The sequence below is a fragment of the Chlorocebus sabaeus genome, chromosome 2, assembly GCF_047675955.1.
Source record: "Chlorocebus sabaeus isolate Y175 chromosome 2, mChlSab1.0.hap1, whole genome shotgun sequence".
Classification (NCBI taxonomy): Eukaryota; Metazoa; Chordata; class Mammalia; order Primates; family Cercopithecidae; genus Chlorocebus; species Chlorocebus sabaeus.
This window is the reverse complement of record NC_132905.1, coordinates 10,096,677-10,240,855: the sequence shown is the minus strand read 5'-3', so window position 1 is coordinate 10,240,855 and position 144,179 is coordinate 10,096,677. Positions and strand designations below refer to the sequence as shown.

The 144,179-nt window shown below is 40.9% G+C and overlaps 1 protein-coding gene and 1 long non-coding RNA gene across 3 annotated transcripts; one reads left to right on the top strand and one right to left on the bottom strand.

Annotated features, from left to right (window-relative positions):
- Nucleotides 1–23,627: 23,627 nt before the first annotated feature.
- Nucleotides 23,628–25,569, top strand: LOC103243977 (uncharacterized). Its single transcript, XR_501335.3, has 3 exons — nucleotides 23,628–24,649; nucleotides 24,970–25,023; nucleotides 25,339–25,569. It is a non-coding gene; the product is annotated as an uncharacterized lncRNA (long non-coding RNA).
- A 2,409-nt stretch (nucleotides 25,570–27,978) lies between these two features.
- Nucleotides 27,979–141,414, bottom strand: BCAS1 (brain enriched myelin associated protein 1). Of its 2 annotated transcripts, XM_008013661.3 has the most exons (13): nucleotides 141,369–141,414; nucleotides 141,089–141,165; nucleotides 140,528–140,597; nucleotides 113,986–114,566; nucleotides 80,851–81,009; nucleotides 79,953–79,997; nucleotides 77,465–77,599; nucleotides 70,240–70,452; nucleotides 59,574–59,615; nucleotides 50,692–50,859; nucleotides 41,255–41,320; nucleotides 37,137–37,400; nucleotides 27,979–29,020 (listed from the first exon to the last, which is right to left on the bottom strand). In XM_008013661.3, exons 1-13 carry the CDS (start codon nucleotides 141,370–141,372, stop codon nucleotides 28,946–28,948), a joined length of 1,899 nt encoding a protein of 632 aa, XP_008011852.3. In that variant the 5' UTR covers nucleotides 141,373–141,414; the 3' UTR covers nucleotides 27,979–28,945. The 2 variants fall into 2 exon arrangements, with proteins under 2 accessions (XP_008011852.3, XP_008011878.3); XM_008013687.3 differs by lacking the exon at nucleotides 77,465–77,599.
- Nucleotides 141,415–144,179: the final 2,765 nt, after the last annotated feature.

The window sequence follows — 144,179 nt, the reverse complement described above, 5'->3', positions numbered from 1 at the left end:
TGTACGTGTTCTTTATTGAGAATAGTAAACTCAGATGCCCTCTGCTGGGCAAGACGGGAAGGGGAGGCTGGAAGTAGGGAGGGCGGCCGGGAGGGCTCAGGAGAAGCCGGGAGGGCCTCCTTCCTGTGTGATCTGTGGGCATGATTCAGGGCAAAGGGCGCCCATCGGAGCTGCTTTAGGCAAAGGGAAATACAAAACAAAACTGAAACCGCTGACAAGGAAATCATTTAATTGGGGAGAAATGACAACTTCTTCACTTGGATTTTTTTTTTCCTGTTCCTAAAATTGTTGCTTTTGATAGGTGAGATGGAATGGGGGGGTGGGGCGGGGGCGGGAAAGGAGGGAGATTGCTGGACACTGCCAACTTATTCATCGAGACAAAGGGTTTTGAGTTTCAGGGAAGTCCTAGCAAAGAGCATGGCTCAGTGGGGTAGAGAGGGTAGCCGAATTACCAGGACATTTTTGAGAGTGAAACAGGGTGCCATTGATGATGATGCCGAGACAGCAGCAATAGTCCAGGAGTGTCCCAGGCAAATCTGACCACCTAGTCCAGCACTGCTCAGAGAGAGCTTTCTAGGATGATATGAATGTTTTGCATCTCTCCTGCCCTATCCATTTTATTTATTTATTTTCGAGACAGAGTCTTTCTCTGTCACCCAGGCTGGAGTGCAGTGGCCGGATCTCGGCTCACTGCAACCTCCAACTCCTAAATTCAAGCAATTCTCCTACCTCAGCCTCCCGAGTAGCTGGGATTACAGACACCCGCCACCATGGCTGGCTAATTTTTGTATTTTTAGTAGAGACAGTGTTTCACCATGTTGGCCAGGAAGGTCTCCAACTCCTGACTTCAGGTGATCCACCTGCCTCGGCCTCCCTGGGATTACAGGCGTGAGCCACCGCGCCCGGTGTGTCCTGTGCTATATGGTAACCACCACCCACATGTGGCTACTGGGCTCTTGAAATGCAGCTACGCAACTGTGAGGGAAAGAATTTTTAACTTCATTTAATTTTTGTTATTCTGAATTAACATTTAAATAGTCACAGGTGTCTAGTGGCTATCAGACAGTAGAGCTCTGGTCTTATTATCACAGGAACACACCATGACCCCCACTGACAGCAGCCAAGACCCCAGGAATAGGCTCGTTGGGAGAGGCCCGCCAGACAATTTATTGAATGAATAAAAACTCAGTAATCAAAAGCCACTGGGCTTAGTCTCTACAGAGATAGAAATTCACAACACTTTTTGGAGACTTATAGAAGCTTCGAGAAACACAGCTTCTCCCAGGGAAAGTCAAGAGAGCAGTGTCATTTCCTATAAAATGTCCAAGGCCAATCTCAGGTCCTGGTGTCAGCCCTTGCGTGTGGCACTGGCACCAGCAGCCAGAAAGGTTACTTGTGACTTGTTTTCAGTGCTTTCTTGGGAGCGTCCTGAAAGCTGGCAGTGTTTCTGCCCGGTCAGAAGAGGTCTCATTCATTTGGGGTTGTACCAGCAACTTAAAAAGTTTTTTTTTTCTTCCCTCTCCCAGTGTTAATAGATTTTGAAAGAGGCATTTTTGTTTCTAATTACAAATTCCTGGGTGATGTCATTAAGCCTCCAAACACCCGGTGAGGGCGGCACTGAATAGAGAAAGACAATATGCTAACAAGTTATCTGAGGGTGTCAGAAAGAAATGATGAAAAACAGTACAGTTGGGGGAAATGTTTTCCAGCCTGCTTTCTGGTTTTAGCGACTGCATGGGAAGAGATAAGACACACATGGCTTTTATAAGGAGCCATTGGGATCTCGAGGGAACATGAGGCAGGAGAAAAGAATTGGGCTGAAAGCATCCAATCATCACATATTCACTGAGAAAGAGATTACAATATAGCAAAGGAAGCTCTTCAAGGGCTCCTACAGGGACCTTTGGGGCAAAGATTCAGTGGGCTTTGGGACAGCTTGACTTCAACTAGATGGTATTTGAATAATCTGCTAGAGAGAAAACAGATATAGCACACATTGTCACATTTAGCGTTGAAACTCTCGGTTTGACTATGAGTAATGTTCAGCCATGCCCGGGGGTCAGGCCTACACTCACTCAGAAACAAGTGGGGAATTGAAGCAATTATTCAGATAATCCATAGACATAGCTACTGGCCAGTGCTGCATCCCTGACTTAGCCCAGAAACAGTAATGCTATTATAAGCTGTTGGTGATTTGTGGAGCAATCTTGAATTTATTAAGGAAAGGAGATTATAGAAAAATCCCGAATGCCAATGGGATGCATTCAGGTTGAGTCAGGCAGAGTAAGGTGGGAAATGGAGGGCCTCCCACCCCCACAAGGAACATCTTGCTTTAGGCCAAAATGGAAATAAAACTTTGGGTTGAAATTTTGCAGATGGTGCGTTTCTCCACATCATTGTTTTTACATGTGTAGTTGATAAATTTCATGTTGGATTGTATGTGGATCAAAAGGCAGAAAATGGTAAAATGGCACATTAAGAATTTTGAGATAATATGAATAAAATATTATTATTTACAGCTGTTTCTTAATTAGGACCTTCCCATGATTTTGAGTGGGCTAGCCAGCGGGAAAAATATGTTCATTTTCTTCAGTTGTTCAAAACTACTTTGAACAGAATATAGTTTACCTGCCTATAATGGAAAACCCAGATACCAGCCGCGTAGGTAAGGTTTATGTTTCTCATTTACTGCATAATCTAGAGGTAGACAGCTAGAGGCAGAGGTATAATCCAGAGGTAACTACCTAGAGCTAGGTAGCTGCCTACCTCTACTCTACCCCGTCTCTACTAAAAATACAAAAATTAGCCAGGCATGTGCCTGTAATCCCAGCTACTCGGGAGGCTGAGGTGGGAGAATCGCTTGAACTCAGGAGGCGGAGGTTGTAGTGAGCCGAGATCGCGCCATTGCACTCCAGCCTGGGCGTCAGAGCGAGACTCTGTCTCAAAAAAAAAAAAAAAAAAAAAAAAAAAAAAAAAAAAAAAGAAAAGAAAAGAAATAAAGAAGGGAGACTCAGTTAGGGAGACTCAGTTAGACTCAATTAGGGGTAAGCATCAAATAGACTTTACCATTTCAAAGAATCTTTAAAACACGGAAAGTAGTAGTTGATGTGGTGTGGATTTTAAGGCCAGATTTTTTGACCCTTCTCTGATCGTCACATCGTCCTCCAGGGAGACGGGCAGAAGGAATCACTGAAGTCTGCACTCCTGCAGGCTACCCCACCTCCACCTTTAAGGAACTTTTGGGAAAGCCCCAATCAATGAGTCTGACATCTCATTGGCCAGAGGTCTGTTAAATGGCCCGCCTAGTTGCAAAGGAAGCTGGGAAATGTAGTTTTCATCGCCCACACCTACCAAGTTGAAATCATGTTATTAATACTAAGAAGGAGACTCAGTCGGGAGCGGTGGCTCACTCCTGTAATACCAGCACTTTGGGAGGCTGAGGCAGGCAGATCACCTGAGGTCTGGAGTTCAAGATCAGCCTGGCCAACATGGTGAAACCCCATCTCTACTGTAACTACAAAAATTAGCTGGGCATGTGCCTGTAATCCCAGCTACTCGGGAGGCTGCGGGAGGGGGAGAATCGCTTGAACCCCGGAGGCGGAGGTTGCAGTGAGCTGAGATCACGCCACTGCACTCCAGTCCCGGCAACAGAGCGAGACTCTGTCTCAAAAAAAAAAAAAAAAAAAAAAAAAAAGGGAGACCCAATTAGGGGTAGCATCGTAAGTCTAAAGTAAAGTAGACTTTAACATTTCAAAGAATCTTTAAAATACGGAAATTTGTATCTAGTTTTACAAAAATCATCCTAACTCAGTAGTTTATAGGAGCAACTTTTATTTGTAACTAATTACCATGGAGCAAAATAATCATTATGTATAATAATTATATATATCGAGGAGACAGTTAAGGGGGGTGTGTGTGTGTGTGTGTGTGTGTGCGCGCGCGCGCTCTAAGAATGTGAACCTCATTCTTACTAGGTGAACTTCACTACACTTCTCCTGGGGGTTTTAAATAAATTAGGTGTGTCTTTGTCCGTCAGCAACTCAGTCTTCCTCTATTAGCATCTGTGCTGAGTAGTACACTCCTGAGAACTAAATGAAGAGCTTCAGTAGTAGTTTCGTAAACCTGAAATGCAGTGTCTAGAGCAAGTTCAACTTCATTAGCGATTTGAAAAGAGATTTATTGAGCCAAAGGGAAGACCTCTCTGAATGGAGTTTGTCTGCCTTGATTTAAGTAACGAAAACAACCATGGCATTTGAGTGGTGGTTAGGTTCAGGTCTGAAACACTTTCTTTGTGAGTCAACTGTTATTAGTGGTGGAAGAAAGGATGGGGATGAAGGGAAGGGCCGGGAGTAGAGACTGTGGCGGGGCATAGGGGCTGATCACACAGGGTCTTGTGGGCACATTAACAGATTGAATTTCGGCCTGTGGTTCAGTGGTTGGAAGCTCCTTCAGGGCCAGGCAGTAACATCTGTGCATGAGGCTGGCCAGGTACAGAAATAGAGAAAGTAGAAAAACTGCAGAACTGTAAAGCACATGACTCCCCAAAGCAATGGTCACTACCTGGCTCTAGAAGACTAATTCCATGGGAGACTAAAGACCCCCTGCTAAAAGCCAGTTAGATTTTTTTTTTTTTTTTTTTGATACAGAGTCTCGATCTTGTCACTCAGGCTGGTGTGCAGTGGCAAGATAGCTCACTGCAATCTCCGTCACCCAGGTTCAAGCTACTGTCCTGCCTCAGCCTCCTGAGTAGCTGGGATTACAGGTGTCCGCCACCATGCCCGGCTAATTTTTGTATTTTTAGTAGAGACGGGATTTCACCATATTGGCCAGGCTGGTCTTGAACTTCTGACCTCAGGTGATCCACCTGCCTCGGCCTCCCAAAGTGCTGGGATTATAGGTGTGAGCCATCGTGGCTGGGGCAAATTAGATTTATCAGGAAAAGCCCAATAGCTAAATACTTATATGAAATCTGACTTCATAATATTGGATCAAATTTTATAATGTTGGGTCAAGTGCTGAACAAAGATGGCCACAGTTAGCAACTGTTTGATGGGCAACATGGCACTAGCAAGGCTCTCTGAGCAGGGAAGACGTGGATGCTTTCCCTTTCTCCTCCTCTCTCCGCCTCCACTTCTTCCTTCTCCCCTCCCCGCCTCTTCTGACGTAAGGTTCTCTCTAGCAGCCATGGCAAGAATGCTTTTGAATGGAGCGGAGGGTAGCACAAGGCGGGTAGGGTAGGCATCACCTAATGGCAGGAAAGCCAGTTAGGATGTTCTGGTCACGGTCAGGATTTGATTTGTTGAGAGTTGGAATTAAGGAAGTGACAGGAAGGACAGAAGGGTGGGCGAAATTCTGGAATGATGTCTCAGGTGGAATCATGGGACTGGTGTCTGATTGGATAAGGCACAGGTGGGTGTCAGGAAAGGGAGGATTTGAGGAGGGCAGTGATTGTGTTTGAGGTCGAAGTCACCGTCTGGGATCTTGGCAGCTGAACCTGCTCCACAGGGGTGTTTTGTTGAACGCAAGGAATTAAAATTTATTTTGAATTGATTTTCAATTCTTAAGAAAATGCGAGCACTTATATTTAAAGTCTGATTTCCACCTCCTTTTGGAGAAAAAGAAATCTGAGAGTATTCGGCATAGATTCCAATAAAGCAACAACAGCTGGAGCTGGGGGGTGGGGTGGGGGCTTGGGTACTGGGGGAGGTACATGGATTCCTCAGTATTTCTTTGCCCCACCTGCCTTCTGTAAGTATATGAGTCTGTGATCTGTGAGGGAACTGGTTGTGCCAGTCATAGGAATATACGAGATCATTCAGCACAACAAGGAGAATTCCAGGCAACAATCACATTTCAGGACATACAGAAAAGTGGAAGATTGCAAAGGGGATTTAGAAGTTTGGGCTGCGAGAGAGGGAAAGCAACAGGAAGGCAAAGTGGAATAAAAGTTAGAAGTGGGCAACCTGCTGTACGAGGCTACTGAAGAGCCGAGTAGCATGGGGTTGAAATGGGTTGTTCATGTGAATGTGCTGTGTTGTGGTGGTGGTGGGGAGGTTGTTTGAGCCTATTAATGTTAAAAGGAAAAGTGTGCACTGGATCAGCCTGCAGGTGCAATTTTCTGTATCTGCCCTAGAGAAATGAGATTCTCACGGGTGCACAGGGAGAAGGGGTAAAGGGTGCCCTTTGTTGTATTATTGTTTGTTTCAGTGAAGAACTAGAAACAACCTAAATGTCCATCAGGAGTTCAAGACCACCCTGGCCAAGAGACCAGCCTGGCCAACATGGTAAAACCCGATCTCTACTAAAAATATAAAAATTAGCTGGGCGTGGTGGCAGGCACCTGTAATCCCAGCTACAAGGGAGGCTGAGGCAGGAGAATTGCTTGAACCCCAGAGGCAGAGGTTGCAGTGAGCCAAGATTGTGCTATTGCACTCCAGTCTGGGCAACAGAGCATGACTCCATCTCAAAAAAAAAAAATAAATAAATAAATAAATAAAAAATAAAAGAGTAAAAAAAGTGAATTTAATGTTTACTTTTATCTTTAAGTTGTTAATTATCATTTTAACTAAGAAAGTGCTGTCATGTATCACTTGTGCAATTAGAAATTAAAGCATAGCACAATGAATTTAGTGTTTTGCAAGGGCTGTTTCAGCAGTTATGGGAGTGGAAAATAGATTACAACATTCTGAGAAGTAAATGGGAGGTAAAGAGGCAGAAATTGAAATTAAGGGGAAGAGAAACAGGGTGGGGGAAGAGAGTCAAGGGAAACTTCTGTGTTGGTTTGCTTTTAACTGGAATGACCCAAAAACTTACTAAAAGGGCATGTTGGCTTCTCCTCAGAGGGCGTTGCTGCTACGGTACAGCAATGGAATTTGTTTCTGAGCTGAGATCACTCCTGTAACTTACATCCCAACTCTTCTGATACAGAAAAGTCTAGAAGGAAGTTGGTGTGAAATAAAAATAGTTTGAATGGTGGAATCAAACTATAATCTCTGTATAAAGGCTAAACATCTGTATGGGGAAATGTTGCTTGAAATAGGATACAAAGGAATGTCCACCAATAGAGAAATTATTAAATGTTATAATAATCTATAGAGTAGATTATTAGGTAGTTATTAAAAATCATGTTTTCCAAGTTTTAGAAAAATTTTAAAACGTGGGAAAATGCTGATAATACAATGTTTAATTTTAAAAGTGCATGCTACAAAACTTTTTATGCAGTTGAGTGCTTACAAAATAGTATTTACGCATAAAGGAAAAAAAGAAGGAAAAGTAGTTAAAATGTTAACAGTGGTTCTTTCTGGGTGATGGGGAAATTGGTGATTTTATTTTTCATGCATTTCTGTTGACACAACAATTTTCCATCAAAAACATGATTGCTTTTATAATTCCCCAAAGGAACTGTTTTTAAAACTGTAGTTTGAAAATCATTTAGGAGGGAAGACAGCCAAGGAAGGGTTCCTGTTTGGCAAGCAATCGGGCAGGCAGGCCCTAAGCAGCCTGGGCTTGGATTTTGGAGTCTTTTTTCTCCCACCTTTTCCCCAAATATCAAATGTCAGGCCTCCACACAGTTAAAAGGACCTAGAACCATCAACTTCCCCAAGACTGGGTAACAAAAGTCAACTCTTTCCCGCTCCTAACTCAAGGGGGTGTTGTGTGTTCTTAACTTTGTAAGAGAAATAGAACTCTAGGGAGCTGTGGACACAAGCTAACAACAAAGATGTGGCCCCTGTCTCCTCATGCTGACCTGAACATTCAGAGAGAAAGACTCTGCCTGCCTCCCTCCTACTGACCCCCGCTGCTTGCCCCAACATGGCAGGAGGCGATGCAGCCTCGTGATTCAGTCTGCAAACTGGGAATCACACACTCCCATTTGGAATCTTTGCTTTTTTGCTTAACAGCTCTGTGGCTTTTGGCAAATTCTATAACCTCTTTACACCTCAGTTTTCTCATGTGTAGAAAGTGCCACCTCACTGTGTTCCTCTGAAGATTAAATGGAATATATCCATAGAGTAGAACATGTAACAGTTACTGAATCAATGATTTCATTCTCAGGTTCTCTGATTTTGTTTTCTTTTCATCCTGCCTTATGGCCATAATTCAGGTGATAAAATAAGAAAGGATATGGCTGGCTGTGGTAGCTCTTGCCTGTGATCCCAGAACTTTAGGAGGCCAAGATGGGAAGACTCCTTGAGTTCAAGACCAGCCTGAGCAACATAGCTCAAAACAGTCTCTTCAAAAAAAATTAAAAGATTGCTAGGCATGGTGGCTTGTGCCTGTAGTCTCAACTACTTAGGAGGCTGAGGCAGAAGGATCTCTTGAGCTCAGGAGTTTGAGGTTGCAGTGAGCTGTGACTGCGCCACTGCACACCAGCCTGGGTGGCAGACCAAGGCCTTGTCTCTTAAAATAAATACATACATACATACATAAATAATAAAAAAGGATAAAGAAAAGAGAATTTAAGGAGAAAGATTCTCTCTCTCTCTCTCTTTTTTTTTTTGAGATGGAGTCTCTCTCTGTTGCCCAGGCTAGAGTGCAGTGGCATGATCTCGGCCCACCTCAACCACTGCCTCCTGGGTTCAAGCAATTCTGCCTCAGCCTCCTGAGTAACTGGGATTACAGGTGCCTGCCACCACGTAATTTTTGTATTTTTAGTATTTTTAGTAGAAACAGGGTTTCTACTAAATTTTTGTATTTTTAGTAGAAACAGGGTAATTTTTGTATTTTTGTATTTTTAGTAGAAACAGGGTTTCGCCATGTTGGCCAGGCTGGTCTTGAACTTCTGATCTCAGGTGATCCACTCGCCTTGGCCTCCCAAAGTGGTGGGATTACAATCGTGAGCCACCGTGCCCGACTCACTGTGGCTTTCTAAAGCCAGACTTAGAGTTAACCAGATCTGCTGAGATCTTTCCTTACACCTACTAAAGTTGAATTTATTGTTCTTTTGTTAATGCATGCATCAAAATACTCATATCTTTTATTAATCTCAGATAAAAGATCACTAGAGTATTGCAGGAATTGTTTCTAATACAACTTTTTTGGACGAGGGGAAAGCAGCTTTTCAAAATGAAAATGAAGTCACTATTTCATTCATGTGACTGTCATCTTGTGAAGTTCATTTTATTACAACCTAATCTTATAAAAAGAATCTCATTTTGGTTTAACTTTTTTAGTCTGTCTTACAGATAACTTAAAAGTTTAGCTGAGAGTATTTATTTCCAAATTCCACAATTGTCTTAAGAAATTTTAGAAAAAAGGCAAAACACTGTGTACAAAACGGTTCAATGTGGTGTTATCTAAAATAGTGTGGTTTGTAGTCATTCCATGTATAATAGTACAGCAAAAGAAAAATGACTTATTCAAGGCTTGTTACATTGACACCATGAGATATCTTGTAGCCATACAATTGTAATCATGTTTATGAGGAAAAAGAAACCAAAGCAAAATATATCTGATATAATTTTAGGTACACAAAGCATAAAACAAAATAGTTTGCACTGAACTGGGGAGTCAGCCAGTGAGCATTTTATTGAGTGCCTACTATATGCCAGCTACTTTCATAAGTATGAAATGATCTATGTAAAAATATTTGCAGGGACTGTGTAAAATTAAGATTGTGCCAGGGGAATGGGATTATGATGGTTGCTTTTCCATTCTCTCCTCTAACATTTAAAAATACGTTGTGGTTTCATAATACAGAAAAATACATGTCTGAAACAGCATCATAATAACAATTGCAGATGCTGATTCTGTGCTAGCTTGATGCCAGGCACTGCTCTGAGCAGTGTGTGTCTGTATCTGATTTCCTTCTATGATGATGGTATTATCACCATAGAACAACACCATTATTATCATAATAGCACCACCCTATTTTATAGTGAAGAAGCTGAGACAAGATATTCTAGCTCAGTGTCTTAGCTTGAACAAGCTCTCGCACTTAGCTCAGTGGGAGAGTTGAGTTGTAGATTCCACGTTCTTAAACAAGACTTCAAGCATATCACACAAGGGTCTGCAACTCAATTATGCACGTGGCAGCTCCCATAGTATTTTCTCGACATCTGGCCTTTGGAGTGGCTCCCTTCCATTACACTGGGGTGTTCTGTGCTTTTCTTATTTATCAATCCCCTAAATATTTACTCACAGGCAATACTCGATCAGGCACTGAATAAATCAATCAATTCCCCTCTCATAAAAGAGGCCAGGAGGCTGGGGTGGTGGCTCACACCTGTAATCCCAGCACTTTGGGAGGCCGAGGCGGGCGGATCATGAGGTCAGGAGATCGAGACCATCCTGGCTAACACGGTGAAACCCCGTCTGTACTAAAAATACAAAAAATTAGCCGGGAGTCGTGGCAGGCATCTGTAGTCCCAGCTATCAGGAGGCTGAGGCAGGAGAACGGTGTGAACCCGGGAGGCGGAGCTTGCAGTGAGCCGAGATCGCGCCACTGCACTCCAGCCTGGATGACAGAGCGAGAGTCTGTCTCAAAAAAAAAAAAAAAAAAAAAAAAAAAGGCCAGGGATAATGTTGTTCACTTTCTTTTCTTTCAGAAGTGTCTGTCAGTTTCCTGAAATGTTCACAGAATTTTTCCTGCATGCCCACCACTTCAAGTTTCAACAGACAGGGCTAACTCAGTTCACTAGACAAGCAAACACTTAAACTGAGAAGGCAGTGATAAACACAGGAAGTTATTTCACCCTGGGAATATTCCGGAAACCAACTTTGAATAATTGCTTCATGTTCGGTTGGACACAAGTTCACTCCCAGGTTGACTCACGTATGTAAATGGTCCTGACTACCATCTGACTGCATCGTACACACACCCCTACGTTTCCAAAATGCTAACTACGTAGCATAAATCAGCCACTCCTGATTCAGAGCCCTGAGTCCTTCGTCATCAACCTGGGCTCCTGCGTTTGTCTCCTACCCTCATCCAGTCCAACAGCAAACCCCACCCTCTCCATCTTCCACATAGATCCAGAATCTGATCACTCTTCACCATCCTGCAGCAGCACCTCGGTCAAATTCCAGTCATCGCTGAGCTGCGTGACAGCAACAGCCTCCAAACTCCTCTCCCCGTTTCCTCCATTGGAAGGCTTGGAGCTGATCTGACTGAAATTTTAAAAGACTCATCCTGGCCGCTGTGTGGAGGGCACACTGGAAGCTCACCTCTTTCTCTGGACCAATTTCTATCTGCTTTTTTCCTTCACATCTAAAATAGGTGCTCCCCAAGGATTTGGCTCCTGATCATATATATATATATATATGTATATTTGAAATGGAGTCTCACTCTGTCACCTAGGCTGGAGTGCAGCAATCTCGGTTCACTGTAACCTGTGCCTCTCGGGTTCAAGTGATTCTCCTGCCTCAGCCTCCTGAGTAGCTGGGACTACAGGCGTGCACCACCACGCCTGGCTAATTTTTGTATTTTTAGTAGAGATGGGGTTTTGCCATGTTGGCCAGGCTGGTTTTGAACGCCTGACCTCAGGTAATCCACCTGCCTCGGCCTCCCAAAGTGCTGGGATTACAGGCGTGAGCCACTGTGCCTGGCCACTGATCCAATATTTTATAAAGCCTGTGAAGAGGATGACTAATTCGTGGAATCACAGGTTTTAATAAGTTCAGGAGTACTGGACTCAGCAACTTGCAACTGGTTATTTACTGCAGGGATTCTCAGAGCCTTTAATATCTGCACGTGTCCTGGGGTTCCTCGAGAGAAAGACAACAGCGGGTGTTTTCAAACCATGCTGTTGTCTCAGATTCCTCCAGGGCTTGCTCCCTTTGTCCTTCAGGTTCATGCTCCATGCCACCTCCTCAGAGAAGCTGTCGCTGGCTATCCATCACATCCCGTCCCCTTTCCCTGACTTAGTATTTCAGGATATGTAGCATTTATCAACATTAATAAAACTATATCTCTTTTTTCCTATTCATTACTATTATTTTTGCTTATGTAACCTCTTGAATTACCTTTGCTATCAGGGATCACCTGATTAAACCAGGCCTAACCAGGATAATCTTCCTCTTGATTAAATCAAAGTCAACTGACTGGGGACCTTAGATACAACATTCTTTTACCTTTGTCATTGGTTTCTGCTACTTAGAGTCAGTAACCCAGAATCTATTAATATAACCTTCAGGAGTGTGCACGACAAAGTTATATTCTGTCCTGCTTAGCCTTCACACGTTTTTTGGTTTTTGTTAGACAAAACAAAACACCCCAAAACGTGTGACCGTTGAAGGTCAAACGTGTGACCCTGCTCTGTTGCCCAGGCTAGAGTGTAGTGGTGACATCTCAGTTCCCTGCAACCTCTGCCTCCCAGTCTCAAGCAATCCTACCATCTCAGCCTCCTGAGTAGCTGGGACTAAAGGCACACACCACCATGCCCAGCTAATTTTTTTTGTATTTTTTTTTTTTTTTGTAGACAGAGTTTTTGGTCTTGTTGCACAGGCTGGAGTGCAATGGTGGGATCTCAGCTCACTGCAACATCTGCCTCCTGGTTTCAAGCAATTCTCCTGCCTCAGCCTCCCAAGTAACTGGGATTACCAACCAAGCCTGGCTAATTTTGTATTTTTAATAGAGATGGGGTTTCTCCATGTTGGCCAGGCTGGTCTTGAACTCCCAACCTCAGGTGATCTGCCCACCTCGGCCTCCCAAAGTATTAGGATTACAGGCGTAAGCCACCATGCAGGGCCTTTTTTTGTATCTTTAGTAGAGATGGGGTTTTGCCATGTTGTCCAGGCTGGTTTCCAACTCCTGAGCTCAAGCAGTCTGCCCACCTTGGTCTCCCAAAATATAGGATTACAGGCGTGAGCCACCGTGCCTGGCCTTTGTTTTTCCTGTTTATTATCTGACTTTCCCTACTAGACTATAAGCTCCAGGAGGGCAAGAACTTTGTCTGTCTTGCTCTCTGTGCATCTTCAGTTTCTAGAACAGCACCTAACATGTAGTAGGTTCACTCATTAAATCCTTGTTGAATGGACACAGGTGCGTTAATTTTCTATCATTATGTGGCACATCACCGCAGAGTTAGCCACTTCAAACAATACCCATTTACTATCTAACAGTTTGAGACTCTGGGTATAAGTTAGCTGGGTCCTTCGCTTTGAGTTTCACTAGGCTGAAATCAGCATATTGGTCAGAGTTGTAATCTCATTTGAGGCCTGAGTCCTCTTCTGAGCTCACCAGTTTTTGACAGAATTCAGTTCCTGGCAGTTGCAGGACTGAGGAACTCAGCTCCTAGAGCTCCTAGTTGGCTGCTATGTTGTTCTCTCCACAGCATGGCGGTTTGCACTGTGTCCCATACGAGGCCATGGGACAACATCTGCTGCTGCTTCCCTCGTTCCTTTTAAGGGATCACCTGATTAAACCAGGCCTACCCAGGATAATCTTCCTCTTGATTAAATCAAAGTCAACTGACTGGGGACCTTAGATACAACATTCTTTTACCTTTGTCATCTAACTTAATCATAGTAGTGATAGCTCATCAATGCAAAGGTCCAGCCAATGTTCCACGTTAGGAGATTATGGATGCCATGTACACCAGGTCAAGGAGGGGACAATCTTGGGGACCACTTTAGAATTCTGCCTACCAGATTGTGAAGCTTTAGATCCCTTAGAATACCTTATAGGATTGGTGGTCCTCTGGGAAATGCTTTGAGAAATGTGCTTTCTCTTCCTCAATTCATCAACCTCATTTCTTAAACTAGAGAGCATATCTGCAGAGAGCTCTGGGGGCTGAGCAGGTAAGAAGAGTTCTGTGGGGATTGTGTAAAAGTGAGACTAAGCCCCAGCAAAGGGGGAGGGTCATTTGGTGTCCTAGATTTTGTCCATGATCCTCCAACTTCCAATATTTCAAGAGAACATGGAAATCTGAATTTGCATATGCATTTTTCTGGTATTTAAATCTTGGAAACAAATTCAAGTTTTAGCAGAAGGCGTTGCCTCTTCCCCGAAGAAACACGATTGTAGGCTGTACTGGGGAGGCTGCATTTGAAAATTGTGCTGAAATGATCACTGTCTTTTGAAGGCTACCGCATCCATATCTTTGACTTGAAACTCTTCTCTGAGGTGTCATTTACATTTCTACTTGCTTGCATGGTGGAAATGTTTCTTGAGCTCAGAACAGAAAGTCCACTAACAGTTTCATCATATTTTTACTCCCTCCTCATAGTCACATGTCCTTCCTGGTGGGGTTAAGGGTTTTCACATACACCTGTTCAACCAACCTCAGACAGACCTCAGTGATGTTTATGACTTTTTCTGTCTCTGTGACTTTCCTAACATCCATCTATCATGAGGTGAAAAAAATCTCTCTTAGAAAAGCTGCTTGAAGCCCTCTCTCTCCTGGCAGAAGGGCAGGAGGATTTATTCATGGAGAAAGTTTGCTTTTTCCTTGGAAAATCATGCTAATAGAACTTGAATTACAGAATTTAAAGCCTGTCAGGGAGGAAAGTGACAAATTAACCTCCTGGAGGAGAAATGGAAAAATATGTCTTATGAATGATCAGATTCTGTCCCTTCCCTGCCGAAAATGTTCTAGCATCTTCCTATCATGTTCAGGCTACAATCCAGGTCTTACCATCCTGGTTACAAGGCCTTTCTGGTTTCTGACAGCCTGTCCAACATTATCCAAGAGCACACAAGCTCTTTTCAATGTGTCAAATGTGCATTCACCTTAGGGCTTGTGCAGTACCTCTTCAAGCCCTAAGGTTGTGCAGTACTTGTCCAGTACCTTTTGTCTGGAATGCTTTTCTTCCTCATATTTGCATGATTCACTCCCCATTCTATGGAACTCTCTGGTCAAATGTCATCTTACAAGAGCCTTTCCCTGATCAACCCAACTAAATTCATATGGCCTTTACTCTGTATCACTCTGTATTACTCCGCTTTTTCATTTACTAATAGCATATTCCACTTTTTGACATCTTATCACTAGTGGTTTGTTTACTGCCTGTTTCCTATACCAAAATATAAGCTCTTTAAGGGAAGAACTTTGTTTTGTTCACTTCTTTATTCTAAGAAATTAGAACAGTGCCTGATCCACAGCATAGATTCTCAGTAAATATTTATTGAATGAATGAATGAATGCAAAGATGGATGAACAAATGAATGGTAGTTAATCTAACAATAAGAGGTGTTGCATCTCTGCAAAGAGATGTTCTGTTGTACATTTGTTTTCCTTTCATAACTGTCTTCTCTTATCTTTATTATCTCCCTGTTTCTAATTTTTCTAGGTTTGATTGCTTTTATTTTTGTAAGTTTCTAAAGTGTGTTCTTAGGTCATTGATTTTCTTCCTCTCTTGTTATCTAATATGTGTATTTAAAGATAAACATTTCCCTATAAGCACAGCTTTAGCTGAATGCTACATTTTGATATGTCAAATAAATATTTTCTAATTTCTACTGTGATTTCTCTTAAATCATGAGCTATTTCAATTGTTTTGCCTAATTTCCAATTACTTAGACATTTTCTTATCCTTATTGATTTCTAGCTAATTCCACTGTAGTCAGAGAACACACTGTGTGCTTTCAGCATCTGAAGTTTGTTGAGACCTACTCCATAGTCCAGTATGTGACAACTTTTGTTAAATGTTCCATGTGCACTTAGAAAAAGAAGATGCACTGGGCAGTTACTGGTTGATTTGTTCTACAAATGTCAGTTAGGCCAAGTGTGTAAATAGTGCTGGTCAAAATTTCTCCATTCTTACTGACTTATTATCTTTTTGTTTATCAGTTGCTGATAGAAATATGTTAAAGCCTACCTCTATAATTGTGGATTTATATCTCCTTTTAGATCTGGCAGTTTCTGCTTTATGTATATTGAAGCTATTCTAGTAGCTTCTGTAGATTTAGAATTGCTTTTTCTGGTAGGATTGACTCTTTTCGTTATTGTAAGATAATCCTCTTTATCTTTTATGTTGCCTCTTTTCTTAAAGTGTATTCCATCTGATACTAGAATAGCTACACTAGCTTTCTTTCGATTAGTATGTTCATGAAATATCTGTTTCTATCTTTATTTTAATCTTTTCTGTGTGCTTATATTTAGGTCTTATCTCTTGTAAGAAGATTATATTTGGGTTTTTGTTTTTATTTAGCATACAATCTATCTGTCTTTTAATTGGAATATTTAGTCTATTTACACGTAAAGTAATTATTAGTATAGTACTATCAGAATATTAATATATTATTGTTTTAATTAGTCTCAACTTTTACAAGTTCCCCATTTTCTCCTTTCTCACCTTTTAAATGAATGAGCTCTTTTTTCAATCATTATGCTTCTCCTATTAGCTTGTTTTTTCTGTATTTTTTATTATCTTATAGATTACAATTATAATTCCTGACTTATCAGGATCTAATAAAATTAGTATATTTGCTAGCTCTCAGGCAATAAAAGAATTTGGAACATGTTTAGTACCTTTTTTTTTCTTGACTATCTTTTATGTTATTGCTACCATGTATTTTAACTCTACATATATCATATTTTATTTTATATTTTATTTCTTTTTGAGATGGAGTCTTGCTCTGTTGCTCAGGCTGGAGTGTGGTGGCACAGTCTTGGTTTGCTGCAACCTCTGCCTCCTAGGTTCAAGTGATTCTCCTGCCTCAGCCTCCCGAGTAGCTGGGACTACTACTGTGCCACCATGCCCGGCTAATTTTTGTATTTTTAGTAGAGATGGGGTTTCACTGTGTTGGCTAGGCTGGTCTCAAACTCCTGACCTGAAGTGATCCACCCACTTTGGCCTCCCAAAGTGCTGGAATTATAGGTGTGAGCCACCACACCTGGCCTTCTCTATATATTTTAAATCCCAGAAGATATTATTATGATCTTTTAACACAGTTGATAGTTGTTTAGATTTACCGACACATTTATCCTTCTGTTGCTTTTAATTCTTTCCTACGTTTTTATTCTTCCATCTGAGATCATTTTTTTTTTTCTTAAAGGGTATCTTTTAGTATTTCTTTTAGTAAGGATCTGCTGGTAATACAGTAACTTAGTTTTTGTTTATCTGAAAACATAGTTATCTTCAATTTTGATAGCTATTTCTTACTAGGTGTAGAACTATAGGTTGCCAGGGGTTTTTTCAACCCCTTATTTTTTTTCTTTCTTCTTTTCTTTTTCTTTTCCATCTTATCTTTTTTTTTTTTTTTTTAAGGAGTTTGTCCTAAGACTTTCATTAGTTCTGCTGAAAAGTCAACCGTCAGTCTTATTGTTGCTTTCAATTGAAGTGGAGCGCTGTATCTCTCTTTTAGGATGCCTTCAAGGTTTTTGTCTAGCTTTTATATTTGTACTCAGTAGGTAAGACAGTCTGCAACTGTGTAGCCATTTTTCCCAAGAGAAATTTTACATATTAAATGGCTTTGGTTTTCCACAGATGATGTTAGAGACAGCAGGTGGAGGTAGAGGGAATGAAGGGAGATCAAATCGAGAGAGGTTAGGCTAGAGGAAGTAGCTTCGCCTAAGGTGAGTAGACCCTAGACAATCGGCAGAATGCTGGGCCAAAGGAAAGACACAGGGGGCAGGATGGCATTTTCTGAAGATAAATGACCCCCGAAATTCAGACACTGTGATATCCAATATTCATTTTATGTCTCTATTGTGTTGTATTTCCCTTAAGTAAGTGAGTCCAGAGAGGATAATCAGCCTGTCCATCAAACAGCCAGTCAGAGGCACAGGCTGACATTCAAACTCATGCTAGTAGACTCTAGATCCCACACTTTTAGCCGCCAAACTATATTAAAGATCAGAGGCTTTTACACTTTTCTTATGACAAATCATAATAAGAAATACATTTTGAGTCTATACACATACATTAGCAATCAAAACAAATCTTCCACTAATAAATGTGGCCCATATTATCCGTGATGCACCATGAGATTTCTACTGTGTTCTTTTCTATTCCATTCTGTTCCATTCCATTTCATTTGCTGGATCAACATAAGTGGGTTGGGCCCTGGCTTCAAATAAAAACCACTGCTAAAGACAGGAACTTACCTTAAAGGTTAAAAAAAGGACGTAACTCTGATTAGCCAAGAAAAACTCAGAAAGTGAGAAGGAAGGGCAAAAAACAACAACAACAACAACAAAAAAAAAACTTCTTTTTGTCTTTCAGGAATTTTAATAATAAGACAGCTTTGGATCACCTATTTTAGATTCTTCTAGTAGACAGCCCCCAGTAGATTCTTTAACTTTCCAAATGGCATTGAAAAAGCAAGGAAGTTAATTTTACCTCTTTGGGAGGCCGTCTCAGTCCTATCTATCCATTGGAGGACAGGGCAGCCACTCAATAAATGTCTGTTGCATGAGTCAAGCAAAGGGTCAGACCGGGGTGTCTCAGAGCCCTCCCTGCTCTTCTATTCTCTATTAAGCCACTGAATGAAGAAGGCCTGCCACATTTTTCTCTGGGTCAATATCAACAGCAAAACAATATCCCAGAACGGTCATTTCTGGGACAATCAACAGTTTTCCAGAGCTGCTATCTTAGGCCTCTCTGCTACAGAGGGATTAAAGAGAAATGCACCCCCCCCCCCCCAGAGTTTCCTGTCCTGTCTTGCGGTTGACTTAAAACATTTTCAACTCCCGCCTCCCCCTTTCTCACCATCTCTCTTCATGGTTAAAGAGGTTATAAATTTGCAAAGGAAATGATTAAGCAAATCCAGAGATCTTGGCCATGGGACCTGATTTTTCAAGGCCTTAGTTTTTGAAAGCTGAAGAAATCTGTCCACTGAAGGATTTGCACATGAGTTTTTTAGTCTTAGGGCTGGGGCATAGTTTCCTGTTTTTGTATTCTCAAAACTGTTAAGCTACTTGTGAACAACTGGCCAGCAAAGATAGGGAGGGGGCAGGCGATGCGGAGAGAGTGTTAGGAGCCCAGAGGGGAGGAGAAAGGCTGTTTCTCCTCAGTTCTCACAGAACCTCTATGAAAATAGAAAGATTGATTGATTTATTTTTTTAAAGACAGTGAAGTAGAGACAAGGGGTAGATTCTTGATATTGAAGTTGGAGGTGTGAGTGATAAAGAGGAGAAGAAAGTTTTAGCAGGAACTTGAAAAAGCTGATTGATACTCAAAGAACAGTATGTCTCCATGAGCATGAACATTCATTAGACACTAATGTTGTGCTTTGCATGGAATACATCATTAAATGCCCACAGCAACTCAGTGAGGTGGATTCTGCTAGTGTCTCGAAAAAGTTAAGGAACTTGCTCAAAGCCATGTGGCTAGCAAGTAGCACCACTGGGATTCCAACCAAGGCCGTTTGGACCCAGAGCCTGTGTTCATAGCTACTGCTCTCTTCTGAAGATAAAGAGGAGACAAAGATGTCAGCATGACCGTAGCACACATGTTCATTTATTTAGAGCCAGGGAAGGGGGTGGGACCCTAATCAAGGTTGCCCCCTCCCTTCCCTCCCCTCCCCTCCTCTTTCCTTCCCTTTTTCCTCCTCTTAAAGCCACCAACTGTGCTAGGTATTTGTCTGTTTACTCTTAGATCATTTTTCCAAGTTTCTCTTCAAACTGCATTTCCCAGGTTTCTTTACCAACTGGCTTCTGGTTAGGTTCAGCCAATGGGCAGCACTGACACGTATTTTTCCTGCCTCCTCCCTCCAAACAACAAAAAGCTACTGCTTGCAGAAGCTTCCATCTGGTTCCAGCTACCCTCAGGCCGCCTCACCCCCATCCACATGGGGTTCTACTTCCCACAGGGTGCCCAGGTTCCCTGGCTCCAGTAGCATCACCTCTTCCCTTTGGCTATCTGTCTCTAATGGCAGTTCTGTTTGTAGCCTATTTCTATTTCTAATCTCTGGGTGTCTTTTCAACATGCTCGTCTTTTCAACTCTTCCAGCACCTTTAAAACTAGCGCCCATATTAATGTCCTTCTATTCAGCTCCTTGTCATGGGATAGATGTTCCCGCGAAAACCCTAAGACACAGATTTTTTTTGTTGTTTTTGAAACGAAGTCTCGCTCTTGTCCCCCAGGCTGGAGTGTGATAGCGCAGTCTCGGCTCACTGCAACCTCTGCCTCCCAGGTTCAAGCAATTCTCCTGCCTCAGCACCCCCACCCCCGCCCCCGGCGAGTAGCTGGGAATATAGGCGCCTGCCACCAGGCCACCCGGCTAATTTTTTTTTTTTTTTTTTGAGACTGAGTTTCGCTCTTGTTGCCCAGGCTGGAGTGCAATGGTGCGATCTCGGCTCACTGCAACCTCCCCTCCCCGGTTCAAGCGATTCTCCTGCCACAGCCTCCCTAGTAGCTGGGATTATAGGCATGTGCCACCACGACCGGCTAATTTTGTATTTTTAGTAGAGATGGGGTTTCTCCATGTTGGTCAGGCTGGTCTCAAACTCCTGACCTCAGGTGATCCGCCCACCTGGGCCTCCCGAAGTGCTGGGATTACAGGCATGAGCCACCGCGCCCGGCCACGCCCAGCTAACTTTTGTATTTTTAGTAGAGATAGGGTTTTACCATGTTGGCCAGGCTGGTCTAGAACTCCTGACTTCAGGTGATCCTTTTTTTTCTTTTTTGAGACGGAATCTCGCTCTGTCGCCCAGGCTGGAGTGCAGTGGCCGGATCTCAGCTCACTGCAAGCTCCGCCCCCCGGGTTTACGCCATTCTCCTGCCTCAGCCTCCCGAGTAGCTGGGACTACAGGCGCCCGCCCCCTCGCCCGGCTAGTTTTTTGTATTTTTAGTAGAGACGGGGTTTCACCGTGTTAGCCAGGATGGTCTCCATCTCCTGACCTTGTGATCCGCCCGTCTCGGCATCCCAAAATGCTGGGATTACAGGCTTGAGCCACCGCGCCGGGCCAGAAGTTTTTAACCTAAGACACAGACTCTAAGACAAAAACTTGGGTGCAAGTAGTTTATTTGGGAAATGATCCCAGGAAGCACAAATGGTGCGGGTGGGGAGGGGCGCGTGCTCATGAGTATGTTACTGCTGTGGGTGAAGGGTGGCTTGGTCTTGCTGAGGACCCTTGAGAGAACATGAAGACGACCCCTCAACATCGTACCACTCACTGAGAGATGGGGCAGCTGAGATATTTACCTGCCCTCTCCCATCTTTCATTGATTGAGAGTTGTCCTTCCGGGCATAAAATTTCAGCTATTTTCAAAATGCCATGCAGGTGGGCTAAACAAGCTCCTACAGCCCCTGGAGAAAGCCACGAAGAGGAAAAGCAAAGAACGAGGAGTTTTGGGGTGGGAAGCTGTCAGTGCTGCAGGTAAACTTGGGTGACTGAAGACGATGGGGCAGGGCAGCCACAGCACCTACTGCCATGGTGACTTGGCCACCATTATAAGTAGATGCGACCATACAACCAAGGACAGCCAAGGGTGGACCCGAGCTCCCTCTCCGGAAATTCTGCCTGACTTCAGAATGGGGTGAACAGCAGGGAGAATGAACATTTTCTTTGCTTTCTCTCCTCCCTCCTTTCTTTTATCTAGATAAGCCAGCCAGTCAGCTGCCTATGAGGATGAGGAGAAACTGGGGCAAAGTTTAAGGATGTCCCAAAGGCTGGGTGGCCTTCAGTCCGTGAAAGAGAACACATCTGTTCTATCGCAGGCCGAGGTCATCTGCATCCTCATCAATAAGCTAAGTGAGCACTCATGACCTTCCAGACACGGTGCCTACACGCTCTAAATGCATGGTCTCCTTTATTCTCAGCAACTTTCTGAGATAAGTGCTGTTAGCATTCCCATTCCGCAGAGGAACAAACCAAGGCTCTGAGAAGAAGTAATTTGCTCAAGACCTCACGGCCTGGGATCATGGGTGTGAATCATCTGGGTGAATGATGAGGTCAAATCCCAAGTCCATGTTTATGACACTTAGAAATAGCCATTTACGTGTCCTTTTAAGGGTCAAAACCATTTAGAGGTTTTATCTGTTTCTTACAGTCTTCGAAGAAGTTTAACACATTATAATAAATATCTCCCAGATAGCTCAGGTCACTCAGTGAATATTAGTTGAATTGCTTTTGTATTAGATCCTACCTGCAGCCAAAATATAAATCTGACTATGTCACCCTCCAGCTCAAATATCTTTCATAGCTCCCCATTGCCCTCCAGAGACAATTTAAACTCGTTACTATGGACTCTTTACTCCAAGTCCTTGAGATCCATCTGTGCCACCTCCCCAGCTTCCATCCTCTGATCCGTTCTCCCCACAGTCTCACTTCAGCCATGCTAAGCTACCTGCCATTCTCTCCATGGACCCTGGGCTCTTACACTTGCTGTTCTTCTGGGAGCTCTTTTGTCCAACGCTTATTCATTTTGTGTGAGTTAACTCAACTGTCACCTCCCCAAAGTGGCCAACCTCCACCCCCTGTGGTCTTGCGCCAGTGCCTTCCCCTGAGTCCCACGACATCCTGCATTTGCTTCTCTTACATCGTATTATTATTGTTTTTTTGCCTGCCTGTCTCTCCCACAGACACGAAAGCAAGCGTTTATGTACTTAGGTTGGATTTGAACCTTGGCTGTGCCATGTGTGTTCTTGGGCAAAGTCGTTTTCTCTCTCTGAGCCTTAGTTTCCTCATCTGTGAAATAAGCAGTGAACAAGGTTAAGTCATGTGACACACAATACCTGGCATATAGTGAGGTTCAGTGCTAGCTTTTACTCTGTATGCATCTTCAGGGCCTGTCTTTGGACCAAACACGCTGCTGATGCTCAATGAAGTGGTAGCTCTACCTGGACCAGTGGTTTTCACATTTTCTCCTTCATTGGAACCACCTGAGGGGTTGCTAAAACACAGGTTACTGAGTCCCATCCCAGGAGTTTTTGATTGTGCAGGTATGGAGCGGGGCTTGAGAATTTGCATTCCTAATATGTTTTCAGGTGGTGCTGAGGCTGCTTGGTCCTGGGACTGTACTTTTAGAACCATTGGGCTGGTTGCCTGGGAAGGGTAGGTGTCTGGTTAGGGTGATCAGGTATTCGGAGTTAAAACAAATTCACGCTAGAGGATAAGGCGATCCACAATGGGTGTGGCCACAGGATATTTGTTTATCAATGTATCCATTCAACCAATATTTGTTGAGTATCTACCGTGTCCAGGCATTGTGCTAGACACTGACAACAGAACAGTGAATGAGCAAGACAAGAAGGTCCAGATCTTGATAAGTTCACAGTCTAGTGGCCCTGCTTTGGAAGTGGGGACCGTCATTACACAAATCCCCTAAGTGTGAATTGAAGGGGCATAGTTAGTTTGGGGAATGGTGAGCCTTAAAAACACTGATATCAATAATGGCTTTCCTGTCTACCGCATCATTGTATTGCCTTCTCAACAATGATTTCACCAAAATGACTCATTGAAACTGATTATGGTATTCCCAAATCCCCTTGCCTGGAACTGCAGCCATCGTTCAGCACAGTTTTAGGATGAAGTCAGCCCATGGAACATGGCAGAATGGAGTGTCAGAGAACCAGAGCCAGGCTGTGAGACTTAACACCAGCTATATGAAAAGATACATTTCCTCATTATCATTGTTAGCTGGAACAGAGTCTCAGAGAATCAAAGCCAAAGATGTTATACAACACCTATTATATGAAATGATAAATACCCTTATTGTTATGATTATCTGCCAGTTCAAGTAGGGGTTTTCTGTTACTTGGTGCTAAAATTTCCCCATGATAGAATAGCTTGCCTTTCCTAAGTGCTTACAATGTGCCAGCCACTGCAATAAATGTTTGGTAGGCACCATCTCACTGCATGCTGACAGCAACTCCACGAGTAGGCTCTATTATTAGCCCATTGTTGAGGGAGGACACTCAGAGTTTAAATCACTTGCTCTCTATTTGGGAGTGGAGAAGATGAGAGGTAAGGCAGGATGGGCCAGTAAGGATTATTTAAATGCACTGCAATGACACCAACTTAAACGTTTTGCAATCACACAATCTTCCTTGAGCTTCTTCCAAGATGGAGCGGATAAGGATGGAAACACAAACCAACCAACCTTATCTTCGTTTGGAGGACTGAGAATCGTAGAAGGCAACTGACTTGCCCAGTTCAGCTTTCTCGTTCTAGTTCTCCTCATTAAACTCGACTGCTTTCTAGAAGTTAATCAACAAATACACTCTCAGGCTGCTTTGGCCCAGTTTCCTGATTAGGCAATGAGGGAAAAAGGGCTAGGCGCTGTAGAACCCCAGGTCCTGCAGCTCCCCCATGTGGCCGTATTTTGACAAAAGCATGCTTTTGGGAGAGTAGCTCACGTAAGGAACCAGCCCTTCCATGGCTGTCATAGCAGAAGTGCAGCTGGGGGCCATTTTGTCAAGAAGTGCTCATTTGGAAAAACAAAACAAAACAAAAAACGAAAAAGAAAAAATCTATACAGGTGCATGCCAGTCCCCCGGTGATGAAATGTAACAAAGGAAGCACTTAAGTTCAGTGAGGGAAATACAGCTTAAATTACAGATTGTACCCAGAGCACTTTATAAACGGTAATGTGTGACAATGTATTATCCTTACTTCTGTGAAATTGTGAACTGCAACTTCTACCCGGGCCAGTTAAAGGGCCAGGAGATGGAGAGGGTTGCGTGAATACCGTTCAAGAAAAGGGCAACAGAGGCTAAGGGGTTAAACTCCCCAGCAAACCAATTTATGCAAAGGGCTGGATCCTGACCGGCATTCTGCGCTAAAGATCTGAATTACAAATTTAGAGAATTTGCTGCTCGGTAAGTAATTTCTTTTCTTCCTAATGGAGACTATAATTTCCAGTGGGCCAGTGCCACTTAATTTACACTGATAGAGTGAACAAAATCTTGACCACGGAGAAGCCTAATTCTACTCATCGTGCAAAATTGCCTTTTAAAAAGGCTTAAAGAGGGACATTCAAAGGATGGTTAAAACCAACTCCTATAGTCTTACATTGCTGCAAAGCACATTCCCTAGTTTCCCATGTGTTTGTATCTTGGGTTAGTTAATAATTGGAATCATTTCTTTTTCCTTCCCTGTAAGGTAGGTAGTGTAGCTGATTTTTTTTTTTTTTTTTAAGGTATAAGATCTACTTGGAATTCTCTGACATAGGAAATAACATTGCCAGATTCAGGTGGGAGAAATCTGCACCCTTCCAGGCACTTCAAGAAGGGGAAGGACACAGATTCTTGGTTTCTTGAAATCTAATTCTTTAAGACACTTAGAATCTAATTTGATGAGACCCCAGTGCTTCTGGACTGTTTGCAAACAAACGAGAACAATCTAGTGTGTGTGAAGTGGGAGGAGGGAGGGGAGAGAGTGTGTGTTTAAACCCTTGGTAATCTGTCTAAAAAGCAAGGGGATACATACAACAAAAACACAGGAATTTCACTTTCTTTCTCTTTTCCTTCCCATTTTGGCTTCTATTTTGGTATGTGCCTCCTCCAAGACGATGAATGCAGGAAGGACCTCACTGGCTGCTGGGAACAACTGCCCTTTTGAATGAATTCTTTTATGGTTACCAGTCAAAAAGTCACCGTCAGCTGGAACTGGAAGGGAGGGGTGTGTGTGTGTGTGTGTGTGTGTGTGTGTGTGTGTGTGTGCAGTGGCAGCCATTTCAGCTCAATAGCTCCATTCCTGGAAAGGCCACTTCTTCTTGACATGGGAGAAGACACGCTTCCCTGTGTACCTAAAAATAAATAATAAGTCAATAAATAATAATGATAATAAAGGCATTTTTGCTCCCTCCCCCCGGTCTTAATTCTTTCTCTTTTCGTAACGTTTTCCTGTGTGCCACTTTGCTTTGCTTATTTTCCCCACTGCTTGTTCTGTCTGAGTGGCATTTCTGGGAATCTGTGTCCTAAAGGCTTTCTTGGGTTTACGGGTGAGTTTCTACTCTTTTTCACTCTAGTTCAGCATAAGGGGCGGTCATTAGTATTTATTGTAAATGCATTGGGAATGGGATCTCAACACAACAACAACACACACACAAACACAAAATGGAGTATTGTTTCTTAAGCTATAACTGAATTGAGAGTTCTCCCAATAAGTCATGTGCTTTACTTCTCTCTGGTCTTTCTTGCTTTTTTTTTTTTTTTTTTTTTAAAGCAATTTCATTAAAAGACTATTCTCCTTTTTGGCCCAGGAGCATAGGAAACCAATTATAAAAACTGTTGGCATGCTTTGCAGAGAGATTCTCAGCAAAGAGCATTTTTTTTGTTTTGTTTTATTTTGTTTTGTTTTGTTTGAGTGGGGCGCTTGGGAGGGCTCCATCTGCCTTAGTAACTAGCTAAGTAACTGGCCTGGGCTACTCAGTCTGTTTCTCTCCCTCCTGCCTAGGGGCATTTCTTATCTGGGCAAAAAGCCCCTGTACCCAGCGAGGTGAAATTTGCAAATGATACTATCACCTTCCTCAATGGACTACAGCGCAGGAGCTCACCAAAGGTTGCAGCAGGCAATTCCCGCGGTGTTTGGAGACAAAGGAATAGCAGCTGCCCGGTTTCCTTGAATCACCCCGTGCTCTGATGATGGCAGTGAGGGGCCTCCCGTCAAGGGCTTCCCCAGGTGCTGTTTTCCTGCTTCGTGTCAAGTTAAGCATTCTGATACTAAGCGGCACGAGATAGTTCGCAACTGGGTGAGGCACAGGTGTGAGTAATCTCGAGGTATGGTCAGGAGGTTTGGAAAAGCTAACCCAGCTGCAAGGAAAAGACCTCTGGTCTTTATTTGAAACACGAATTCGGCCTGTCCAAGCTGGGAGCTAACAGACCCCAGCAGCACAGGATCCCCTCCTTACTTACACCTGGGTTTTGAGTGATACCATATTTTGTTGAACACATTTTCCAAATGCCTATTTGCCAAAGCTGTGGTGTGATTTGCCTAAGCATCAGACTTGTCCTTATAGTTGAGGTCCACATCAGGAGAGTATATTCAGTGTTCATCTCCAATCAATGTGTGATGAATTGCATAGATTTGTATGAGCCAATGTGTGTGTGTGGATCTGTGTTAGTTACATGTATTTATTTGCATGTATGTAAATATGACTGTGTGAGTGCATGGATCTATTCCTGAATGATATATATTTATACACATGAATGTGTGCATATATATGCAAATATGGGTATAAATATGTATCTGAACATATATGTGTGTGTCTGTAGAGGACACTGCCAATGCACTCATCTTCCAGTTACTTAGGCATCCCAGCTTCTCCATCCCTCCACCTCCCAGGACAGCCCACAGTTCACCTCTGGGGGTACAAAGGCCGGCTCCCTTGCCTCAAGGTCAAACTATCTGGGTGGTGCAATTCATGCTCCAGCTGAAACCAACCCTTGCCCAACTCCTTTCTTGCCCTCTTTTTTTTCCTCTTACTCGCTTTCCCTGGGAGCCCACTCCCAGTATATCCTATGTGTCCAAATCCCCATCTCAGGTTCTGCTCCAGGCAACCTGGCCTAAGACAGCACTATTCTATACATGCATGTGTGTGTACATGCAGACATACAGGTGCACGCATTTGTGTGTGTGTGTGTGTGTGCCCATATACAAGGAAATCCGGGAGGATCTGGGAGAGAATTATCTTCCAAAGACGACAATGGAGGAAGAGTATGGATTTTATACTGTAGAAGTTAGAGCCATCTCAGATATAGAGTGGGACTGCTTTGAAAGTTGGAAATTAAAAGATACTTTAGAAGTAAATGTATTTTTTATTAAATCAGAAAAAGAAAGATACAGTTTACATGACTGTCAGTCAATCATATGCTACTTTGAATTACATTTTAATAGACTCAGGGTCCTATTTACTCCTTTGTACAGGTATTAAAAACAACTCAGGTATTTGAATAATCTTCTGTGAATTTTTATTAACTGAGGTTATGGGGAGGGTTTTATCAAAGCACATCCTGAGAACATTAGGAATGACAGACACACTTGAGATAAGTGTCAGACGGAACAGATGAAGCGAGCCCCTCAGCCATCTGAGAAACATTAATAATGTAAGAAAGCAGAGACCAAATCTTTGTTAGGGATACAGAATACAGGATAAAAATGGGGACCTTACCGCCCCCTTGTGTTGCAAAATAACTGTGCAACTTCCTTTATTTGTTTTTTTTTTTTTTTAAGTTGTAATCTTTGCCCTTGTCACTGAGCCTCAAAAGCAATTGTTTTCCCAAATCATTTTAAGCCCTCCCCAGTCAATCTTTTCCCTCTCATCAATAACTTACAAGGACCCTATTTGAAAAACAACGCTTATTCATTCCTTTTTCTATACCCCACACATTCCATTCTAGGAAATTGGCAACCGTCCAGCACAGCCCGGGTTCTCCCTCCTTGAGATGTGAATTTAAACAAATGGATTTTCATCTCCCCTCTTCAAGCTTAGAGGACGAGCACACGTTTACTACAACGCTTAATTCCTTCTAGCATCATTTCTCTTCCACAGCTTACTTGCCACTACCTTTTTTTTTTTTTGGACAGAATCTTGCTCTGTCGCCCAGGGTGGAGTGCAATGGTGCAGCTTCCACTCACTGCAACCTCCACCTCCTGGGTACAAGCGATTCTCGTGCCTCGGGCTCCCGAGTAGCTGGGACTACAGGTGCGTGCCACCATGACTGGCTAATTTTTGTATTTTTAGTAGAGATGGGTTTCACGATGTTGGCCAGGCTAGTCTTGAACTCCTGACCTCAGGTGATCTACCCGCCTTGGCCTCCCAAAGTGCTGGGATTACAGGCAAGAGCCACCACACCCGGCCACCACTGCCATTTTCATCACTTAACCCGAACACATTCCTCTACTCCCTCCCTTTCCCGCTTGGTGATCATCAACTCTTCCAACCCAACTAGGTGACCTGCTAAACCATCTTTACAGTGATTTGCCAGAAAAGACTGGACCAGAGACGTAAATAATACACCTCAATATACAACAGCTCGGGCTTAATTTCTAGGCAGAATTTCATTTGCTGGCTATCAGAAGAATATATACATGGAACGTGTTTGAGGAGGAGATGGAGTAAGGAGAACACATCTTGGTGGCAGGAGAACCTGGTGGGAACCATGCTGATTTGTTTACTTGGATTTGCCAACTGGTCCGATGGATACTGGGTCTGTTTGCACTTGAGCATCCAACATCCGCTTTGGTCCCTGGAGAAAAACAGAAAGACGTGGCAGCCTATTGAAGATCTGTAATGTCAACAGCAACAATGGCCATTTATGTAGCACTTACTGTGTGCTAGGTACTGTGCTAAATTAATGTATCTCATTCCTCAGTGCTGGATAAGAGAATGGTCTCCAATCAGATGCCCGGGTTTGATACCCAGTTACATGACTTTCTAGCTTTGTGAAAACTTGGACAAATTACTTATCATCTTTGTGCTTTGGTTTCTTTATCTTTAAAATGGAAATGGCAAACTTACCTCAGAGGGTTGTTCCCAAGATAAAGTGAGTTCATACTTATAATGCACTTACTACCTGGGGTGTAGAAACCCCAACCAATTCTACCTCACTTTAGCCCCCGCTCCCCAGTTACCATCTAGGTTCATCACCCTGTTTTATTTTCTCTCAGAACATACCACTCTCTGAAATGATTTTATTATCTAATTTATTTGTCTAACATCTGTCTTCTACACCATATTGGAAGTTGCATAGATTCTGCGTGTCTCAGTGCCTTGTAGGTTCCTAGCACTTGGTACCTAACCTTAACACTGACTGAATGTGGGTGAAGGAATGCTGTCAGGCAGATACTCTTATTTTATTTTACTTTTTTGAGACAAAGTCTCACTCTGTTGCCTAGGCTGAAGTACAGTGGTGGGATTGTGGTTCACTGTAGCCTTGAAGTCCTGGGCTCAAATGATCCCCTCACGTCAGCCTCCCCAGTAGCTCGGACTACGGGTGCACACCACCACACCCAGCTAATTTTTGAATTTTTTGTAGAGATGGGGTCTCAATTTGTTGTCCAGGCTGGTCTTGAACTCCTGGGCTCATGTGATCCTCCTACCTTGGTCTCCCAAAGTGTTGGAGTTACAGGTGTAAGCCACTATGCCTAGCTTGGGTACTATTATTATTATTATTTTACCGTTTCTGTCAAGTAAAACTTACAAAAAGTAAAGTTAACCTTTTCTGTATTTGGTTATATGAGGATAGACCAGCACAAATAGCTACCTAAAACCACCACCCAAATTGACATGTCACATGGTTCTGTCCCCTCTCAGATCCTTCTTGTGCCTTCTGTGGTCAACCCCTCCCCAACGCAGACCCTGGAAAGCACCGATCTGTTCTCATCCCTAGAGTTCTGCCTTTGCCAGGATGTCATGTCATGGGATCCTAGAGCATATACAGCCCTTCAGACTAGCTTCTTTCATGTAGCATAGTGCATTTGAGATTCGCCCACATTGCTGCATGGATCAATTGTGGACCTCCTTTTATACTATAAGGCAGTATAGGGTAGTACAGTATAAGATTGTATATATTGTACATTACAGTATATATATATAGTATAGAGTAGTATAATGTATTTGTAGCATAGTATAGACAGTATAGTGTAGTATAAGGTAATATAGGATAGTATAATATAGGGTAGTGTATATTTTATAGTATATATAGTATACATATATAGTATAGTCAAGCATGGTAAATATAGCACAGTATAGTTTAGCACACTGTATAGTATAGTAAATATAGTGTAGCATAGCATAATGTATAATATAGTATGATATATACAGAACAGTATAGTATATAGTATAGGAAAGGGAAGTCTAATATACTATCACAAAGTATGTATGGTCTAGTATATGTACATAGTGTCATGTAGTAGAATGCAGTAGAATATACACGGTATCGTATAATACGAAATATAGTATATAGACTGTATTATAGCATAATAAATAGAGTGTAGTTTAGTATATATGATGTACATAGCGCACATATACAGTATATATATAGAGTACATAGACTGTGTAGTGCCTAGCATAGTATAGTACATTGTATATACTACATAGTGTAGTGTAATTTCATGTAATTTACCATGGAATCAGATTGCTGGGCTTTGAACACCAGACCTGTCACTTCCTAGCTGGGTGACTTTGGTCAAATTGCTGAACCCTCTACTTAAGCCTTAATTTTACCATTGATAAAAGGGGAATTCACAGGGTAGTTTTGAAGATTGAATGTTAGTATATGCAATGTACTTTGAACACTCTTTGTCACACAGTAAGTGTGATAAAAGAGTTGTGATTATTTTTAGTGGTCGTAGTTGAATTCACTAATTCATTCAACAATATATATATTGAGCACATACTGCACACAACACATTGTGTTATTAATAGTTTTGAGGCATTAAGAGATGACCAGGACACCGCGAGATACTCAAAGCTTGGGCTCAGGAGTCAGCTGTGGATTTGGGGATGCTCCATCCCTTTCTGGTTTCATGACCTCCGGCTGGCCTCTCGCCGCTGAGAGCCTGCTGCCTCATGTGTGTGAGGTCTTAGACTGCCTCTATTCTACCTGGTCCTCACTGCAGCCCATGAGGTTGATGCCACTGCTGCTGTGAGGCTACAGAAGAGGCTGCTGAAGCCCAGAGAGCCTAAGCTACTTTAGCCAAGTCCCTGCCAGTAAGTGGGGTGCCGGGACTCCCCATGGCACAGCGGTGCCCGACTCATCTCTGCACCTTTACAACCCAGGGCAGGGGCTAACTAAGTAATGCTCACAAAATAGCCTTTCCTGACTAATCAAACCTCACAAGCGTTGCTCTTAGGGCATTGTACACAACTGCATTTCATCTTCATGCTAACCCTGTGATGTCAGCACCATTCACTTCATTAATCTGGTATCTGAAACTCATCAAGGTGACAGGTCCAAGCTCAGGCAGCCACTAGATGGGACCTGGGTTGAAGTCCAGGAACAAGCTTCTTGCAAGTGTCCAGAGCCTGGTCTCAGGCTGGCCATGGGTGGCACCCATCCATTCTGCCTCTGTTTGCCCAGCATGCCTTGCCGTGGGTCCTGGTTCACGCAGGCTCCACCCTGCCCAGTCAGCTCACCTCTATGAAAGCTTACTTCCCTGGGGTTTCCATCCTTTAGGTTCCATGAGCTTGACCTTGGGGCTTGATGGGCTAAACAGCAAACTCAGATGGCCAAGTGGCTGCCACGGGCCTGAACTTTGCTTATAGATGAACTTGTACAAGCATTTTCTTCATTTATTTTAAAAAATTAGATGCTAGCATTTAAAAATTAGGTATTTTCTCATAAAAATTCCCCACTTTTGTTATTTTATCTTGAATAAATAGACAGGTCCTGCCACAATGGGTCTGCAGTTCCCCAAGGTAACATGTGGCTGGTGCTGAGGAGTGGCACCCCCTTTAGGTGGGCACCAGCCCTTCAGGTTGCCACAGACCACACCTGACTCCCTGGCCTCATACACGTGCCCTTCTGGCCTCACTGAGACTCCACCTTGGAGGTCAGAGACATAAATCCAACCCTTTTCCTGCCTTGTATACCAGGACTACACTTCACAGTTCACAAGGCCAAACCAGACCCATTCTCTTACCTGTTCTATCTCCAGCCCAGTAAGGTGGACAGTGATTATTATTTACCCTATTTTACAGATGCAGAAACTGAGGCTCCAAGATGACCTAGGACTAGGTCATGCAGTAATGGCCTGGTCACTTTGACTTGGAATCTGGCCCTCAGAACACCTGCTGTCCCCGACTCTCTCCTGTTCACTGCCCGCTCTTTCCAACCCTTGGTCTCAGGCTCCTTGGAGTGACTGCGCTGATTGTCACAAGCCTCGGTTCAGCCCACACCAGTGTGGACAGATGTATTCCCCTTTCAAACCTCCCTCTGTTCATCTACTAAACCTGCCTGCAGATTGCACTGCACAGAATCTAGCAGCTCAGGGGCCCAAGAAAATGGGAAAGGGGAAGGCCGGGAAAGGGGCCATCAAAGAAGTGGTGCTTAGGGGAAGGGAGAAATCCAGTCTTCCACCAATCAGAATAGTTTCACTTTTATCATATGTGTCTGTGTGTGCATATATGCGTATATCTGTACACACACACACACACACACACACACACAGGTTTTGTGACATTTTCTTTTGTAAACAAAAAAAGTCCCTTCGCTCAAAAAGAAAGGAAAATGTTTGCAAACAGTTGGACTTTGTGAATTCCAAGGGCTTCCTTCCAGTTCTTTTCAAATTTTTGAAAACCGAGTGGGTTGCTCTCAGTTAGAACTCAAGCAGCATGATGGAGAAGGAGGAGAAAAGGACCTGACTAACGAGGACGTCACTGTGAGACAAAGATCACGCAGGGATCGGCCTGCGGTGTGTCTCATTTCCTGTGGGTGACAGGCACCACTATAGTTCTGTGGGCGGTGACAGACTTGGCTGCCAGCGTTCCCCTCCCAGGAAGGCAGTTGGGCAACCCTGGGGAATGTGTCCAGCTTGAAAGTCTTTGAGGCTTAGTCTTTGGAAAGTGGCAGGGAAGTCCCCATCGATCCTCCATCATTGCTGAAGGCCTTGTGACACTGGGACAGTGCAGGACTTGGGGTCTAGGGGACCTGAGCTGAATGCTGACTCTGTCTCTGAGAACCTGTGGAATGTTCAGGAAAAGACACAGCTTCTTGGGGGCCTGGCTTATGTGTCTGGGAGGTGTGGCAGAAGCAGTCCCACTCTGAAGGGATGCTGCCATCCTAAAGAGATGAGGTCTACAAAGGAGTGTGGTCCCAGAGGAGGGACTCGGTGTCTAGAACTGTAATTAGTGTCTCAAACCTGTCCACTTCTTGTCTCTTCCTCAGGAATCACCAGGCCAATCTCCATCAGCTCTCCCAGGAAACATGACCTGTATTAACCAGCTCCTAATGACCTTCAACAGCCATTCTCCAGCACAGCAGCAAAATAAAATCTTTGAATGTTATCAACAGTGGCCAAGACTTCTTACTTAATATCTGTGAGTAGCGTCCCTGCTCAGACAGGATTATGTCCCCATTCCGTGCACAGCCTGTATAGCCTGCATGAGCAGGTCCCGGCCCACGGCTCCAATCTTGCTTCCACCATTCTTCCCCCACCCTACCTCTCCACCGGCAGCAACCATGGCCTTGTTTCTCTTCCTGAAATGTACTAAGCTCACTAAGCTCATTCTCACCCCCGCACCTCTGCCAGGGCTGTCCCCTCCTCCTGGTAGAATGAACGTTGCTCTCTTCCTGTCTGGCACCTTTAACCCTTCCTGTCTCATCTCAGACATATCTCCTCAGAGACAATTTTGGGATCCACCAATTAAAAGTAGCACACCCCGCCCCCCACACACACTCAGTCAAAGGTAGCACACACCTCCCATCCATACTTAGGTAAACTCTATCGTGGGACCTTGTTTATTTCCCTCAGTGATCTCCCAGACCTACAATTTTCTTGGCAAATTTTGCCTTTAATTTTGTAACTTTAACTTTGTAGTTTTAATAAGTTTAACTTTGTTTTTTAACGTATCTATTAATATTTTTTAGCTCCATGCTTCCCCTTAGAATATGAACCCCTGATGTCAGGGACCCCGTCCCCTTTGTTTGCTGAATATACCTCCAGCACCTAGTTCAAGGCTTGGCACATGTTTTCTGCAAAGGGCCAGATGACAAATATTTTAAGTCTTATGAGCCATGCAGTCTAGTTGACTAGTCAGTCCAACTAGTCAACCCTCATGTTTTTGTGTGAAAGCAGCTACAGACAACATGTAAATGAATGAACATGGCAATGTTCCAATAAAACTTTATTTACAAAAACAAGGGTTGCATTTTTAATACCCCAGTCTAGCTCAGTGCCAGTATTCTGAATACTCTACAAATATTTGTTAAATGAAAATTATTAGAAATCATCTGAACTTTTCCATACCATCTTTCTTTTTCAGCCTTCGTACTTATTGTAGAGGCTGGCTTATATTAAAATAATTAGAAGCCACAATGTAAATCATTCTGTGGGTGGTGTTCATTTTAAATGAATGAATAAATCATGGGTTAAAAAAGTGTAAACTAAGGCCAGGCGCTGTGGCTCATGCCTGTAATCTCAGCACTTTGGGAGGCCAAGGCGGGCGGATCACTCGAGGTTGGGAGTTCGAGACCAGCCTGACCAACTTGGAGAAACCCCGTCTCAACTAAAAATACAAAAGTAGCCAGGCATAGTGGCACATGCTTGTAATCCCAGCTACTCGGGAGACTGAAGGAAGAGAATCGCTTGAACCTGGGAGGCGGAGGTTGCGGTGAGCCAACATTGCACCATTGTACTCCAGCCTGGGCAACAAGAGCGAAACTCCATCTCAAAAAAAAAAAAAAAAAAAGTAAACTAAAAGAAACCCAAATGCTTTCCCCAACATCTTCTTTTCTGGTCCTTTAGCAACTTGCTATTCAAAGTGTGGTCCCTGGATCAGCAGCTTTTGTAGCATCAATCAGGAGCTTTGTGGCATCCCAGGTTGGACCCCAGAACTACTCAATCAGAATGTGTGTTAATAGATCCCTGGGTGATTCGTGTGCACAGTACATTTTGAGAAGACTTGTGTTGGCAAATCCAATAGAGCCTCACCCAGGTGGGTGAAGTCTCTCTCAGGGCTACGAACTGGCATTCTTGCTTTATATCAACATCTACGTTCCTCACATCAATGAAACCACTGCAAGGACTACATGATCAGTTTGAAGACTGCACTACACCCAGAAAGCAGCAGCTAATAAAGAACTATTACATCTTGTGGAACAGGAGAGAAGCTATGAGTGTAAATGTGCTTTAGATGCAATGCTTAATAAACATTTTTGGAAGAAAAATGAAAGAAGGAAGAAGGGAAAAAAGGAAGGAAGGAAGGGAAGAAATTTCAGTGGTTTCCATACGTAAATTAAATGATTAATGGATACCCAGTTTCAGTGTCTCCATTCACAAAGTGGGTATTTTTTAAACATGCAAGTAGAAATTGCAAGTGTGCTCAAAGTGGAGTACAATGTTTTATTGAAGCGTAACAATCTCAAGTAATGTATTCCAAGTCTATATATCCTATTGTGGTATCTATTATTTTAATCTCATCCATTCACTCCTTTGTTTGTCAAGCACCTGCTGTTTATGCAGTCCCATTTCAAGTGCTTGAGATACAGCCTTGAACCTGAAAGGTGGCGCCCCTACCCTCACGGAATCCAGTGGTGAAGATGGGCTTCCATTTTGTAAAGGAGAGTAAAATAAGCAAATCTAAAACACCTCCTCACCAGTCTGCCTAAAATTGGAATCAGTAAAAAAATTTCCTCTGCATCTAGCAGCCATTGATTCTATAGTCCATGGAGTAACACAATTGTACATTTACACCCTTGTTAAATTAAATAAGCAGGCCTTTAGCCTGAGGCAGTCTCCTTACTCTGAGTGTCTATGTAACAAACTGCAACCACACTCAGTAAGTAAACAAACCAAAACCTACCTTATGAGGATACTTTTTTTTTTTTTTGTAATAAATAGCCAGGTTGCAGCCAATCACAAATAGCTAAACTTCAGCCAATTACAGGCAACCAATTGATCAGACCATTCCCAAATAAGGCAAACACCTCATCACATTGTGACCAAATAAGGCAAATGCTTCATTGTACCCAATCAGATACGTTTTCTACTTTGCTTCCATGTTTGGCCTATGAAAGCTTACTGCTCATGCCACTGGGCAGTGCTCTCTGAACCTCTCTGGGTTTTGAGTGCTGCCCAATTCATGAATTGTTCTTTGCTCACAACATAAAGTGTGTTTTAACTTGATTTGTCTAATTTTTTTTAACACTTCTAATTGGTATAATATAATGTAAATAAAATAAGCCAATAATGCATTAATTCTCCATTCATTCATTCAACAAATATTACCCAGAGCATCTACTATGCACAAGACACTGAATAAAACCAATGATGATGTTGACGGTGATGATGGTGATTAACTTCTACATGGTTGCTCCCTAGGTCTCAGGCACTGTGCTGGGTGACTAGATGCATTATCTCACCTAACTGTTTCATGAACTCTGTGAGTTAGGCACCATTATTTATGCATAGATAAAAAATCTGGTTCAGAGAGGCAATAACTTGCTTAAGGTCTCAGTTTGTAAAGTGGAGAAGGATTGAACCTGCTGGAAGTCACATAGCAGTTCAAAAACCCTGAATGATAGACCCGGGATCCCAGTGTGAAGAGCCACATGTAGAATTTGAAAAACTGACTGGGGCAGATGGTCTTGGGGAAGGAGAGAGCCCAGAAAGAAAAGGAAAAAAAAAAAAAAATCCACTTACCAGGCCTTTAAAGAAGCCCCCAAGGGACTGCTGCCGCTTCTCAGGTCTCTTTTGGAGCTTGTCCCCATTCTGCAGTGAGTTCGTGTCCACCGTGGCCTGCTCTGTGCACTGGGCTGGTTCTTTGGCTTCCTGCTTGTTGCTCTTCTGTTTGTTCATCTCGACCGCTGACTTCTTGTCCTTCGAGGAGCCCTCTTTGCCCTTCTGGGGTGCTCCTGTTGGTTCTGGCTCTGGCGGTGTGATAGTCTTTTCTGCGGAGTCTGATGTCTACAGCAATTTCAAGCAAAGTACATTTTTAGTGGCTGCAAGACAACTCTCAATAGCAAGGGAATAAATATGTTAAAACAGAGATGTTCAAATGGTGGGTAGTATCTACATTTTCATGAATCCTAGGTGAAATGAAAGTAAAAAAAAAAAAAAGAAAAATTTGCACTTATGAAGTCATGGTGGGGACATTTATTTAGTTATCTAGTAATTCATTAATACATTTTATGTTATCCCAGAAAGCACTCTTTATCCCTTATTCTGGTACCAGAACTTGGCTTTTTCTTGGGGAAACACCCTTCTTCCTCATCTACTCCACGTGGTCCAGGCAAACTACTTCCACCTCCAGACAAGAGCATGTGACTTAGGCCTGACCAATCAGAGCACTGTCTGTGATTGGCCTGCTGTGATCACTGTCTGTGATTGGCCTGCTGAGCCATCAGCATAGCCAAATGCAGATAACACTGGAGCTAATCTCACAGCTTTGCTGAAATAAGAGAGAGGCTGGTTCCCTTTCTCTTAGATTTGAAGCTGTGAAGTTGTAAGACTGGAGCTTCCAGAACCACCAATATTTCTAGGGAAAATCTTCCCGAAAAGGAAGGCAACACAGAGAAAAGCACAGCTGAGAGATGGAGAGAGACAGAGAGAGAAAGACCAGGCATTGATGGTATCACGCGTGCCTCCTAGATCTAGCTGTTCCTGAAGACTTTCTATGCTGAAGCCAGCTTTGAGGGGGCTCCTCCCACTTGCAACCACATGTGAGTGTTTTCTTGGGGATGCCCATTCTTTTCTTCATGATTACATCTACCCTAATTTTTGGTGTGAAATTGTCCTTCTGCTTCATGAAATGGTGGTAAAAGAGATGATTGTTTTATTAGTTTTGAATGTATATCCTTTTTTTGTCAAAATGAAAGGTTTACAATCCCACGTTTCCAATAATTTGATGAGATGAGGCTGTAAAATCCAAAAATCTAGTAAATGCAGGTTGGGGTAAGAATAACCATGTGAATATCTTATTTCTCCGGCTGCAAAAGCAACAAACATCCAAAAAAATATTTCTCCAGTGTAAGGAAAGCACCAGTTCAAGCAAGGCTGGCTTTGATGTTGGGGAGAAAATTTAGAGCAGGGGAGGCTGAGCGTTATATGCCCTGTCCAAAGGGCACAGTTGCTCCGATCCAGCCAAGAGATACCATGTAGGCTTGCAGCTCCAGTATGGTCAGAGCTTCTGTTTTTCAAGAGAACCTTGAAATTAAATTTTTAAAAATGCAAAATATGTCAACTTCTAAATATTGACTTCAAAAGTTTTAAAGCCCTGATGGTGGCAACTGTCAAACACACTTGACCCACCGGATATGTGCATATAAGCATGATTCATGAAGTTATGTACTGTCCCCAGGTAAAAAGTTCTATAACAAGGTAGCAGCTTTGATGGAGAAGGCATCAACTGAAGGAGAGCTTTCCTTTCACTCCAGTGAATCATGCACCCCCCTCAGAAACAAGCGGGAAGACAAACGGCAGAGACTCCCCAGTCCCGAAGGCCTCCACTGGTGCTCTTCAGAGGCCAGAAGTCCTTGGAGAAAGAAGCAACAGGCATCCAGTGTACCTTGAGAAGCTCTTCTGCAATATAGGTCTTGAATACTTCTGGAAGAGCCCAACTGTCAGAGTTGCAGCAAATGCTAAGAGATGGATGTCCAAGTATGATAGATAACCCAGAGCAGATACTCCCCTTAGAATGAAACAGAAACTCTCACCACCACGCTCTTCAGAAAGGCCAGAGACCAGAGATCCCAGTTCAAATGCCTTGTTAACTGTTTTTGCTGTGTAGAAGATTTTAAGATGCAGTGAGTGGCTAAGAGCTCAGTGCCTGGAGTCAGAAGGACCTGGTTTGTTTCTAATTCCACCATAACCTTGCTGTGTGACCAAGGATAAACTGACCTCTTAGTTTCCTCATCTCTATGGGAGCAATAAAAGAAATGACACCTTATGGTGCTGTGAGAATTAAATTAGCTAAAAATGGAAAGGACACACCAGTGTTCTCAGGTCTGAATCCAAGGCTCCGGAAAATAAAATTCCCAACTGGATTCTGAAAACACTCCTAGGTGCGTATAAATAGAATGATGTTTCCAGCTTATTTGGATTTGTACATGTCATTCCAATTTTAGAATCACCAAGGTTATTGGCATAATTCCTTCACTGTAAAATTCCAGACAAAATATACCATCATATTTAAGCTTTTCTTTTTGAATAAAATGATTTTATCCTGTTTTTAGGTAATAATCTTTGGGAATTTTGGTTCCAAAGTTGTCCAGGGACATAGTTTCGGGGCCAGGTATAGTCATAACTTAAGAAACAAAATGAGTATAGTAAAAAGCAATATATTTCCTGTTTTAAAAATGTAGGATAAACCAATTATTATGGAAATAAAAATACTATAACCTATTTACAGTCATTGCTGTCCATTCATGAGTGTGATATGGGCAACATTATAGATGGAAATTCCCTATCAGCTGCATAATAGTAATAGTAACAAATAGACACTGTTAACAGTAGAATTGTGCCTCCACCACAATGCATATGTTGAATCCCTAACTCCCAATGTAATTATATTTGGAATAGGAAGTAATTAAGGTTAAACAAAGGCATAGGGTGGAGCCCTGCCCCAATAGGATTAGTGTCCTTATAAGAAGAGACATTGGCGAGCTTATTCTCTTTCTCTCTCTGCCATGTAAGGACACACAAGCAAGAAGGTGGCTGTTTACAAGCCAGGAACACAGTCCTCACCAGGAACCAAACCCTGCTGATTTGCTTACTCCTTAATCCTATCTTTTCCATCCACAAGAACTGCAACAAAATAAATTTCTGCTTTTAAAGCAACCACCTATGGCATTTTGTTATGGCAGCCCATGCTGACTAATACAGTAGCTAACATGTACTGAGCCCTCTGTACCAGAAATGTTATGTTTTACACGTATTGATTCATCTAAGTATGACAACCCTATGAGGAAGTACTTTTCATAGCTCCTTTGCATAGATGAGGAAGCTGAGGCACTGACAGATTTGGCAATTTGCCTAAGTCACACAGGAAAAAAAAAAAAAAAAAAGGCTGAGCCAGGATTTGAACCAGATAGTTTGAGTTTACCACTCATTCTTGTAGCCACTTCTCTATATTGTCAAAACTACTAGAAGAATATTTGATGCCATTTTTTTGTGGAGGTGTATTTTTAGATTAAAAAAGGAGTACAGTTGCATGATCCCATTTAAAAAAAGGAACATATGTAGTTATAAACATGTCATAGCTATATTTCTTTAGAATAAAGAAAGTAATGAAAGCAAACTGTGTGGTCCCCCCACTCCATGTCTTTATTCTCTTCAGGACATAGATTCTAGTACTTGCCAAACACCATGCAAGGTGACAGAGAAATAAAAGAAGGAGACTTCTTGCTCCACAGACATTCCAGGCAGACATGAGAAGGGGCAGGGGAGATAAATGAATTATTATAATTTGTGATGATGCTATGAAATAAAAGAACAAGGTGTAGTTATGAGAGGCAGATATGGAAGGTCTTTTTGAGGAGGTGACATTTATGGCAAAAAGTGAAGGGTGAGAAGAGATTTTTAATGCAGAAAAGAGGGGAGCGCATGTGTGAAAACTTTTTGATAGGATAAAGCTGAGGAACTGTAGTTTGTTCACGCTTGTGTCTGCAGATCCCAATCTCGTTCTTGGTATATAGTAGGTGCTTAATCCTGAGATGTTAAATGAGTCGGCTGTGGCTGAGAAGGTTATTGAAAAGTATACTGTGAAGAAGCGAGAATACACCAGCTAATCCCACCACCAAACTGAGTTCGAGGTTACTTACTTGGCAGTTGGAGTCTTTCCCATTTATTTCTTCTGAGTGGGTGATCCCTCCATCCCCTTTCACTGACTAAAATAACAAACAGACAATGGCCTTCAGCCACCACAAGTACAATGACATGGAGAATGCAGGAAGGTTCTGAAATGGGTGATCTCAGTCATTTATCATGGAGGTTTGGGATCAAGACAAACGGAAGACCAACTGGAAGCATGTTACTCTTCAGATAGAGATTTCCACGCAATTTGTAACCGTATCTAATTAAATTCAAGTGTTGGCCTCCAAAAATAACAACAAAAGTACTAAATCCTGGAATTAGGCAATTCTCAGATAAATGATGATGGTTCCAATTAGTGTTGGAAGCAGGAGATAGTTGAACATATTAAATGAAGACTGAATGAACAACTGACCCATGAGTAGCCTTCCACTGGGAATATTTAGGCTGTGGGTGTTTTATTGTTTTTTTTTTTTTTTCTCTTCTTGATAGAGTTTTGCTGAGTATTTCATTTTCTACCCTTTAGCACCCCCTCTAGCCAGCAACACCAGTGACAGGGATAAATGGGGTTGGCGCTGACTCCTTAAACTCCACACTCTAAGCTAATGGTTCTAGAAGTGTGATTCCAGGACCAGCAGCTTCAGCATCACCTGGGAACTTGCTAGAAAGGCAAATTCTGGAGACCCACTCTGGATCTTAATGAATCAGAAACTTTCAGGGGTGGAGGCTCAACAATCTGCATTTTAATAAGCTCTCCAGGTGGCGCTAAGGATTGTTTGAGTTTGAGCACCACTGCGCTCAGCAAGTTGGCCATATACAAGTTCAGACTCATGCTGGGGTCTGTGGTTTTAACCGTGCATTTAGTAATATCCTTTGCTTAGTGCTTGATACCTTAAAAATCTGGTAATAAAATGCTCAATTCTTATCAACAACATTGACTCAGGTCTAATTCCCACATATTTGATCACTGCTTAATGTCTCCTCTTCCCAGCTATGGGAGGAGTGTAGAGAGCAGGGTTTCAGCAATGTGGGGCAAAGAGGAAGACTCCAGATTCCACTGTTACTTATGGTCTTGACTGTCCATTGAAGGCACTCAAATACTTTCTGACTGATTAATATTATGTATCTTTGTCATCTGAGCTATGGTGTTCACATTGGAGATAATACAAACTGTTATTTATGAAGGACAATTTTTAGTGGAGTGCTTACTAAGTGCTGGGCATTGTGCTAAATGAGATAATAACTTGCATTATTTCATTTATTCATTATGTCAGAACCTTAAGATGAGGAATTACTTTATTTTTCAGACAAGGAAATGGAAGCTCAAAGATGCTAGCATCACCATGGAACTAGCAGGTTTGAGTGCCAGTATTGGACAGCAGGCAATGACCATATTCCAGACTCTAAACCACCTCCCGATACTGCCCCTAGAAGGCAGGAGCCACCACTCAATCAATAAACATTTACTGAACATTCACTATATGAAATTGCTGAATGTTAAACAAAATGACAAAAGCTTGGATAAGATGGAGGATGGCCAAACTCAAATGTGGATGTTTATGGGATGTCCCCTCATCAGGAGTCAACTGTGCTTTTCTTTATTTTTGTTATTATTATTATTATTTTTAAGAGACAAGGTCCCACTCTGTCACTCAGGCTGGAGTACAGCGGCATAATCACCATTAACAGCTGCCTCAACCTCCATGGTCATGCAATCCTCCTGCCTCAGCCTCCCAGATAGATAGGACTACAGGTATACACCACCATGTCCAGCTATTTTTTTTTTTTTTTTGAGAGAGTCTCACTCTGTTGCTCAAGCTGGAGTGCAGTGGCATGATCTTGGCTCACTGCAGCCTCCGCCTCCCAGGTTCAAGAAATTCTCCTGCTTCAGCCTCCCGAGTAGTTGGGCTTACAGGCACCTGCCACCATGCCCGGCTAATTTTTGTATTTTTAGTAGAGACAGGGTTTCACCATGTTGGCCAGGCTCGTCTCAAACTCTTGACCTCAAGTGATCCACCTGCCTCGGCCTCCCAAAATGTTAGGATTACAGGCATGAGTCACTGTGCCTGGCCCAGTTATTTTTTAAAAAATTTTTTGCAGAGATGGAGTGTCACTATGTTGCCTAGGCTGGCCTCAAGCTCCTGGGCTCAAGTGATCCTCCAGCCTTGGCCTCCCAAAGCACTGGGATTTCAGAAGGGCTGTACTCTTTTTAATATACTGCTTAGTGTGAAAGAGGCGGTGTCTGGAAGTTCTGTGTACTGAGGAACATTATTGTTGCGGGTTTCACTGAGATTTTCAACCCAATGGCAAACAAACATCAGACTGTCCTCTCCACAAAATTTAGATCTATCTACATGGAAAGTGGGCTTTTCCTTCCTCCGTGTCCTGTGCATTGTTCTACAAAGGCCAGTCTTGCTTGAGAAGGCTTAGAAAAAGAAATGTTGGTTATCTCTTCCCTCTTCACAACCAGCTCTGTCAGCCTTCCCATCACACCCAAAGCTTTGGACACACAGGGATTTAACTCAGCCTCCAAATTCAGGCTGTGTTGTAACAGCCCTTCCTACTCAAGCGCATTCCCAAGTGGCCTTTACACTATGGCTTTGGATCACATCTGTCAACCTCTGGGGAATGTTGAGCAGCAAAAAAACAAACAAATGCACAAAATGGCTTTTTAGGCAAACACCGAATGGACGTGACGAGGCATGCATGACCACTCCACCACTTTCGAGAGAATAAAGTTCTCTCACTTGCCCCCTAGGAGAGAGGAATGCTAAACTTCCCATTAGTTGTTTCAATTTGGCATTCATTAGGGACTCTGCCAATTTAAGGTTTCAATTTGCTTTCTTTCCCCCCATTTCTTTGAGAGCCCTTGGAGAAGAATTGGGATTGAATCAGAAGGCTGTGTTGACAGCAGCTGATCTCAGCTGACATCATGAAAACAGACCTCCAGGCTGTCAGGGAGATTACTGCAATGAAGTTCAACTTCTTAAAAAGAAAAAATAAGAAGAGAGAGAGAGTATCTCAAATTTTTCAGTGATTTTTCTTTATTGCTTATTCTGAGGCATGTAAAGCTGTATGTATGCAAAGGTGCCTGAAGTTTGGGTTTAGACTTAGAATCTTATTAAGTCCATCTGAAGTCACTTCTGTAGCAGCAGTTACTGTTAATAACAACTGTTTCCTCCCTTCCTTCCTTCCTTCCTTCTTTCCTTCCTTCCTTCCTTCCTTCCTTCCTTCCTTCCTTCCTTCCTTCCTTCCCTTCCTTCCTTCCTTCCTTCCCTTCCTTCCTTCTTTCCTTCCTTCCCTTCCTTCCTTCCTTCCTTCCTTCCTTCCTTCCTTCCTTCCTTCCTTCTTTCCTTCCTTCCCTTCCTTCCTTCCTTCCTTCCTTCCTTCCTTCCTTCCTTCCTTCCTTCCTTCCTTCCTTCCCTTCCTTCCTTCCTTCCTTCCTTCCTTCCTTCCTTCCTTCCTTCCTTCCTTCCTTCCTTCCCTCCTTCCTTTCCTTCCTTCCTTTCCTCCCTTCCTTCCTCCTGTCCTCTCTCCCTCACTTCCCTCCTTTTCTTCTATCCATCTATCTTTTTTCTTTGCAGAGACAAATCAGAATAATTCATGTTGAACTCCGTATTCAAAGGAACCATAAATATAGAAGCTTATTTTTTCCAGCTGTCAAAAATAGCAAAGTTACTGTTTAAAGAGACTAAAGTTCTTCCAGAGACTATTTAATACTTTGAAGAACAGTTTAAAGACTATGAAGTAATTTCAGAGATTTTCCAGTGTGATTGAGCAACTTTCTTCATGGAGTTAATTTTGATTCATGAGAGTCAAAGGTGAAGCATCTCAGGGCTTTCAGCCCGCAGTGTTCAGATGGAAGCTACGTGTGGCATCCACGCCTTGTATATTAATGAAATCCTTTTTTATTTCTTTCATCGTGTCATGCATTCCTACAGCTTGATACTCTGAGGAATGTTGGAACCATCTCCAATGTATATCACTTAGCTATTCAAAAATCTAGCAAAAATGTTTGGTGGTCAGTTCACATTTCTTTGAAAGGAATGTTAATGTATTTTGATGGCAATATAATTCAAACACAATTGACATTTAAAAGAAAAAGAATTGGGTTGAAAATTTAATATATGGTGAGTATATCTGCAATACTGTTTACCGGAAAACAAATCCAAGGAACGGCATCTACTGGAAATTTCTAGGATCAACAAAGGTAATGGATCTTAGCCTAGCATTTTACCAAGATGCTCACTTGAAATGGAATTGGACTGGTCAGGAAAACTCCCCAGCCATGGTAAATTTTGGTTTAGCGACACATATATTTAAAAAATCTATGTGGAAGCTTTAAGTAAGCCATATATTAATCTTCTTCTCCTTTGTCTTATTGTCATTTTAGGTAAGTGCAACAGCTCAATGCATCAAAATGGTATTTCCACAGAACACACTACTAAAGAAATCACAAAAATGGAGCATGTGGTTGTTCTACCTTCATATCCTTTCTGAGAATCCCAGCTGCAGAAGCACAGGAAGCAGCAATTACACATGAGTCAAAGGGTGAGCTTTAGAATAACAAAATGACAACAAAACAAAAAACCTGAGTTGGAATTCTGGCTCTCCCGCTTACCAGATCTGGGACCATGGAAAAATCCCGTAAATACTCACGAGTCTCTGTATCCTCATGTCCATCATGGGGCAGACAGAGCACTTGTTTCCTGGAGTTCTCTATTCATAAATGAGATACTGCGTGCAAAGTGCCTAGCACACAGTAAATAAACGGTAGCTCTCATTGTTATTACTACCAGTAACTGAAAAGTACTGAATGACTACAGAGACCCTTTTAGGGTAGAAAGGGATGCAAGTCATTGGTAGGGACAGGAATTCACCAAATTAATGCTTCCTTCAGAAATCTTTCCTTAAAGAGCAAATCAGTATTAATGTTTTAAAGCTCAGGGAAGAATTTCAGATAGAAGACTTTTGGTTTTCTGTTTTGTAACTACCATCACAGACCACCCTCTTTCCACCTCCAATAGTACATTTCAACAGGTTTTGTTAGACTTACTGGATTGAATGTAATTAATTAAAAAAAAAGAACCCTCTGATTTTATGGCTGCCTCCTCATTTGGACTTTTAATTTACCCATTATTAAAGCTCATAGTATTTCTCTAAGCCCGAGAACATTATTCCAACAAAGATTTTCTTACAAATCTAATGGTCCAAAGAAAGATATGAGGAGGAGTAAATGAAATAATGTAGGTGAAAATAGTTTGGAGGAGGAAAGCACGCTCATGTGTAAGGTGTTAAGAATATTGACGAAGTGTAAATCTGTATCTAGATATTTCTATCTACCATCTTTCTGGTTTCATCTGCCTACCTGCTTTGTGGACACATGAATGCAATATTCTACCCCCTCACTTTATAAAAATACACCAGCACTTCAAATATTCAATTTCTTGACATACAGCTGAATTAATATGTATAAGAATCTTTTCCTATTTAGGGCATGACAGATGTCTTCGATATTCCTCGCAATTATTTAAAATCTTGCAGGAGCCTGCAGAATTTTCGTGAAGTGCTCCATCTCTATGTGTTGAATACCCTGTTAGGACTTATATGATTCTGTTTTCCTTTCCCTAAAATATAGTTATTTTAAAAATGATTTTTTTTTCTGTTTTTATTTTTATGAGCAGTAAATTTCTAGAAAGAAAAAGATCTCCAGCTGGGTGCCGTGGTTCATGCTTGTAATCCTAGCACTTTGGGAGTCCGAGGTGGGTGGATCACCTGAGGTCAGGAGTTTGAGACCAGCCTGGCCAATATGGTGAAACCCTGTCTCTACTAAAAATACAAAATTAGAGAGGTGTGTTGGCAAACGCTTGTAATCCCAGCTACTCGGGAGGCTGAGACATGAGACTCGCTTGAACTCGGGAGGCAGAGGTTGCAGTGAGCAGAGATTGTGCCATTGCACTCCAGCCTGGGTGACAAAGCGAGACTGTTTCAAAAAGAAAAAAAAAGGGGGGGAGAGAAATGCAAAGGATAGAAGTAGAAAATCAATGATTTGGTGAATGGTGAAACTGAATACAAAGCATACGTTATTCTATTGAGTTTTCTCTTCCATTAAGACAATTATTTAAACAAACCGATATTTTGCTAACAATATCCAAAATTTGTTTGAAACGTTTATTTATTTGGCTCAACCCTGCCTCCCCCTGCAACCTCAAAAAACCCTTAGTGATGGGCAAGATGTTATCTCTATTTTCAAGCTGTGGGCAGGTTTTTTCTTTCCTGCATAAATCCAAAGACTTTGAATCAGTTTGGAAGCCATGGACATGTTACCAAAAAGTATTTCCTAAAAATAATTGCTAGAGCCAACTTCCAGAAATCTCCCCAATGGGGACGTTAACACCTGTGCATAAAAGTAGGTGTATAAGGATCTTCATACAGGCTTGCGAAGCAATTGAGATAATGTGGGTAAGACACTTGGTGTGTGCTCACTGAATATGAGGATAGCCTTAAAAATAAATGTCTATTTTCTTCTCCATGGGGAAACAGACCACACCTGTTACGCTCACTGTTGTACCCCTTGTGCCTGAATATAATGAACACTCAATAATTATTTGTTGAATAAGTGAATGAATGAAATGCAAAAAGTTGAAAACATACCAAATATCCATCCATTGAGCAACGATTAATCTGAGTATGATAAATCCAGACAGTATGATTCAAATAAGTTGTTCTAAAGAATGAGACGGTTCTCTATCAGGGGTTGCAAACCCAAATACCCACAGGGAAAGAGCCGGTAACATAAATGAGTGAGCTAGACTGGGTGTGACAATAGGGAGTGGTAGGGATTTTAGTAAGCTGGAAAACTCATCATCTGTTTATTTGAATTAATCACAATATAATATATAGTGTTGTAATGAAAGCAAAACAGAAAAAGAAAAAAAAAATACTTAGAATACCTGGAATTTTAAAGGAAATTCCAACAATCAGTATTTAAACTTTGCAAAGATAATGTTCATGTTCCCAGGCCTTTTCGTGGGCAACTGGTAATAAGAACGATGGACATCATGAGACCCAATTCTAAGAATCCATTGGGGATTGCTGGGGAAAAGAGTGTCCTCATCTACCTTCATCCCTATCCTATGGCGAATTGATTCCAAAGGACGCTTTTCTTCTCAATTTGTTTCCCTCAGAATTTAGACTTACACATTTTCTACTCCCAAAAAATTTTACCAAACAGCATCTAAAAGATAGCTCTGGGGGATACATTTAAGCAATATAAGACCTTGTTAGAATTTAACAGTTTGTTTTAGATGGATGCTGTGAGTGGTTTAGAGGTCTTTTTTGTTTTTTCTTCTCACGCTTTCTTTGGAGTTTCTTGTCCTTTTCCCTGTTTTAAATGAAGGAGTTTCATGTTGGTTACTTGGAAGAGACCTTCATTCTATTTGCTTTTTTTTTTTTTTTTTTTTCGGTATCTCTCAATTCCATCCAGAAATGGAAAAGCTGATCGCTGTCAATATTATGATGAGTTATTTGGGGATCCCATTTGTAAGTTAGATGAGTTGCCAGAAACAGACGAAATGTTCTTTTCTTTCCTGGCATCATGTAAAAATTGGTTTAAAAAAATCTCAGGTCTTAATCTCCATTTTCACTGCCAAACTGCAGATCAAATGGCCAATGAGATAGATGGGGTTTTGGCCATATGGGCCGCCCACAACTGATTCTACACTTTTTACTCCACGAGAATATAACAAGAAAAGAAAATGATTCCTGTCAACAATTTCTAACACAATTATTTCTAATATGCCTCAGTTCGCATTGGCAAGGGTTTTGTTTTGTTTTGTTTTGTGGGCTAGAAAGAATTCCTTAACAGGTTGAGCCTGTGAAATTAGAGAGTTGATTTCTCAAAGGATTAAACTCCAAATACTCCTGAAAATAAAGGCACACTATAATGAAATTCTTGTTTTTCATTAAAAGAGAATTAAACTAATGACCTTTTACATGCATTTTTGTTTTTTGTTCTCCAACTGATTTAGGTTTTGTTGCATTATATTATTTAAGCTCCTGGCTGCTTAGACATTTAATGTGCATGGTTTGTTATAAACAGTAAAATGTATCTATCACATTCTTTCTATTCTACACAAATTGAAAGCATGGCTAATTCATCAACTAAGTTACATATTTCACTATTGGAATATTATGTTGTCATTTCCTTATTTATCTGTAAGCTAGTTTTGTCCAAATTTGTGTCACTCACATGTCACCTTCAGAATTTTTGCCACATCTTTATATAACTTGGACTATTTAATACATAATCCTTAAAATACCTGATATTCTTTATGTAAACAAATGTATTTCAAAGAAAACCTCATATCATTACCATAATGAGAAAAGCAGTATCGTTGGCCACCAACAGAAAGAAACTTTAAAAATAAATAAAAGTAAGCAGTAATAGTAACTTCTAGTTAGATACTATTGTATGCCAAAATTTGGACCCAAAAGCAATTAAAAAGCTGAAAAAAAAAATAGATGTTGGTGTGGATGTGGTGAAAAGGGAACACTTTTACAGTGTTGGTGGGAATGTGAACTAGCACAACCACTATGGGAAACAGTGTGGAGATTCCTTAAAATACTACACGTATATCCACTCTTCGATCCAGCAATCCCACTACTGGGTATCTACCCAAAGGAAAATAAGTCATTATCTGAAAAAGACACCTGCACACACATGTTTATAGCAGCACAATTCACAATTGCAAAGAGATGGAACCAACCTAAGTGCCTATCAACCAGTGAGTGGATAAAGAAAATGTGGCATATGTACACCATGGAATACTACTGGGCCAGAAAAAGGAATGAAATAATGTCTTTTGCAGCAACTTGGATGGAGCTGGAGGCCATTATTCTAAGTGAAGTAACTCAGGAATGGAAAACCGAATACTGTATGTTGTCACTCATAAGTGGGGGCTAAGCTATGAGGATACAAAGGCATAAAAATGATATAATGGACTTTGGGGACTCAGGGGAGAAGGTTGGGAGAGGGGTGAGGGATAAAAGACTGCATACTGGCTATGGTGCACACTGCTCGGGTGACAGGTGCACTAAAGTCTCAGAAATCACCACTAAAGAACTCATCCATGTAACCCCAAACCACTTGTAGGTCCGCAACTATTGAAATTAAAAAAAAAATTCGAACCCAAGGGCAGCTCTTTTTTTGTTAAAAAGAGTTAGCAGGCATTAAAGGGTTAAAGAATATTAGCAATAAACAGAGACTTTCTGTATGATTGAATCAGAAGGAAAAAAGGGAATTTTCTCACTACACAATTCATATTCCAATCATATTCCATACCTACTGTCTACAATTATGTCTCCTACTACCTGTGGCATGAGCCCATTGTTCCCAGAAGCCACTCTAGGTACTTTAGGTTTCCTATACTGGAAGTAAGGGGCTTACCATTTGCCTGAGAAACGTCATCAGAGAGGTTCTTGGTTTGCTTTCTTCTCTTTTGAGTTTCGCTTCTGTGGGTTCGGGTGTAGCATCTCCTTCGTTGAGGTCCACTGTTTGTAAGGTTGATTCTACTTCCTTGGACTTTATAATCTCTACTGGTGATTCACACACCACCTGGATTATTTTGCCAGGTAATAAGAAAATGAAAAACAAAACATTCCCCCAAAACACGTTTTACAAAGTGGGGTTCTTGTTGCCCCCCTGTCCACATAGTAGCTACAGTTTTGAATCTATGACCATTTCTACACAGGCACCTCTTGGAGAAGTCATGCTTATGTTGTACAACGCACCAATTTCCAAGCAGCTGCCACACTGACATGGTAGTGGCAAAATCCCTTCCCCAAGGGGAAGAAGAGATAGGAGGTTCTTTTTGGGGACTGTCCTTTGAAGCATGCCCAATACTCATTCTATTCTAGTAAACCCGCCTCTGTAATCTGCCACCGAGGTGAATTACACTTGGCCTGTGTAGAAACCAGGAATAATCATTTTCTTAAGAGTCCAACCTTAGAGACGGTAACCATGACAGCTTCCAGTTCTCTTTCCAGTTCCCCTGCAACTGTGAAGAAACTGTCCTCTTTGTAGAAAAGAGAGTGTAAAAATCACTCAGTTTAATCCACTTCCTCATTAAGTGACATCTAATTTTTCCCCAGAACGGTCACTTGCAATTTCACTTAATTGAAGTTTATGCTTTCAGAAGAAAAATGAACTTGGCAAGAAAATGATGGCTAAGTTGTTCACGGCCCTGGCCATGGTACCTAGTGGGCTCGATGTCCCCTGCCTCTGAGTGTCTGTGGCGGCTTGGATGGAAGGGCCCATCTACCATACTCTGCTCTCAACTTGTGTTCTTTTGCAGTGCCTCACTCCATTTGTACAGGGCCCCAGTCACATCTGGGACAGTTTCTGCATTTGTGTTGCTCCCTGCAACAGGACAGAGCGAATTGGCCAGGAGAGGCTTTTATTATTTCCTTCGTTTCCTGAGGCAGGGGCTGGCAAAATACTACCAGATCTAGCTCAGTGACTGCTTCTGTATGGCTCCTGGGCTAAGGATGGTCTTTACCTTTTAATTTTATGTATTTATTTAAGAAATGAAGATGCGCTACATTGCCCAGGCTGGCTTTCAACTCCTGGGCTCAAGGGATCCTCCCACCTCGGCCTGCTACGGAGCTGAGACTATCAGCACATGTGACCATGCCTGATGGATTTTACGCATTTAAAGCGTTGGAAGAAATATTTTAAAAGATAAAATGTGTGGGGTGGAGACCACAAACGGCCTATGAAGCCTGAAATATTTACTATCTGGCCCTTTAAACTGCATGGTTTTCATCTGCTGCTCCCTGGAAAGTGTCACAGAGTCAAAGGTGTCTTCCCACTTGTCTTTGCTGAGCCAGACCCCTGGCTTTCTCAGAGCCTTTTCTTGGTGTCAGGGGGTAGGGGAAGGGGACTCAGTTGTTTCCAAAAATATGGTCTGCTGAGAACCATTTTCTTTCCCATCATATAGAACAAACCATTGGTTTGCAAATGACCGGAATTTTCCAAATCGAGAAGAACCCTTAGTCTCTGTATTGTCATTTGATTCAGGGAGTTGCCCATCAACAAATCAGCATGCAGAACACCCCAACATTTGGCAACTAAATCACATTTCTTTCTTTTTTTTTTTTTTTTTTTTTTTTGAGATGGAGTCTCACTCTGTCGCCCAGGCTGGAGTGCAGTGGCCGGATCTCAGTTCACTGCAAGCTCCGCCTCCCGGGTTCACGCCATTCTCCTGCCTCAGCCTCCCGAGTAGCTGGGACTACAGGCGCCCGCCACCTTGCCCGGCTAGTTTTTTGTATTTTTTTTAGTAGAGACGGGGTTTCACCGTGTTAGCCAGGATGGTCTCAATCTCCTGACCTCGTGATCCGCCCGTCTCGGCCTCCCAAAGTGCTGGGATTACAGGCTTGAGCCACCGCGCCCGGCCCTAAATCACATTTCTTAAGCTAAATTAATTTTCTTAAGCTATTGACACAATTTCTAGTATTTTCTTTTCTGTAAACAAAAATGGAAGTCAGGGGGTTATAAACTCAAAAGTCCTCAGGAGGCAAGGCAGAGAATATCAGCACTGATTGACCCGACATAAGACAAAAACGAGTGATAGGGATGATGACAAAGTAAAGTCAAACTGTCCCATCTAAAGACGTTAAATGATTAAAAATGCTGGATTGGCCAAACAAAACCTATTTGTGAGGAATGGTTTGCTGCGGGGCTGCTGGTTTTGGACCCCAATCTATCTTTAGGAAACGAGGTGGAGACTGGAGCCATACCAGAGACTGAGAATGGTAATAGAGCGTGGACATGGATTTCCACATTTTGAACTGATTTAATTCAATTGCATTTCTGAAAAATAAGTGTGAGCCACAAGCTTCTTCAGGTGAGGCTGAAATGTAGGCAGTCTAACTCGTGGTCATAGAGCACAAGCTCCAGAACAACTTGCTGGGCTCTAAATCACATCTGTACCCCTTATGAGTGTGCTAATCTAAGCTCAGTGCTCAACAGCTCTGTGCTTTTGTCTTCTCTGTTATCAGTGGGATCGTATACACATCAGAAAGTTGTCTGCATCTTAAATCAGGCAATACATGTCAAGTTCTTAGCACCATGTGCTCAGTTAATGCTAGTGGTTGTTATTTGTGTTAATGTTAGAGCTATTTACTCCATGAGCATGAATTATCTGGATTATGCACCATGCACATATCCATTATTTAGAGATGATATATTTATAGCTACTTCTTACTATGCCTGGTGTTGTACAGGGTGTTTAATATTCTTTTATAAATGGCATCAAGAAGTAGTTCGACAGCTTAGGAAATATAACATTATCCCTATTCTACAGATAAAGAGCAAATAATTGAATGACTTGGCCAAAGTCTCACCACAGATAAATAGGCATTACAATGAGGATGGCATTTTCTGTGGCAACTGAACGTATCTAATAGTGGCTTAACCAATGAAAACATGGAACAAGAAGTTCTGGGGTTGCTTTGGTAGCTCCACAATATCTCTAAGAACTTTGACTCTTTCTGTTCTTGGCTCCACTATTCTTGGCATGCTAGATTTTCATCATTTTATTTGTTACCTTGTGGTTATAACATAGCTACCACAATTCCAGATATCGTATCCTCAATCCAATGTTCTGAGAAGGAAGGAAGGTCACAGCCAAAGACTTACAAAAAATAAACATCTGCATTTTGATCTCCTACCTCAGGGTACCTAAATTTCACAGGTCAGAGCGAAGCCACTTACCCCCACGCCACTTATTAGTGAAAGAAATGAGATCAGTAACTTAGACTAATCATGATCAAATACTTTGGGGATATAAAGTTGGCAACTTTGCCTAAAACTAAGGTAGAAGAGTGGAGAAATAGAAAATAGCTCTTAAGTAGATAAGGAATGGAGTTTGGGTTCAGAAGCATTCTGTCTTTGAGGCAATGAGTTCTTTCTTTGTGTGCAAAGACCTGGAGGAAAAATTACTCATAAATAAAATGATCAGATTGTATGGCAATAACGCTGTAAATCAATTCTATTTAGATGCCAGTGGTTCCCTTGCTGAGCCTTTGCAAATGTTGAGCGGTATCAACCCATAAATCCTAGGCCACAAGTCCATTCTCCAGAACACAACTATTTCAGCAGGTAAAAAATTATAGTACTTCTGGAGACTTCCACTACCTTTGAAGTCAGGCCAAGAAGTTGGCTTTTAGTAGCCAAGGAAAATCCACTGACATCCAGTGTGGAAATCCAGAACAATCTTGGCTAAGTAAAGATCTGATTTGCATATACAGACATAAGAATTCAATTTTTATTTGGATAATTTTCCAAATTTCTCCCAGGCCAGGGCTTTGGAAAAAGTTGTTTCCTCTTTAGAATATATGACTGCATCTGCACATTTTAATTTTGGAAATCATGAATGGACATAATTAAAGTCAGATGTGTGCTACATTTTAGAATTCAATCCCCCCTGCTTGATTTCTGTAGAGGATATGGTAGACAGCATGAAGATGGCTGGTACATCTAATACTGACAATATGCATTTCAGTGAAGAATCTCCCTTTCTGCCTCAAATTTTATACTACACTTACCCTTGAAATTTGGTTATACAGTTTTTACTAGAGCTGTGGCTTTTGGAAACTGATTCATGGCAAAATAGATTTCCTCCATCTAAACTTCATGCACAACATCATATTAACATTAAAGGTTTTTATTTTAGAATATTTTAAAGATTATTTTGATTGGATTTCTAATGTGATTGATTACAAAGACCTCCTACAGATTTTTCTTCTACTCAGTAACTATTCTCTCTCATCTGCTTACACATTGTAATTTTGCCTTGGGAGAGGAATCTTTTCTAACTTCAAGACTATGTAGTTTGAATGAAGCCAATTGAAAAGGTCTAAACCAATCAACATGATCGAGCTCCTTGACTGTGTTGGTTTAGAAATGACAGCACGCGGCAAATTGTATTATTTCTCTAATTATTTACCCTACCTTCCTGTAAATGAATTACACACCTGTGTCCATTGATGTGTGACTTGCTTTAGTGAATGGAACATGGGTAGATATGACATATACCATGCCTGAGCAGAAGCTTTAGGGTCCATTGCATGATTCACCCATGCCACTATTTTCTCTCTGCAACAAGAACTGCATCTCCTTTTTGAAGGGACTGTTGATTCCCTACTGACCTCAGCATTAAGAGGCCAACTGGGTTAGCCAAAGCCAACTGCTAGCTGGCTTGTAGCATGAGTGAGAAAAGGAAAAAAAAAAAAAAACTTCTTTGCTATTGGAAAGCACTGAAAATTGGGACTTGGTTGTTACTGCAACATAACCTGGCAAAAGCTGACAAATACAGCGTGTGAATGCATTTCAGCCAGTGAAACAGAACAAATTTCCAGGACATGTAGGGTTGCTACTTGATAATAGCTCATTTACTTTGGACTGAGTGATGTGATGTTGGAAAGCTGAAAATGTAGCCAGGCCAAGAAGGCTGAACCCAGGAAGAGCCCTGAATTAAACTTTATTTGAAACCAGTTTAACTTTCTAGTGATGAGAGCCAGTAAATGCCATTTTCTTTCTAATCCAGGTTGAATTGGGTTTTCTTTCACTTGCAACTGAGAGGTTACTTATTAAGAGGGATAAGCAACAGAAATGCCTGTTTCCATGGTCTTGCAGGCTATTGGAAGGAAAGAATTTTTTTTTTTTCATTAGAACATTAACTCAATTAACCAATGAGCAAAACATTTTTCTTTTTTTACTACAACTGATAGATTCTATCATTTCAAGAGTTAAAAAAGATTTATTTCTGATAGGACCAGAAGCACATTCTAGGAAAAACACTAAACTTCCATAGGCTTCAAAATCCTTATTTTTCTTTCTGTGAAAAACTTTGAGAAATGTTGACATCACTCTGTCTTCTTTTTTTTTTTAATACAAGTGGGCCTTGCATCAGTTGATAGATTAGTTCCAGAAAGTTGTAGGTGGGAGAAATTTTAAAGAATAAATTCAACCACATTTTAGCCAGAAGTTGCTATTTAAAGCACTCTTGTAATATAGTTAATCACATCCAATTGTCCTGTTGTGAAGGTGTAGAGTACAATACACTGTTTTGACTAATGCCTTCTCTCTTTATTTGGGAGGTGGAAATTAAATCTAACTCTGTTTTACATATTCCTTCAATCTACATGGACACGGAGTCAGCTGTGAGCTGTATAATTTCACTAGGAAATAAAATCACTGATTACTGGGACATGCTCACTTACTATGTTGTCTCCTGTTTGCTAATTTGCTAACAATTACTGCAGAAGGTGGCAAACTTTTCCTGCAAAGGCCCTGCCAATCAGTGTCTCTGTTGAAACTACTCAACTCTGCTACCTAGCAGTGAAGCAGCCATAGATGATATGTAAAGGAATGAGCATAACTGTGTTCTAATAAAACTTTATTTCTGGACACTGAATTTGAACTTTGAATTCACATCATAAAATATTCTTCTTTTAATTTTTATCAACCATTCTAGAATGTAAACATCATTTTTATCTTGTGGGCTGTATTTGGCCCATGAGCTATAGTTTGCTGATCCCTAAAATTATTGAGTTCCTCCTACATTTCAGGCACTGAGGTAAGCACGTTATAGATATTATCTCATTTAATTTTCACAAGAACCCTAAAGTGTAGGTGATATTATTATCGCCATTTAACAGACGAGTAAACTGAGGCTTATGAGGTGGTATGGCCTAAAGATAATGGGATCAACGTCACAACCATCAGCCTCATTCCCTCCAAGTGATAGGCTGTCAAAAATTGAAATACTGATGCTGGGAGCGGTGGCTCACGCCTGTAATCCCAGCACTTTGGGAGGCCAAGGTGGGCGGATCACTTGAGATCAGGAGTTTGAGACCAGCCTGGCCAAGATGGTGAAACCCTGTGTCTACTAAAAATACAAAAATTAGCCAGGTGTGGTGGCACCTGCCTGTAATCCCAGCTACTTGGGAGGCTGAGGCAGGAGAATCACTCAAACCTGGGGGGCCAGAGGTTGCAGTGAGCTGAGATTGCACCACTGCATTCCAGCCTGGGTGAAAAGAGCAAAATTCTGTCTCAAGAAAACAAACAAACACACAAACAAAAAAAAAGAGGATGAAATATTGAGCCTTAAAAATCAAAATGTCACTTGTAGTGTTAAGTCATTTAAGGCAATTTTTATAATGCTTCTTTATTTTATTTAACAAATATTTTGCCTTATTTTATGTCTTTATCATCAGTTTTTGTGTTATTGTTTGGTGTCAATAATTTAACTTTTAATTCCTGTTTATATTTCTATTTAAAATTTCACACTAGAAAATGGAATATCTTCTGTTTGCCTGTTAGAGATTAGCTCTGCATTTTAGCATCTGAGCTGCGGGAAACACAGGGTTCCCTAAACAAGCAACTGCACACAAATATCCAAAAAGGTTTTCTTTAGAAAAGTCAGAACCTCAAAGCTAACAGATGCGACAGATTTTACGGGCAGCTTTTAAACTTAAAGTTCGTGGGAAGAAGTCTTGTGGAGTTCCTTCTTGTGGGTTGCTGGAATAAAAACTTCGACTTTCTATAAAATAGTAATTCATGAGAACTTTCTGGAATGATGAGAGACCTTAGCTTTGCTGAGCTACTAAGATTGGCTCAAGAAAGAAAAGAAGGAAGGAAGGAAGGGCAGCAAAACCAACAAACAGATTTTGAGAGGTGAAGCCAGCTGGACTTTCCGGGTTGAGTGGGGACTTGGAGAACTTTTCTGTCTTGCTAGGGGATTGTAAACGCATCAATCAGCACTCTGTAAAAATGCACCAATCAGCGCTCTGTTTCTAGCTAATGGATTGTAAATGCACCAATCAGCACTTTGTCTAGCAAAAGGATTGTAAATGCACTAATCAGCACTCTGTAAAAATGCACCAATCAGTGCTCTGTGTCTAGCTAAAGGATTGTAAATGCACTAATCAGCACTCTGTAAAAATGCACCAATCAGTGTTCTGTGTCTAGCTAAAGGTTTGTAAACGCACCAGTCAGCACTCTGTAAAATGGACCAATCAGTGGTCTATAAAATGGACCAATCAGCAGGATGTGGGTGGGGTCAAATAAGGGAGTAAAAGCTGGCCACCCCAGCCAGTAGCAACAACCCACTTGGGTCCCCTTCCATGCTGTGGAAGCTTTGTTCTTTCGCTCTTCAAAATAAATCTTGCTGCTGCTCACTCTTTGGGTCTGTGCCACCTTTAAGAGCTGTAACACTCACTGTGAAGGTCTGCGGCTTCTTTCTTGAAGTCAGTGAGACCAAGAACCCACTGGAAGGAACCCACTCTGGACACAATTTCAAGATTTTTCTTCCAACAAAAATCATAACATAGCCATTCTAATTTTTATTCCACGTCACAGACAACATTTCAGGAACGTGTTTGGATGTTCAACATCTGTTCAGTTCCCATAACTAAATAAAAATAAAAACACACTCCCTATTTATGGCAAGTGAATAAGGGACACCCAGAACAGTTTTGCTTTGGCAAAACAATAATGTCCGGTTTCTATCTTAAGGAGCTGTGAATTCACTTATCCCTACTTATAAAAATTTCCCAAAGACTGTACTTCTTTCAGGGCAGACAGCTGTTGTTTTGGGTCTGAAATTCACGAGGTCATTTTATTAATCTCCCTGGAAGCTATGTTTTGGTGGTGCTTTATATAGCACTATCCCTTTCAGGGATGAATGTACTGTCTTGAAAATTCTGATGATTCCTCTAGAAGATTAAAAGCCAGGAAAACAGTGAGGCTCAATGTCTCTATCTCAGAGGTAGACCTGTGGAGTCAGCTGTCTTAACCTGAGACTGACATTCTCAGCGTCTATTGCTGCAAGATATTCTCATGCCTGATGCAACTCCCTGTCCTGGGTACCGCCCAGAATTAGTAAGAAACTGGATTACCATGGAAATAAGAGTGAACGAGCAGTCAAGGTGGAATGAAGCAGCAGGCGGAGCATCATTATCCCTCAAGGAGGCACAAAGCTGTTCTTACGTGTAGTAGACTCTTTCAGCCCCTACTGATAACAATTCTAAAAATTCGTGCCCTGATTTTGCATTTATTTTGCACTGATTCAATGAGAGTTACAAAAATTCATCCAATGTTATCCTCCATGCGTCCCTAATCACATATGGGGTGAAAGAGTCTACAACAAACAAATCACACTGGCAGCATGCAAGAACACAGGATCCCAGAGCTGAAAATGCCCCATTGTCCAACATGGCGGAAGATGAGAATGGAATGATTCTGCCGTGCAATGTGTAACTTACATTCTCCTCTGCACCTGTGGGGACTGAGTCCTCTTTAACTGACTAAAGGAAGATAAAAACAAAAGTGAGAGTTAAAAGGTTATAAAAACAAAATTGTTACATAAAAGCAAAGGGTTAGTTGGGCTCACAGTCTTGTGGTGCATTTGGGGACGCTGAATTGCCTATGTACACCTCATTCTAAAAAGGACTTGAAGGAGACTTACAAAAATGAAAACAGTATATATGTGTACATATATATGTATATATATAGTTATGTATTTTAAAATGCAACCAAGAGAAAATTAAAACACGGATGCAGCCATGATACAAATGGAGCAAGCAGAAGTGTTGTCACAGAAAATGCTAACTGCTGTAGTTAAGCAACATACTTGTCTTTATATTTTCTACTAGCTGATGAAAAGAGAGAAATGCAATTAATCATTCAATACAGAGTCACTGTTAGGTAAAAACAAAGAAGCTGCTCAGGAAAATTCTGGTAATAAGTCCAGAGAAACTCATTCAGTGGTCCTTTTGAGCAAGCAGGCTTTATAATACTATAGGCAAGGTCTAAGCCCTATCCTGACCATAGACAGGGGCCAGCAGCAGGGGCCGCTGCTTTCATCAGGCCTCAGTCTAGACCAAGTTCATCAAATCAAAGTTCAATTTGACTAAAACATGTCTGTGGAAGGCTAGATTGCTGCAGTCCTACATATCTACATTCAAATACCATTTTACTCCCTGGAGTAATTCTGGCATATGCAGTCCTGCCCAAAGTAGGATAGGAGTTATCCCGATTCTGTCAAACTTCAAAGTCACAATTATTCTATCAGCCAACTTTGGAGTTCATTTTTGCATCTTTCTTTTGGTGGTTCTTAAACTTCTGGACGGACGGGTGTGGATGTTACAGACCACTTTGAGACTCATTTCATAGATCTGGACTCTCCTCCCAGAGAAATGCACATAAACAATATACTTTGCAAATAATTTCAGGATTCATAGACCTTCTGTGTCTCTCCTCTTGGATTACAAGTTAAGAACTCTGTCTATATCCATTTTGTTACTAAGTCCTATTTTTTTTCTTTAAGACATCCAGGGGAGGGGAAGATAGGAAGTGATATTTACAAATATATCTTCTGCACTAGGCATCTTGCATTATATATTATCTCACTCAAAGCACCCCAAAATGGTAAGTATTGTGATCACTTACAGAGTGAGAAATAGAGGTTCAGAGAGGTGAAGCCAGTTGTTCCAGTTAAACTAGAACTAGAAAGTGGTAGAAATGTTTCTAATGCATTTATTTTACATCTAAAAACCAAATTTTCCCCTGCTATGATGACTTCAAGGGTCAGAAACACATTTTTTTGGCAATTGTGTGAACTTCTTTCTTCACATACAGACTTATTGTCTCTCTAGATGAGATCTTCAGATTGCATAATTTATTTCTAGTTATCTTCTTCCCATAGTGAAGTTTCTCTGGGCACAAAAACGTTCCTAAAAGAGATTGTTGAATTTCTGGAAGCTTCTGATTATCAGGAAATTGCAGTGTGTTCAGAAGAAATTAGCAGTAGTGTTACTGTATTAATCTGTTTTTACACTGCTATAAAGATACTACTTGAGACTGGGTAATTTATAAAGGAAAGAGGTTTAATGGATTCACAGTTCCACATAGCTGGGGAGGCCTCAGGAAACTTACAATCATGGTGGAAGGGGAAACAGGCACATCTTACATGGTGGCAGGCAAGAGAGAGTGAAGGGAGAAGAGCCCCTTATTAAGCCACCAGATCTTATGAAAATTCACTCGCTATCAAGAGAACAGCATGGGGGAAGCTCCCCCCATGATCCAATCACCTCCTATCAGGTCCCTCCTTTGACACCTGGGGATTATGGGGATCACAATTTGAGATGAGATTTGGGTGGGGACACAGTCAAACCAAATCAGATACTTTCTTGAAACTGCACCCCTTTTCTCTGAGGTTAGTCAGACACTAGTTAATACTATGAACAGGTAATGAACCAAATGGTATCTTTAAAGCCAGACCTAAGGTCAGCCCACAAAAATTTCAGGAATCATTATACTGTTTATATTAGACCGAGAAAACTCTTCCATTATTTAAGAACAGTACTTCTAGGTTTTCATACCCTTTTTCCTGTCCCAGTTTATTGCTACAAGACTAGTTTTTATCTTTGATTGCCCGTGTCTAGAAAGTTTCTGGCTGTTCATTGCTCACTATATTTCAGAAGCAACTGGGAACTTGGTATAGATTCCATTACCAATGTAGGTGATAGTGAGGAATATAAGTGGCTGCTTCTGAAGAGATTTTTAAAATCTTCATTATGGTTTCAGACCTCCACATCTTTCTGATGTTTTAAATCTGGCATTATAAATATTGTCTGTTTCAAAAGGAATTGCTATTTTATATTTTTAAAGTCAGGCTATTTGGTAAAGCACTAATTTTGGGAACTAATCCAGTTGAGCATCTCTCAGACTTCAATGATTTTCATACCATGTTATAATTCTTGACCTGACCATGTACCACCTCTATTTAGTTGATGTTTTTCTTTAAACTGATCCTCTTTTTACTTAAATATATTTTTACTTAATATTTTTTACATAAATGTATTTTCCTTTTTAAAGTTAAATATATTTTAAAAGAAATGCCTTATCATTAGAGTAAATGTCATATCAACATCCTTGCTGTAAGTAGTAGTACGTATTAAAAAGTACAATAAATAAAAAACACGCATTAAGTTCTAATTGTTTTTAAGTCTTTCTTTAAAAAAGAGATCAGCAGGTGTTTGTACAGTAATAAATGCCTGTGAATATCAAGAAGAGACTTCTTTTTTTTTTTTTTTTTTGAGATGGAGTCTTGCTCTGTCACCCAGGCTGGAGTACAATGGCACAATCTTGGCTCACTGCAAGCCCTGCCTCCCAGGTTCACACCATTCTCCTGCCTCAGCCTCCCGAGTAGCTGGGACTACAGGCACCTGCCACCACACCCGGCTAATTTTTTGTATTAAATTTGTGGAAACGGGGTTTCCCTGTGTTAGCCAGGATGGTCTTGATCTGCTGACCTTGTGATCTGCCCAACTCGGCCTCTCAAAGTGCTAGGATTACAGGCACCAGCCACCACGCCCGGCCAAGAAGAGATTCTTGATGTCACCAGGAGAATTGGAGCAGAATGAAAACAGGAGATAAATGCACTATGTAAATGATTAAATGCTTCTCAGATTGTGTCCAAGAGCCATTCTAAATAATTTTGAACTATTTTTGTACATTTGCACACTGGCCTACAAGTGTAGCCTTCTTTTAGCAGTTGTCGACATATCCAGTTAATATAAGAATCCAAAAATGGATAGTAAGAGGACAGGTTCTGATCCCCCTTTTAGCGTTTGATACATGTAAAAGAAAATCTGCTCAGAACCCAAGTCTAGAGCACCATACACTAAGGAATCAGGTACAAATTCAGTGTTTCAGCAATGCAATCTTGGGCAAATTAATCACACTTCTCTGCACCTCAGTTCACTTACTCAAAGGCTGACTGTTAGACTATCTACCGATCATGGCGTTGTTTTAAGGAAAAATAAAATAAAGCCTGTATAGGGAAAATCACGGCTGAATTTCCCTATACAGGCTTTCACTCAATTTCCGTGAGTGAAATTGAGTGAATTTCAGTGAGCTGCCACTCACTGAAGCCTGGTGGCTGGAGTCAAACCCACATGGTTCTTCTTGGTACTTACATGAAGACTCTCATTTACATGGGAGTTGGAGATCCTGGAAGGTATGCGTGGGGGGAGGGGCAGGAACAACTTGAACCATGTCTGGAATTAGGGGACAGTTGTTTATAGGCTTTTCTATAAGCCAGAATGCACTGAAGTGGAGCAAAAATAAAGGTTTCAAGAAATGGACCCTAGAGAGAGAATTTACCAGGAGCAATAAGAACTCCAGAATCAGCAACCTCCAGGGCTTGTGGGAAATAGCGGTTCTGGGTAGGGTGCTGGTGACTGGTAGCACAACCCAGTCCAGCTCAGCTACTCTTGAATTGGGTGTGGACTGGAGAGAAAAAAGGCTGTATGGATGCCAACGGTGGGTCTTGCCAAATGGGGTCACTCTGGGGTCCAAGCAGCTGCAGCGGGATTCTCCTTTCAGCGCTGAGCATAACATGGAAGGAAAACGTTTTCTGCCTGTTGCCTTGCAAGAGACAGGTGAACTCCGGTGGGCTTGGGAGTCCCAGCAGCAGTGACAAGTGGGATAAATTGGCACGGATCATCTCCTTGGTGGCTGTGGTGGTGGCAGTGGTGTGGCTTGGGGGTGACCACCCAGAAGGGACATATGGCAGCCCAGGCTGATTCATGATCACCTATCTTGGATCCCTGGAACCATCTGGATGGGATTTGTGTGGGCATGGATTCATTTATGCTCAGCATTCTATGAAAATTGCTGATATTTATTTTGTTTATGTAAAGCACTTAGCACGGTACCTGCACATGGTATATTTTCAATTAACAGTAGTGATTTTTATAAATGCTGGGAAGAAGTGACATTGGCTAGATCTACTAGACCTATTTAGGACTTTTCTTGAGTAATTCTATGCTGCTTTTGAAATGTTCTTAAGCCGGCTTGGGCCAGATGTATGTTTGCTACTGAACCCCTTATAAACAGACATTTTTAACACTGCTAACTAATAGGTTATATTAGGTTCCAAAGTTGGAATGGAGTAGGGGACAATGTGGGTGTCAGTTAAAATCTTGATGGCCCAAGTACCATAACATAGTGGCATGTTGATCTTTGAAAACCAAATATTCTAGGTCATACTAACTTCAGCCCATTATGCCATTATTTTGAGATTCATATTGTTTATATTTTGGACTACATTAGTGAACCCACCCAGCTTGTAAACTTGATAAATGTTCTTTTGACTTGGTCGTTGTCCAAGTTAACTGATAAAAATTTTGAATAAACAGGGCCGAGGCCAGATTCCAGAGGCCTTTCCAAAGACAGCTCCTTGCAATATGTTTTGTTTCTTAATAAATATTCTTATTTGGCTTGCATTCCTCCAGCTTAGTAGCATGCATTAGATGCAATTGCACAGAACTGAAAAAGATAGTAATGCTAATAAAGATAATAATGATGACAACCCACATTATAGGGCCACTCTTAGGCTATTATTGTCAGGCAGTGGGTTCAGTGCTTTATGGTGTATTCCAAGCTAGTATTCAAAATGGAAACCAATCTCCTTAAATTTCTAGGTCTCTACTGGAACATCTATTAAAACTTTGCTCTTACTCGAACATCACACCTGCCTTTGGGGCTTGAGGTGTGTCTCTACTCTCCTTGAAAGCTGACTGATGTATTATAGCATCCTCTTTGAGTCAGCTCTTTGAGCCAAGCCTGAATCTCACATTTAATCTGTATTTGTATTGGGCATCGTTTCCATGCTCATACATAAAGACAAATGAAGGCAACTTCTCCCTTCTTTCTGTATGTTCTCTATATAACAGGAAGCCTGTGAGCTAGGGAACCAGGAGTATCATTTTTCAGTTCATTATTTTCTACTGCCAATGAGTACGTTGTGGTGGATGATCCACAGTTGAGGTCCAGCCTCATTAACAGTGATAATAAAAAAATCTAGTCTAAAATCTACAGGATCCTGTATGGACATTTATATTGCTAAGAATAGGGGAGCTAAACAGCAGATAACTTATCCATAGAAACTAGAATAACAGAGTTGCCTCTCCTTTAAAGAGCAAATTCAACTCTTAAGGTTTCTTTAAAAGACTTTCATATGGTAACACTTAAGCCAGCATTTGCCCTGTTCCTCGTGAGTCTTCTGAAAGCATCGTTTTGATCATGTGACAGCTCTTCTGAGTTCATTAAGCTCACAGTAGCCCTAAGACATTTTCTATTAAGCCCAGATTGGTCAGCCCATCTTTCAAGTGCTTCCATAATTGTCCAGACATATGCCCAGACTTTCTCAACCAGAATCCCCATGGGAAGGTGTTAAAATCTGTATTTGAAACAAATCACCCAAATGATTCAGATACATTTTTTAAGTTTTTAAGTCTATTTTGACGTACACTGATTGCTCCTTTTTCTAAACAACCATAGCATTTGTTACCTGTACTCCAGAGAGTAACACTAAATTGCAAATTTCATTGTTTCAGAATGGGGTTATAATTCACTGCATATCAGTCATTTGGCCTTCCTTCCTTCCTTCCTTCCTTCCTTCCTTCCTTCCTTCCTTCCTTCCTTCCTTCCTTCCTTCCTTCCTTTTCTTTCTTTTCTTTCTTTCTCATTCCTCCCAATAAACATGAAAGATAGATATCATTGGCCAATTTTATAACTCAAGAAACTGAGGCTCAAGAGTTTAAGTGCTCCGCTAAAATTCAGTCAGTCACTGTCAGAACTGAGATTTGATAAGTCTCTGTGGCTTCAGAGTGCACATTCTTTTCCCACCGCACTCTTTGTCTCCCCCAAAGGAAAGCAGAAAAGGGCTATTTTGAAGATATTCCAAATATATCAATTATTAATTACAAATACATGTGTGTGCGTGCGTGTGTGTGTGTGTGTGTGTGTGTGTATCATGGTCCTCCAAATGGATTTCAAATCTTTTGATGATAGCAAATGAATTTTATACTTGTTTTGTACTTAGGGTGGTGTTAACACCAGAAGCCACACGTGCATATTTAGTCATGATCACTGATTGTTGATACTTCAAGAAATGAGGACATCATTCACTGAGCACATACTATATATTAGGTGCTTTATATGTACAATTATTGGTTTCTTATAACAATACTGTGAGAAAAACATAGTCCTTATTTTACAGATTAGAAAGGAGGGTCTTTGAGTGGTCAAGCAATTTGTCCAGGGATACACAGTTCAACCTTTCTGATTCTGTTATGTAAGCCTTGCCATACACAAGAATTATCAACATTATGTATCCCAATCCTCTTATTCCACAAATGAGGAAAAGAAACTCAAATAGTGTAAATAACTTATGACTGATGTATTATAGCATCCTCTTTGAGTCAGTTCTTTGAGCCATGCCTGGATCTCACATTTAACCTGTATTTGCATCACAGAGCAAGTGAGAACCCAGTTTACTCAGAACAATAAAGGGCATATTTACTCCAGTTAACTGCATTTTAAACATGTTTTTGGAAAATACAACATAATTTGAAATTGGTTTCCTTAAAGGTATTTTTTAAATTTTATAATAATAATTACCCTAGCAATAAAGACTATAAATCAAAACAACTTATACGTTCATATCCATAGCCTGTTTTGGGAAAAATTCGTTTCTGCTGTCCATAACTACAGGCTTATAAACTTGAAAATCAGTATGTTTGAAAGCTTTTCAATTAAAAATGAGAGAAGAAAGAGAGGTGAGGTTAGTTATCAGTGAAAATATAAGAAAATGTAAGAATTTCCTAGAATTTCCCTTTGCATTTTTCAAAACTCTTCAAAAATTTACAAGGGTGATTTTATAATCATAGTCTTTGTAATTTAAAGAAAACAAAGGTCCTCATTTTGTTTTCTACTAGAATATACGCTTTCTTACAAGAATATAAGCTAGGAAAGGGTAGACATTTGTTTACTGCTGCTTTTTCAATGCCTAGTATTTAGCACAAACTATTTAGCACAAAACAACTTAGCACAAATGAAGTAATTAAAATATTGTTGAATAAGTAAAACTTCCTTGTAGAGCCTTTTCTTCTGATTGGGCGCAAGAAGGAGAGACACAAGGGATTTGGTTTTTGATTTCTTTTAACTTCATATTTTTAATGATATACTAAATAAATAAAGCTAAAGAGTGGCACAAAAGACAGTGAGACTGAAATAAACGAAGTTCTATCATTAGGAAGATGAATGTCAAGTTGTCCTGACATTGTTTTTCAAAGGAATAGCTTGAACTTCAAAGAAGAACCATTGTATCTCTTGTAGATTCCAAACCTTAAATAAGCACTTGAGGCAATAGTTTAGCAGCTTTCTCAAACTGGACAGTACAGAAAGATAAACAGGTCGGCACGGTTAGTTCTTCAACCCTCCTGAGCACAGAGGAAATACATGAGAGGTAACACTGTTCAATGGGCACTTTTGTACTAGGTCCAGTGTTGGAGGTTTTACCATCATTATTTCTCTTAATCCTTACTTCATTTGTATGACATAGGTACTGTCATCATTTGCATCTGACAAGTGAGGAAACGAAAGCTCATAGAGATGAACTGAGTCTCAAACTCAGATCTGTCTGATTTCAGACTTTTAGCTCTTACATCAGTGTTCCTCAAACTTCAGCCACTGGCACGCCACCTGTGTGGTTTTTGCCATATCGTATCATCTGTAGCAGCCATGGAAACGTGCTGTTCAGATTCCTGCAAGAAGGACAGTCCCACCTGTCATGGCTTTAGCATCCACTCCTCTCCCTGGGGGCTCTTACCAATGACTGGGCACGACAGGAGTACTGACTGAGCCATTCATTCCGGTCCAGTGTGGGCCTCCCAGAACACGCAATCTGTACTCTACGATTCTCCATTGGCTTGGTCAGGACTTTCTTAGAACCACCCTCAGTTTGAGGCTTTCTCCACCCACTCCTCCTTCCTTCTCTCTCTTTCTTCCTAGATGGTCAGAACTCTCTGTAGTCTGAAGGCCCTCTGTACCTAGCCCTGCCACTCCTACTTCTTCACAGATATCTTCCTCCAACAAATCTCTTGCATGTCAATTCTGTCTTGGTGTCTGCTTCTTGGAGGACCCAAATTTACCATTATTTATCTACTATCAGAACGATTATTGATATAACGCTATCCTTTTTATTTTTTATTTTTTATTTTATTTTTTATTTTGGAGACGGAGTCTCGCTCTGTAGCCCAGGCTGGAGTGCAGTGGCGCAATCTCGGCTCACTGCAAGCTCCGCCTCCCGGGTTCACGCCATTCTCCTGCCTCAGCCTCCCGAGTAGCTGGGACTACAGGCGCCCGCCACTGCGCGGCTAATTTTTTCTATTTTTAGTAGAGACGGGGTTTCACCATGGTCTCGATCTCCTGACCTTGTGATCCGCCCGCCTCGGCCTCCCAAAGTGCTGGGATTACAGGCGTGAGCCACCGCGCCCGGCCTATCCTTTTTATTAGATTCCTTTTTAAACAACATATGCTTTTTTAACCTTGAGCAAAACATACGTTAATCTCAAATTTAATGTGCTAACTCTATTTTTCCTAAGGCACCTTGAATATGCATATGAATACGTAATAATTATTTAACTAAAATTATTCAAATATGGGCCACTTAAGTCTTCTCTCTTGTCTCCCATATATGCGTATAACTCACTTGGAAATTGTTTCTTCTATTATATTGCTGGTAAAAGATATTTTCAGATAAGTAATGGCGGGTGATGAAGAAAAAGGATTACAACAGAATGTGTAAGCTGACATCATCCAAAGTTTTTATGAAATATTGAAGATTGTGTTCTGGGAAGAACCTAGAAGGAAGGTTTCTGTATGACAGGAAGCAAACAGGGAACAGGCCTGGCATCCAGCTGGATTCTGGATGAGAGAGTAAAGCTGACACCACAGTGACATCTGCATTCATCATCTGCTTTGCGTGGTGTGCCAAGTGCAATAGATGTTTTGATGAAATTCTGAAGTTAGATTTTTCCAACTCTACGAATTCCACCCACACCCTCATCTCCAACTTCTTGCTCATCTTTTGGCCGAATTTAAAACAGACACAAGCTCTGCACATGTGTAGCAGCTGGGGCTTGCTCAGCAATGATAATTGAGGAATAGATCTAGAATAACTCAGCCCTAATCCCCCTGTCCTTGCACCACTCAGACCTCAGACGGGAACAAAATCGGACAGTGGTTTGACTTTTCCTGTCATAGAGCAGTGTGTGCCTACCCTAGTGGTGAACTGATGGACACCCCCTAGGTTTCTAAAAGGAGAGTGGAGACCTAGTGGCTGATAATGAATGATTCTGCCTGACTGGGGAGGAGTGAAGACAGAGAGTCCCTAGGTGGCTCATCTTGCCAGAGTAAGAGTGCTCAAAGAGACCACGAAGAAGCCAGGTTTTTTTTTTTTTTTTTGAGATGAAGTCTTGCTCAGTCACCCAGGCTGGAGTGCAGCGGCACGATCTCGGCTCACTGCAACCTCTGCCTCCCAGGTTCACCCCATTCTTCTGCCTCAGCCTCCCAAGTAGCTGGGACTACAGGCGCCGGCCACCACGCCGGGCTAATTTTTTGTATTTTTAGTAGAGACGGGGTTTCACCGGGTTAACCAGGATGGTCTCAATCTCCCGACCTCGTGATCCGCCCGCCTTGGCCTCCCAAAGTGCTGGAATTACAGGCGTGAGCTACCGCACCCGGCTGAAGCCAGAGTTTTAAACCATTTCAGAATGAAAATGAAATCATGAAATACCACAACCCTCTGTCATGAAATGAAGTCACTCAAAGAATGAAAAATTCTACTTGTTCATTTCCTCTTCTTCCCCATGAAACACATGTTTATAACATGACAGGCATTTCATTCTTCCTGGGAACACATTAGAAGGCTTCAACTCAATGGCAAGTCGAGACATTTTGAAGAAGAAGAAAAAACACCTTCCATACATTGTTGAGTACAACAGTTAGCCCAATAGAAAGAATTTCTCGAGTCATCCCCATCCTGATGACTCTCTAAAGCTTGAAAATTAGACTTACCTTTTTCCAAAACAGTTTGCCCAGAGGCAGAGAGGTGGGGCCTGATTTCTCCTTGATGCCTTCCTTCGCAGTTTCAGGGGTTGTGGTGGACTGTGTGTGCCCTGATGGGTTACATCCTTTGGGATTCTTGACTGCCCCTTGGGTCTCCTGGGATGTAAAGTTGGCTTTGTCTGACTTAAGGTCAGCTGAAGTGGTGGGTGACTTTTCAGCACCCTAAAGAGTTAAAAAAATGAAAGGAAAACATTCAAAATGGTCTCAAAATTTTAAAAATGGAAGATCTCTTTTTAATAAACATGGACTGAGGTTATACATAATGTTAATTTTCTCCTTTATATTTTTGTGTATTTAAAAATTTTTTACTGTGAATGTGGACTTGTGTTAAGATCTTGGAAAAAGTTAAGATATTTTTCTTTCAAAAAAGAAACATGGAAGCATTATTAATTATGTTTATGTAAGTAACTCATTAGGAATCAAGGTGGTGGTAAGAGGCCCTTTGCTGTTAGAATATGGAGTTCTGATTTAGGCCACTGGTCTCCAAACGGTTTCAATCAAGTTCGCATCAGTAAAAACATTTTGAATTTCCACCTTCAATACATGCATACTTATTTATGTCTATATTATAAACGTATCATTTTACTAATCAAAATTAGAAATTAAAGAAGAGTTAAAATAAATATAGAACTTCTGAAATTTTTCTCCACACTCCACTTTGGGGATGATTGAGTTAGGCTATAAAGTTAGTAAAAGACAGCTAGACTGGAAGTTTGTGAAAGGGTTTTGAATTGGAAGAGTGTCCACAAACCCTATTTCTTCACTTTTAGGTGCAGCCCCTACACTCCACAATTAAAACTTCTTCAAATGTTATCCATTCGGTCTTTATTTCCTCTCTTCCTCTCTCTTCCTTCCCTTCTTCCCTTCCTCCCCCTCCATCCCTCTGTCTTTCTCTCTCTTCCTCTGTCCTTGTCTCCCTTCTCTCTTTCTGTCTCTCTCTGAGCAGCTGCCCTGAAGTCCAATTCCAGGACACCTGATTTCTTCAGCAAGGCGGTGTTAATTTCTACACTCTGCCACCCACTGAGTCATGAGATAAAGGAAGAGTTGGGAGAATTATAGTCAGAATCTGTCTTGACACGAGTGAATATTGGTACTCATAATTTTAACATCAGGTTCATCTGACGTAACCTCTTAATCCTAAACATCTTCATTTTATGATTTTTTGCTCCGGATACTTGTGACTCAATCCCTTTAAATTCCCAGGGATGTAATATCCTTGACTAAATTTTCTGACTAAAAGAAAAAATGTATTGCAATAAAAATGGGGTATGGGCCAGGTGTGGTGGCCCAACACTTGTAATCCCAGCACTTTGGGAGGCCGATGTGGGAGGATTTCTTGAGGTCAGGAGTTCAAGACCAGCCTGGGCAACATGGTGAAACCCTATCTCTACAAATAATAAAAAATGAGCTGGGCATGGTGGCTTGCACCTGTGGTCCCAGCTACTTGGAGGCTGAGGCAGGAGAATTGCTTGAGCCCAGGAGGCTGCAGTGAGCCATGATCATGCCACTGTACTCCAGCCTAGGCAACAGAATAAGACACCATCTCAAAAAAAAAAAAAAAAAAAAAAAAAGAAAAATAGAATATGGACAAATTCAGAAAGTTTGGTAGTATTTTTTGATCCTGGAAAGAATCTTAAAGCCCATCTGGTCCAATGCATGAATTTTCACGGATGGGGAAACTGAGGCCAATGATCTGCCCAACACTGAACAAGGGCACAACCTGGCCTCAAGCCTGAACTTCTGGCTGCTGTCTAGAGCTCTTCCAAGGCAGTGCATTGCTTCTCCAAAGGATGTTTGCAAATAACATGAACTTTACTATTTGATGTAAGACACAACATCTTCTTTGCTGAATTTTTTAGTACTAAGAAGGAGTCATCCATTGAGCAGATTCTAAGTTCAAGTTAAGATAAAGAACTAATGTCTGGAAATGAATTTTGTGATAGTTGATACTGGAATAGCTCCAGTTCCATTTAAAAGTATACAAAATGGCAAAATGTTGGAATTTAAAATAACCTTTGCCTTTCACAGACAGTGAAGTCAAAATGGCTGAGCTCATAAAATCCTGCATTACAAATGTCCCAAATGGTCTTGAGCACCTGGTGCTATTTTAGCTCTACACAGTAATTAAATTAAAGGGGACTGGTTAAAGGGTAAGTACCCCTCCTCCTAACACACATATGCTAAGTAGCTTTTCTATTTTAGAAAATAAGAGAAAGTATTATTCATTAATTCATTTAAAAGCCACTTTGAATGTCTTCTCTGAGCCATGATATATTCTAAGTGTTGGGGTTACACGTCTTTAGGGAGAGGATGACAGTAAATAATTCCACCAACAAATGTAAAATTTCAACTGTAATAAGTGCTACTGAGTGGGGAGGGGATTTGAGGTTATTCCTCTCAATCCCATAAAAAGCTAAATCAAAGAGTTTGATCCACTCATGAAAATCAGGGAAGGCTTTACTGAGAACAGGATGGCTGTGCTTTGATCTGAAAGGGGACTGAAAATTAACCAGAGAAGGGAAGAGGAGAGTTTTTCATGCACAGGGAACAACTGCCCTACGATCCTTCAGCAAGTATCGGAGCAAAGAGTGGCCAAGTGTGGCTACTTCTCCAACAACAACCTCTCCTTCTGCTTTCCTGGGAGAATCTCCATATGCCCAGTGGTCCATTTTAGACCAAGAATCCGGGGGGTTGGGGCTGACCTCATCCCTATCTCTAAGAAAGGGCTCTGGTTGCTTTAAGCCAATCATCAATCCTGCCAAAGTCATCAGAAGGGAGGCTTCATGGCCCCATGCTATTTTGGTGTAACTTCTGTGGCTTGGCTTTGTACCTTTTCTAAATGCTGTGTTATTTTTCTGGCTCAAGGGTTCCCTTTGATGTGCATTTAGCCCACTTACCCAGAGTCACATAGAGGTTACAAAAAACAAGGCCTCCAGGTCCTGAGTGCCAGAATTTCCCTGCTCCCTGCGACAGCTCCAGTTTGCTTAATGCATTGCATACTTGGCCGTTTTCACCACTCAGCCACCACCCTTTCTCTCTCTGCCTTGTCTGCCTGGACCATCGTTGCATCTTGAAGACATAATTTCCAACTTTAAACTTTTATTTGATGACAAGAATAAAAGGTAACAGTGACAGACACTGTTTTAAGCACCTGAATGTCCTGACAAAAGTCCTATGAGGAGGGAACTATTACTTTTTCTATTTTAAAATTGATGAATCATAGTTGTACATATTTTCGGGGGTCACATGTGATATTTTGGTACCTGTATACAAAGTGCAATGATTAAACCAGGGTAACTGGAATTTCCATCACCTCAAACTTTTATCCTTTCTTTGTGTTGGAAACTTACAATTCTTCTCTTCTAGCTATTTTGAAATATGCAATAAATTACTGTTAACTATAATTTTCTAATGGTACTATCAAATGCTACAACTTATAGGAAGACACTAATTTTTATGTCAGTTTCACAGACAGGGAAATTTAGTTGCTTGGTGGCTAAGTAACTTGCCCACGGTTACTTTACGAGGGGGCAGAGCTGACAATTGAACCCAGGGAGTCTGATCCCCAAACCCAAGCACTAATAGTGACTCCATACGACACTGTTTCCAGTGAAGCAAGGTTTCCTGCTCCCTGGGCTATTCCACCCATCAGGGAAGGAAATCTATACCACCATTCTCAACAAGGGCAATATACAACAAAAAATAATAATTGCCTTTGTTCTTGGGAGAAGGGTTATGACAAATTAGATATTAACATGGTCTGTGGCTCCCCTAAAGAATTACAGTGCATTAACAGGTATAAAGAATATTCGTTACATTAAAATTTCGTGGAGGGAAGGGTGATTAGGGTAAAAAACAGTCCAAGAAAGCATCGTGGTGGGGGATGACACTGAGATAAAGACTGGGAAACACATCTATTCTGATCAATTTCATAGGGAAATGACCAATTTGTTTTCTCTTTGCATTGGGAGGATATCCAGAAACCCCTGAAAAAACATTACAAGGGCACGACCGTACTATAGTTATAGTAATAATAAAATTCTAATTTATTTGTGTAGTTGTTTGTTGAATATGTATCTCTTTTGCTAGAGTCTGGGTCATCATCATATCCCAAGACCAAGAAAGTCTTGGCCATGATTACATCCCTAATTCCCATCAGGCCTACCTTCTGGCAGGAAACAGACAATCAATCATTCAATTAATAATTACAGTCTATGACAGGGACCAGAGAGAGACACCCACACTAGATCCTGCCATGCCATATTTCCAGCCACCCACCCCTTCCTCACTGGGTTGTAGAGAACCAGTCAGAACACCATTAGTCTTTTCATTCCTGCCCACCACTCTCCTCCCTTCCCAAAGAAGTCTCCCAGATGGAGTTCTGCCAGCATCAACCAACTGGATATTCTTTGTTTGCATTACAGAGGAGACTACAAAAATTTTAATTGTGTTTTCGGAGGCAATCTCATGAGTAGGGTTGCCAGATTTAGCACATGAGAATAAGAATATAAAATACTCCATTAAATATTAATTTCAGATCAGCAAGAATAATTTTCTAGCATAAGTATGTCCCAAATATTGCATGGGATATACTTATATTTAAATTAAAAAGTTATTCCTTGTTTATCAACAATTTGAATTTAACTGAGTCCTCTATATTTTACCTGGTGGCCCTACCTATGAAATTCTAGCGGATTCAATTTGGAGATTGTATGTCAAATGACCTTACCTTCTTAATACATTTTCATCTTGTTTTCACATTGGGTATGGGAGAGAGGAGATGTTAGTAAACACTACACCAAGAACCAAAAACAATGAATGAATGGTAGAGCTTATGAATCATGCAAGCTGCTTGGAATACTTCAGCTGCCTTACAGAAAGGGTAGGCATGGGGAAAACCTGAGGAGGGAGGGGGGCATTTTGGGGCCTGGCAAAAGCATTCTAAAGCAATGCTCTGTTTTGTGTCTAAAGTTGTCACCAAACAGTGGTGGCCACACGAAAAAGTTTGATTCTGAGACATCACATGCCATTAAGCCAAGAAAAATGGTTCCAATTCAGCAAAAGCTGACACTAAATGTATTTCATTTACTGATTTTAGACTTCCCCACTTTTTGAACTGAGAAAATTCTTTTTATAAGAAGGATCATAGAGATACAGAGAAATAAACCCCCAGGATTAACCAGAATTGGTAACTTTTTTTTTTAATAGCAAAATGGTTTTATCCTTTAATTGGCTTGAATTTCCCGTTTTCTGTTCCAGGTGACAAACCCATGGGGAAATGGAGAGTATCACACCGCCTAAAATCATGATAACGTCACTGAGAGAATCTGGCTGGTTATTTAAAGGCTCTATTTTCCTATCTTTAGAGACAACAGAAATAATCAAAAGAGAAAAAGAAATAAACTGTCTCAGGTGCAGAGGTAAAAGGCAATGAGCTCTAACAAACTGCTGCGAAAATAAGAATTCAGAACATTTGGGAGGTGTCCCTTACTTGGATTTACACTTACATAAAAAAATACACTGAATGCCACTCAAGGCAAAACCCTGAGGTTCTTGTGTCTGTGTGACAGGATCCCAGAAGGCTGTTCCCTCTACATCTTCCCACTATTCCAGAATCCTGTCTTTTCCCTGTCTATCTCAGTGACAAGATGGGAGGCCAACGGTTTTTGGAAGCCCTAGGAATGATAACATTGAATTTGGGTGGTCCCTTTATGGGTGGCAAGAGATACTGCAGATGTAAAATTTTGTAGTGCGTGAAGTGAATGTCATCATGAAATGCAGATCTGGGGAAATGTCATATACTTCTTAAACTTTCAAGGCCCCTTACTTACAAAAGCTCCAAGTAGGAGTCAAACTCTTCTTTCATATGAGATCTATGACACGTTTCACCAGCAGTTACTAAGTTATTTCCCATGTGATGGTGGAGCACATTTTAATCTCCCCTCCCCCCTTGCAAGATTTATCACTCCCCATTCTTTTCTCTTTACAGAACAAAATTCTCCTGTATGGAAATTGAAACGTGGCTTCATAACATAGTCCGCTTATGTAAATACAGATTCAGCTGTGAGAACTTTCTATGGAGTGCTTATTTGCATATACAATCCCGGGACTGTGTGACATCCAGGTAGGGATGTTTTTTTAATACATGCATTCGACTTGGTGGAAAATGGCTGATATTTTAAACAAATTTTCACGCACGCTAACCCAATTCAGGGATCCTTTAAACTGATGGTTTCAGACAAACACTGGCGTCTTCTTAGACACTGGAAGCGTAATACTTCCCAAACTGACTTCAGTGTTGTTCAGCTTCCCAAGGACATGGAGTTAAAACGTGCTCTGCCTTCATTCATTGCTTTTTTCCGCCTGGACTTTTATTTGGGTTCAGTGTAAGCTTAGTTAATATTGGAAATAGATGAAACAGACCACAGAAAGATAACGTTGTTACTTGAGATTAGAAGAGTATTTCCCAAAATGTAGGAAGCATACCACTGGTGGATCAGAGAATATTATAGATTGTGCAGAAATATGATATTAAATAGTATTCAAATAGTGAAAATACTTCTCTTTTTCCAACTCTCATTTAATCCTTATATTAACATTCTGGAGAAAGTCTCAGTCTGGTGATGGTACATCTTTAACATTTTTCTAACATTGGCCAATTAATCACCTTTTAATAAAGCTAGAAAGAGCATCAGATTCAGAGCTTAACACAAATGAGGTAGCTAGAATGTAATGTCTTTTTAATTAGCCATATTAATGCTTACCTTCCTTTTACGAAAAATTATTCTGATTTTCTATATATGACATAAGGTTTCTTTTAAAGATAGATTTAAATAGAAAATAGGTCAATTTCAATGTAAAAATATCAAATAATTGTACATCTAACAAAAATGGTGAAGGTGGTATACAAGTGATTGACATTTGGGAAATACTGGGTTAGAAGAATAGTTCCAGAACCCTGGTCCACACTAGGAAGATATCTGTTTGAAATGTTTGACTACGGGGACTTAAAAATCACTGAAGTTTAATTCATATCATCTTTAATTCTCTTTTAATGATCCTCACCACCCAAGGCTCTGTTTTTACTGGAGAGGAGCTGGGTGGGCTCAGGATGGCACATGTCTTGTGAAGACCAGAGTTCTTGTTTTTCCTCCTACTTTAACAAGATACAGACCTTATGCCTAAAGAATTTTCTAAAGGCAAGTCCTAGCCTGGGGCTATCCAGGTGCTTTTTCTTGGCGCCTCTAGCCTGGATCTCAGATGTCTTCTGACCAGCTTGTCCATCACAGACACTTTCTGCTTTCGATGCCTTTGGGGCAACAGCAGTCACAACCTCAGAGCTTTGTTTTTGAACAAAATTCTTTTTCTTTTCTGTTGTTTTAAAGTGCATTAATACACTGTGACAATTAACTGTTGGTACATCATCCCCTTTCCTAACCACAAAACACCGTGTAAATGTTTATCTTTTTTAAACTTCCATATTCACAGTCAATTTTAGATACACAATGATTTTCAACAGTGACCTATTTAAATGACCCAGATGAACACACCTCAAAGCAAGACAGAACAAAACAAAACTCTGTATCTCCATTTGCTGAAGACAAATAACAGGACAAGATGATGCAGTCTCTACTTGATAGTTGTAGATATCTAAATGCTATTGCTACACGGTAAAGTAAAAAATACCTGCAGACAAAATATTTATTTTTCATCCTGGCGTCAAAGCAAATACTGCTACTGAACGTCTTTTAGTCTCAAATCGATCCCCTTTGATTCACTTTTAGAAGCTTTATGGAAGCAATATCACCTGCAAAAATTTCAATTCAATTCTAGTTGGGTAGATCCCCCAGGCAAAGAAAATGTTTACTGTGAACCAATCCACTGAGGCAAAGTAGAGGGAGATTGAAACCAAAATAGTCTGGCTACAACCACTCAAGATTGTTGACTCAAGTTACAAATGTCAGGGCCTTTTGTATAGGGAAGGTAATGGGCTGAAAATGACACAGACTTCAAAAGCATGAATCCAAGAACTTCAGTAGAAAAGATATCAAAATTGCAAGGTATGAGAACCAGGTTTGTAGAAAACACATCTGTTTGTGGGTGTCATAGACAACCTACATTCACAAAACTCTCTTTTGAGACCCAGCTCCACTAACATGACCCCATGGCTTCCCGGGCAGGATGGTAAGATTTTATCAGGTAGGTACATTCAGCTTTGACCACATTCTGGGTCAGGGAGGAGTCTTGGTGCATGACCAGCTAAAGAGAATGAGTGCATCAGGTCACTTGGGAAGCCACACACACAGTCCCCCCATATCCCACTGCTTAGATCCTTTTACACTATGTGGTTTGAAACAATGCAAGACATAGAACCAAAAGAAATACATTTTGCCCCAACCATTCATTGACCTTGACCCTATGACCTCATAGCAAATGAATAATTTTATAGGAAAATGCATGTAGATGCTTCAGATACATTTTTTTTTTCAATGGAAGAAGAAAATTCTCGAGGAACCAATAAATACAATACAAATGTAGTCATGTCATCCAACCATTCTTGGCTGGGCTCATGGAAATAGGGATCGCTACATTTAATCAGAGCTCTATAGTTTGCAAGGCACTGCCACACCTTCATTCAATGCTGGGGTCCAGGAGAAAGAATTTTTTTGTCCCAATTTTATAGACATGGAAACTTGGGTTCAGATAGATTAAGACTGTACCACTATCAAGTAGCAGAACTGGAGCTGAAATGCAGGTCTTTTGAGACAAAATCTAGGATCCTCTTTTCACAGCCAACTCCTTCACATATGGGTAGCAGATGTAGGGGGCAAACCAGGCCATGTATCTGATCCCACTGTTTTTCAAAGCACTTTCCAATATCAGAAGAAGGACCCAAGACACTTATCTGTCACCAAGTTAAACATCCCTCATGGTTCCCGTGAAACTTAAACCGTGTATTCCACTAGAGGTAACGGGCCTTGTCAAGTGTAAAGGGAGAACATCTCTAGGAAGATGTTATTTCAAACCAAATGTATTTTGAAGGGACTTGGCTGAATTTCTTGTATGACAGTGAAGAATCTAGGCTCTGTAGCGTATCCTAATGCCTCTGCATGGCCATCCATTTGGCAAGTGTCCCATGGAAACTATTTTATTTCACCAAACTGCTGCCTTTGCAGTAAAGATTTATTTATTTTTCAAATTACGTTGAAAAAGAACGTATTTTTTAAAAAACAAAAATATAGCAGCTTTCTTCTACTTTATTTTTTTAGAGTCCATGTCCTACTGAAAAGCTTTCTTCTACTTTAGATGGACTCTGTTTTACTATATTCCCTGGGTCCCTCTACACACAACTAAAAATACTAAGATGATGATAAAATTACTAGTATTCTGTTCTTACGCTAAATAAGAAATTGGTATTGTGATATTATTTAGCCAGAGTTGGCACATGTTTCAAGCTTTCCAGTAAAATTTTAATTAAACTACCATTAACATAAATAAAATATTTTAAAGACAATCTAACAGCACTATTAAATTGCTAGTTACATATATAGATATAATATGATACACACACACATATTCAAAAAACAAGCAAGCAGACACAAATTCAAATCCAGTTCTATGTGCAAACTCAAACATATACATACATACTTCAGACTACCTACCGTGTCTTCCGGGTCCTTTTTTGTTTCAGCTTTGTTAGGTGAAACCTTAAAAGTTTGAGAAAGCCAAATATTAGAAATCATTGCTCTTTAGAGTGATTTTTATTTCACAGATAAATAATTCTTTAGGGTGGTCCAGTTCACCATACAAGTCAAGAACAAAATGAGAAGTACTTTTAGTTCAATAGAAATATCAGGACTGCCGGGTAATACAAAAGTTAACAAAATTAATATCTTATAATGAGATACATCTGATCTTATACATTTACCAAGAGTTTGACCACACTCAAAACTGTCTCCTGGAAGACCACAGACTTGCCATAAATTCTACCATTACTCCAAACACATGTGCAACCCTCTGGTGTTTGTGGCACATTCTGTTGACATTCATTGTCTTTTCTTTTGAGGTTAGTCTTGATATTTAGAAATGCCAAAACACATTTGGGACGGTCTGCTTCACTATGCATTCATTCATTCAGAGTTTTTTTTTTTTTTTTTTTTTTTTTTTTTTTGAGTGATTTCTACAGTATTTTATTTGCCATTTGAGTGGCAAAACTGCTTTGAGAGATCTATAACACAGGGAGATATTTTTCAATTATTTTTATGATCAAGGACCATAAGACATTCAATTGCAACAGAATTCCATTGCAACACAGCCCATGGTACATGATTTGGGCATCCACTGCTTATACCATGGTTCCCAATTTCAGGGGCTCTCTCGCTAAAAGCCTGATGTAACACAGCTTCCTTATGAAGCACATCTTGTCCCTGTTCCCTCCCATGCTCCAACTGCACCATGATAATCCATTCAGTACAGGATCATTCAAATGTGCATTATTCTTAGAATTAACAAAACTTTTGAGCAATAGAGTTGAGGGGAAAAGAGGAGAAAACTGCTTACCAGAGTTTTAAAGAAACTCATGATGGAATTATTATTCTCCGCTATAGCTGCTGTCTGGGAGTCACCCTTTGCAGTCTCCAGTCCTTCTGGGTCCCCAGGGACAGAGCAATTCACAGTTCCAACTTCTTGTCCTTCTTTTTCCTTGCCGTCAACTATGTCCTAGCAGCAAAACAGTTTTCACAGTTGCCACTTGATGAATGTGAACTCTCAAAGTCATACTTTTGCTTCACACCCCTTTCTCTCTTACCCACTAATTCCAGTCATACTTCTTCTGCCCACGGGGGTACAGAACAATCATGAGATTATAAGAGTCACTCTTCCTTCCCTCCCCCTCTTTCTAACATATTCAGCATTTGCTGTTGGTTGGAGGGACATTGTTTGGAGCCAAAGGGTAACAAACACACAGCAGTGCACGTTGCATTTCAAACAAAAACCCTTTTCTTCCAGTTCTGCAAAGAAGTTGTGTAAGGTATTGATATTTTCCATCTTTGTAGTCTCCTTATCTAATGATATGTACATTATCCCCAGAGATGGCGTTATTTGGTTTCCCACAATTTCCACAGAGGTGAGTGATATCAACTTAAAAAAAAAAAAAGAAAAAAGAAAAAGTACTGGTGTTTTGAAATAACTACTTTGCTTTTGAGATCTGAGGTTCATTGGTGCAAGGGGTGTGACAGGGGAAATGATTTTCTCCCTGACGTCTCTCAGGAGGGTAGGATGCGTTCTGAATCTGTCTTCCTTTCACCATCTCCATTTTCAGGGCCCCAGGACAGGAAGCTACCACCTCTCTACCTTATGACTGCAACAGCCCCGGCCCTGTCTCTGCTTGGGCTCCTGACCCTCCCAATACGTTCTTTACTCAACTGATCCCATCTTCCCACTCCTTACCACGCTCCAGTAGCTTCTGACAGCTCTTGGAGTCAACCCAAACTCTGATGCAGGATCTCCAATGTCTAACATGGCCTACCCCTGCCTTGGTCTCTGTCCTCTCTGTGCCATGTGCTCCTTCACTCCATGTTCTGGCCCACTTTCTTTGAGTTTTTCAAACATACCACAGGCTATTTCCAAACTTCTGGCTCTCTGTTTGAAACATTCTGCTCCTCTGTCTGCCCATAGGTAATTTCCATCCATCCTTAAGGTCATAAGTGTCATCTCTTTGGAGAGATCATCCCTAAACCTTCATCTAAGGCTGTCCTCCCACCACCATCGTGTCCACCAGAGTCCCTTGCCCTTTTAAAAATCTTTGCTGTATCAGCAGTTCTGTTTACTTCTCAGTATTTGTGCTTTTTCTTATATTCCCATTAGACTATAAACTTGACAAAGACGGGGATAATATCTACTTCACTCAGTGCTTTTCTCAAGTACCAAGGACGGCAAGGCCCACAGAAGGCATTCAATAAATATGCATCATTTATGACAATTTTACAAACATAGAATAGCGCTATCTGTACCAGCATAAATTCTCATGTGAAAAAGTAGTACAGAAACTTCCCTGTAATCCCAGCACTTTGGGAGGCCGAGACGGGCGGATCACGAGGTCAGGAGATCGAGACCATCCTGGCTCATTGCAACACAGCTAAACCTGCATCATTCTTTATGACTCAGGTGACATTTATTCCATAGCTTGGTTATAACATTGTTCATTGTCTAATATCCTTATGGATGGACAGTCACAGTGTGTATAGTTGTACATCTAGAGTATTATAAGCAGTAGTAAAGTAGACATCTCACACTTTTATTTTTAAATACTCATATGTGTCTATATTTTCTTTGGGTAAATTATCAAAAGTGAAATTTTTGGGTCAAGAGGTATGCAAATTATATAAACTTGATTAATATTCTTGCCCAAAATAAGAAGATTTCAATAGAGAGGTCCTGCAGGTAGTTCGGTGGGTCTGAGAAGTTGTTTGGTGCACCGGTGGTGGGGAGAGGTGAGACCTAAAACGTGTCCAGGCCGGGCAGGTCGGTGCATGTGGTCGTGGCCTGGCAGTGGGGAGCTTGGTCTGGAGATGGGTGGAGTGAAGGAGGCGGACTTGACTCTCACCTGCTGGTTGAGCTTTCTCTTTACTCTTTGCTCTCCCTTTCATCCCCACGTAGTCCTTCCTTTCATCCCCGGGCGGTGGGTTCCGCCTTCTCCACACCATCTCCCTGCCCCCATGCTGCCAGTTCCTTTACTTACAGGAGAATGGAAGAAGACACTTCTGTTTCCTCAAAAGCAATTTCTAACCATTCCCAGTGTGTGAGCTGGCAGAAGCCCACAGAAGACTTGCTATTTCTATTTTGACCACTTCTCCCAGTAGTGTAGAGTGGGATGTGGTAGCACTGCATTTAGACTCCTGGATTTTACACTTTCTCCTCTGGGGTTGGCAGGGTCTGGACCAGCAGTATAAACTGATATGGGTTGACTATCTCAACCACTGAGATACTATTCAACTCATTTTAATGGATGATTGTACTAGGCCGTTTTTGCATTGCTATAAAGATTCTGGGTAATTTATAAAGAAAAGAGGTTTAATTGGCTCACAGTTCTTCAGCCTTTACAGAAAGCATGGGGCTGGCATCTGCTTGGCTTCTGGGAGGCCTCAGGAAGCTTACAATCACGGCAGAAGGAGAAGTGGGAGCAGGCACAGCACAGGGTCAGAGCAGGAGCAAGAGAGAAAGAGTGGAGGGGGCAGTGCCACAAACTTTCAAATGACTGGATCGCATGTGAACTCAGAGCAAGAGCTCACTTACCACCAAGGAGATGGCCCAAGCCATTCATGATGGATCCACCCCTGTGGTATTTTACCAGGCCAAACCTCCAGCATAGGGGATTGCAATTCAACATGAGATTTAGGTGGGGACAAATGTGCAAATTACATCAACTATTTATTAAACACTACATGTACACCAGTGCTTTCTCTTTCCTAAGTTAGCATAATTTGAACAAGGTCACTTAATCTTAATATATCATTATTTATTATAGAATAATATACAATGTCAATATGTCAAATATTTTACATTTACAGCATGCAAACCACTGTACAAATAAATGTATTAAACATATATCATTTAATCTTTACAACAATCTTCTGAGACAAATATTACAATTAACAGTTTCAAACCATGAAATGAGGCTCAGAGAGTTTAGGTTACTTGTCTAAGGTCACACAGCTTGAGAGAGGCCAATCTGGGGATGATAACTCAGACCTGTCAGAACTGAACATCTTAAAATGCTGTAGATTATTTGGCTATGAGTGTTAACTTCGCTAAACTTACATAGTATGTGCAGTAAAATGTGACATCATATAAATTAAATCCAGGCGGTGGAGAACCAAGATCCTCACAGGGAGTCTATATAAATATAGACTAAATCCATAAATTCCACCCATAAAAATCCTTCATAACTTAACTCTCCCAAAAAGTACCGCACTTGCAACTTGTTTAAACCATGTCATCCTTATGTCTTAAACAATGCTTGTTTATGCTTGTATAGCTTTACAGTTATGAGGTGCCTTCACAAATCTGTCTCATCTAATCTTTGCCAAGATTGTGCAAGGCATCTTACAGATGAGAAAACTGAGGCCCAAAGAGATTTAAACATCATGTCCAAGGCCACACGGTGGCAAGTGTAAGCATTAACTTGTTTTTGCCTAAGCAGCATTCCTTACTCGTTGTGATAACAGGACCCTCCTGCTCATTCCTGGAGAAGTACCCCTCTTCCATTCCATTCTCGTTGCTTTTCTGCCCCATTTTTTTTTGTTTTTTGTTTTTTTTTTTATTTTCCCCCTGGGTCACTCTTTTGTAACCCCAGTGACCTGCTTACTCTTCTTTGAACACGTCAGGTAGGCTCTTGCCTCAGGACCTTTACATCTGGGATGAGCTTCTGCCTGCCTGGAGCATGCGACCTTACTTCCTTCAAGTTTTTTTCAATTGTCACTTTTTTTTTTTAAGACAGTCTCACTCGGTCACCCAGGCTGGAGTGATCTTAGCCCACTGCAACCTCCGTCTCCCCGGTTCAAGCAATTCTCCTGCCTCAGCCTCTTGAGTAGCTGGGATTACAGTGTGTGCCATCATGCCTGTTTAATTTTTGTATTTTTAGTAGAGATGGGGTTTCACCATGTTGGCGAGGCTGGTCTCAAACTCCTGACCTCAGGTAATCCACCCACCTCTCCCTCCCAAAGCGCTATGATTACAGGCATGTAATTACAGGCTACTGGGCTGGGCGCCCAGGCCAATGGCCATGTTTTTATCGAGGTCTTTCTTTACCACTCTACTTTAAGTTGCTATAAAAAATCCCAGCATATCTGATGCTGCTAATTGCTTTATTTTTTTTCCTAGTATATTTCACTTCTAATATATTACTGGCTCTTCTTCTCCCCAGGGACATTTGGTAACGTCTGGAGACATTTTTTTTTGATTGTCACAAGTAGTGGGTGGGTGAGCTACTACTGGTAGCTAGAGGATAAATGCCAGGCATACTGCTAAAATTCCTGCAATGCACAGGGTGAAGAATTATCTGGCTGTCAGTGGCAAGACTGAGAATTATATTAAAACTCTCACTTACTCATTTTGTGTTTTGTTCCTCTCCCCTCACTGGAATATAAACCAAAGAAGGTTCTTTTTCTCTCTTATGTTTCCTCAGCACCTACACTTGTGCACATGGTACAGTCTCAATAATTACTAATGAATGAATGAACAAATGATTCAATCCAAGTGAGACTATCAATCATCAATTTTTAGCCATATGTCTTCAAATATCTTTTCTTCTTTCTTTTTCTCTCCTTTCATGGACTCTAATTACCTGCCTACTAGCCTACTTGGGGTTATCCTGTAGCTCATTGATGTTCCTTTCTTTCTTCTTTTTAAAAAAATCCCTCTTCCTTTTCACCCACTGCCCCATGATTCATTTTGGATAGTTTCTATTGCTGTGTATTTAAACTCACAAATTTTATTTTCTGCATTGTCTAATCCATTGTTAATGTCATCCAGTGTATTTTTCACCTCACACACTGTAGTTTTTATCTCTAGAAATTTGATTTGGATTTTAAAAATATATCTTCTATGTCTCTACTTAACTTTCCAAACATATGAAACATGTTTATGCTAATTCTTTTTATTTCTTTTTATTTTTTGCCAATTCTAACATCTGTCAGTTCTGGGTAGGTTTTGATTGATTTCTCTTCACATCATGAGTTACATTTTCCTGCCTCTTTGCTTCCCTGGTAATTTTTGTTTACATGTCAGACATTGTGAATCTTACCTGTTTGGGTGGCTGGGCATTTATTTGTTCCTATAAATATTTTTGAACTATGTTTTTGGAGGTAGTTAAAATACTTAAAATCAGTTTGATCCTCTTAGTTCTGGCTTTTAAGATTCGTTCTTGAAACTGACTTTGCAAAAATTATGAGTGAAAAAATTGTGACCGTGAAAGAGATCTGACCTAACCAACACCATCTTGCCTTTAACTTCCAAGCTGCCCTTGTTCATCCCTGGGGGTAGGCCACACTAACTTTGGGAGGAATTTAGTTATAGTTTAACTTTGAAACAAAGATGATAACAGTCCCTTCCCCAAACAAGCCCCTTTTTTTCTTGAGGACCAGTCCACCTTTGTAAAACTAGCAAATTAGACACAACATTAGAAATTATGGCTCAGGAGTCATACAGCCAGAGGTCACAAGATTCTTAACCTCCCCAATTGTCATACGGAAAACATTACTGCTTTAACCTAAGATTGGTATTTGAGATATTCTTCAGACCCTGCATTTTGGTCTGGCTCATCTGGACTTGCGGCCCCCACCCAGGAACTGACTCGGTACAAGAGGACATCTCTGATGTCCTGTGATCCTACCCCCAATCAACTAATCAGCATTCTCCATGCCTTAGCTCTCTGCCCGCCAAACTGACTTTAAAAAAACTCTAGCCTTGGGTGCTGATGAGTTAATGGGTGCAGCACACCAACATGGCACAAGTATACATATGTAACAAACCTGCACGTTATGCACATGTACCCTAGAACTTAAAGTATAATAATAATAAAAAAACAAAAACAAACAAACAAAAAAACCCCTCTAGCCTCTGAATTCGGGGGGGAGGTTGATTTGAGTAAAAATAAAAGTCTAATCTCACATTTAGTTGGCTCTAAGTGTATTAAACTCTCTCCATTGCCATTTCCCTTTCTTGATAAATTGGATCTGTCTGGGCAGCGGGCAAAAATAACCCATTGGCAGTTACATTAGGCAGGACCAAAATCGTTTCTAGTCTAGGAAGCTAATCTCGCTAATGAGGAAAGACCCTGTGACTACTCTACCCAGTGCTTTATTAATAATGAGGTTTTCTAGTCTGGCTGGTGAGAGAAGGCTGTCTCTGGCCCTGTGGAAATGCCTTTCCGGTGTGTTTTTTTTCCCCCTCCAGTCTTGGCTAGTTTCCTCATATGAACATGTTGGTCAGCTCTCTGCCTCATACTCTGTGAGGACCTTTGACAGACCCTTGGAGTTTGCTCTACATTCTCTCTCTCTCCTCTGATGCTTTGTCTATGAACTCTGGCCACCGTGTGCTCAAGGAGCCTGCTGGACTCTGCCTCAGTGCCTGCCCCCTAGGCTGTGGGCTGGAAACTCTCTCAAGGCAGCAGGCAGGAGCAGACATAGGGATCATCTCTTACGTCCTGTCTCTCAGAGAACACCTATCCTTGTTGCCTGATATCTTAAAACAGTCTTAAAAATTATTGTTTGGTGTTTTTTGTCCAGGTTTTCATCTGTTTAGGCAAGAGGGCAAGGCCAGTTCCTGTAACTCTCCCTTAGTTGAAGGCTTCTACTCTGTTAATAGTAGACAGTGTTGACTTTCCTGTAGCTGGCTACAGGTGAGGTCATTTTCAGTGATTCATGAATCTTGAGCTACATTAGCATGTGAACAGCAATGAGGATCAAATCAGGTCCGAAAAGAAGTGAGCTCCCTAAGTTTGAAATTAATAAGCGTATTTGAAATATGAACTTTGTCACCTAAAATTAATAATAAATCTTGTTCTAGGGGTGTAGCAGATCTTTTTATATTAATTTGTATAACGATTATGAACATTATTTATAAATGAATAAATGAAGGGAAGAATGAATGTCAATGATCAATCTCTCTCTTTCTTTCCCACAGACTGGTATTCAACTGAGTAATTTTGCAAACAAGAATTTAAGCTCTTTATCTCTTAACACTATTTGTTTTCATAATTCCCCTCTCATCAGTACCCATCATACTGAATCATAATTGATTAATTGCCAGTATCACCTGCTCAACTGGGCATCTGAGGACAGGCACTGTGTGTGTCTCATTCACAACAGGATCAAGTGGTTGATAAAAGTCCCAGTGCCTGACAAAGACTCCATATTCACCTCCCAGCTCCACTCACAGGTTGAGGAACCCCAGCTGGGGTCTTAGCCTCTCTGAGACACGGTCTTCCCATGGAATACAGGATTAATAATAAACCTTGCCTGGTATAATTTGTTGTGAGTTTCCATAAGAAATAATGCATGTAAATTCCTTAGCATAATGCCTAGTATAGAAGTGTCCAATAAATGTTAGCCAAACAGAAAAAAGCAATAAGAACGCCATACAATTTGCAAAGTTCCTGACACGGAGTATATTCATGAGAAACATTTGTTAAAGGATGAAAGGATATGGAAAAAATTCGTTTCCCTATGCCTTTGTACACTGGGCTCTCTACTCTAGCTTCTGTCTTCCCTCTTCAAATCCATTCTTCAAATCCATTCTTCATGATTGGAATCAAGTCTGCCTTCTCCCACTGACGTTTTTCTGGGTCATGCCACGCATGGAATCTGTCCCCTTCTCTGAATTTCTATACCACGGTTCTCACCACTCAGTTGGCACTTAGACCAGCCTAACACCAAAGGCCAGGTTGGAATAATTTGCGTTAAAAATGGGGCTTTTGTGAAATGGCTACAAAAATACAAGAAACACATTTTGGTGAGTATTTTAAAAGTAACAATAATACACGTATTCTACAAGGGTTTCATTCAGCCCCAGGACTCTTTCTAAATGGAAGCATACTTCTTATGAAATGCCTCATAAACAGCTGAAGCTTCATAAAACTAAAAGCAAATAAAAGCCATGGCCTTAACAGTCTTGTTAGGTTTTCTTTGTTAATTCCAGGAGAAAAGTGTTTTGCTTTGGAAGAGATGTACTTTTAAAAAACAGGTTCTAATATGAGTTGAACTTTTAAAAACTAACTCCGAAGTATAATTGGGATCCAAGTGGTTAAGCTGGTTGATTAGAAGGATGGCTGCAAATTCTGTTTATAGCAGATGAGTGTTGATATACATATGGGGGAGGCAATTTTTTTTTAGGTGGTATGTGCACACACACTTAGTTATTCTTTTAATGTGTATTGTGGACTGAAAGTTTGTGTCTCCCCAAAATTCATGTGTTGAAATCCTAACTTCTGATGTGATGGTATTAGGAGGTAGGGGCCTTGGGGGAGGTGACTAGGTCATGGGGGTGGAGCCCTCATGAGTAGGATTAGTGCTCTTATAAAAGAGACTCCAGTAAGTGTTCTAGTCCTCTTTCCATCACTCCAGGATGCAATGAGAAGTTGGCCGTCTGCAACCCAGAACAGGGTCCTCACCAGAATCCAACCATGCTGGCACCTTGGTTTCAGACTCATAGTCTCCAAAACTGTGAGAAATCAATTTCTGTTGTTTATAAGCCATCCAGTCTACGGTACTTTGATAGCAGCCCGAACTAAGAATTGTGCACTAGAAAAATAAGTCTAGCGTCAACCTTTTGATATTATGGATATTTTTGCTTAGGTGAAGTTCAGTATAAAGTAAAACTTTAAATAAAGCTGTTACATGAATAACTGAACAGGTGTCTTGAAGATGAGTCATTATGAAAGTGGCACAAGACATAAATCTAGACTGAGAAATTCCCCACAGCCCTAAGTAAGGTGTTGCCCAGGAGCGCCATTCGTGAATTCATCCTCACTCAGTAACTATGTGGGGGTAGTTACATTACATACAAGCGTTGCAGAGGCCACACAGCATTAGCATGGGCTCTGAAGTTATTCTTTCACTGTGTATTGTGGACTGAAAGTTTGTGTTTCCTCAAATCCTAACCCTCAGTGTGACTACATACAAGCTGTGCAGAGGCCAGCTGCCCAGGCCCGATCCCTGCTCTGTCATCTCCACCTCTGCAGTACTGCACTTTCCTTAACTCTAGGTTACAATTTGCTCCTTTGTAAAAGTGGGGTGATGAGTAGCACCTGCCTTTTAGGGTTGTTGAGGGAGTAAATGGGATAATCCATATAAAGGACTTAGGAGAACGTGCAGCACACAGGAAGCATCCAGTAATGGTTAGCTATTATTGTTGTGTTTAATTTAATTACTGAGCACTGTGGTGAGCTGTGAGATTCACAAAAATGAATCTGACACTGTCCTCTCTCCTAGATGCTTGGAGTCTTATGGTGGATAAAGGTCAGTAGATAGGGACAAGTACTCTGATAGAAAGACACGTGAGGCTAAGCATAGTGGCTCACATCTGTAATCCTAGCAATTTGGGAGGTCAATGCAGGAGGACCGCTTGAACACAGGAGTTCAAGACCAGCCTGGGCAACATAGTGAGACCTTGTCTCTACGAAACAAACCAAAACCAAAACCAAAACAAAACAAAACAGAAATTAGCCAGGTGTGGTGACATGCACCTGTGGTCCTAGCTACTTGGGAGGCTGAGGCAGGAGAATTGCTTGAGCCAGGGAGGTCAAGGCTGCAGTAAGCTATGATTGTGCCATGGAACTCCAGCCTGGGTGACAGAGCAAGTCCCTGTCTCAAGAAAAAAAAAGACCAGTTAATTTCATCAGCCCACTGGGTCCCAGCATGGCTGGATTTTAGAATCACCTGAGCAGCTTTTTAAACAAATGCCAATACCCAGATTCCACCCCAACCAATTACATTAGTCTTTTTGGAGGTGAGGCTCAGATGTCAATATTTTTAGACCTCCCCAGGTGATTCCAGTGTGCACCAAGGTCAAGAGTGACTGAACTGGAAGGGAGAGGGAGACTTGAAGATGAAGCAGCATTTGCCCAAGGCCACGGAGCATAGGTTGCAAGGAGACTCGCAGAAACAGGGAGGAACGCGGGGTGGTGATGGAGAAATTTCTGTCAAGCGGATGCGGAGGAAGGCATGTGAGAAATGCGGAAAAAGATGAGGTGGGGATGGGTTTGGGGAGGGTCTGGGGGCAGGTTATTCAGTTCAGCAGAGGCATGGGGGTTATGAAAAGCAAGATGGTTATAACAATAATTTGAAGTCAGACTGAGGAAGTGTTGAGTGATGTTTAAGGAATAGGTGCCGTGGAAGGTGTTTGGGCTCAGGCAGCCTCACTTCATCTCACCAGGAGGGTGGGCGCAGGGCAAAGGGACTCAACAGCAGCAGAAGCAGCCAAGGGTTCCATCACCAAGTTTGGAAGTGGAGAAGTCCCCACCTATTCCCTTAAGAGAGACATCATGTGGATGCCCACAACAGAGAAAATACGGAGAGTCAGAGTCGGAGAGAACAATGGCACCTGCAAGGCAAAAAGCCTAGAGCCCTTTTCCCTTAACTCCTCCTCCCTAAACTCACACACATGAGTTGGGGGAGAGGAGAGGAAAAAAAGCAAGTACCCCTTCTTCCAGACTGCAAGGACCTCAGGCCACGGGTCAAGGCAGAGCTTGATTCTAGCAGGAATGGGATGAATGTTATAACGAATGTGAGTTTAAAGTTGGATTGGGCTGGGCACGGTGGCTCATGCCTGTAAATCCTAGCACTTTGGGAGACCGAGGCAGGTGGATCACATGGGGTCAGGGCTTCAAGACCAGCCTGGCCAACATGGCGAAACCCCCCCCTATTAAAAATACAAACATTAGCTAGGCGTGGTGGTGCATGCCTGTAATCCCAGCTACTGGGAGGCTGAGATAGGAGAATCATTTGAACCCAAGAGCTGGAGGTTGCAGAGAGCCAAGATCGCACCACTGCACTATAGTCTGGGTGACAGAGTGAGACTCCATCTCAAAAAAAAAAAAAAAAAAAAAAGGTTGGATCGAACAGGACTTTTGAATCACAGCAAGTTTGGGGATCTGCCTATGGTGTCATGAAGGATTAGGAGAGAAGTTTTTGATCAAATATCTACTGTGTGCTTCCTACTGATGGAGGCAGTGAGGGTACAGCTGTGAATGAGACTGACACAGCCTCTGTCCTTGGGGAGCTGAAATTCTCACAAGGGAAAAAACCAAGTGGACAAAAATACAGATAAACTAATACATCTCACAGATGACTCAGGCGGTGAGGGCGGCTAAGGAGAAAAGAAAAAGGCAAGGCCATGGAGGGTGAGGTGATGGCTGCTGGCTACTTAGACAGTAGGCAAGGTTCTCTGCAGCTGGCGTGGAGACAAGGAGGCAGCTCTTCTGACCCCCAGCCTGGGTCCACTGGTCTGAGCCACTCCGGTCTCACAGCCCACATGCTCCCCAGTGCACATCACAGAGAATAAAAGGGGCTATGTCTAGGTTGCCCCCAGTTCCTGCCCGGATTGAGTTTCCTAAAGGGCTGCAAGGCAATGATTCTTTTTTGTGGTTCCAGGGCTAGACACACAGGGAATATCTATTGAACTTTCTCAAAACAAAATGGAATATAGTGACGTCAGCTTTATATTTATTACTAAAATATCAAGTGGACTCCATGGATCTAGGTGGCCATCAGGATCTTCCCATGGATCTAGGTGGCCATCAGGATCTGCCACAATGGACGCCCTCTGAATGAGGAAGAAAGCTGTGAGTACTTCTGTAACCTGGAGAAAGAACTCTAATGGAGTGGACACGATTCAAAAGAACTCCAGCAACACAGGAGCCCCTGGCCTTTCTGCATTGCCCTATGACATCTTCTCTAGCCTCTCTGCTTCCCTGATTTCCCAGCTGCAGTAATGTCTCCTGCCTTGGACAGACAGCAGCTGTGGAAGAGCAAGATCTGCTGTCCCAGGGCAAGGAGAAGGTTTGCCTGTGGTTCTTCCTGAGTAAGTGTTTTATGGCCTTTCCAGGTGAAATTCTCAGCTTGAACTTAAGCCCTTACTTTGAAATTTGTTTTCTTCTTAGGTTGACATTAAAAAAGAACATAAGACTTCTGCTTCTGGGAGGATGGGGCACACACACTTTCTCCTGTTCCTCTCACCAAGGACAATGAAGAACCCTGGACATTATATAGAAAACATACATAAAAGGACTCTGAAAGGTGGAGAAGAGAAGGCAGACCAGCTGAGGACCCGAGGAACAACATGATGGTAAATTCCTTGGGTTTTCTTGTCTCATGTACCCCAGACTTGGAGTCGAAGATGTTAGCAACCTGGAAGCACCTGTAGGCTCTGACACATACACAAATCCTTCCCGAAAGCCTACTCTCTCTGACTAAAGGACCAGGAAAGGGCAATCTAGCAAGAGAGAAAACTTTTAGACAATGACCATACTACTCCAGCCAAATACCACAAGACATTCTGTGGTCTCACCATCTCCCATGCCAGAGAAAACCAAGTGGGGAGCCTAGACTTCCACCTTCACAAGACTGCAATAGGCTATCCCAATACCCCTGCAAAGATGGCATCTATGAGGCTAAGTAGGGAGCTGGGATTCTCATCCTCACCAGTTTGTAATAAGCCCTCTCTACCATGGTGTCTGTGGGGACCACATGGGGAACCTGGACTTCCAAACCCACCCAGCAGTAATGAGGTGTTCCTCCCTCACCACACTGGGGTAGTGTGAGAAGAGACCCAGTGGAGTTAGTGTCAGCCAGTGGTAATGAGACCTCCACTGTGGTATCAGTGGAGGTCATGTGAGCAGAACGAACTCCCGCCTCCACCCAGTGCACCCCCTCCCCTCACAATGGAGGCTGGTGAGGAACCTGGATGTTTGCCTCCACCTGACAGTAATGAGGTAGCAGCCCCAGTACTGCTGGAATGGTGTCAGGGACAGCCAGCTAAAATAGAAAGTTTAAGCAAGATGCAGTCTCACAATATGAAAATGGTCAGATTTCAGTCGAAGATAACTTGTCATACCAAGAACTAAGAAGGCCTCAAACATAATAAAAACAAGGCAATCAAAAGATGTCAACATGGAGATGAGATGACAGAGATGCTAGAATTATCTGACAAATAATTTTTTTTTTTTTTTTGAGGCGGAGTCTTGCTCTGTCACCCAGGCTGGAGTGTAGTGCCACAATCTTGGCTCACGGCAGCCTCCACCTCCCAGATTCAGGTGACTCGCCTGCCTCAGCCTCCTGAACAACTGGTATAACAGGTGTGCACCACCACACCCAGCTAATTTTTGCGTTTTTAGTAGAGATGGGGGTTTCACTATGTTGGCCAGGCTGGTCTCGAATTCCTAAACTCAAGTGATCTGCCCGCCTTGGCCTCCCAAAGTGCTAGGATTACAGGTGTGAGCCACTGTGCCCGGCCTCTGACAAAGATTTTAAAGTAGCCACAACAAAATGCTTCAATTAACAATTGTAACAATGCTTGAAACAAATGAAAAACTAGAAAGCCCTAGCAAAGAAATAGAAGATATAAAAATAACTGAAATGGAAATGTTAGAATTGAAAGGTATAATAATGAAAACAAAAAGCCCAGGGAGTGAAATCAACAGCATAATGGGAGAGACAGAGAGAAGGAGCAGCAAAAACCTCTATTAGTAGAGACAACAGACAACAAAAAAGAGAGAGCAAGAGAGTCAGGATCCAAATTCCCAGTATCAGGTACGAAACTGGATAGGAGAATGCTATAACCAATGCTACCCACATAAATCTGATAATAGGCAAAATGGAACATTTGCTCAAAAAACACAAACTGTTATAACTGACCCACTATAATATAAATGATTTAAATTTCCATATAACTATTAAGAAAATTGAATTCATAATTTAAAAACTTCCAGGAAAGAAGTCTTCAGGCCCAGAAGATTTCACTGGAGAATTCTACAAAATGTTTAAAGAAGAATTACACCAATTCTACATGAACTCTTCTAGAAAACAGAAGAGGGAATGCTTACTAATTTATTTTATAAAGCTAGTTACCAAAAACTTGATACCAGAAACGATAAAGATGGCACCAAAAAACAAAAAAGGAAAAATACCCTACAGATCAATATACCTCATGAGTATAAATGCAAACATTCTTAACAAAATATTAGCAGGTAGATTTCAGAAATATGTGAAAAGAAGTATACATCATAACCAAATGGGATTTACTATAGGTTTGCAAGCTTGATTAATATTTGGAAATTAATTGATGTTCTCCACAATAGTGACAGACTAAAGAAGAAAGGTCATATGATCACAACAGTGAATGCAGAAAAAGTATTCAACAAAATTCAATCCTCCATTCATGATAAAAACTCTGAAGAAGACAGTAACAGAGGGTGCTTCCTCAACTTGATAAAGACTACAAAATAAAATAAAAATAAATGCAAAACAAAATAAAATTTGAGAACTAACATTATCCTTAATCTGAAAGACTGAATGCATTTCTCCTAAGATTAGGAGCAAGACAAGGATGTCAGCTCTCATTATTTGTATTCTATGTAGTAGTGGAAGTTCTAGGAAATATATTAAGGCAAGAAAATAATTATAGGGAATACACACTGAAAAGGAAGAAATAAAACTGTCCCCATTAGAAGATGGCAAAATTAGACAATTTCATTATTTTCAAAATTAGAAAATCCTAAGGAATCAGCAGAATAACACCTAGAATTAATAGCTGAGTTCAGCAAGGCTGAAGAATACAAGATAAACACGCAAAAATGATCTAGATTTCTATACACTAGGAATGAACCCATGGGCACTGAAATTAAAGATACAATACCATAATAATCATATAAAAATGAAATCCTAAGGTTTACATCTAACAATACATGTGCAAAACTTGTATGCTGAAAGCTATATAATGCTAATGAAAGAAATCATAGGAGACCTAAATAAATGGAGAGACATACAATGTTCATGGATTGGAATACTCACATAGTAAAGATGTCAATCTGCCCCAAATTGATACACAGGTTTAACGCAATTCCTATCAAAATTCCAGCACTTGTAGCAAGACATTTTGTAGAGACAGACGAGGTTATTCTAACATTTATATGGAAAGACAAAGGAATTAGAATAACTAAATTTTAAAAAAATAAATTGATGAATCAGTCTATCTGATCACAAGCCTTGTTATATAGCTACAGTAAGCAATGTGGTATGGTATTGGTGGAGACACAGACATATAGAACAAACAGAATACAGAAGCCAGAAAAGACCCACACAAGTATGCCCAAATGACTTTTGACAAACGTGTAAAAGCAATTAAAGATAGTCTTTTCAACAAATTGTGCTAGAGCAATTTGACATCTATAGAGGAAAAGAAAGAACCTCAATTTAAGTCTCAGATCTTATATAAAAGTTATCTCAAAATAGATCATGGACTTAAACATAAAATGTCAAATATAAAACTTTTAGGAAAAAAAAAAAGACAAAATTTCTGAGACCTGTGGTTAAAAAATCTATAAAAGACCAAAGACCAAAAGCAAAATCCATAAAAAGAAAATATAATAAATTGGAATCCATCAAAATTAAAAAATTTTGCCCTGTAAAAGATCCTGTTAAAAAGATGAAAAAGGAAACCAGAGAGTGAAAGAAAATATTTGCAAACCACATATCTGACGAGAGACTAGTATTTAGAATACATTTAAGAGAAAAAAACTCAAATTCAACATTAAAAACAAATAAAACAATCCAATTAGAAAATGGGCAAAAGATGTGAGGGGGCATTTCATTGCAGAGGATATATAGATGGCAAATAAGCACATGAAAGATGTTCAATCTCATTAACTATTAGAAAAATGCAAATTAAAACCATAATGAGATATCACTATGCACCCATCAGGGTGGTAAAAGCAAAAAAAATAGTGACTATTAAATGCCGGGAAGGGTGCAAGAAACTCGATTACTCACTTTACAGTGTAATCACTTTACATTGCTGGTAGAAATGTAAAGTGATACAGGCAGAATAGAAAACAGTTTGACAGTTTCTTAAATAATTAAACATGCAGGCAGGGCTTGGTGGCAAATGTCTGTAATCCCAGCTACTCTGGGGGCTGAGACAGGAGGATCACTTGAGTCTGGGTTGTTGAGCCAAGATGGCACCACTGCACTTGCCTGGGCAACAGAGCAAGATCCAATCTCAATCAATCAATCAATCAATCAATCAATCAATGAAACATACAACTATAGCGATTGCACTTCTGGTCATTTCTCCTAGAGAAATGAATAATTACATTCACACAAAAACCTATACATTAATGTTTATAGCCAAGTTATTCACAATAGCCTCAAAGTTGGAACAACCACACATCAAACTGGTACATCCACAGCAGGGGATACTACTTGGCACTCAAAAAGGAAGAAAAGGACCAATATCTACCAAGACACTCAATGATCTGGATTAATTTCCAGGGATTTACGCTGAAGGGGAAAAAAATCCTATCTGAAAAACGGTACCCACTGTATGATACTATTTAGATAGGATTCTTGAAATAATAAAGCTACAGGAATGGAGAACAGACTAGTGGTTGCCAGGAGTTAAGAAAGGGATGGGGGTGAGAGGGAAGTGGATGCGCCTGTAACAGTCAGTATGCAGTATCCTTGTGGGGATGAAAATGTTCTCTAGGCCGGGCGCGGTGGCTCAAGCCTGTAACCCCAGCACTTTGGGAGGCCGAGACGGGCGGATCATGAGGTCAGGAGATCGAGACCATCCTGGCTAACACAGTGAAACCCCGTCTCTACTAAAAAATACAAAAAACTAGCCGGGCGAGGTGGCGGGCGCCTGTAGTCCCAGCTGCTCAGGAGGCTGAGGCAGGAGAATGGCGGGAACCCGGGAGGCGGAGCTTGCAGTGAGCTGAGATCCGGCCACAGCACTCCAGCCTGGGTGACAGAGCAAGACTCCGTCTCAAAAAAAAAAAAAAAAAAAAAAAAATGTTCTCTATTTGATTGCATCATTGTCAATATCCTGGTTGTGATAGTGCACTATAGGTCTGAAGATGTTACCATTCAGTGACACTAGATAAAGGGATAACTGTTCTATTTCTTACAACTGCATGTGAATCCACAATAATTTCTAAGTTAAAATAAAAAGCTTTATAGGATAGTTCTGGAAGAGTAACAATGAAGAACCACTTAAAAAGTCGAACTTTCGGGATCTGCAGTTAAATAAATTAGCACGTGGTTTTAACATGTGAAATTCACCTGTAACAATGTGATGGAATATTTTGCAGCCATGAATTATTTAAGGAGTGTGTAATGAGAAAAAAAGTGGCCATGATAACAATAAAAATGATCAGCCTTTATGTGTCAGGCCAAGTGCTAAGTTTGTTAAAAAGATCCCGTTTAATTCTTACAATGATCCCATGAACTATGCACTATTTGTAATTCCAGTTATACAGGTGAATAAATTAATGCACAGAAAGAATAAATAACTTGCCTAAGGTCATAAAGTAGAGTTGGGATTTGGCCCCAGGCCCAGCTGATTTCAGAGGCCAAAGGCTTTTCAGTGCCATACTGCACTGATTCTATCTCCTTTCCTTCAGATGTTTACTCAAATATTATCTTCTCACCAAGGCCTTTCCTATTTTAAGTTCCTGCCACTTTATTCCTTTTCTCTGCTGTATATTTTTCTACTTTGTAACCATCAGCCATACAACATATGTTACCATCAACCATACAACATATGTTACCATCAACCATACAACATATGTTAGCATCAGCCATACAACATATGTTACCATCAGCCATACAACATATGTTACCATCAACCATACAACATATGTTAGCATCAGGCTTACATACATATATTGTATGGCTGATGATAACAAGGTGGTAAAATTCCAAATACATAGAGGAATTTAGTATATGATAAAGATGATACCTAAAGTCAATTAAAGTGAAGAACTTTTAAATAAAAGATGTAGGAAAAACAGAGCAGCCATCTGGAAAAAAATTAACTTGGTGTCACAACTCAACCCTCTGCCAGGATAAAATCCAAATAGATAAAAAATACTACAAGGAAACATGGAAAACATCTTTTCATTTTGGATTGAGAAGGCTTTTGTGTGTATGACTAGAAATCCAGAAGTCATGAAAAGAAAGACTGAAAAGTAAAAAATCCAAATGTTTACAAAAACATTCATTGGCCAAGCTTGCGTGAAGAAGGCAGTCATGTGTTGCTATTACAAGTATAAACTAATTCAATCCTGATGGAGGGCAATGTGGCATTATGTACCAAAACTGTAAAAAAGAATATATTCTTTTACCCAGTATTTCCATCTCTAAGAGTTGATGTAGAGGATAAACCTAAACTCACACGTGTGAAATAGCAAATGTACAAGGTTATTCATTGGCGTGAGGTTAATAGCGAAAGTCTGGAAGCCAGCCAAAGGGCATTAATGGGGTCCTGGTTAAATAACTCATGGTACAACCATTCAACAGAATACTCTGCAGGCGTTACAAGTGAGGAAGCTCCCTACAGATACAGAAAGTATTGTTAACTGAAAACAAGAGTAGAATAGAACGGAGTGCATATTATGTTACTGTTTGTGTAAAAAAGAAAGAATAAGAATTTATGTTTTATTTCTTATATAGGCTCAAAGAAACCCTAAAAAGATACACTTTTTATTGCTTACACATGCTCAAAGAAACCCTAGAAAGATACGTTAAAAAATACAAACAGTGATTATCTACTAGGTGGCATTTTATAATTTTTTTGTTTTGAACAGAGTGAACATGTTACATTTTAAAATGAAGACTAAAGCAAAATACGCATGAATAACTAAAAAAATTTGGAAACATCAAAAGGGCCAAACTAAGCCCAGCTGGGATGAGAGTCCAGCCTTCAGGCCACCAGTGTGTGGCCTGTGCTTTAAACGTGTCATTTGTAGGTGCTGCTGCCATTCTCACCAGGCCTCCAAATCATTCTCAGCAAACAAGATTATACGGAAACAGAAACATGCTCCAGGAAATACCTGGAAACTGTCTTTAAGCAAACAGGTGTCCATGGTGTTGGCTTGTTTTTCACCTCTGTGTGAGAAGTTTATATATATTTTCTTTTTGGTTGGCTTCAAAGAGCAAACAGACAGGAACACTACTAAAGTGATTACAATTTGTCATGTTGAAGAATAATGCCGCCTTATTATAATTTGATTGTCTATAATAAGGCCCATATGGAACTTCTGGCACTTTCTTTCAACTGTGTATTGTCAGCTGGACTTCTGACTCCTTTAAGCAAGATCTACATTGTTAAAGTGAAAATATAAGGTAAGGCTTAAAAAGCCTCGTCTGGAATGATTTGTGATGCCTCTGCTCCATCTAGATTTCCTCACTGGGCAGCACTGATTTTACTCCAAGTCTTAATACTACGAATCAGTACCGAAAGTACAGGTGAGCACATAAAAATGTGTCTGAAAAATGTTGAACAGTACAGAAACTCATGAGTCCACTCCTTTCCATCTGTTAGCAATTGGAGCCCCGTGCTGCCTGGGATAAAAGGGAAGGCTCTGCTCTCTGCTTCCTCTCCCCAGAGAATATCACACGAGCACAGAGGGTTCGATTTGCTGGGCAACAGTGGTCTCTGGACCGTCATGGAGCCATTTTTCTTCTTCTGAAAACACTGTCATCTGCATGTAGCCATTGTCAGATTCAGGAAGAAAAATAGGGTTTGGTTAATTTTTGAAGATAGAATTTGTCCCCCAGTTTGCCTAGAAAGGAAAGCAAATTAATATGCAAGCAGGAAGGAATGTGAAGAACAATACTAAAGATATTTTGCAGAATCTCAGAATTTCCTAAGCAGACTATGATTTTTTTTTCTTTCATTTTTTTTTTTTTTTTAGATGTTGCCGAGGCTGGAGTGCAATGGTGCAATCTCATCTCACTGCAACCTCAGCCTCCCAGGTTCAAGTGATGCTCCTGCTTCAGCCTCCTGATAGCTGGGATTACAGCATGTGCCACCACGCCCGGCTAATTTTTGTATTTTTAGCAGAGACGGGGTTTCACCATGTTGGCCAGGTTGGTCTCAAACTCCTGACCTCAGGTGATCCACCCACCTTGGCCTCCCAAAGTGTTGGGATTACAGGCATGAGCCAAGATGCCCAAACTTTTTTTTTTAAAGTTTGTTTTACTACAGCACTCAAAGTCACTGTGTGTGTGTGTGTGTGTGTGTGTGTGTATGTGTATATATATATATATATATATAAATGTAGGTATATACATTATACCTACACTGTATATAAATATATATTAATGTAGGTAATTCTGTACTTTTATTTTTTCCACTACTCCTACCCAATTTACATCAACTGATAAAAATTCATTGAGTAGTTTTTTAAATAATGGTTTCACATCTTTCAAGCCCATGGCAAAAACAGGGAAAGAACACAGACGGCACAACCATAGGAAATCCAGTTATGAAAGGGCTTCAAATCTGCCCAGTTAGGACAAAATTTCTCTCTCTGATTTCCTACTGGAGATTATTACACATTAGCTATAAGTATATTTTAAAAGTTGTTATTCTTTCTGACCAATAAATTGTCACATAAGCTCTGGGTGGCATAGTTTGGAAATTATTGTTAGACGAAAATAACCTTTTGTTGAACTGTTGCTAGCAGCCTGTGGCAATTTCTAACTAACACAGCTCAGGAATCCTCAGCCTCTTAATGCAGCCCAGGGGAGAAATCAAGAAATTACCTAGATAGTGATATTTTTTTACTTTTACTTAGATTGGTGGTTCACTACAGTGCTCCTTTTATAAAAAAGAGAAAATACAGATGAATAAAGAGTAAAACAAAATGCATCAATTATTCTATTACCGAAAGTCAACTGCTATCAACAATTTGCAATTATTTATTCCACGCTATTCTTTGGGGGGAATGACAGATCTATGGCACAAGCAGGCAGAGATCATTTTTACCCAAAGGAGATTCTTCTATGTGCTATTTCGAAATCTGCTTTTCTCATTTAACATTATATTACGGCTTTCTTCACCTGACCAATTCTATTTTTATGTCACCCTTGTTTATGGTGTCTAGTGTAAGGGTGTATCACAATCAATATAGAAGACCTATTGGTTCATTTCAGCTTTTTTTCTTATAGACAATACTGGAAAAATTTTACAGCCCCGTGAATAAAATATTGATTGTGTTCTCAATACATTCTTTTAAAACATTTTTTATTGATGCATAATGGATGTACATAATTTTGGGGTATGTGTGATAATTTAATACATTCATATAATTTGTTGTAAACACCACTGCACTTGGACCAGCCACATTCATATAATTTGTAAAGATCAAATTAGTGTACTTGAATTCATCACTTCAAATATTTGTCTTCTCTTTATGCTGAAAGCATTCAACTTATTCAATTTTAGCTAGTTTGAAATGTGCAGTAAACTATAGTCACCCTACTGATCTATCAATCAATAAATTATTAAATGCAGATTTGCTCATTCAGAAAGCATGTGTGTTTGAAGACTTTAAAATTGCATATGCCAAAGTGCCATGGTGGAAACAAGCTTCTTAGTGGTCCAGGTAGTTGATCAAGAAATTATCTAAGACTTCAGAGGGAAATAAAATAACATGAAAATACAAAACCAAGAAATCTAGATTTCCATTGTCCTCTGGCATCTTTTCTGAGATGGGAGTTTAGTCTGGATAACACAGATATAAAAATGTTCCACTTAGCCATTTTTCTTCCTCTTTTGGGGGAAGAGAGAAGCAATGTTAATTTTAGCTGCTTATACTAATTGAACCAAGCTAGGTTGGACCAATTATCCAGTGTGATACTCTTTACTGTAAATCAAAACATCGCTACCTGTTTTACTACCCTGTGGACATAACCTCAGGATATTTAAGGTTCATCTCACATGGGGGCAGCAGAAGTCTAGCCCAGGGCCTTAGCATGGTACATCATCATTAATCCATAGTTATTAACTGATGTGGAGATGTTACATTTGTAAGATTAAATAAACCATTGTCTGTTGCTGACATAGGTGGAGGGTGGAAAGAAATCTATCTAAGAGAGCAACACACACTTGCTTCCTATATAAAGCTAGTGTGCATTTTCTGTTTTCTCCCTCAGCAACTCCTCTGCTGGAGGGGTAAGTGAATCTGTCAACTTGAGTTCCAATGGCAAGTAAAATGTGGGTAGAGAATTAAGCAATAAAATGTTCTTCTCTTGTTTCCCTTTGGGCAGTAGGTTTTGCTTTGGGGATATTCCTAAGGACACATGAATTGGCATACTCTTAAGTAGAGTCCACTTATGTGTCATTTTTTCTTATTTTTTTGAGATGGAGTCTCACTCTGTTGCCCAGGCTGGAGTGCAGTGGTGCGATCTCGGCTCACTGCAACCTCCATCTCCCAGGTTCAAGCGATTCTCATGTCTCAGCTTCCTAAGTAGCTGAGATTATAGGCGTGTACCACCATGCCTGGCTAATTTTTGTGTTTTTAGTAGAGATGGAGTTTCACTATGCTGGCCAGGCTGGTCTTGAACTCCTGGTCTCAAGCGATCCTCCTGCCTCAGCCTCCCAAAGTGCTGGGATTATAGGCATGAGCCACCACCCCTGGACAATATGTATGATTTAAAATGGAGAAATACTGCTGCAGGCAGAGTGAGTGAAGAGTGATTCCCAGGGTAAGCCACATTGGGCAAGAGGGATTTGTGGAAGATTCTTCTGTTCCATGATTAGTTCCTAACACGCACAACCTTCCAGACTGGTAGCAGCGTTTCACATTTACTAAAGGAAAAGTACCCAATGTTATGGAAACAAACAAACAAACAAAACAAACAAACAAACAAAAAACCACACCAGAAAACCTGCCTTGAAATACAAAAAACTCATAATCCACAGCCTAGAACACATTCGTCATCTGTTTAACAAACACTTCCCCAAAGCGAGAAAACAGTTTTGAATGAGCCAGAATTAGGCTGCAGACTTTCTAAGAATTGTTTGGCCTGTGCAAAGAAAGAAAGAAAAAGGCACATCCTATTCACTGGCTGTTTAAACACTTCTCTGTTTCTGTTCCTCACCCAGTTGTAATTTTCACTCTTCTCTCCACTTTCTATCTCAAAACTCTGTTTATTTCACTCAGAGTTCTTTCTAAACTCTGGAAGTGTTTGCTTGTTAATTTTCTTTCTTTTTTAAATTGCTGGTCTCTCCACTAGAAGGAAAGCTCCCATGAAGTACACTGTTCTACCTGCTGTGGAACCTAAAATCATTCCTGGCACGAAGAAAATACTCATATCTGTTGCATGAATAAATGAAAGTATCCACCCCTTTTATATATTGCCTAACACTGGCTGCCTGATAGACTCTCAGGCTGGAATGACAGATGGTCATCTAAGTAGCTTCAAATTATAAGTGCTATGAAGGATGAAGGAAGTAAAGTGGTCCATGATGGGTGTATTTACTTGATTCTCAACTGTACCCAAGAAAAATACCAAAGCAAGTGTTATGACGAAGGACAACCTACATGGCTGCGCTGTTGGGAATCATTTGGTAAACTGGAGAGTGGATACCCCATCTTAAGGGACAGTCACAACTCACATTCTGTCTGCAAATATAGGGCAAAACTACCCATTGTGGGGAAGTCTGAAATATAGAATTGTATTGACATATCATTGCTTTAAAATATCATCAACTTTGTCAGTTCAAAAATATAATTAATGAATTAAAATATTATTTAAAACACTATGTAGGCCAAGTAAGAGGTATCTGTGGCTAGAGGCATTCTACAGGTGGCTAGTTTTCAACTTCTGGTTTATGTTTTTTATGTTATTTTACTTCTTCAAACCCACAGCCAACATCATACAACTTCTGGTCTAAATGCCTAGCTCAACATTCTCTAGAAGAACCGTTTCTTGGAAAATTGAGCCACCTTGTTAGAGGCCCAACAGTTACATGGATGATTAAGTTTGAGAAACACTTGGTTAAACAAAGTGAAACAGGCATGCTGGCTGCAGGACTTCTCAGAGCCTTTAGAAGGCTGATGTCCATTGCGAATCTTCAGTAGAGACTATAAAGCAAATGGATTTTCTGAAATTATTCCATAGTGGAGCCCTATTTATAGGCCCATCTTATTGGACTAATGTTCCACAGACCAACTTGGGAAGTACTAGCATGCTGGTTAACATTAGGTGCCAACTTGATTGGATTGAAGGACGCCTAGAGGGCTGGTAAAGTATTGTTTCTGGGTGTGTCTATGAGGGTATTGCCAGAGGAGATTAACATTTGAGTCAGCGGACTGGGAGAAGAAGACCCACCCTTGATGTGGGTGGGCACCTTCCAATCGGCTGGCAACATGGCTAGAACAAAGCAGGTGGAAGAAGGTGGGCTAAGCTGGTCTGCTGAGTCTTCCACCTTCATCTTTCTCCTGTGCTGGATGCTTCCTGCTCTTGGACATTAGACTCCAGGTTCTTCGGCCTTTGGACTCTTGGACTTACACCAGTGGTTTGCCAGGGACTCTCGGGCCTTTGGCCACAGACTGATGGCTGCACTGCCAGCCTACCTACTTTCGAGGCTTTTGGACTTCAGCCACTACTGGCTTCCTACCTCCTCAGCTTGCAGACGGCCTACAGGGTGATTTCACCTTGTGATAATGTGAGACAATTCTCCTTAATAAACTTCCTTTAATATACACCGCTATCCTGTTAGTTCTGTCCCTTTGGAGAACCCGACTAATACAACTAGTTTTAGAAATTTTGAAAGATACAAGATGTTTCAAAACTTTAAAGTGTTTCATCTCTTTGAACCTATAGGCACAGTGGTTACGTGTGCGGGCAATGGTGACCAATTTCCAACCTGCCACTTTCTAGCACTATGATTTTGCACAAGTTACTTTACCTCTCCGTGACCTAGTAAACTTGATAAGTTATAGCCGTTATAATTTTTGAGGGAGCGAATCGGATGGGACGATACCAGAGGGAATGATAACTCAAAATTTATTTTACAAATTAATTGCAAAAAACAATTGACTAGATATTTCCACCGATTAACGCCATGATATGTTAAAGACCAAATTTAAAATATCAAGTAAATAGTACAAATCTATTGTACTATGATTCTAAAGTTTAAGTGAAATCATATACACCATATATATTTTGAAACGACTGTTTCAAGTTGTTTAGGCAGACCAGATAATGACATTGCAATAATACATCCTAACACTCTTTGAAAAGTTGACACATGACGTGTACCACCCTTATTCTTGTGAGGTTCATTTAACACATATTATTGGATGCCAACATGTGCCAGTCATTATGTCAGGCATTGGGAATACTCAGTTGCATAAAAAACGGCCATGTACTTTAAGATAACTGTCTCAATGTGTCAAAGCGGTCAGATAGCAGAACAGCGTTCTTCAAATTTCAGACTGTGATCATTAGTAGATTTGAAAATAATTTAGTGGGTCAAAACCAGCAGTAAACAAATCAAACAGAATAGAAAAGAATACAAAATCCCTGCAGGGGTTACCGGCTGCGGGAATAGTATTACTTCATGAATTCTTTGTTTCATGTATGTGCGTGTATATCAGCTCAAGTTGTAAAATCTAGTTCTTACTATGGGGTCACAGTTAAATTACAAAACTAATGTAATGAATACACTCAGATGAATTACCATAGGTGGATACTGTAGCAGCTTCTACTTGCTCCATTCACTTAATGATTTCCAGACAATGTTAGGTAGAGAAGATAAATCTGGTTTCTATCTGTGGCATGTTATCTTTGCTGGAAGAACCTTCCTTCTACTGAAAAAACTGAAAATGCTAGCTGATAGCTATTTGCACTTCAACACAGACACGTGACTCAATTTCACCAAAGGGATCTAAGGATAAATTTTAGGAAACTCCTTTCTTATTCATAGGACATTATGACACATACATCGAAAATATTACAGGTCCAATTCCAGGTCACTGCAACAGAGTGACTATCACAATAGAGTCACACACATTTTTCGGTTTCCTGGTGCACATAAAAGTTCTCCACTATCCGGGAGTCTATTAAGTGTCCAATAGCATTATGTCTAAAAAAACAATGTACATACTTTAATTTAAAAATGCCTTATCTCATGGTGTATATGTACTACATTTTCTTTATCCAGTCTATTGTTGATGGTCATTTGGCTTGATTCCATTCTTTGCTATTGTGAATAATGCTGCAATGGAATACTATGCATCCATAAAAAGGAACAAAATCATGTCCTTTGCAGGGATGTGGATGGAGCTGAAAGTCATTATCCTTGGCAAACTAACGCAGGAACAGAAAACCAAACACCGCATGTTCTCACTTATAAGCAGGAGCTGAACAATGAGAACAGATGGACACAGGAAGGGGAACAACACACACTGGGGCTTGTCAGGGGGTTATGGGAGGGAGAGCATCAGGATAAATAGCTAATGCATACTGGGCTTAATACCTAGGTGGTGAGTTGATAGGTGCAGCAAACCACCACAGCACACATTTATTTTAAATTCTGGGGTACACATGCGGGTAACCTAGGGGTTCCTGTACGTCCTGCATGTGTACCCCAGAATTTAAAATAAAAATTAAAACAAAACCTTTATTTCTAAAATGCTGACACAAAGACACAAAGTGAACACAGGCCATTGGAAAAATGGTGCTGATAGACTTCCTTGATAAAGGATTGTCACAAACCTTTAATTTGTAAAAATGCAGCATCTGTAAAGCACAAGAAAGAGAGGTATTTCTGCATACTTGGAATCATGTTAAAACCACAAGGGACTAAGCGTAGGGACTAAGCAGTAATAGAGGATACCAGTAGAGCAAGACTGAGGCGGTTTAGTGGGGGCTGCGAAGATGTTGAAGCAACCTGAACTCCCCTACCTCTAGGGTTCTTATTACATGCAAGAAATAGCACATTCTCCTTGTTAAGGGAACCATTATTAATTGAGTGTTGTGTGTTTCCTGCAGCCAAAGTAAAAATGATACATTACCAACCCCTAAATGATACACTATTCAAATTCCATCACTCTGAAAAGCCATTTGATCTATTTCATAATTATTCATTTCTAAGTTTCTAACAATTTAGAAAACATACTGTTTTATTTAGCATTACTACTACTGATGGCCTATATTATCTTCTAACTTTACAAAAATCCCTAGGGCAGGTAGTAGCTTCCTTTTGTAGATGAAAACACAGGTTTTGAAATGACTCAGTATAACAGGCTTAGGTGACAGATGGATCTTTGTTCCACTTCTGCCACTAATTAGCTTTGTGACCTTACACAGGTAGTTTAAGTTCTCCCCAAGTTCTCTCCCCTGTTCAATGGCAATAGAAATACCTACTTTGTTGGGTTGTTTTAAGAATAAAAGCAGAAAATGTATGCAAAATGCTTACTACACAGCCTAGAAATAATGAATTACTTAAAAACAGGGCAATTATTGTCATTTAGTGCAACCACATAGCTATTAAGTCGTAGAGTCTGGACTCATACCCAGGTCACCCAGGCTCCTAACACTTCCACATCATCTCTGCCACAGCAAACATCTCATATTAAGCATTTCTTACTGCTAAATGCATCAAAATCCCAGTGGTATAGCTGAGGACGTTGTTTACTCCAAAACTTGCATAATGTCAGATGGATTTTCCCTTTGCACTGACAAAGTCTTTTGGGTGGCTAGTTCTCTTTACCAGTTGAAAAGGCACGGCCTTGTGGACATAAGGCAGAAACAACACAAAATAAAAAACAATTAATAATTCACTTGGCCTTCTAATGTTGAAATTGGGTAATCCTTTTTATTTGTTTTTAGTTTTCACTTGGGATTTTAGGTATTTACAACTTTGCATATGCTAATATCTTTGAATTTCATTGCTTCAAGTTGCAACTTCATTGAACAAGTTTCAAATAATTGGCAAAAATAGACACGTTGACTATCTAAGACTATGGGCTTTGGAGATGGACAATTTTGGCTGTGCCCATTTTTAGCTGTGCGTCAGGAGTGATTTGGTTTCTCTGAACTGTTGACTTCTTCGTCTGTAAAATGGTGAAAATATAGGAATTCCCTGTTCAGGTTTGATGGCTTAATGAGCTGATTTCTTCAAAATGATTTAATCACAGAATTTGACGTAAAATGCGAGAGGGATTCATGCTGTCCGAAATCATCCAAGAGTGGAGATATCTGGTTAGCTTCATGGAGAACCTGGCGCTGAATATCAAGTCAATGTTTGATAAACAGAGAGAGAAAGAGACAAAGGCGGAGAAAATGGCGTTTGCACAGGTCAGGTGTTGGCCATATTGACTAGAGAAATTTAAGGGAAGGGTGGAAAATGCAGTTGGAAAATAGGCGGAGGAAAGATTGTGGAGAACCTTAAATGTCAGACAAAGAAACTGAGGCTTATGGGCATGGACACTAACATTTCTATTGTTTCAAAAATAATTTTTCAACTTTTATACCCTTCTCACCCAAGTTAGGACTTGTGCCTTTGGTTATACAACTCTTAAATTAGAGTCAACTGTGCTATCTCTGTGAGTTTGGACTAAGGAAGGAAAAGGCAAAATATAAAAATAAAATATGAGGTAGTAGACAGGGAGAAAACCCACAATACTAGTAATGGCTAATTACTCTTTTTTTTTTCAAAATGCAATTTGTGCTAAGTACTTTATATGGCCTATTTCATTTAATCTCTAAAAGCATGAACAATGTGAAAATGTGCTAGATACTATTATTATCCCCATTTTACAGATGAGGAAACTGAGGCTCAGGAGGTGAAGTAGCTTGCTCAAGGTCAAACAGCCAGTAGGTGACAGAGGTAGAGAGGAAACCTAGGCTCCCTGACTATGATGCTTATGTTTAATTCACACTAAATACCATGTAGAAAAGGACTCTGGAGACCTTGGTTCTTTAATTCCAATTCTACCACTAAACAGTAGAGGCAGGATGAAGTTGTCATGCCCTGAGAGGGACAAACCTGTGAATTAAACTGGTGGGCATTTTGTTTTTATCGTTGTTAGGTGATGAAAGAAGAGTTCCATTTTGGACACAGTAGAGTTTAGATACTCAGTGAGCAGCCAAGTGGGGATGTAGAAATTCAAGCAGATACGTGGAAGAGGAGGCAGCTGAGACTCATGTCTGGACTTCAGGGATGGATCCAGGCTAGAGATGTAAATGTGGAACTTGTCAACCCATAGCAGTATTTAAATCCTTGGGATTAAATCCATGGAGTCCTTGGGACTCCATGAAGCTAACCAGATATCTCCACTCTTGGAGGAAATAAGCGTAGTTAGAGAAATCCAAGAAGTGAACCCTGGAGAAGTCCAACATTTAAAGGGTGAGATCCAGCAAAGGAGATGAAGGAAAAGTAGCTAGGGAGGTGGAAGGATGTTGTTTCAAGCAGTAAGGTGTGGCCCACCCACTCACTGTGTCAGATTCAACTTGCAGGTCAGATCTACTAGGACAAAGAGATCTATAGGATTTGGCAACCAGGGTGATGGTGGGGAATTTGCAACATCATGGCGGCTGTGACAAGAGCCTGAATGGAGTGTGTTCAAGAGAAAAAAGAAGGGAAGTGAAAGCACAGAATATTGTTCTTATTATTAGTAGCCTGAGCCAACCTGAGGACTGATGTACTTATCACAATGTCTCTTAAAATATTATGTCTCTTACTAGATTATACACTCCTTGAAAGTCTAGAAACACGATTTATTTTTCAAATGCCTTGCACAAGGCTGGTGCTAAAGTAACGACTGCAGGATTTAATTACATCTTTTAAAGAAAAAAGATATTCTTCAATCTTATGCAACTCTGCCTGGCAACACTTTAAGCACCCCACACCCCCACTCAACACAAGTACATCTCTGGAAGTACTGTGTTGATAACAGAAATTTGGTGGGTTTTATTTTTAACCAATAAAAGTCAAGTTTGCATTATGTGATTATTTTTTGTGTGTGACGAATCTTTTAAATGCATATCTTACAGCTCTGGTTCAGTTGTTGTGGGGAGAGGAAAAAAAAACCTCATCCTTGCCAACACATTGGTTTGTGTGAATCACAGCTCAGTGAAACCTTTCAGGCATATAATTTATCTTTTCTTTGGCCTATGTAGTAAATGCTTCATTTGTTCATGAATTCTTGCCTTGTTTTAATTATGCTATGCCCTGAATGTAGTTTTATAAGGCACAAAAATAAGATTGTCGTTCTGAAAACACAGAAGATTTGTGTGTTTCCCCCAGGATGAAATGGTGGCATCTTTCTCCTAATTCACAGCTCTGTGGGTTTGTGGTTGGAATTCCAATCCAGCAGGGAGCAAGCCATAAAAGTGGGGGGAAGGGCTCCTGGAGGGGGGGCAGTGGACGCGGCTGAGCCCAAGGCATAATTCACCCTAAGAATTCTGAATCAATACACTGACGTCCATCCATGCACAATGTGGTACTCCCACCAAGAAAGCCACTGATTGAGAAGTTTTATTCATGTTACTTTCTGAGGGTTGGATTGTCTCGTTACATTTATAGAACAATTGCTTTTTTCCCCGCTAAATACAGAACTATGCAGCCGGGAGTCAGATAAGAAACCTTGACAATCAGAAGGCTGTTTTGTTGTTGTTGTTAAAAATCTTTGCAGGCATATGCATCTGGATATCCACAAGTTCACAGGCTGAGGGAGAAATGGCCATTTCATAACTTTTCTGTGTTTCATATGTACATGGTACAAAGTGGGCACTCAGTGTTTCAAACTTCAATATCACTGAAAAAAATGGAAATTTGTAATGTAACAAAATCAGATTCAGACTTCATTGGTGAATCTGAGGGAGTGAATTCACTTATTCAGAAAGGAAGGCAGTTACAATTCTTGAGTCTTCTGAGAGATCATTGTAACTTGAAAATATTACACAAGGGCTTTGCTCTATTAGATACCTGCCATGTTCCCAACACAAGCTCCCATTTTCTGACTCAAATCTCATTTTGGAACACATTCCACTCAAATTGAGGTTCTGTCCCTAAGAGTTCCTTTTCAATAAAGAAAGCTGAGTTAATAAATCACAACTCCAAAACTTTTCCTCGCTTTTCTTAGACTAGAAATAGATTGAGTGTGTTGAGGTTTTATGGCTGAGTACATTGGAGGGCTGGCTATCCTATGCTGAACTGGTTTACTTAATTAAGATGGGGATTTGGATGAATCACTGGACACCTGTGCAAAGATGAGTAAAATGCATTCCTTCATTGTCTTTCCATAAATAACTCAATCTTCTCCTAACTCAGCCAATGGATAGGCTTTGGATGCCCAGGCAAAAGAAACACTTGACTGTTAAATAATCACAACCTCAAGTGGCTTTAGAAGTCTATGACCAATAATGAGAATGGTTTCCCCACTCAGGCACAAGTAATAAGCAGTTTTTCCCTTATGCAGGAATATTGACGACCAGTTTACCGCCTCCGTACACGTAACTTTCAGGTCCCGGTTCATGCATTTGATGGAATGTTCCCTGGGCCACAGAGCCCAATTCTCCTGGCGTCTGGCATTTCCCCCACTCTCTGCTCCCCCAGCACAGCACTTGGCATCTTGCATTGCAATTGCAGGTGTATTTATTCACTTCTCTCACTGAACAGTGAACTCCACCAGGGCGGAGACTCTGTGTCTCACTCTCCACTATGGTCCCTGTGCCTCACCTGTGCCTGGCCCAGTGTCACACTTAGTAAGGAGCAGATGCCTGGATGCATTTGGAGACTCACTTTAAATTATATGGCAAGCTATTCAACTGGCTTTTCAAACTGGAAAGTGCGTGTTTGAAGGGAAAATTTTCAAACTCTGAAAGAAATGTTGGAAATAAGCTCTGAGTCAAAATGTATAGAAACCACAAGAATGCTGACAGTAAGAGCCTAAAACACATGATCCCGACTATCTTTTCCCAATTCTAACTCTCCAGAATGTTCAGTGGTGCCCAGTCTTCATAATGTAATTCTTCACGGCACCCTGGATGCATTAAAACCACAGATTAACATGATACTCATTTTCGTTAAGGAAAATAATTTACATACAGTGCTTAGAGTAGAGCCTGGCCCATTGAATATTTTCGATAAAATAATTTACATACAGTGCTTAGAGTAGAGCCTGGCACATTGAACATTTTCAATAAATGACAGCAAGTGTAATTATTAGCACTCCGGAAGTGCAAAGTTGCATTGTTATTAAGACAAATATATTTGGAACTCATCCATTTTATTCCTGGCTCTAAAGTCTGCTAGTGGCACTTAACTTTATTCCTAAGTTTTGAAAAATATTGTTATTTTAAAAGTTTGTTAACCAAGGAAATGCACGCCCTAAACCTATAATGTATCAAAGTTTACTTCCTTCTTGTTTTAAGGAGTTCTTTTCCTGCCTTGAATACAAACAAGCTCTCTCAAGGTTAAAAGCAAATGCTCTTTTTAGTGTCAAAAAGAGCTTGCCTTTGTTTGCTCAGGAAAAAAAGTGACTGATACCTTCTTTGAAAACAAAACAAACAAACAAAAACCCCAAAACAAACAAACAAAAAATCCCCCTAATTTTTACAAAGGTATTATGCTCCCCTTTGTTGGAAAAGAATTAGTACATTAAAGAGTCTGCCCAGAGCTGTAAAATCTCTTTATCCAAACACATACCATAGTGCAAAAGATAGTTAATATCAATTCAGGCCATTAAGAGTAAGAAAGGAAATGTGTTCCAACAAAACTCTGCATGTCAACAAACTACAGAGACTAGGTAGCATCTTTTAGGAACCATTTTTATTCCACTAATGCCTTTCCATCCAGGATCTATTGATCGTAAATGCAACCTGTCTACTTCTGCCTTTGAAAAATGGATGGACAAATTCATCTGCATGTAACTCACCTCCTCTTTTCTTTTACATAAAACAGATGCCACAGCTGTTATTGTTCTTCATGCAGATGTTTCTAACCAGAGAAACATCAGGGTGACACTCTGCTACAATGTGCTATTTGTTCTACAGGGGTCAACAGCTTGCTACCTTGCCTAGGCCCAGGGTGACTGACTGCATATGTGCAGTGGTCTTATCCCATTAGTGCCCCCAAGCATGTGTTCAGAACAAAGTGGATACACCTTGGCACACTTACCTTCCCTGCAGGGACATCATCGGACTGCCTTGATAATCCAGGAACCTCGTCCACCTTGTCTTGATGCTCTGCCCTCTTGGCTTCCTGCTGGCTGTCACCTGGCACGTTTTCCTGTCCCTTGTCCAGCTTGAAGAATTTGTCAAAAAAGCTGGAGTCCTTGGGCTTGGAGGGAGCTTCTCCTCCTGCTCCCCCTGCCTCAGGTGGGAGAAGTGTGGGATCCCCGGCGGCAGAGAGGACCTTGTCTTGGGCCGGGGCGTGCCCTGGGGTTTTATCTGTGTCCTGCCTCGGTCCAGCTGCCACCGGAAGTGTCCAGTTCTCACTTGGGTCTTTGTTTGCTGGAGCTTTATTGGAGCTGACATCAAGCTTCACTGATCCAAGGGATGAATCTGTGGCTTGGTCTCCGGTACGTCCTGGTACAGGCCGAGAGAGCATCAAGAAAAAACGAGATTTAGCAGCTGGTGCCTCGGGTTTGGCCTCTTTCCCAAGATTCTTTCCGTTGGCATCCGCAACAGCACTTATCTCCATTATCTCGGGGGAAGAAGTGGCCACATTATCCGTCTTGACACTTATTCCCAAGTCTACTGTAAACATAAACATAAACAGCGGTTATTCAGCCAAGCTGGGAAATTCAGGCACTAATAACGGACTCCAGACATTTTTTATACAAAAGCCATACTACAAACTGGAACTATGTTGTTCTCTGGTCATTCTGAAAGGTAGAAGTTAGCTCTCCAGATCTCCTTGGACCCTGCTTTGCTTGGGAGAGGGGAAGGCAAGGTTGGTGAGGAGGGAAAGCTACTTAATGGAAAGTCACTAGCTGCCAGGTGTGGAATGAGTGACAGTCAATGTTAATTAATCTTCTTTTATCTTCGTAAGAACTCTGTGAGAGCAGCATATTGTCACGATGTCAACTGGGAGGCAGTACAGCAGTTAGGAGCTTGGGTTCTGGAGCTAGAACAAGGTTTCTCAACCTCACCGCTACTCACATTTGAAACCAGATTATTCTTTGATATGGAGGTTCGTCCTGTGCATCATAGGCTGATTAGCAGCATCCCTGGCCTCTGCCTACTAGATGCCAGTCACATGTCCCAATCATGACAACCAAACATATCTCTAGGCATTGCTAAACGTCCCCTGGAGGACAAAATCACGTTTGAGAAGCACTGAGCCGAAATGTCTGTTTGAATCCAGGTTATCTAACTTTCTATGCCTCAACTCTCTGGTAAATGGAGATGGATAATGAATGTACCTTGTAATTTTGTACGAAGATTACATGAGTTAATAGTCTTAAAGCAAGTACAACAGTGTCTGGAATATATTAAGTGCTTAATAAATATCACAAACATTAGTTATTATCATTATTCATGAGTGAGAAAACTGACAGTCAGAGAGGTTAGTACACCCTCCCCTGGCTGCCCAGTAAGCTAATAAGCGGCAGAGTCTGGCTTCAGGCAGAAATCTGACTTCTAAGTTCATGCTCTCTCTGTCTTACCAAGGACTTGTATTAGCATAGACTGTTAAGAATATGGGAAGATTTTTAAAATACAGTACTCAGAAGGTTTCTCTTTGAAAGGCTGCAAGAGCAGATGTCTACACAAGAAGGCAAATTAGACATCAGGCTAGTGTGGAATTAAAGGTGTAGGGTTATCTGGCCAAGACTGTGTCTGTGGGTATAGGCTCCAACCCTTCCAGGGAAGGGCACTGTTTCCAACGTCCACCCTTTCTCCTTTGACCTCTGCCTTGACCTAAATTAACTATAAAAGGGTCCTCCTTTTCTAGGACCCTATTATAAATGAGTGTAATATTCAGGAAAAAAAGAACACCAAGAATGTTGGGATCCCAGTTAAAGATGAAGATTCTCTACTGATAGGCTGTGTGATAATGGGTAAATCACCAAAAATCTCTGAATCTCTTCATTTGTAAAATGGGAATATTGATAGTCTCCTGCAAGGCTGTTGTCATGCTTAAAGAAGAAAAGTCATGCAAAGGATCTGGCACAATGCCGTTTCCATAATAGGTGCTTCGTAATTGACAGATACTGTGATATCTTTTCAGGTTTCTCACATGCCTTTGACAACGTTGCATTTTGCTTGATACATCTGTAGTCAGACACTTTTCAATATCTGTTTGCAGGAAGACAGAAAAAGAAAGGGAAGAATTGAGATTTCTTTGATCTACTCATATTGCTCATTAATATGTAGTGAGAAATACATACACACACACACACACACACATGCCTCCATTAGCAATTATTTTTGCCAAACTCTAGTGTCTCGCAGTGTCTAGACTAAAGAACAAACATAAAAGGGGGAAGAGTGAGCTGGATTAAGCATTGAGGGCCAGGGAAGAAATCGTCTGGGGCAAACCCAGGGATGAATGTTAGGGGTTTCTCATAAACCTGAAACTGAAGGAAATCATCCTGCCGGCACATTGATCTTCTGGCTCTTCTTAACCTTTTTTTTCTGTGATTCAGGAATTCATAATGATGGCAAATACTATGCTAAAGAAGAAAAAAAGAGGGAGAATAAGTGAGTGATAGGTGGATGCATCAGGGTATAAAGTTAGCAAGTAAGGCTGAAGTGTCAGAGTGAGTATAAATGAATTGTGGGAATGGTCCATGTCAGGGGAAGAGAGAATGGTTGACAAAAAGGGAAATGCTAAGATTCAAAACAGGGAAGGGCTTTTCAAACTGCCAAGAGCACCAACTTATTTCCTTCCTTTTAATTCCTCTCTTCCTTACCCACTGGCTGGAAAGCAAAGGAGTTAGTGGTAAGTAAGAGTGTTATAGTCAGAGAAAAAGTCTTTGAAAAACACAAAGTACTTTCCACGGACAGCCTTTTTTTTTATTTTAAAGTGCCAATATGTTGCTTTGAAAAAGAATAAATTCCTTACATCCAGGTATCTGGAATAGATTACCAACCATAAAAAAATCCAGTACCAGATGGAGTCACAGGTAAATTCTACCAGTTGTACAAAGAAGAACTGGTACAATTCCTACTGAAATTATTCCAAAAAAATTGAGTAGGAGGGAGACCTTCCTAACTCATTTGATGAGGCCAGCATCATCCTGATATCAAAACCTGGCAGAGATACAACAACAAAAGCTTCAGGCTAATATCCTTGATGAACTTCAATGCAAAAATCCTCAACAAAATACTGGCAAACTGAATCCAGCAGCACACCAAAAAGCGTATCCACCATGATCAATTAGGCTTTATCCCTGGGATGCAAGGTTGGTTTAACATATGCAAATCAATAAATGTGATTCATCACATAAACAGAACTAAAGACAAAAACTACATGATTATCTCTATGCACATAAACTAGAAAATTTAGAAGAAATGGATAAATTTCTGGACATATACACCCTTCCAAGACTGTACCAGGAAGAAATTGAATCCCTGAACAGATCAATAATGAGCCCTAAAATTGAGGAAGAGAATCCAGAAATAAGACCACACACCTACAACTATCTAATCTTCAACAAACCTGACAAAAACATGCAATGGGGAAAAGATGTCCTATTCAGTAAAAAGTGCTGGGATAACTGGCTAGCCATACAGAGAAGATTAAAACTGGACCCCTTTCTTACAACATATACAAAAATCAACTCAAGATGAATTAAAGACTTGACTGTAAAACCCAGAACTATAAAAACCCTGGAAGACAACCTGGACAATACCATTGAGGACACAGGCATGGACAAAGATTTCATGACAAAGACATCAAAAACAATTGCAACAAAAGCAATTATTGGCAAATGGGACCTAATTAAATGAAAGAGCTTCTGCACAGCAAAAGAAACTATCAACCAAGTATACAGGCAACCTACAGAATGGAAGAACATGTTTGCAAACTAGGCATCGATAAAGCTCTAATATCCAGCATCTATAAGTAACTTAAACAAATTTACAAGGAAAAACTAAACAACCCTATAAAAAAGTGGGCAAAGGACATGAACAGACATTTTTTTAAAAGAAGGCATACAGGTAATCAACAAGCATATGAAAAAAAGCTCAATATTACTAATCATCAGAGAAATGCAAATCAAAAACCACAATGAGATGTCATCTAATGCCAGTCAGAATGATACTATTAAAAACAAAAAATAAGATGCTGGTAAGGTAGTGGAGAGAAAGGAATGCTTATACCCTGTTGGTGGGAGTGTAAATTAGTTCAACCATTGTGGAAGACAGTGTGGCAATTCCTCAAAGACCTAAAGATAGAAATACCATTCCACCCAGCAATTCCATTACTGGGTACATACCCAAAAAATAGAAATCATTCTTTTATAAAGATACATGCATGCATATGTTCATTGCAGCACTATTTACAATAGCAAAGACATGGAATCAACCTAAATACCCACCAATGATAACCCGGATGAAGAAAATGTGGTACCTGTATACCATGGAATACTATGTAGCCATAAAAAAGAACAAGATCATGTCCTTTGCAGGAACATGAATAGAGCTGGAGGCCATTAGCCTTAGCAAAGTAATGCAGAAAAAGAAAATCAAATACTGCATGTTCTCACTTATAAATGGGAGCTAAATTATGAGAACACATGGCCACACAGGGGGAAAAACACACACTGGGGTCTATCGGAGGGTGGCGGGTGGGAGGAGGGAGAGGATCAGGAAAAAAAAATAACTAATATATATTATTTCATCACCCAGGTATTAATAATACCTATTTCATCAGCCAGGCTTGATACCTGGGTGATGAAATAATCCGTATAAGAAACCCCCATGACACAAATTTACCTATATAACAAACCTGCCCGTGTATCCCTGAACTTAAAAGTTAAAAAAATGCAAAAAGATGACAAACCAAAGAGATGTTACTTTTCATTTTTAAAAACATCAAAGAATTTAAGGAAAATTAAAAAGAAATCAAGTAAGAATGACAATAGCAGCTCCAAAATATTTAGAAGGTAGAGTTGAAATTTTTGATTTTCTTAGTGTAAAAAAATATTTTGTGCTGCATGTTTTTTTAAAGACAGTCATTTTATCTGTATATGTGATTAAAAACTTACTTCCAGTGCCATCTTCGTGTAATTGTTAAGGACTTGGATTGTGGCCCGCGCGCGGTGGCTCAAGCCTGTAATCCCAGCACTTTGGGAGGCCGAGACGGGCGGATCACGAGGTCACGGGATCGAGACCATCCTGGCTAACATGGTGAAACCCCGTCTCTGCTAAAAAAATACAAAAAACTAGCCGGGTGAGATGGCGGCGCCTGTAGTCCCAGCTACTCAGGAGGCTGAGGCAGGAGAATGGCGTGAACCTGGGAGGCGGAGCTTGCAGTAAGCTGAGATCCGGCCACTGCACTCCAGCCTGGGCAACATAGCGAGACTCCGTCTCAAAAAAAAAAAAAAAAAAAGAACTTGGATTGTGGATCAGAGGAACCTGGCTTTGGCTCTTAACTGCTCACTCTTTAAATGGATAACCTGGGAAAGTTGTTTCCTGTCTCTGTGCCTCAGTTTTCTTACAAATGGGCATGAAAATAACAGTGCCTTCTTCAGAGGGTAATTCTGAGGATTAAATGAAATATTGCCCAGACAGTGCTTACTGCGGACCAGTAGATGATAGGTGTTCGGTAAACAGTAGTCATTTTTGTTATACTAATATAATACTAATATAATTACTATTTTGTATTTTTAAATGTAAGCCATAAGGAAAGGAATTATTCTAATAGTTTAATTTACAAACTTGATTTTTCTAGGAAGACTTTTAAAAACAATAGTGATATAAATCAATTTATCGTAAGAAGCATAAGTATCCGGGCCAAGCAAGTTTCAGAAACGTTTATCATTTTCAAAGTACCAAATATTCTAGTCAAAACAAGCTGCTTCATCAGAGTTCTAGTTATATATTTAAACATACGTGCATACACACGTTTGTATTACAATAGTCAAAACTTCTTAGGAAGAATTATCTTTTTTTTTCATGTGCCAAAGCTAAAGCTTTCACTTGCTACAGCTATGTACTAGTCTATTTCCATCCTGCTATAAAGAACTGCCCAAGACTGGGTAATGTATAAAGGAAGAGGTTTAATTGACTCACAGTTTAGCATGGCTGGGGAGGCCTCAGGAAACTTACAATCATGGTGGAAGTCAAAGGGGGAGCAAGGAACTTTCTTCACAAGGCAGCAAGAAGAAGTGCCAAACGAAGGGGGAAGAGCGCCTTATGAAACCATTGGATCTTGTGAGAACTCACTTACTTTCACGAGAACAGCATGGAGGAAACTGCCCCCATGATCCTATCACCTCCACCTGGTTGCTCCCTTGACACGCGGGGATTATGGGGATTAAATTCAAGATGAGATTTGGGTGGGACACAAAGCCTGATGATATCAAGCTGTAAAAACAATAGCTAACATTCATGGATTGTTTCCCAGCATTAGGATAAATGTACGTAACAAGAGGCATTGTATTTATGTATAACATTTTATTTATTTTTTATTTATTTATTTGGATAAATGTCTATAACAAGAAACATTTTATTTAAGTATAACAGCAAATCTACAAGTTAGGTACTATCATCACTCCCATTTTACAGGTCAGGAAACTGAGGCTCTGAAAACTCAAGTCAGTTTTCTAACCTTGTCCAGCTAATGACTGGTAGATTTAGTATTTGAACCCACGTTTGCCTGATTCCAAAGTTCAAACTCCCAACAACATGTGGTATCCAAAGCAAGAACAGAAGAGAAAGAAGAAACAGAAGGAAGGGAAGATGAACAAAGTAGACAAAGTTTAGTTAATAGAATTAGTGGATACTCAAGAAAAAATTATGCACAAGAGGGGGAAAAAACCCCCTGTTTTGCCACATCTGGGAAACATTGATATCTATATATTTTGGGTTTTAAATAAAAATTAGATTATGTCATTCATCTGCATAAAATCATCCAAAGAAGGGTCTCACAAAATTAAAACAAAAATCCAAACTCTCTACCATGGGCCACACCCTCCAGAACTCCAGCTTGTGCTGTTTTTCCTCACACCTTTCAACATACCAGCATGTTTCCACCTGCAGCCCTCACCACTAGTTATTCTTTCAAGCTGGAAATATTTTCACTAAGATCTTCCTATGGTTACCTTCTTATCATTCAAGCTTAGGTCATGTCAGGCCTTCCCTGACTCCTCCATCTGAAGTAACCCCTCCTGCTCACACCGTTTATTCTCTAGACTCCACAGAGGATTCATCACTCTCTGAAATAATCCCATTAATTTCTTCTTCACTTGTTTCCTCTCCACTACCTGAAGCCCCAGGTGGACCCGTACTTGGTCTTCTCTGCTTACAGCTGCATTCCAGTGTCTCCCATAGTGCTAGACAATAGGATTAAGCCAGGTAACATGGGTGAAGCAGCAAGCACAGAGCTTGAGGCACAGCCTAGAAAACACTCCGCAAAGGACGATTGTAACCGTAGTAGGGCACGCCAGTGAACAGGTCGGGAAACTGAGTCTCTGAGAAGAGACTGATGTTGTGCTGGATGGAATTCCTTTTCTCTGACAATACATTATCCAAATCCTCCAAGCCTTCAGCTTAAAGAGGAAAGTAGAAACTGACATTACAATTTTATTTACAAAGTGTCCATGTATGAACATTATTCACCACCCAATCATCTCTTCTTATGCAAGCAACACCGTCCTATGCATCAATAGCCTGATCTGTCAGGATTCAGGATAAAGTGGACATACACACACTGATTGCAAAGGGAAATTGCAAATCTTGCAAAAAATGCAGGGGTTTATAGAGTCTTGTAACACTGGTGAGCTGCCCAGATCATACACATGACTGTGGTTGGACAAGCATCTGGCAAAGTTAAAACAGATCACCGAAGACGGAAAAGTGGACAACACCACACAGTAAGTTCTTCAAAAGAGAGTTGCATTAGAATATCAAAGGACTATGTTAGGCCTTTGGGAAAACTCAAAACTTCATGAAGACCTCAAAAACTGATGCAAAAACGACCCTTTAATGGTCATGCTGCAAGAGTCAAATCACACTTCAAACAGCTGTGGCTTTCTATGTTGTGCCAACGCATGTGTTGTTTTAAAGGTCTCAAACTCAGGGTACATGTGGCAGATACGTATGGCTTGGAGGAAGATGTTAGATTCGAAACTTTCACTGAATGATCGCATTTCATGCTTTTCATCCGCACATTAAAAAGCCAGAATGTCTTTGCCAAGAAATTCTAGCATAAATAAAAGGATGGGATTTTGGAACATCGTGGTAGAATTCTTAACTATCAGCTTTATACAACATGTCTGGACATTTAGTGATAGAAATGCTGGATTCAAATGGAATGCAGGCAAAGGTACTGCTACCCCCATGCTCTTCAGAAAGCATCCTCTAAAAGCGGCAGTGATGATCGGATACCGTGGGGCAAGACTGACGGTGACACTCACCATTTCCACTCTTTTCTTTGGTCATGTGTTTCCTGTCATTCCTGTGCTACAAACTCTGGAATACGCAAAGTTCATTCAAATGCAAAACCAGCCTTTGCTCCAACACGAGCCAATATTTTCATTTAAAGACACATCAGATGTTTCATTTGGTCTTTTGTGTGTTTTTTTTTTTTGTAAATCTGATAATAATGTACTTTTAATCTGTGTTTACAACCGAAATAATTAATCTCTCTGAACCCTTTGTTTTTCCTGTTTCTATCCTCCATCCTCATTGCCAGATAAATAACATCTGCAACCTGATGTAGCACATTGAACTTTGTTTACACTCACGCAAACACGTGTAAGCATCCCAGATACACATAAACAGGAACTGTATCTGTCATTGTTGTTTTTATAGAAATTGATCACATTAGACATATTTTCTGATTACTTTTGTACATTATACTTGGTCCTCATAGTCAATAGCTCCAAATCCATCTTATCTTCTAAAATAGGTGCATAATATTTCTTAGTATGGATATACCAAAAGATATTCAAACCATTGCCTAATCAATGGTAGTTTCCATATCATTTTTTCCATTTCCACTATGGCTGGAATCAATTTTCATGTTCAAAAATCCTAAACTGGTGCTATATTTCTTTAGAATAGAGGCACAGATGTAGAAGGGTTACACACAAATCAATATGCAATTATTTTTTAAAAACAGACACTGCCATATTCTTTTCTTAAAAAGGCTCTAGAGGTTCACATTTCCAGCAGCAATGAGTGTCTCAAGCACCTTTTAAGTGGTAAAGCAGCTTACCAGGGGATGTGGTCTATTATTCCATCAGTGGCTTCCGTTGTTAGGACACCACGGGTCAGCTGTGGAGACGGGGTTGAGGGGCAGGTTGAGTTCAGGACACAGAAGATTGCCCAAGGGTGACTATTATTACTTTGAGACTCTGGAAAAATTACACAGGAAATAGAGACAAGAGGCTCAGGGTGCAGCAAAGTAGCCAAATCAGGACAATACTGCTTTCTTCGGAGCAGATATACAAATGGCCAAGGAACTCGTAAAAAGATGCCTGGCATCATCTCATTAGGGAAGTGCAGTCGAAGCCACAGCCTGATCCGTCCTCACACCCACGAGCATGGCCATCATCAGACAGACAATAACCAGCGTTAGGGAAGATGTGGAAACATCGGAACGCTCACGCATTGCTGGCGGGAACGTGACATGGTACAGCTGCTTTGGAAAGCAGTTTAACAGTTCCTGGAAAAGTTAAACATGGAGCTACCCTAAGACCCAGCAATTCCATTCCTAGGTAAGCAAGAAAATGAAAACATATGTCCACACAAAAACTTGTACACAAATGTCCATAGCAGCATTTTCATAACAGCTGAAAAGTGGAAACAACCCAAATATCCATTGATTGGAAAAAGGAAATCTAGCATTTGCATACAATAGAGTATTAACCAACCATAAGAAGAAACAAAGCACTGATCCATGTTATATCATGCTTTATACTTGGAAGCATGATGCTAAGTGAAAGACGCCAGACACAAAAAGCAAAATATTGTATGATTCCACTTATATAAAGTGTCTAGAATAGGCAAATCCATCGAGGCAGAAAACAGACTAGTGGTTGCCAGTGGTTGGGAATAGGGAAAAAACTAATCTCTTTTTTTTTTTTTTTTTTTTTTTGAGACGGAGTCTCGCTCTGTCGCCCAGGCTGGAGTGCAGTGGCCGGATCTCAGCTCACTGCAAGCTCCGCCTCCCGGGTTCACGCCATTCTCCTGCCTCAGCCTCCCGAGTAGTTGGGACCACAGGCGCCCGCCACCTCGTCCGGCTAGTTTTTTGTATTTTTTAATAGAGACGGGGTTTCACTGTATTAGCCAGGATGGTCTTGATCTCCTGACCTCATGATCCACCCGTCTTGGCCTCCCAAAGTGCTGGGATTACAGGCTTGAGCCACCGCGCCTGGCCAGTAATATCTATTAATACTTAAAATGTCACAAACACTATGAGTCTAACTTCCACTTCTAGAACATTATCCTAGAAATATAATTGCATAGGGGTAAACAGGCTTACGTATGGAACTATTTGCTGGACTACTAGTAGTTGTAGCAAAAAACTCGAAATGACCCAAACACTTATTAGTAGAAACCCAGTTCAATAAATTATCATGTGTCCTTGAGGACACATGGACACAAAGAGGGGAACGACTGACACAGAGCCTACTTGAGGGTGGAGGAGGAAGAAGATCAGAAAAAATAACTATTGGGTACTAGGCTTAGTACCTGGGTGACATAATAATCTGTACAACAAACCCCCACGACGCAAGTTTACCTATATAACAAACCTGCACATGTACTCTGAACCTAAATAAAAGTTTAAAAAAATAAACAATCACATGTCCCTACAATAAAATACTCCACAGGCATTCAAATTCCCCATGGAATTTTAGTAAGAAAAAAAAAACTGTATCCAAAAGCATGTACAGTATGTTTCCATTTTTAAAAAATGGTGTCAAGAAGTTGAGGAGAGAATTTATAAATAGACCTGCTTGGGATACCTCTGGATACAAGAAACTGTAGAGTATTTACCTCTAAGGAAGGAAATTTGGGATGGGGTTTGGGGAGCCATTAGTCAGGGTGGGGATTTTTTCTCTGCCTTATCTTATTATGTATGTCACTCAGAATGTTTACTATGTATATGCATCTACCCCATCCGTGCCATTAAGAAATAAAGAAATAATGAAAAGAAAAAATGAAAGCAGGGAACTACAAAAGGTGGGATTCAAAGCGGACGTTTGACCTATTTCCCGATTTGCCTGGGGCTGGCCCAGCAGTGAGGCGGTTTCTCACTAATGAGCATCAGCTTTGACTGGAGGGGTTGATAGGCCGGGTGGGCCCTGCTTGCTGAGCCAGTATCATGGCCTTGGGGACATCTCCATATCGCAGAGTCTGAGCCTCTGCTTGGCAAATTCAGGAAATCCAGCTTTTCCTTTTACATCACCTGGAGTTGATGTAACTCTCAGAAGGAATTTTTAAGAGGACTCATGAATTAACCACGTAGCCAACTTACTGGCTTAAGACTACGTGACAGAAAGCTGCAAAGAGGACCAGCCACTGGCAACATCCTACCACTGTCCCTCTCTGTGGAAAATACACGCGGGAAGCACAGTGTGATGGGCGGGGTGCCTGGTGAGCCCAGAAATCTGCAAGCACAGCTGAAATTGGTTACAGGATTTCAATGTTTCGTTGCTTGAAGCTATGATAGCTTGAGGATGATGATGATGATGATGATTTTTTTATAGCCATCTTTTCTGAGGGACTTGAAGTAGGGAAAAAAATAAACTTCGCACTATCGGAGGTTGCCAACTATGAGGTCTGCCGATGTTTGGCCAACACAGTGTTTATATTTTTTTGAATTGGGAAATTTCATTTGAAAGACCTCAAATCAGGCTGTCAGAGAAATATCTTATTATTGGCTAAGGGTTTCCCAGGGCAGCCATCCTCGAAGCTGCGTGGAGCCCCGTAAACAAGGAGACTTTCCAGTTCCCTGCAAACTCCATTTCACTCGGAGCCTTGAGCCAGTTCTTACATGGTGCTCAGACTTGAGCCAGCGCAAGAACACCCGGGAGGGGTTGTGGGAACAGATAGCTGGGCCCCACCCCCAGGGGACGGGGTGTTTCTGACTCAGGAGGTCTGGGCTCCAGCTGCAAAAACTGCACATCTAGCAGGTTCCCAGGTGATGTGATGCTGCTGGCCCAGGGACAACTCCGAGAATCACTGCTATTGGGCTCTGCCATTTTACCCACACATGGAGGCAGGCTCTGCTTACATTTTTCAGTTCTTGTTCCCAGAAACATTTGCTCTTTGAGGTACGCTTCGCATGTAACAGATCCTACCCACTGATACAGTATGTGCTTTCATTGATAAGCGTCCAGAAACTTGGAGGGCACCTTACCATTTCTTTGGTCTCACTGATTATTTTTATCTTTGTTAAATGAAAATTGTTGGTAAGCTCTTTTTGGTGTGGTAAAAGGATACGAAAAGCAGATTTTTAAAAAAATGTCCACTCTAGGATTAGAATTGTAGGTGTGTTTATTCGATTTCAAGATCTGGTTAAAATGCACCTTGAGGAAGAGAACTGAGTGCAGCTGTTATTTGTCAATGCTGTTTCTCTTTTCATGTTTTTTTTTTCCATGTTGTCTCTTGGTCTCTCCTATCTCTCTTGGTCTATTCTCCAAGACAGAGACAAGTGATCCTGAAACGTTGCCAATGTTTTTATCTTTCGAGCCCAAGTGTGCTGCCTCGTTTTCTTCTCAGTCCGAAGAGACAAAGAGAAAGTTGCGTATTACTCAAGCAGCAGTTGTATAGCAGTTAATAAAATCAGACTATATGAGCCATGAAACAGTAAGTTGTGTCCACAGTATCAGTCATGGTAAGTAAAAAAAAAATCCTTAAAAATTTAAAACAGAAATGTCAATGTTTTATTTCTGAAAAATGTGAATAAGAAATTTTCCGGCCGGGCGTGGTGGCTCATGCCTATAATCCTAGCACTTTGGGAGACCAATGTTGGTGGATTACCTGAGGTCAGGAGTTTGAGACTAGCCTGGCCAACATAGTGAAACCCTATCTCTACTAAAAATACAAAAATTAGCCAGACACGGTGGTGCGCGCCTGGAATCTCAGCTACCAGGGAGGCTGAGGCATGAGAATCGCTTGAACCCTGGAGGTGGAGGTTGCAGTGAGCTGAGATTGCGCCACTGCACTCCAGCTTGGGCGGCAGAAGGAGACTCTGTCTCAAAAAAAAAAAAAAAGAAAGAAAAGAAAAAAAAAAAAGAAATTTTCTAAGCGTATTCCAAATAACTTTCAATATTGGATAAACATTAGGAGTTTAAAAATACTTATGCCAGTGGAGTGCTGTGACTCACGCCTCTAATCCCAGCAATGTGGGAGGCCAAAGAGGGAGGGTCACTTGAGCCCAGGAGTTTGAGACCAGCCTGGATAACAAAAAAATAATTTACAGAAAATAATTTACAAAAAAATTAAAAAATTAGCAAGGTATGGTGGTGTGTGCCTGTGATCCCAGTTACACAGGAGGCTGAGGCAAGAGGATTCCTTGAGCCCTGGAGGTCAAGGCTGCAGTGAGCCATGATCATGCCACTGCACTCCAGCTGGGTGACAGAGCAAGACCTCATCTAAAACAAAAACAAAAACAACAAACAAACAAACAAACAAAACAAAAAAAATTTACGCCCAGGTAAAAATTGTCAGAGAAAAATAAGAAAAAAACTGAATGCCCAACATTAGCATAATGGCTGAATGAATTATAGTATGTCTATACCTTGAAGTACATTGTAGCTTTAAAAAAAATGGATTAAAGTTATACCAGTTGAATCTGGAGGGATTTCCACATATTGTTAAGTGAGATGGGGAAGATTATTACAGTGAAAAAATAACACTATTAATGGATGTGCTGGGAAATGTCTGTATGGGGATTGTTAAAGTAAATTAAAATAAAGACCAGACCTGAAGAATCCCTGAGCAGACAAAGCCTATTAGACCATATAAGTGACTTAAACCTTGCTTGATTTGCAAACCTAAGCAAAACAACTCGAACTGTTTCTTGTAAATGCCTATGCTAAAGAAAAACAGAAATTGAGCTCAACCAATCAGAAACAGTCAACAAATTTAAAATTATATAACTGGGCACTTTCCAATGAGATGATCAAACAAGGCAGCTGTGTAATTGTAACAAATCAAAAAAATGTTATATTATACTTCTGCATTTTCCCTACATTCTTGCATGTGATGCTTTGTCATCAAAACACTAAATCCTTTTGGTTTTGTTTTCTCAAATTAATGAATTGCCTCTATTCAGATAAACTCTTCGAAATTTTATTGTGTCTCAGATTTGTCTTTTACAAAGTATAGAACAAGGAGAAAAATATGAAAGAAGAAATATTAGGTTGTTAGCTTGGGTGTCCTTGGAGGGGGTAGGGAAGATGTGAGATGAGGAAGGAGCCAATAAGAAAAAGAGAAAGAAAGGTTTCACCAAAACAATATAACAGAAAATATTATTGCATTTATTCATATATGTTAATTAGTATTTATGTAAGTATATATGCATGTAAAAATAAAATACAAAGAATTAAAATGCATACTAATAGTTATTTCAGTTATCTATGGCTGTGTAACAAGCATCCCCAAAATCAATGACTTAACCACCATTTTATTAGCTCATGATTCCATGCATTAAGAATTCGGGGCCGGGCGTGGTGGCTCATGCCTATAATCCTAGCACTTCGGGAGACTGAGGTGGGTGGATCACGAGGTCAGGAGTTTGAGACCAGCCTGGCCAACATAGTGGAACTCTGTCTCTACTAAAAATACAAAAAATTAGCTGGGTGTGGTGGCAGGTGCCTGTAATCCCAGCTACTTGGGAGGCTGAGGCAGGAGAATCACTTGAAGCCGGTAGGTGGAAGTTGCAGTGAGCTAAGATCATGCCACTGCACTCCAGCCCAGTGGACAGTGTGAGACTCCATCTCCAAAAAACAAAAAAACAAAAAAACAAACCAAAAAAGAATTCACTAAAAAAAGAATTCACGCAGACACCAGGTGCAGTGGCTCACACCTGTAGTTCCAGCACTTTGGGAGGCTGAGGTGGGCAGATCACCTGAAGTTAAGTAGTTCCAGAGCAGCCTGGCCAACATGGTGAAAACCTGTCTCTACTAAAAATACAAAAATTAGCCAGGCATGGTGGCACGTGCTTGTAATCCCAGCTACTCGAGAGACTGAGGCAGGAGAATCACTTGAATCTGGGAGATGGAGGTTGCAGCAAGCCAAGATCGTGCCACTCTACTCCAGTCAGGGTGACAGAGTGAGATTCTGTCTCAAAAAAAAAAAAAAAAAAAAAAAAAGGAGAATTCAGGCAGAGACGATAGGATCAGCTTATCTTTGCTCTATGATGTCTGGAGCCACAGCTGGGGTGCCTTGAAAGGATGAAGATGGCTAGGACGGCTCACACAGGGACATATGTCTGGAGCTTTAGTTCCGGCTATGGGCTGGTTTCCATGGTCCTTCCTCATATGGCATCTATTAGCTGAAATGCCCGTGATGTTTTCTTTACCCACAGGTCTTGTTCCTGGACTGGGTTGGCCGGAATATTTGGGGACTGGCTGGGCACCTCTCTCTTGCCTCATGGCTTCTTCATGTGACTAGCCTGGGCTATCTCACAGCGTGGCAATCTCAGGGTAGAACTTCTGACATTGTGTCTAGCCTTTCCCAGAGCTAGTGTTGCAAGAGACAAGGCAGAAACTCCAAGTCTTCTTAAAAGGCTTCTTGAAAGTCCTGTGTCATCCCTTCTACTACATACTGTTGGTTATATAGGACTAGCCCAGAGGGAAATACACAGGGGTGTGAATACCAGGAAGCATGGGTTATTGGGTGGTGGGTTGTGTGTGTGTGCATCTTTGGAGACTATCAACCACAATAATGCAATAGGGAAGATAACTTTATCTAACAGGAATTCTCCACTAGGCTTTTTGGTGAGAAAAAGCACTGAGTTTGGGAAGGATGAGATTTCCCCAGGGCTCTTGCTCACTCCCAAGGAAGACAGAGGCACAAGGAGCTGTTGGGCCATCTGGGAGAGCCAGTGTTCAGAACTCTCTGTTATTACTTTAGACTGAGCGGTGATACAGTGCAACGGAGGGAAAGAAGAAAGGAGAGTGCCTGTGAGTGTTATCAGTGGAGAGTCGTCCAGGTTCTTGGTGTTTTGAACAAAAAAAATTGGACAAAATGCACAAAGCAATGAAAGCACAGATTTATAGAAATGAAAGTACACTCCACAGAGTGGGAGCAGGTTCGAGCAAGTGGCTTAAGAGTGCTGGTTACAGAATTTTCTGGAGTTTAAATAACCTCTAGCAGTTTCCCATTGGTTACTTGGTGTATGCTCTACGTAAATGAAGAGGATGAAGTTGGTGTACATCCTATGCAAATGAAGAGGATATTTCCTGCCACAGCTGAAGTGGAGTTACGCCCGTAGTTGGGCATAGAAAGTGGAGGGTTTTCTGCTCGACTTAGTTCTAGGAAGTCCTTAGCTTCCCCGCCTCCAGACCCTATTCCCCTGCCTCACGAGGATGGGGTGTCTTGCAGAGATTCAAGGTGGAGAGTTGAGGATAGGGAGCCTCTTGAGTGAGAGACACATAGCAATGTGGTAGGAGGAGAGAGAAAAGTGGTGTTCAGGACGTGAGTTAGATCTCCTTAACGTCTTTTGAAAGGCCAGAGTAAGGATATGAACTACACTCCGTTGCTCAATTCTAATAATTCTTTGGAATCACCTCTGGCAGACACTGCTTGTGGCCTGCCCAATAGCCAATCCTCTCCAGCCCCAACCATGTATTATTATTATTCGCCTGCATCTCAGAGAGATGCTTGATTCCCTGCATCCCATGCAGCTGGTATGGGCCATGTGATATAGCTCTGGCCAATAAGAGGATGCCTACATGGGGGCAGAGGCTTCGCGGAAAGATCCTCCTTCCTCTCATAATACAAGGAGAAAAAAAAATGGTGGCAAAGTTTGGCCTTCCCCTCCTGCTTTTGGATCCCATGATGTAGAGATGTGATGTTTGGTTCTGTGACAGCCATCTTGTGAGCAGGAGTGACACAATTGGCTCATGTACTTGGTGTTTTGATGAGGCTGTCAGACTGCTGCACCAAATTTAGAACTGCCACCTCCAGACTTCTTGCTCAAATTAAAAGTGATATTTACTTAGCCAGGGTTGCATTCCTTGAAGCTGAGTGCAGCAGAGTCTGGGAACTTGCCCTTCGGCCTTATTATTTTGCTCCTCTGCTTCCACTGGCTTAATATGCCACTGTTCATTCATCAACCATTTCTAAGTCTTTAGTGTATCTCAGGCCTTGTGCTGAGCTCTGGGACCCTCATAACAAAAAAGGATGGCAAGCGCCCTGCTCTCAGGGACTTTTACCTGAGTTTGGAAACAGATAAAAAATAAGACCAATTGGAGGGAAATAGTGGACACTAGGAGAACACATGTATTTGCTCCCTTCCAGACAAGTGCTGTTGCCTATATTTTTTACTACATCAGGGAGCTATGCTTTTTGGCATTGGGTCTCCCATCGCACTTTACCCAGGCATTGATATTGGCAAATGCTTCTCTTCTCACTCATTATGTTATTGGCAGGAGCACTTTGCTCAAGTTAGAATTTTCAATCCAATAAAATGATTCCACTTAACATCTTTTTTTTTTTTTTTTTTTTTTTTAAAAAAAAAAAAGCAAAATTAGTCAATTCTTTTTAGGAACAATGACTAGGAGCAAAAAGGAAGATACTAATTTTAGAAACCTCTTATCCAGGTCAAACATTCCTTCTGTTTCTGGAAAATGATATGTCCTGGCAGAGAAGGCATGTCTTAGTCTCTGACATACATCAGCAGTGAGGTCTGAGAACTAATGTCACAAATTTGCTAGAAAGGAATCAAAGAAGGGCAAAAATCAGCATTTTTATTTCTCCAAAGATCTATGAAGTTTTAGGCAAAAATAACATGCAGGTGGGAAAATCTGATCAGGTGATATGTCAGGGAAAGCCAACAGTAAATAATAAGTATGAGAATAGCCTCTACTTTTTGTTTTTTTGTTTTTAAATAGAGATGGCGTCTCTCTGTTGCCCAGGCTGAACTCAAACTCTTGGACTCAAGCAATCCTCCCACCTCAGCCTCCCAAAGTGCTGGGATTTTAGGCTTGAACCACTGCACCCACCCCAATAGCCTCTACTTTTGGTTTTGCCCAGAATCCTTTATTTCAGCACATTTATCTTGTGCCAGCTGCTGTTTTTAGAGCTCCCCTACAAAGTTCATACTATTATTCCAATTTTACAGATGAGACTCAGAATACAACTTCCTTGCCAAGGTTGTATAGCTAGTGAGTGGCAGAGCCAAAACCTATGCCCGGGTCTGTTAGAGTCCTATGCTTGAGAGGATACGGTTCCATTTCCGATTGCTGTAACAAATTACCCCAAATGCCCCAGCACAAATATATTAAGGTTGTAGGTCAAAAATGGGTCAGCGTCTAGAGGCTGTAGGGGAGAATCTATTTCCTTCTCTTCTCTAGTATCCAGAGGTCACCTACATTCCTTGGCTTGTGGCTGCATCCTCCAGCTTCCAGGCCAGCAGTGTAGCATCTTTAAGTCTCTCTCTGTCTGTGACATCTGCTCCCATAATCACACCTTTTCCTACTCCAACCCTTCTGCCTCCCTCTTATGAAGACCCTTATGATCACATTGAGTCCACCTGGATAATCCAGGATAATATCATCATCTCACATTCCTTAGTCACATCTGCAAAGTCCTTTTGCCATGTAAGGTCACATACTCATAGGTGCTGAAGATTAGATGTGAGCATTTGATGGGAGGAGGGGCACCATGCCATGTGCTGGACTCTTAGCTGTGGACTCTGTGGTCTCATATACGAAGAAATCGCGTAAGTTGCACTCCCTAGTGTATGCAGTCTCAGTGGGGATGGTATTAATCCCGAGGGGGCGAAAATTGGTTGTGTGAGGGAGGATGAACAAAACTGATTCCTTTTATGTACAGAGCACAGATACAGTACATACACAGATACATGTCAGTGATATTACAATTTCATGAATGGGATTCACTTAGCTCTTAATGCATTACCTCATCTAGTCCTGGATGTCACCTGTGAGGACAGCGTGTCATCCCCACTTGCCCACTTGCCTTCTTTGCCCTGGCCGTCCACACTCTGCCTCCCCTTGCATCCCTCCCCAACACCTCAGCTCTGCTTGAGTGAGAAGATGACTCTGGGATCCCCCTTGAAAACATATGTGCCTTTAAAAACTATGTTTTTGTTATTGAAGAACAAAACGTTAACTATATCACAGCAGCATTAGCTGTGCTCTCACAGAGCTTGGTTTTATGCTAATACTGGCCATCTGTCTCTTCAGGGGAGTCTTTTGCAAAGAAACAAATAGAAAACAACTATATTCTTAAGGTGGTAAAAAAAAGCCTTTTTAGGTATTTCCTTCCCAGAATCTCTAGGCTTAGGCTTTCTCTTCTCTTTTTAGCTTTTGAGTGAAAAAGGTAAGGAGCAGCCGTCAGTCTCCTTTCTTACTGGTGGGAAAGTGATTGTTGCATATTAATAGGGGTTGTGGCACCTCCGTGGTAATGTTTCACTAAATGGAACAGAGTATTCTCTTTCTAGGATGATTAATTTGGTCTGGCCTGACAGTGGTGTGTGGGACTAAATGTTCTGTCCTTTCTAACTGCCTGATCTCTGAGACATGGGAGATTGAGTTTCTCCTTCACAATCCACCAAAGTTTGCATGTGAACAAAACAGGGGATCTCTGCACGCCACAGGAAGGTGATGTGCTCAACTGCGAGGTGTGGTCCTATTTGAAGTTGTCTGATTCAAAGAGATGCAATAAATTCACATACCACACTTATTGGGGGGAGGTCAAGAGGTACCAGGTGACAGTCTCCTGAGGTCTCCCTCCCCTGGGCAGTATATGGGAGGAATGGGCTGACAAAATAGCTAAGAGATGTCACCTCTTCACAAAACACCTCCCCATCACATTACTTTCTTTTGTGCAGACTCCTCCTGCCCCCAGTGATGAATTCAGAGGAAGTAAAGGAACTGGTTGAGCAGAAGACACCCTTTTAACATTTCACCCATTCTTCATTGAATTTATTTTTTTTCTTTAGTTGATGTGAGCTGCTTTTGACTATGCTGATTTTTGTTGTTGTTGTTGTTGTTGAGATGGATTCTCTCTCTGTCTTTTACTCTGGAGTGTAGTGGCATGATCTCAGCTCACTGCAACATCCGCCTCCCCAGGTTCAAGAGAGATTCTCCTTCCTCAGCCCCCTGAGTATCTGGGATTACAGACGTGTGTCACCACGCCCAGCTAATTTTTGCATTTTTAGTAGAGATGGGGTTTCACCACGTTGACCAGGCTGGTCTCGAACTCCCAACCTCAGGTGATCCACCCGTCTTGACCTCCCAAAGTGCTGGGATTACAGGCGTGAGCCCCTGCGCGTGGCCAACTATGCTGATTTTTAAAAAACTTCATTGTACCTTAACAACATTTACAAAAATCAGATTTATCTGATTGAAGTATAATTTATATACAATAAAACCCACCAACTTTAATAGCACAATTCAGTGCATTTTGACAAAATATACAGTCATGTAACCTCCATCATGATGAAGATATAAAGCTTCTCCATCATTCCAAAGTTTCCTAATGTCCCTCTGCAGTGACTGTCTCAACCATTCCCAGCCCCTGGCAACTACTGATCTACTTGCTATCACTACATTTGTGCCCTTTCTAGAATGTTATATACATGGAATCATGTAGTATGTTGCCTTTTGTGTCTGGCTTCTTTTTCTTAGTATAATAATTTTGACATTCATCCATGCTGTTGCATTGATCAGTAGTTCCTTCTTATTTATTGCTAAGGAATATACCATCTGCTACAGCCTGAATGTGTCCCCCAAAATTCATATGTTGAAACTTAATTACCATGTGATCATATTAAGAGGTGGGGCCTTAAGGAGCTGATTAAGTTTAGAGGGCAAAGACCACATACATGGAATTATAGACTTTATAAAAGGACTTGAGGGAACTAGCTAGTCCCTTTCACGCCCTTCTGTCGCTTCTGCTGTATGAGGACACAGCATTCCTCCACTCTGGTGGGCACAGCAACAAGGTGCCATATTGGAAGTATGGAACAGGGCCCTCACCAGACACTGAACCTGCTGGTGCTTTGATCTTGGACTTCCCAGCCTCTAGAACTAAGAGAAATAAATTTCTACTCTTTATAAATTACCCGGTCTATGGTATTTTGTTATAGCAGCACAAACAGATCACGAGACCATTGTATGGATATACCCTAATTGGATTAACTGTTGTTCTAATGATAGATATTTGGCTCTAATACAAATAATTCTCCAGATATTTTTGGATTCAAACAAAAAAACTATTTGAAAAGGATAGAGACAAACTGAGGATACTAATTTAAACAATTGTATTTTGGCAGAACAAGCACATAAGCCTCTCACCCAAAGTTTGCAAGCCAGTGTGTTGGTCTTAGTGGCATTGCAGGTAAATCACATGGTATGCTGCTTTAACATCGTTGACAACCTACTCCAAAACGGGACACTCAAATAACATCTAAAATCGGTGAGTTAAGCTAGAAATAGAACATAAGCAAAAACTGAGACATTTTGATTTTTCAATATATCATTACTTAAGATGAATAATAATCCCAAGCTTTCAAGAAAGATCTCTAATCCACGTGGATTGTATTACTTAATGTTTGATATCAAATTCCCATGATGGCTTGCTCTTACTAAGAAACAGCACTCTACACGATACATTTCTTTCTAGGAGGATACAGAATGTAATTTCATGTTTTAGTTTAAAAGAGGTATTTTCCCTGACTGATATCTCTCACATTGTATCTAAAGACAAATAAAAGACTTACAAAGCATAAGGGATATCGGAAAGACTAGTTTTAACTTTTGATTTTAAAGTTCCAAAAGATATGTTAGGCAGAAATAATACAGTTAACTTCAAACAGCAATGGCAGTCTTTAAGTCAATTGACATTAAATCTAAGACAGAATAACTTTCCTTATGTATTTACCACATGCCAGACACTGTTCTGAGAGTTTTAGGAGTATCAACTTATTTAAACCATACAACAACTTAGAAGCTTGCTCTTATCATTATTATAATTCCCATTTTATAGATGACAGAACAAAGAAGCTCAGAAACTTGCCCAAGCTCACTTATTGGAGCCATGATTCAAATGTAGCATCCCAGCCTCTTTGGCTGTTTGGTTAGCCACGGTACCATTGCTGCTTCTAAATAAGCCTTCATAGGAAATACTATTGGATGCCAATTGTATTAGTCTGTTCTCGTGCTATTAATAAAGACATACCCAAGACTGGGTAATTTATAAAGGAAAGAGGTTTAATGGATTCACAGCTCCACATGGCTGGGGAGACCTCACAATCATGGCAGATGACAAAGGAAGAGCAAAAGGATGCCTTACATGGCAGCAGGCAAGGGAGCATACTCAGAGGAACTCCCATTTATAAAACCATCAAATCTCGTGAGACTTATTCACTATCATGAGAACAGCATGGGAAAAACATGCCCCTATGATTCAATTACCTCCCACTGGGTCCCTCCCTTAACACGTAGGGACTATGGGAGCTACAGTTGAAGATGAGATTTGGGTGGGGACACAACCAAACTGTATCACCAATGAACTGTTTTAATTATAATTTTTTTAAAAAGGAAAAGTATAGATAAAAAGAAACCAGTCACCTAGATTTCTATTTACATATTTTTCCAATGACTTTTCTATATCTATATACATATATGCATACACCAACAGAGATCAACAGAAATGTGCATCAAAAGACATGGTCAAAGAATTCTCTCTGAAAGACAAAAAAAGGCACTCAGAATTCCACTTTTATACCCCTTAAAACTGCACTGAAAATTATAACTTAGCTAATAATCTTAGGAAAACAGTATGAGGACAATAATAAGCTTAAAAGGGGTAATCACTCTAAAGCAAGTTGCACAGGTTGAAGATGTAAATGAATAACAGGCAAAATTGCTACTTTGGGATTAACTGGGACTCTTTACAAATTCTCCAGTAGTAGCTGAGGATGTTGAAAGCAAGACTGCCAGGTATGAGGGTGAGGTACAAATAACCCATGACTCGTAAATGTGTGTTTCTTTTCCCTTGTCATGTGCAGGTGTTCACACAGCAACTGCTATTTCAGACTGTTGTCCTAGGTTTCTCTTGCCTGTGTTCCTCCTTTCGGGAACATCTTTGTGATATACATATGCATATATGAAATATGCATACATATATGTATATCTCACATATGTATATGCACCTATGCATATGTATAGCTCATATATGTTAATACACATGCATATATATATATACATATATAAAACATAAATATATTACAGGTGAGAGAGGAAAGAAAAGAGAGAGTGAGACGGAGGATAGAGAGAAGGGTAGAGAGACAGGCTTTCTCAATCCCAACAATTTTTCCCTATTCATTCCCTGCCCTTGCACTCCCTATTAAATATAAGAGGATAATTGAAAACAACCCAATTAAAAATTGGGCCAAAATGAGAATGTAAACTGGCATAGTCATTATGGGAAATAGTATGGAAGTTCCTAAGAAAGTTAAAAAATAAAACTACTATATTAGTCTGTTTTCACACTGCTGATAAAGACATATCTGAGACTGGGAAGAAAAACAGGTTGAATTGGACTTACAGATCCACATGACTGGGGAGGCCTCAGAATCATGGCGGGAGGTGAAAGGCACTTCTTACATGGCGGTGGCAAGAGAAAATGAGGAATATGCAAAAGTGGAAGCCCCTGATAAAACCATCAGATCTCATGAGACTTATTTACTACCATGAGAACAGTATGGGGGAATCTGCCCCCATGATTCAAATTATCTCCCACTGGGTCCCTCCCACAACACATAGGAATTATGGGAGTGCAATTAAAAATGAGATTTAGGTAGGGACACAGAGCAAAACCATATCAACTACCATATGATTCAGCAATCCACCTCTGGGTATATATCTGAAAAAATGAAAGCAGGGTAGCTGTAGTCCCAAGTTCGTTGCAGCATTATTCACAATAGCCAAGATATAGGAATGACCTATGTGTCCATCAGTGGATGAATGGATAAATAAAATATATATATGGACACACACATATACATGTGTATAAATACACACACATGCAATGGAATATTCAATCATACAAAAGAAGGAAATATTGGCATTTGCAATGACATCGATGAACCTGGAGGACTTTATTATGATAAGTGAAAGGAGCTAGACCCAGAAAGGCAAATACTATATGATCTCACTTACATGTGGAATCTAAAAAAGTTGAATTCATAGAAGCAGAGAGTAAAATGGTGATTACCAGGGGCTGAGGTCCAGGGAAAATTTTGGTCAAAGGGTACATACTTTCACTCATAAGATGAATAAGTTGCACGGTAAATGTAAGTTAATAATACTGTTTTGCTTACTTGAAATTTGCTAAGAGTATATTGTAAGGGTCCTCACCACACCCTACAACAAAAACAAAAAAGTAGCTATGTATGGTGAGGGATGTGTTGATTTTTTATATATATATATATATAATTATATATATTATATATATATTATATATTATATCTATATTATATATATATAAAATACACACACACACACCCCATGGAATACTACTCAGCCATAAAAATAACAAAATAATGTCTTTTGAGGCAACTTGGATGGAACTGGAGGCCATTATTCTAAGTGAAGCAACTTAAGAACAGAAACCAAATGCTGCATGTTCTCACTTATAAGTGGGAGCTAAGCTATGTGTATACAGGGTCATAGGGTAGTATAATGGACATTGGAGACTCCAAAGAAGGGAGGGTGGGAGTGGAATGAGGGTTGAAAATTACCTATTGGGTACAATGTACACTACTCGGCTAACAGGTACATTAAAAGCCCAGACTTTGCCACTATATAATCACATCCATGTAACCAAAAACCACTTTTACCCTAAAGCTATGAAATTTTTTTAAAAAGAACCTTCTACAGAGCCCCTAATAGTTCAGATTCTCAGTCCCCAACCTTAGGGTGTTCTGAATAGCAGCTATGGGATGAGACTAGGGCATGGAAATTTTAATACATTCCCCAGGAAATTCTAAAACCTTTGGAACCAATGCTATAATATACCTCCTTCATTACTCAGGAAAGGAAACCGAAGCGCAGAATCTTATATGTGAATGAAAACACCCATAACCATAATATGATAATGATAGAAGCACTTATTATCTGTCAGGCACTGTAGTATGTGCTTTCGTTATATCAGATGCTTATGCTATAGGTACTGTTATTACTTCCGCTGTATGGATGAGGAGCCAGAGGTTCAGAGAAGTTATGTAACTTGCTCAAGGTCACACAGCTAGTAGGTGGCAAAGCCAGCAGTCTGATTGCAGAGTTCTTACCCTCAACTACTGGGCTGTACTACCTCTTCTTATGTAATTTACATGTATCTGTCACATAGTAGAACCTGACCACCCTGAAAGCATTGAATATATAGCCTTATACTCCAGGATAAACTCAAATAGGTAAATATATGCCTCAGTTTTAACACTGCCCTCATGTGGACAAAATTCTGCTGTCTTGTATAATTTACCAGTTTTGGAGGAATTCGTAAGTGCTGATAATGGCAGAGGCCGTGCACATTTTGGGGAAAGGAATATATGAAATATCACTGGGGACCATGTTAAATGTTTAATAAACAACCTCCTTTAATCCTCATAGCAATTCTCTGAGGTAGGTACTTTTATCCTCATTTTACAGATGAGAAAACTGAGGCTGAGAAAAGCAGATGTTTTGTTCCAGGTCACACAGCCAGTCATCTGCAGGGCAGGGATTGCCACCTAGGTCTGCCAATCTTCATGTTTTCACTCTATTGCTTTAATCTTATCTGCTGTAACTCCTCAGTCTCCCCCAGCTGTCACACATACTCAGAAGAGATCCATTGTTATGGCTGCATCATATCGCCCCCAAAGTTGCTAGTCCTAACCCCCTGTGAATGTGACCTTATTTGGAAACAGAATCTTTGCGGGTGATCAAGTTAAGGTGAGGTTATTAGAGTGGGCCCTAATCCAGCATGACTGTTTTCATATGATGAAGGGGAATTTAGACGTGCATAGAGGGAAGATGGCATGAAGATGCAGGGAGAAGATGGCCATCCACAAGCCGATGAGAGTGGCATGGAACATGTTCTCCCTAATGATCCTCAGAAGGAACCACTGCTGCTGAGAACTTTATTTTGAACTTTTGGCCTTCAGCACTGTGAGACAATACATTTCTGTTGTTTAAGCCACCCGTGCATGGTAGCCCAAGGAACAAATGCAAGTGTTTTCAAAGTGAACCTGCGGCTTCAACCCTCTCTCTCTTTTTTTTTTTTCACCATAAACAGCACCTGCAGACCCTCCTGCCCCATGAGAGGATAGCTGCCCTTCCCAGAGTGCCCTTCCCACTGACCTTCCTCGAAGTGCTGAACTGTGTGGGTCGACATCACCACTGGAACCCCGTTCTGAGCAGACGCGTTGTCCTGAAACAGACCACGTGACATTGTGAGACAAATCTTTGGGGGCAAAATCAGAAGAACTCAAGGAAGAACCTCGAAGATACAAGGATGTCTCACAAAAATTAAACTTAGCTTAAAGGCTGTGTTTCTAGAAGCTCCCCAGCTTTCTATCACACCTCGGAGAACCAAAATAACTCACTCCAAGAGTGGACTCCAGTGATTATGAGTGCACACCACGGTGCCTCAGCTCAGGGGATCCCACCCTCACAGGAAGCTCTGACCCCTCGCACGGAGGGGACCCCAGGCTCAAATGGGCACTTGTCAAGTCAGGGATGGAGCACGAATTTAATGTGCTGATTCTGAAACCTTTTAGGTTATCCTCACTCCACTGTCTTGCACACACAGACACAATCAATCAGCAGCCAGGACTTTTTAGTCAACACACTTGTCAAATACAGGAAGTTCATTTTTTTTTTTTTTTCCTGCTGATGCCCCTTTAATGGTTACTACACTACCTTGTAAATCTCTGCTTCTGGTTCATTCTCTTGGTCTTCAACTCTTTGGGGAACGCTCATTTGGTTACCCATTGCTCCTATAATGGAGAGAAAGAGAGGAAGAGAGAAAGAATTCAAAATCAAACGAAGCTACCTAAGGTGCAGAGGCCTGGCAAGTTGCCCATGGCTGTATTATCATCAGCTGACATCAGAACAAATTGCTTGTATTAGTCCGTTCTCACACTGCTATGAAGAAATACCCGAGACTGGGTAATTTATAAAGAAAAGAGGTTGAACTGACTCATGGTTCCGCATGGCTGGGGAGGCCTCAGGAAATTTTACAATCACGGCAGAGGGCACCTCTTCACAGGGTACCAGGAGAATGAGCGCGAGCTGGGAAAAATGCCAGATGCTTATAAAACCATCAGATCTCGTGAGACTCACTCAGTATCACGAGAACAGCATGGAGGAAACTGGCCCAATGATCCATTTATCTCCACCTGGTCCCACCCTTGACGTGGGGATTATGAAGATTACAATTCAAGATAAGATTTTGCGTAGAGACACAACTAAACTATATCATTGCTTATATTTATTTTGGGGAATAGAAATGAGATTTTGGACTCATCTATTCAACAGAATTAAAGTTAAATGCAGTCATAATTTTCAGTTGCATTTCACTGATAGGGGAAAATATTTATCATTATGAAAAGTGTATTCAGTGTAGATAGCATTTTTTTTTCTCTCTTAGCTAGAGTCACAGCTATTAAGATTTTAGAATGAGGGTAATTGAAATAATAATTTTTAGCTTTTTCTTATTCTCAAACTAAATTAATTCCCCTATTAAAACCTTTTACACTACTGCTTTCTTTTTTTTTCATAGCATTTAGCAGGGTTTGTAATTATATACTTACTTGGGTATATCTTCATGCTTTCATTGATTTAACACATATGGTCATGTGTCACTCAAGGGGGAGGAAATGTTCTGAGAAATGCATCGTTAGATGATTTCATGGTTGTGTGAACATCATAGATGGTATAGCCTACTACACACCTAGGCTGTATGATATAGCCTATTGTTCCTAGGCCACTAACCTGCACAGCATGCAACTGCATTGAACACTCGGGGAAACTGTGACACACTGGGAAGTATTTGTGTACCTAAACATATCGAAACAGAAAAAGTACAGTAAATACATAATGTTATAATCTCATGCGACCACTAAGTGTGTGTGGTCCATCATTGACTAAGGTATCATTATGCAGCGTATGACTTGTCTATTGAGCACAGCTCTGCACCTATTGCTGTGCGAGGCACTAGGGTTACAGCTGTGAATTAAACAGGCAAGGCCCTCTGACTTCATGGAGCTGAAACATGGTACACAGGAAGAGAGTTAACACATGAACAATAAATCCACAAATGAGGTCATTTCTGATAGTTCAAGGCAGCATGGCACAGTGGTTATGAGCACAGACTCTAGAGCAAGACTGCCTGGGCATGAATCCTCTCTCTGCCTCTTGTGGCTGTGTGTCCTTGGGAGAGTTAATTAGCCTCTCTGTGCCTCATAAGACTGCTATAAGGACCCAATGAGTTAATGCTTGTGACCTGGTTAGAACAATGTCTAGCTCATGTTAAGCAAAACATATGTGCTTATTAAACAAAAACGCATAGGGTTCTAAGTTGTGAATAAAAGTAATTTTTTTTGAGATGGAGTCTCTCTCTGTCACCCAGGCTGGAGTGCAGCGGTTCAATCTCAGCTCACTGCAACCTCCGCCTCGTGGGTTTCAACGATTCTCCTGCCTCAGCCTCCTGAGTAGCTGGGATAACAGGTGCGTGGCACAACACCCGGCTATGTTTTTTTTGTATTTTTAGTAGAGACGGGGTTTCACCATGTTGGCTGGGCTGGTCTCGAATGCCTGACCTCATGTGATCCACCTGCCTTGGCCTCCCAAAGTGCTGGGATTACAGGCGTGAGCCACTGCGCCCCATCGAATAAAAGTAATTAATAACATCACGTGAGATGGGATCATATGGGAGATGGCAGGTTGTGGCAATGCTGGGTAGGATGGTTCTGAAATGACCATTAATGTGGTTATTGTCCCATAGGTGAAGGGCAAAGTTGAGTATTTATGTCTCCCTTCCAAAAGAAATGGTAAGCACCCTGAGGTCAAAGGCAGTGTCTACCTTCACCCAATTTTGTATCTCCTAATCTTAGCCGTGTGTTTGCATTTATTGGGAGCTCAATTATTATTAGTCAACGGAGGGAATAACCATTGATAACATCTCTCACATATGAGGCACAGACCTAGGTACATGACCACATCATCACCAAACCTCTGAAGAGCTTTGTTATAATGATGATGATAACAGGAAGTCATTACTTAGCATGTTCTCAATTCCAAGCTCTAATTTCTGAGTGCTTCACCTGTGTGGTCTCACGTAGTCCTATAGTGTTCCTGTGAGATAGAGGCATCATGATTTCATTCTTCATATGAGGAAGCCGAAACTCAAGGGGGTTAAATTATTTTCCAAAGGTCACCCAGTTAATGAGCAAGTTTCAAACACAGTCTGGCTGGGCTCTAACCACCGGAATGTTCTGCATATTACTAGCTTTCCTTAAAAAGGAGGAATGGAACCTCCAAGACTCACCAAGGACAAACACCCAGTGAGGAACTGACTCCTAATATATCCGATCCCTACACAAGAACCCTTGCAGTCACTCCAAAGGCCTGCTGTCTTGCCACCTAAAGTTCTTTTGCACACATAATTCCAATGTAGCCCATCTCTAAAGACCTAGCTTCTGGCTTATCTGCTCCAGTGGCTCTTGGAATAAAAATTAGGACTTTTGATTTCTGGCTGAAAGGAGCCAATGAGTCACCAGGATTCTTGTGGATCTCTCGCCTTGGGTGTGAGTTTATACTCCCTGGTAGTAGATGCATTGAGCAATTGGATATTGAGGAGGCCAAACAAAGGGTCGTGGATCTCACCATGTGTTCTCTTGCAGGAATTTAATACATAACCAGATCTGGGGATTTTGTATGTCTTCTGATCATACCACATGATGAAGCTAAGCACTGCTAAAACATATAGGACACTTGTTGTTTTGTACTC

What these genes read in the sequence shown, in the direction of transcription:
- BCAS1 (XM_008013661.3), bottom strand. An exon ending in GAAAATTCTTTAGGCATAAG is followed by an intron (nt 70,453 to 77,464) that starts GTCTGTATCTTG and finishes TTAACTCTTTAG; the next exon opens with GGTGCTGAAAAGTCACCCAC. An exon ending in TGACGTTTCTCAGGCAAATG is followed by an intron (nt 41,321 to 50,691) that starts GTAAGCCCCTTA and finishes TTGTTATTTTAG; the next exon opens with TCAGTGAAAGGGGATGGAGG.